Here is a 142,349-nt window from a genome sequence, read left to right on the forward strand (position 1 = left end):
TACTCACCTCAAAAAGTCACCTTAGTTCTTTGTCAAAAAGAGCTGCTATATAAAAATTTTTGTACATATGGCTTATTTTCTTACTTCTTTGCTCTTTTGGAATATGGGTAAGGGCTGTGGGGATAAAGAGGTATCCAGTGAAGGGGATGCGGTATGAGAGAAGGTATAGTTAATGTCATTTAGAAGAAGCCAGATCTCAACGAATTTAAGTAAATGGAAGGAGTATGAGAGGAAAAGGTTCAGAATGAAGGGAAATGTGTTCATGATGGAATGGGAATTACAGGTAGTGCAGTGGTAAGGAGCAGGCAGAGATGGAGTGGGGCATAGGAAGAATATGGTTAAGGAGGATGGGAATGAGAGCATTGGAGATGGAGGATGGGACTCATATACTATTAGGGAGTCAATAACTAAGAGAGAAATTTGTAAAGTAATGGGTGGCTGGACTTTGTAGGCCTTGGGGGTAGCAGTTGGTGGCAGATGAATTGGAATACTTGAAATAGGTTCTGGATTAGATTTCTGCAACTCCACATACTTAGTGGAAACCCAGGTTAAAGATATTTTCAACTCGGTGCAGCTAGGTGGCACAGTGGATAGAGCGCTGGCCCTGGATTCAGGAGGACCTGAGTTCAAATCCAGCCTCAGACACTTAAAAATTACTAGCTGTGTGACCCTAGGCAAGTCACTTAACCCCAATTGCCTCACCAAAAAAAAAAAAATAAGATATATTCATCTCTCTTGGGGCTCCACTGTACCAGTGCTGGGCACTGGGGGATTCTGAGCATTTCTGCTTACTCCAGGCTAAGGTAGAACAGTGTTTCACATCAAGACTGGATGTAGCAGGGCATGTTTTGCTAATTTTGAAGATCATGTGAAGCTTAGTTTAGTGGCTGGCACATAGTAGGCACTTAATAAATGTTTGTTGACATGCTGTTGACTTATTTTGTGCACTTCACTCTGCATTGGCTCATTATAAATCTTCCTAAGCCTCACTGAAACTCTCTTTCATTATTTCTTATAACACAATAGTATCCTTTTACATTCATATGCCATAATTTGTTGTCATTTCCAATTTTACAGGTGCCTCTTTTGTTTTCTATTCTTTGCCACTACAAAAAGAGCTTCTATAAATATTTTTGTACATATAGAACCATTGGTTTAGTACTGATATTGCTTGGTCAAAGAGCATGCACAGTTTAGTAACTTTTTGGGCATAGTTCCAAACTGGTTTCCAGAATGTTTTCCTCAATCAATTCACAGCTCCACCAAGAGTACATTAATGTGTCTATTTTCCCATAGTCAAAAGGATCAGATTCTAAAAAGCTCTTTAAAGACTATACTAATCTAGAGATTAATATAAAGTTATAAATACAAGGAGCTTGAAAAAAATCAGCATCAGGAATAGGCAATGAGGGAGACAAAGCTATTTAATAATTTGTGTGTAAAAGATATGGGGCATTAGTGGGCAGCAAGCTAACTATGGTTCATTAGCGGATAAGAGAAGAGTTCTTAACCAAAATGGTGATAAAGAGGATTGCACAAGATAAAATGGACAACTTTGATGACATAAAATTGAAAAACTTTTTCACAACCAAAATCAATGAAGTCTAAATAAGAAGGGAAATATTTAACTAGGGTCTGGAACAGCTATCTCTAATAAAGGTGTAACATACAAAATATATAACGAACTTATTCAAATACATAAGAATAATAACCTTTCCTCAATAGATATTGGTCAAGGGATATGAACTAGCAGCAGTCTTTGAAGGATGAAATGCAAGTTATCAATTGCCCTATAAAGTACAAAAAAATGCTCTGCATTATTACTAATTAGAGAAATGCATAAAAAGTATCTCCAAAGTTCTATTTCACAGCCATCAGATTGTCATGTATGAAAAAAATGTAAATTACTTTTGTTGGGGGATCTATGGTGAGAAAAGCACAGTAATGAACTGTTGGAATAGTACTGAGGGAGGGAGAGAGAGATTACTTTGGGGGGATAGGGAAGGGAATAAGTGATACTAATACCCCTGAGGCGCAGGGGGGGACAAAAAAAAAGAAAAATGAAGAGCTTTTTTTTTTTTCGGGGCAACGATGGTTAAGTGACTTGCCCAGGTTTACATAGCTAATAAGTGTCTGAGGTCAGACTGGAATTCAGATCCTCCTGAATCCAAGGCCAGTGCTTTATCCACTGTGCCACCTAGCTCTTCCCTTGGAGCATTTTTTTTTAAAGCACAGGACAAAAGATAGTTCAGAAAGAGACATAGACCTGCAGGACAGCTTTGAGAGTTAATGTGCTGAATTATTTTCCATATCAGAAACATGAATTAGAGTTAATTAACTTAATTGTTGCAATTTTGTGTATCCGCATTCCACTGAGGGTCAGGGTTGCAGTGTGATATAGAGATCAAGATTTTAAAAATGTCTAAGATTTTATTTTCTCATGTAACTCAGTTTAGTTAAAGGAGTTCATAACCTTTTTCAAGTACCCCAAAGTCATGCAGAATCTCTTATACTCTGCCTATAATTTTCTCTGTCATCCAATCTTTTGTGACTTCTTACCCAGGGAAGTCCCACTTTAGGTATCTCCAGACATCTTATAATAATCAGAATCCATTATCCAGTTATCTATTCTTTCCATGGTTATTTCTTCACTTAATGACAAACAGTGTTAGGAACAGTCTCAATAGAATAGATAGACTTGAGATATGGTAGTTTGCCATCTCTCAGTGTAAGTCTTCAAGCAGTGATTAGATAAACTGTTATCTGTGATTTCCTAAAGGGATTGTTAGGTATGAATTAGGCTAGTCTTCGAGACCCCTTCTAACTATAAGAGTCCGTGACTTCGTGAGAGCTTTGTGTCTACAGGCAAACTATTTTGTCTCTCTAAAACTTAATTTTCCAATTTGTAAGATGGGAATAATAATAATACAGTTATCCCTTCCATATCATGACTTTCCCTATGGAAGTTTTGACATACTGCAGGTCAACATAAGAAATTAAGTTAAAATGAAATTTTGGGGGAATTTTGTAGAAGTCACAAGAGGGACACGTGAAGGCCAGCAGATGACACAGAAAAAGTTTAGAAATTCAGAAATGCAAAAAATATAAGTATAGTAATATATAATATCAACCGAAATTTTACAATAAGGTACTGCAAACATCCCATAAAAGAAAGAGAAACAAATTCAGATGTCTCTGGTACAAAGAGAGGGCCAAAAAACTTTACCCAGATTTTCCAGATTGCAGAAGCACCATCCCCATTATCCCTGTGATATGGAAGGGATAACTGTACTTGTACAGTCTAGCTCAAAGAGATGGGTTTTTGTTTGTTTGTTTTTGGTTGGTCAGTGAGGGTTAAGTGACTTGCCCAAGGCCACAAGCTAGTAAATGTCAAGTGTCTAAAGTCAGATTTGAACTCAGGTCCTACTGACTCCAGGGCTGGTGCTCTATCCATTTTACCACCTAGCTGCCCTCTCAAAGAAATGTTTTGAAAAATAAAGTGCTTTGTAAACCTTAACAAACTCTATAAATTTGAACTGCTCCCATTATAGCACTCTATCCTTATCTTGACCTTCTTTTCCTCTCCTAGAACTCTCTGGATTTGTGGACAAAAGACCTAGGGTTCTCATTATTGGGTGTTAGACTTAATCAAATCACTTAACATCTCTGAGCCTCAATTACTTTATCTGTAAAAGGAGGGCACTGGACAAAATGCTTTCTGTCTCTTCCAACACTGAATTCTATAATACTGTTCCATTTTACAGATGAAAAAATCAAGGCTGTCTGACATAAAGTGATAACCAGACCTCTTGCCTATAAGTCTAGTACTGAGACTGAAGATTTTGTCTTTTGCATAGCTCCTCATACCATACCATAAACATACAAACACTCAATTATTTAAAGATTCTGAGAAAAATTGGACTATTACTATATAAATGTCCTCTTGAGGCCTCTAGGTGGTGAAGTGTATAAAGTGACAGGCCAGTAGTCAGTAGACCTGAGTTCAAATCCATTTGGCTATGTGACCATGGGGAAGTCACTTCACCCTGTTTGCCTCAGTTTCCTCATCTATAAAATGAGCTAGAGAAGGAAATGGCAAACCACTCAGGTATCTCTGCCAAGGAAACCCCAAATGGAGTTATGAAGAGTCAGATATGGAAAAACATCTGAACAACAACAAGTGAATTCTCCTTTTATATATATAACCAACTTCTTTGAGTTTCAGCCCATTCTTAACCAGTGTTTTCAGTGATTAAGAGCATTTGTGCCGGTTATTTTTAGTGATCGATCAACTTCTTTTGTCCTGAAGGCCATGGAATATCTTACATATTTCCATATACTCCATGTTTCTGTGTTGTTTATAAAGTATATGAAACAAATAATACTCTGAGGACATTTTACTAACCATCTGACTAATTTTCAATACGAAAACCGAACCCAAACAAACAAACAACTTCTCACATTCCACTACACTGCTTACAGTTGGATGCTTCAACCATGGCAGTTTAAAATTCACTTGCATTTTAAGTAAGCTGCTAAAGACTTTTTGCTGTATCAGATCACTTTGGTCTCTCTGAAGTGGACACATTATGAGCCCCCAAGGAAGCATATTCTGAAATTCAGGTTGAGCTCATAGGTTAGGTGTTAAATCCTGGCCATAAAAACCTCCTACAAGACATATATTTACCTCAGTTTGCCACAAAGGAGAGCAAATTTGAGTAATTTGAAGACTCCCAGGGGTGTTGTATAGAAAAATTTTAAATCATTTTGCAGCAATGAGTTCACTGCTCTAAGTATCAGCTTCGAAGGAAAGACCATTCATTAACAAGCTCTATCAGTTGGACACAGAGGTTTAACTACCACCCAAGAAGCCCCCCATGTTTTTAGACAAGAGAAGGTAAGGCTCACTCCTACCGGGACACTTCTTTGGGGAGTGAGCTGATGTGTAAATACCCAAAATACCCAGTTCCTTAATATTACACAGCTGCTTGGTATTACAAAGGATCGTGACTAGGTTTCCTAACCCTAAACCTGTTTCCTTTTCTGTACACTGAGGAGGCTGGGCTTGACAGCCTCTAACATTTTTTCAAGCTCTAAATCTGTGGTCCTCTGAGCCTGTAACTAGATGCTTCTGCTCAGCTCTAAACCCAGTGGACTTCTAATACTTGTATGTCTCTTCTGGGAGTTTTCCCTTTTGCTCCTTTCCTGTCCCATTCTCATCTTTAATCTATCCTTATTGACTGGCTATTTCTCCACTACCTACAAACATATGAAGATCTCCTCGGTTGTCAAAGAGTCTTCAAGTGATCTTGCCATCTCCTAAAGTAGTGGAAAAAGTACTTGGATACTTCTACTTCCTTAGTCCCTTTCAATTCTCAACTTCTTGCAATCTGGCTTCTGATTCCACTATTCTGCTGAAACTACTCTACCCAAATCTATTATCTGTTTCTTTAGAGAAAAGAGCAGAACAGAGTCTCAGAAAACAGCTATGCTTGGAGTGTAAAAGATGGATGGAAATACAGCAAAGGAGAATAAGAAAGAGCAGTCAACTAGGAAAAAAAATCAGGTAGAACAGTATCACAGAAGTCAATGGTGGAGAGAATATTCAGGAGGAAAGGTCTAGGGAAAAGGGGAAAGGATCAAGACCTGAAACCCTTTTCTCTCTATATATTCTGTTTCTTTCTTCAACTTTTTTTATTTTATTTAACCTTATTTTTAATTTATGGAATAAAACAAGCATTTTCATCACATAGTACAATATGAACAGATGAGTGTATGGGAAACTACAACTCTACTATGCACAACTTGCTATTCCTTTCAAATATTCAACAAAATTATCATGTAGATTTTTTTCTTTTTTTCCCACCCTAGAGTTGGCTACCATTAGACACAAAGAAACAAATAATTAATATGTGTGTGTCTGTGTGTAAAATTATTCTGTACATATTTCCATTTTTCAGTTCTTTCTCTGGATGCAGACGGTATCTTTCTGCACATATACCTTATAGTTATTTTGGATATTTATGCTTATAGCAGCTCTCTTTGTGGTGGCAAAGGACTGGAAATTGCAAGCATGCCCATCAATTGAGGAATAGTTGAACAAGCTATGATATATGATTATGATGGAATATTACTGTGCTATAAGAAATGATGAGCTCAGTGATTTTAGAATCACATGGAAAGACTTGCACAGAATAAGGAAAAACAAAATGAGCAGAAGCAAGAGACCATTTTATCTACTGTTTCTTGACCTCATCCCTACCTGTGGATTCAATCATTAGCTCTGCAGGTGACTCATACATGCATTTATCTATCCAGACCTGATCTCTCTCCTGAGCTCTAATCCTACATTGCCAATTACCTGCTGGACATCTTCAACTGAATATCTCATCAGCATCTCAAACTCAACATGTTCCAAATTGACCACACTATCTTTCCCCTAAAACTCAGTTCTTCTCTTAACTTCCCAATTTCTTCCGGAGTCACCACCATTCTATTAGTCACTGAGGTTCTCCAGCACAAGGTCATCCTTGATTCTTCCTTCTCCCTCACCTCCCCCATTTCTCATCAGTTGCTAATCTTACTGATTTTACTTCCATTCATCTCATCCATCCTCTTTTCTCCACTCATGCTCACCTAATATAATAAATAAAAATCATGCTTCATTGTTTGTCAGCAGGATTTATGCATCGGCTTTCAAATTGTTCTTTCTGCTCCCAATCTCTCCACTTCCCAAATCATCTTCCAGATAGTTTCAAAAAAATCTTTCTAAGGTGCACATATGACCATACCATTCCCTTTCTGAAAAACACTTTGGTGGCTTCTCTTTACCTACAGTATCATCCCCAGCCTGATACTCAAAAATTTCCCCAATCTGGCTTAAGTAAACCTCTCTAGCCTTATTTCACAGTGCTCTTTGTCACTTACTGTATGTTCCAGCCAACCTTGTTTCCATCTCTTCCTCTTAAGCATAGGATGTCCCATATGTTCTGAATGTCTTTCCTCTTCACTTCTAATTACTATAATCCTTTTATCCCTTCAAGCATCCGCTCAAGCATCTCTTCTTATGGAAAGTCTTTTCCAATATCCATGGTCATAAGTGGTCACTTCCTCCTCAAATGACCTTATATTTCCATTTTGTACCTTCTCAATAGAAATAAGCACCTTCAGAGGAGAAACATTTTTGGTCCTTGCATTTTTATTGTCTAGTACAACTAGGTGTTTATTACATGCTTATTGAGTTATAATGGCATGGCAACCATGGTGACAAGTCACTCAAATGACAAAACAAACAGACTAAAATTCTGCCATCTACATTTATTTCTGGCTCACTCAATAATGAATCTGGTCTTATCTCAGTTTCTATTCTATTCTAATAACCATGTTTCCCACCTATTGACTACCCAGACAAGAACCTGGTAGACTATTCCTGATCACTCATTCTGGGCTCTCCCTAAAGGACAGGTAGGTTAGGAGGAGCCCTTTGCAAAAAGGTTTGCTCAGGAATCTTATGAATCACTCATTCCACTGGTCACAAGAATTATAACACCTCAGTGGGGAAAAATCTCTTTCTTGATTTGTTTTGTTGTTTTGTTTCCTCACCATTTGACTAAAGCATAGGAAAAGTAGTACAGGGTCAGATACCTCTGAAAAGCAATGTGGCCAGCAGGTTTGCTTTTAGAACACCTGTCCAAATTAGATGAATGAGTTGCAAATAGACCAAGGTATGATAACCAAGTGTAAATGCTTGTGGAAAAACCAACCGTTCTTAAGTAGTCTATTTTGTTATTCCCGGCCTCAGCTGGGTGGTGTAGTGGATAGAGTGAAGCCCCTGGAGTCAGGAGGCCCTGAGTTCAAATCTGGACTCAGATATTTACTTAGCTGTATGACCCTAGGCGAGTCACTTAATCCTGTTTGCCTCAGTTGCCTCATCTGTAAAATGACCTAGAGAAGGAAATGACAAACCAATCCAGTATCTTTGCCAAGAAAACCACAAATGGGATCTGAACAACAAAAGCCTAAGCTAGGCCTTATTTTTCCCAAGGTCTAAACAAAAGGAAACATTTGGTATGCATTTCCTGTAATAAAGCAGTATGTGATGATTATCTCTAGGATGTTAGTTATTTTTAAGATGATGGTTTATTACTGTAGTTATTTGTTTTTTTAGCTGAACATCCAGTATCCAGATAATATCCAGCACGTGTCATCCCAAAAAGGTTGGGTGATAGCAATGGCAGCTAATTTGCTAAATCCCCTGAGAAAGCTGAGATGGCAAGAAATATAATTTTCCTTCACTTTATACACACTGAAAGTATGACACAGCCATGTCTCACACCTTGCATAAGTTTAGTATTCCACGCAGAAGATCTTTACTGGCAATGTCCCTGTGATGTAAAATCACCTAATTCTAAAAAAAAAAAAAATGCCTACTATGGATTTCAGTGTTCTAATTACATTACTACAGTCATCAGCCATCACTATTTTCTTTCCAGCTGGAGCTGCAACAGTAACACATCTGTAACTAATTGTCTTAGCCATCTTTGGATACTGAAAATGGCTGCCCATAGTGATACAGCTAGTTTGTATTGAGCTCTTCCTGACTCCAAGATGGACAGACCTTCTATGCATGACAATATGGTGCCTCTCCTCATGTTCTTCACCATTCCTGTGTATCTGGTCTCCTTTTTACCAAACTATGTTTTTTACTTAACCCTCAGTGCCCCGCACAAAACAAAACAAAACAAAAACAAACACAAAAAAACCACAAACACAAAAAAACCCAACCAAAAAAATGAGAATAGATTTTGACTAAACAGAAGACTTGTTTTCTTACCTGAAAAAAGGAAGGAATATGGTACGATTAGAAGTAATCACTGAGGGGGGCAGCTAGGTGGCAAAGTGGATAAAGCACCAGCCCTGAATTCAGGAGTACCTGAGTTTAAATCCGGCCTCAGACACTTAGCATGTTCTAGATATGTGACCCTGGGCAAGTCACTTAATCCCCATTGCCCCCCCCCCAAAAAAAGAAGTAATCACTGAACACGAGATTGATTTGGATGAATAGGGCACATGTATAAATTGGAAAATCATTTATCTGAGAAAAGAAGGCTCTTTTACAAGGCTCAAGGTTTTCCAAGGATTTTTGGTATCAACCTGAAAGGTGTCTAAAGCAAAGAAAAAAATTCACCAAATCCTAAATGCCAGAAATGATTTTAGTCGGCAGAAGAGAAAAGGCTGAGAAATGAGCTTTTGACTGCCGGTATGTGAAAAGAGAACCATTCATTTAGAGAAAGGGGGGAAATCCAACTACACAGATTAAATTCTTGTTTAGAAGAGATTAAGTTTGATGTGTGCAAACCAAATCTTTCTGAAATATAAACAATTCTGGATATGAGATACTCATGACCTTGAAAAAAAGAGAGGTTGGAAAGGTTTGTATATGCCTGGTAATCACGGCCACCACAGAAACACTCCTCACTTCATTGGCTCCTACCCAAGCAGTCTCTCTAGGCCTTGGAGTGGGAAGGCTGTCAAAGGTGTCTCTGGGGGTGGTGAACTTGTGCAAAGTTGTTATTGAGGCCCTGTGATTCAATCCAATGCCACTGTTTCCTATGGTTGGAGAGACTGAGGGATTGTTCACAGAGACATGGATCTGTTTCTGGTTTTCCCAAGTCTAAATTTTAGTAACAAAATCAGAGCTGCCCACTAATTCATGGTCCTTGAGGTAGAAAGAAATAATAGTGTTTTTCAAAGGTGATCTGTCTTGTAAATAACTAATTCAATAGCACATTAAGTACATTCAATGTGCTTAAAATGTTCCTTTCCTCCTGAAGTCACATAGAACAGAAAACAATCTCTTTTTGTTCCAAAATAAGAAGGTTCAAAGAAGGCTGTGAGCAGGGAGTGCTTAGAGTAAGAAGCATGAAGAAATAATGCCTTGTCTCAGATAAGTTGGAAAGGTAAAAGAGGGGATTTTTCCCAATTTTTTTTTGATTCTGATGTTAACAGATACCAACTAAATGAACCTTTCCATATATAGAGTAGAACAGAAAAAGATGAGTGTACATGAAACTGAGAATCTCTATTATGCACAGCTTGGCTTCCTTTTTGAATACATAATAAATTCAACATGGAGCTTGAATGGGGAAACATTGAGGAATTTCTTATCCTCATCTCCACCTCTTGACTTCCTTCAAATTCTAGCTAAAAGAATACCTTTAAAAAAAAAAGAGTACCTTTTTATAAACATTCTTTCCTGATCCTTCTTAATGCCAGTTCTTTTCCTCTGTTGATTATCTCTAATTTATCCTGTATATATCTTATTTTACACAATTTGCATCTTGTCTTCCCATTAAACTGTGAGTTTCTTGAGAGCAGGGACTGCCTTTTGTCCTTTGTATTCCTAGTGCTTAGCATAGTGTCTGGCACATGGTAGGTCTTTAATAAATGCTTGTTGATGGATTGACTGATCCCAGCAAACCCATGTCTCCAGAATTCTCTGATCCCTTATTTCCCAGGTAGCTCAGATTTTTTCACTTAGTGGAAGTTTTCTCAGAGCTATTATGAGTCTCTAAACTTGTGTCATCATTTAGAACCTTTTTTTTAATGAGTGAGTGAGTAAATAAACGGGGGAGTGAGCTAAACAATTGTTGTTGAATAATTTCAGTTGTGTCTGACTCATTGTGACCCCATTTGGGGTTTTCTTGTCAAAGATACTAGAGTCATTTGAAAGTGTCAGGGGCTTAGGGAATCAATAACTTACTTTTTCCAGGTCTTCAGTGGTTATGGCTTCTGAGGAGGTGGGAGATCCAGCAAAAGAAGTGGACAGGTTGGGGCAGCTATGTGGCACAGTGGATAGAGCACTGGCCCTGGATTCAGGAGGACCTGAGTTCAAATCCAGATTCAAACATTTAATAATTACTAGCTGTGTGACCCTGGGCAAGTCACTTAACCCCAATTGCCTCACCAAAAAAAAAAAAGTGGCCAGGTCATGTCTCCACCTGTATTGCTTTCCTTGATTATGACTGCAGGGGCAGGGTTGGAGGCAGAGTTAGCAGGGGGTAGGGTGGGGAAATAGGACACTATTTCTGAGGTCCTTGGGCTCAGGGGTCCTAGACTGTCTCCAATGAGATCCGAGGAGAGGTGGTGGTTGAGGTACTATCGTTGCTTTGACCTGCCTGACATATGATATCTCCTGTCTCTCCCTTGGTGGGTTTTGCTGATTTTATTAGACTGGCTTGCCTAGCTCAAAAAAGATAGAAATTACATATGTCAACTAAAAAATTTGGTTAGATTTTCCCTTATATTTTCTCACTTTTTCTTGGGTATTGTAGTACAACAGAAAAATTAATTATATCATTATTTCCACCATCCGGCAACACTAGGGATCTTTATTCGCCCCTTCCATTCCACTTCCATGTCCTACCTGGATGTTGTGGGAAGCAGACAACTGGAGGCATAAACCCATCCAGTTGATTTCAGTGGGACTTGTGAGGTTCAGGAATCAACTACAGAAGAAATCAAAGGAATCTAATAAATGTCCAGATCTGAGGAAGGTTCTGACAGGAGCAGAAGGAACATTGCTAAGGTGCCAGGCAAAAAAGGATATTAGCAAATGGCTTTGCTTTCTCAATGAGGACAATAAGGATCTGCAACTCAAAATTTGAAAAAGAAGAATGTTAAATTGTTTTTACATTTAATTGGGGAAAAATTAAAAATAATTTAAAAAGAAAGGAGGACATTAGGATAAAAGTTAAGATAAATGTATTCATATCTAACTCATTTTCAGGATGAATGTCTTCTTGGAAGATGAGAGGGTTGCATTTATGAGTTTATCTGGGTCAGATCCCACATTTGGACAGTGATTTTAGTTCAGAAAATGAACAGGAGCAAGACAGCAGACCAGATTATTTGAGGAAATTTATTTAGGATATAGCTCAGTGTAAATTTCGGAAGTAGCCGTTTAAAGAGAAAGAGGAATGGTGATAGGAGGGAATCTTTTCCCATGCCTAGGCCTGCCCTTGACTTCAATCCCCTGCTACTAGTGGTAAAGTCACATCACGGATTAATTGGAGTCCTATCCAGACCAAACACAGAGCGAGCCATGTCAAGAAGATGTATGTGTGTGTGTGTGTGTGTGTGTGTGTGTGTGTGTGGTGACGGGGGGAGGAGGGGGCCGGCAAACACTGAGTAGGAAAAAAACTGCATTGGGGCGCTGGCTTGAGTGCTTTGCTTTCCTAACAGATTAAATGTTTCACCTTAAAAACAATAAGTGGAAAAACTTATTGGAGACACTTAGGTTATAAGTGGAAAAACAGATAGGGGAGTCTTGTAGCTCTTGGTGGCAGAGGCTAAATCCAAGCACCTGGAATGTGTCTGGGTTAGGGGAATAACTATGGTCTGATTAAGGGCTGCCTGAGTTTGGAAGGGGATGGTGTCACTAATATTTACGGTTTATTCCTTTTGCATCTGTGATCATATTTTTTAAAAACTGGCAACTAGGCAGTACCAAAGTGCACAGAGTACTGGGCCTGGATTCAGAAGAACCTGAGTTTGAATCTGGCCCCAGATACTTACTAGCTGTGTGACCTTGGACAAGTCACTTTACTTATATCTGCCTTAGTTTCCTCAATTATAAAATGAGGATAATAATAATGCCTACCTCCCAGAATTGCTGTGTCTGGCACATAGTAGGTACTTTAACAAATGCCTGTTTCCTTGCTAACAAACAACTGCAGACAATCATATGCATTTATGGCCAATTCCATTGTGCCATGCCCATATAATTGGGGTTCATTGACATCAGAAGGGAGAAGACAAAAGATGAGAAGAAAGATTGATTAGATAAATCCACACAGGCTGTACTACTAGACTAATGAGGCAGATCAGTGCTGTCTCAAAGAAGCTGAGCAAGAGAATGAAGCTAAGTGCTCTTTAAGAGCCCAATGGCTTGGTATGTTCCTCCAGTGCCTTCTGGGGTTGGGCAGAGTACACAACTACCCAGGGGTCTGCTAGCACCTGGGCCCTCATCTCTGGAAGGTCATGCAAATGTACAGCAGTGCCATCTGGTAGGTTAAACTCACATATATTACTATGCCTGTGGTGAAAAGTTTCTTCCTAGTCTAAGATTCCATGTGATTGATTGTTTCTTTTAATGTAAAATATGTTACAACCACCACCTCCAGTCACAACTTTCAACCATCTTTAAGACAACCAATCCAGCTGATGGTTCATTTCTAAAATATTTTATGATTACATGAGGAATTCCCCGAGGGCAAAACATCTGCTTCAGGCAAAGAATTCTGCAGGAGAGCCAATACACAGTTCTGCCTTGGTGTTCCTTAAAAGTCCGCTGCCTGGGGGGCAGCTAGATGGTGCAGTGGTAAAGCACCGGCCTTGGATTCAGGAGTACCTGAGTTCAAATCCGGCCTCAGACACTTAACACTTACTAGCTGTGTGACCCTGGGCAAGTCACTTAACCCCAATTGCCTCACTAAAAAAAAAAAAAAAAGTCCGCTGCCTACTTTTTCCCTTCCTGCTGCAATTCCCCTGGTGCTCACTCTTTGCATTTTTCTGTAGCTGCCTTGCTATGAATTCTTCCCCCAGAACTACGTCTTGCAAGCTGGGCATAGACCCCAAGTTGAGTTGGGATACACTCCAACCCACCTTCTTCTGGAGTCCAAATTCCCTTTTATCTCCTAAATGTAATTGGACATTTCCTCTATTAACAAACTCCTCGAAGATTCTTTTCTTCTCATTTGCACCTCTCCCTACACCAGACCAGCACTATTTATACTAGCATATAAATCGTGATCAATCCCTGAAATGCTGCCATATTGTCTTACTAAGAAAGGATTTGCTAGTGAACAGTCAGAAGGAATACAATCCTCACAAATTCTCCTGTTCTACCAGGAGAAGTCTATGTTATCAGCCTCAATATCCTTGAGGGTGGGCCAAAACTTTCCCAGATTTATGGTTATCATGTCAGCCCTCTAGACAGTTCAACCTCTTGGCTGCCATCAGAAAATAGATGTGGATGCTTTGAATATTTTCAATTATTTTGTATTAGCTATATTATCTATTTTTATTATATATCTATATTTCAGGTTTTTAATATTATCTATTTTGTATCATCTCTTTCTTTTTATTAGACAATTGAGGGTTAATTGTATGAAATATCAAAAGGGAGGGGAAACAAATGACAGTACCTTTTCTACTCATTACCACTGGAAAAAGCATGTTCTTAGTAAGGTAGTGCCTTCCCCAAATATTCTAGTGATCTTTTACGAGGAAAATTATCTACAGATGAATCTGCTGGGTCATCTAAATGGTTAGGCTATCTTACACTTGTTGCTGTAAAAAAATAGGGAGAAGATGAGGAAGGAAAGTGAAAGATATTCTAAAATGAGGGCAGATATTTCCAATTCAGTTCAATGAACATTTATTAAATACCAATTGTGTATAGATAAAAAATAGTTATTGCCTTCATAGAGTTTATAGATTTGCAAGGGGAAAAGACTCTATCTCTGTTCTTCAAATTATCATCTCTATGCATTTTTCCCCTTTTTTTAAATTTAATTTTATTTATTTTTAGCTCTGAATTTTCTGCTTTTCACCTTTTTCTTCCCCATTTATTGTAACTTTCCTGCATCACTTTCATTTCTCTTTCCATTTTTTCCTCTACCTCTCTTACTTTATCTTCAAAGTCCTTTCTGAGCACCTCTATGGCCTGAGACCAATTCATATTTTTCATGGAAGCTTTGTATATAGGAACCCTGATGTTGCTATCCTTTTCTGAGGGTGCACCTCTCTCTTCCTTGTCACTAAAGAAACTTTTTATGGTCCACATCTTTCTCTGTCTGCTCATCTTGCCTGCCTATTTCTTGACTTTTAATTCCTTCTTAAAGTGGGGCACTGCTTCCAGGCTGCACTGTCCCAAGCTTCAGGGGGTCCAAGGTGGTACAATTTAAGGAGTGGCAGATTCTTCACTCACCTGGCCTGTGCTCTGGTCTGTAAATAACTCCAGGCCTACTTGCTCTTCAACCAGCAAACAAATTTTTTGTTTTGCTGGGTTGATAGCTCCAGCAAGCCTGTGCCCCTCTCCCACCTGGGCCACCACCACTCAAGGTTGCTTCCTGGTTCCCAGCAGGGGTAAAACAACCAAGCCCCACATCAGTGCCAGCAGAGAACCCTGTAATCTCCCCCCGGCCAACCAACCACTCAGCCCTCTCACCAGACTGTAAGCTTAGTTCCAGAAGAAGCCAGCAGTGCAACTGATTCAAAGGTTCCAGAGGTCTCTTTCTCTGGCACAGCCTGCCTGGGGCTGGATCCGTGTCAGCGTGACTTTGGGGTTGGGTTCCACTCCCTCACCAGCACAGCAGACCCCTCCTGCTGACTTTCTAAGGTGTTCGTAGCTGGAAAATAATCTTCCCCTATCTTTTTGTGGATTCTGCTACTCTAGGTATTGTCTTATGGCATTATTTGAGGGGACTTGGAGGGATTTGGGGGAGAGCTCTGAGGAGTCACTGCCTGTCCTCCTCCATCTTAGCCCCCACTTATTGAGAAAGCAAGAAAAACAAACAGTTACACACATATAATCCATCAAAACAAATTCCCTCCTTAGCTATGTCCAAAAAGAAATCTCAATCTTCATGCTGAGTCCATCATTTCTGCAGCTAGGGGGCACAGTGGATAGAGGACTAGATGAGGACTCACAGATACCTTCATTCAAATCTATCCTCAGACACTTAATAGCTGTATGATCTTGGATACATCACTTAACCCCCATTTGCCTCAGTTTCTCCTTCTGTAAAAAATGGAGATGATAACAATAGCATCTACTTCTCAGGGTTTTTTCAGGCATCAAATGAAAAAAATTGTAACACACTTTGCAAAGTGCCTCATAGATAGTTAGCACTATATAAATGAGTTATCTTTCATATTATCTGGAGGTGGGTAACATATTTCATTATGAATCCTCTGGAATTATGGTTAGCCTTTGCATTGATCAGAGCTCCTAAGTCTTTAAAAATTATTTGTCTTTATGATATTGTTGTTATTGTACAAATCGTTCTCCTGGTTCTGTTCACTACACTTTGCAAAAGTTCATACGAGTCTTTCCAGATTTCTCTGAAACAATCCAAGCACAATAGTATCCCATCACATTCATATCACCTCTATTCCTATCTGTTTACATGTTGTAAGACCACAATAGAATATAAGCTTTTTGAAGGTAGAGATTTTTCATTTCATCTTTGCCTATCCAGTGATTTTCATATCCTAGGTGCTTAATAAGTATTTATTGAATTGTCTTTAACATATATACAGTCAATACATAGTAATTGCATTAGAGAAATGCAAAGCAAAATGTTAAGGGGGATGAGGGGCAAGTTTGTCATTGACAAATGGGATCAAGGATAACTTCATGGAGGTGGTGGCATTTTAATTAGGGTTTAATTAATTTCAAATAGTCTTAACCACTTGTTTTAGGCCTCCCAGAAAGACAGAGTGCGATACAGGTAAAACCTGGAGATACTGTAGTTTTGGGTCCAGACCACCACAATAAAGCAAATATGGAAAGTCACACAATTTTTTTTGGTTTCCCAGAACATATAAAACTTTTGTGTTCACTATACTGTATGTAGTCTGTTAAGTGTGAAATGTATTATGTCTTTTAAAAATATAACTAATTTTAAAAGATTTTATTGCTAAAAATACTAACCATCATCTGGGCCTTCAGTTTAATCTTTTTGGTGGTGGAGAGTCTTGCCTCAGTGTTGATGGCTGCTGACTGATCAGGGTGGTGGCTGCTGAAGTTTGGGATAGCTGTGACAATTTCTTGAAATAAGACAATGATGAAGTTTTCCACATTGATTCTTTTTACTTGAACACTTAGAGGCAATTATAGGGTTATTAATTGGCCTGATTTCAATATTGTTGTGTTTCAGGGAATAGAAAGGCATGAGGAGAGGGAGAGAGATGGCTAAAGCACCTGCTGGTGGAAAAAGTCAGAACACACGCAACAGTTATGATTGTTTTGGCTTATATGGGGATGGTTCATGACACCTCAAAATAATTACAATAGTAACATTAAAGATGGCTGATCACAGATTATCATAACAGATATGATATTAATGAAAAGTTTTGAAATATTGTGAAAATTATCAAAATGTGACATGGAGATTGAAGCAGAAGAAAAGAAAGAGAGAGAAAGAACGAAAGAGAGAAAGAAAGAGAGAAAAGAAGAGAGAAAGAAAGAAAGAAAGAAAGAAAGAAAGAAAGAAAGAAAGAAAGAAAGAAAGAAAGAAAGATGTACAATATCTGAGGAGCACAATAAAACAAGGTATGCCTGTATTCCAATGAGTGTTAGAGAGATGCTTTCAAGATTCCCTCCATAGACTAGCCTAAGAGACTGCCGTGTGGAAAGATGAGGGTGGTAGTAAAGAAACAGATGGCTAAAAGATGTTTGCTCTGTCACTGTAAAACACCACCTTTTAAAATACAGATCTTCACTTCTATGCCATGATTATTCTGCCTGGTGCTAAATCTTCATCAATTCACCATTTGAAAAGTCTTAGAAATGGATGTATGTGGGGTAGTATTTGTTTGCAATGAAAAAACAATTTTGTGGTATAATGTCACCATTAAATCCCCATTATAAGACAGTTTTATGCTTGTTAGAAAGAAGGCTTAACTACTTTATATGTAAGCACATGTCCTCCTGCTGTCCTATACCTTCTGAAATATAAACAAAGGCATTTATGTGTATAAATGAAATCTTAAAATATCTGAGTAAGCAGCAAAGCTTATTACAAAAGCAGATACTTAAAAAAAAATCTTTACCTGCATTGCAATTTAACAAAGCAGAGTAAGCAGGACAAATTGTCTCTTTTCTATGCTAAAGCTAGTAGCTAGCTAGCGTAGTACTATGCACATAATAAGCTTAGGGTAAAGCCTGGCAAATGAAAAATGGATGAATTGGTGTATTAAAAAGGTCTCTTCTAGCACTCAGACAGATCTGTTTTAAGCCCCTTGATATCACCCCTCATTCTATATTCTTTTATTCCAGTCACCCTGCTGAAGAGCTAGTCCTCTTCCTCAAGCCCAACTGCTCTACTTGTAGCTTTGATCCCCCCATACTCTCCCATCTCCCCCTGCAACTTGCCTCTCACCCTCAATCACCATGTCCTCTAATCTTCCATATCTCTTTATCTGGTGCCTCCTTTCCTGCATCTATAAATGTGCTAGGTCTCTCCAAACTAAAAATACAAAAACAAAACAACCTTCACTTGACCCTACTATTCCCTCTAGATTTCATCTCATACCCGCACTCTCCTTTATAATCAAACTCCTTAGAAAAAAGCCATCTATGCTCTTTGCCTCTATTTCCTATCCTGTTATCTGCTTACAGTCTGGTTCTTGAGCTGATCACTCAGCTGAAACTCTCCAGAGTTACCAATGATCTATCAGTTGCCAAGTCCACTGGCCTTTTGTCAGTCCTTATCCTTCTTGACCTCTTGGCATCTTTGGGCTTTATTGACCATTTGCTCTTTCTGGATACTCTCTCCTCTCTTGGTTTTTGAGACATTTTTTTTCTCTCAGATCTACTATCCTTCTGACTTCTCATTCTAAATCTCTGTTGATGAATATTTTTTAGCTTCTTTTTTTAAAGAATTTAGCAATGATCCAGTGATCAACAGAGACAAAAATTACATATATTTCTATATAAAGAGACATATACGTGTATACAACAAACACACACACAAATATATATATGAGTTACTATCAACCTATGAATGTGTTTTGTGTATTAAATTTAAGAAAGCAATAAAAAATCCTTTCATTCCTGTCACTTTCTGAGTTTTTCTTTGTTTTTTAAATGTTCTATTGAGGCTATTTTTTCTCTTTCTTTTGCATCTCTATCACTACCCACCTAATGCATTTCTTTTAATAAAAGCCCTCACTCCCAAGAAACAAATGTAGTCAAGGAAACAAATTGGTTCATTGGGGTTGTCAGAAAATGTATATTTCATTCTATACCTCTAATCTATCATGTCTGCCAAGAGGCAAAAAGCAAGCTTCAGTATGTCTTCCAAAGTGATGATGATGGTTGTGCATTGAATCACTGCACAGGGTTCTGAAATATTTCAGGGTTGTGTTTCATTGCATCACTGTGGTCATCATGTAACTAGGTCTCCTGGGCCTGCTGATTTTACTCTATATTAATTCCCAAGTATCTCTAAACCTTTCACAATTTTTTACTGCTTACAGCCCAATAATATGATTTGTATTTCACAATTTCTTTAGTTATCCCCCAATTGATGGGCAATGACTACTTCCACTTTTTTTGCTACAACAAAAAGGTACTACTACAAATATCTTTTAAATTTTTTATTCATTTTAAACTTTAATGAAAAACAAGAAAAAAGAGAAGAGTTCCATGAACACCACAGAACATAGAAGATTCAATATAAAATAATATATTTCCATTTCAAACTTTCCTTTTTTTGAAAACCTACACAATAAATACTAAACATTGTTTTCAAAACTAACCAGCTTTTCAGTGCTTTCTTCTAAGCTTTCTTTTTTCTCTGCAGTTCATTTTTTATTTTTTTTCTCCCTCCCTCCCCACTCTGCCCTAGAGAAGGCTAAAATTAAACATGGATATATACATATACACATATAGCTATAGACATAAATACATATACATACACACATACATACATATACACATACATACATGCGTGTATATGTGTGTATACATATACACACACACCACACAAATACATCCATACTCTACATATTTCTATTTGTCAGTTCTCTCTCTGGAGGTAGAAAGCATCTTCCTTCTTAGGTACAAGTCTTTTCATGTTTTTCCAAAATCAATTATCTCATCATTTTTTATATCACAGTACTATTCCATCACAATCAAATACCACAACTTGTTTAGCTATTCCCCAATTGAAGGGCATCTATCATTTTAGCCCTCTGATAGGTATAAGATGATATCTCAAAGTTGTTTTAATTTTCATTTTTTCAATTACTAATGATTTAGAACATTTTATATGACTATATATAGTTTTGATTTCTTCATTGAAAACTGCCTCTTCATATTATTTGACCATTTATCAATTGGGGAATGACATATTCTTATAAATTTGATAGAGTTCTTTATAGACATGTGAAATGAGACCTTTATCTGAGAGATGTGAAAGTTTCCCCCCCCCCAATTTTCTGCTTTGGTTCTAATCTTGTCTACATTAGTTTTATTTGTACAAGAACTTTTAAAATTAATATAATTGAATTTATCCATTTATACCTCACAATGCTCTCTATCTCTTGTTTTACCACATATTATTCTCCTGGCCATGAGTCTGATAGGTTTCATTCCATGTTTTTTAATATATATTTTATTTTTATATAATAAAATAAGCATTTCCTTCTAATTTTCTTGTGATATTTTCCTTTATATCTAGGTCAAAGTTTAAGATATTTATCTATGCCCAATTTCTGCAAGACTGCTTTCCAGTTTTCCCAACAATTTTTACCAAATAATGAATTCTTATCCCCCAAACATAAATCTTCACATTTGTCAAACACAAGGTTACTGTAGTCCTTTACCACTGATTATTGTATGTCTGCTCTGTTCCACTGATCTACCTTTCTATTTTTAATCCAGTACCATATAGTTTTGATATTTACTGCCTTACAATATAGTTTAAAATATGTTTAAACATGTGGGTCAATTTTTTCTCTGTCTTTGACCTCTTTGTAATATATGCCTAGTTGTGGTATTGCCTAGAAAAACAAACAAACATATGTACAGTTTATTGCTTCTAGGGTATAGTTCCAAATTATTTCCTACAATGTTTGGACCAATTTGCTTCTCAATAAAGAATGAATTATTATTCAAATCCAGTCTCAGATACTTGACACTTACTACCTGTGTGACCCTGGTCAAGTCACTTAACCCTCATTGCCTGGGGAAAAAAAAAAGGAATGCATTATTAATCCTGTGGTCTATAGACTTACCAACAATTGCTATTTCCATCTTTTGCTATCTTTCCAATCTGATGGTGTAAAGTGGAACTTCACAGTTGATTGGGTTTTTTGTTTGTTTGTTTTTGTTTTGTTTCTTTAAGGTGCTTAGTTTGGGGGCACACTTTAATGTGCGTTGTGATATCTTATGTTTCTTCTTTAGAAAACTACCTGTTCATTTCATTTGACCATTATCTTTTGTGGACTGGATCTCATTCTTATATATTTGTATCAATTCCCTACATAGCTGGAGTATCAAACCTTTCAAAGAGAAATGTATTGTTAAAAAGTGTTTCTACATGACAATGGTATTTATTTCCTTTATTTATAAATGATGTTTTTTAGTTGTAGCTGCAGAAATTCTGAGTCTTGGTAGCTTGTTACCCAGATATTTTTCATATTTATGAACTATTTTGGATGGAATTTAGGTTTTTAATCCTCTTGAAGGGTTTTGTTAGAAATATGTAGAACATTTTATGAATTTTGTAGGTTTATTTTATATTCTGCTATTTTGCTGAAGTAATACTTATTTCAACTTTCAGTTAAATCTCTTAGATTTACTAAAAGAGCTATAGTGTTTTTGGCTATGCTTATTCCCTCCATCTTATCATATCAATTTTTGTCATTGGGTTTTGTTTTGCTTTAGCTAGGATTTCTAGAGCTTATACCAAACAATTGTGACAATGGCTTTTCTTGCTTTGTCATATTAGAAAGGATTATAAAGTTTTTCAATAACAGATAATTCTAGCTCATGTTTTTAGGTAAATGGTACCATATTAATAAAAAGATTGTTCATTCTTATGTGTGTGGTTGTTTTGGTTTTTTATGGTGTTTTAAAAATAAATAAATGTTGAATTTTGTAAAAAACCCAGCCTATATATCTATTAGTATAATCATGTTTTTTATTAATATGGCCTATTTTTAAAAGTTGAATGAACCCTCCTTTGCTAGTATTAAGACATCTTGGTCATAGTTAATTATGTTGTTGTATGTTCTTTATTTTTATTTTATATATTGTATCAATAAGCTCCCTGAGAACAGGAACTTTTATATTTTTGCTTATTCATCTCTAGAGTATGGCACACAGTAGATGTTCAATAATGTTTTTGATTGATTGGTTGCTCAATCATTTTTGTTCTCTGCTTCATCTCTCCCTAGTTTTAGTATTAGAACCATATTTGCCTCATAGAAGGATGTCTTCTTTCTGTATTTTAAAACAATTTATATGTAACCACTAGGTGTCGCTATGGAGCAAAGTTAGCTGAGATCTTACTCTTTACTCCTTCCTGTTTGTGGCCTATTGGTGTGACGTTCCTTTGTTCACTGTCTCTACTTCTTGCCTTCCTCTTCACTTTGGAAGCTGGATTTTTTCCTTGGATCCTTTCCTTTGCTAAAAACTAATAACAATAATAAACATTTATATAACTCCTACTATGTGTCAGGTATTGTGGTAAACACTTTATAATTATCTCATTTTATCCTCACAATAACCCTAGGAGGTAGATTCTATTATTATCTTCATTTTGTAGTTAAGGCAAATGGAGATTGAGTGACTTGCCCAGGGTCACACAGCTAATAAGTGTCCAACTCTGGGAGGTAGGTTCTATTATTATCTTCATTTTATCGTTAAGGAAACTGAGGCAAATAGAGATTGAATGATTTGCCCAGGGTCACACAGCTAATAATGGTCTGTCTACTGCACCACCTAGGTGCTTAAAATATATAAAATATAGGTGCTTGAACTCCTTGATTGGACTCAATGCCAGGTTACTAGTACAGAGCTTATATTTCAAGTAGTTATTGGCTTGCTCCATTTTCTTCCTTCCCAAGGCATGCAATAATAGACACGCAATACAATTATACATGATGGATTCTTGATTTTTATAGGAAATAAAAATATTACAATAAAGATGTTAATAAAAAGCAGACATTGGGAGCAAGTAAAAATCCTTTGGAGCTCCCTAAAGTTCTTAAAGCATCAATGACAATAGACTGCCTCAGTCCAAGTTCCTTGTTCCATTTGGCTGTGGTTATGCCACTGTCTTCCCATCCTCTCACATCCTGTGCCACTGCCCTCTCATGTTCTCTAATAATCCAAATGTTTATTGCCTTCTTGTGGTCAGTACCGCTTTCCTCCCATGAATACAGTCAGCCTGTCTGTACCATGTCATCTTAGTCTTTGTCTGCCTGTCACAAACTGCATGTTCTTTTCAAAACCCCCAGGAGTGCATGAACTCTGGCTCCCAAGTCAAAGGTGGTGAGAGCCCAGATTGTTTATGGGAAACCCCTCTTAAATTCATAACTTCAGAGTTAATTGTTTTATAATGCTTAATAGAGTTCAATTATAAGTGCCTCTGGGCTCAAGATTTTTTTTAACTTTGAGAGTTAATTAATGACTCATTCAATTTTTCTCTAGATTCCATATTTAAGTTTCTATTTCTTGTTCTGTTAATTTGAGCATTTTATATTTTTGTAATTATTCTCCCATTTTAATTTGTCATTAGTTTGGGTTTTTTATATGTAATGAGCCAAAGGGAATCCTTACTATTTCTTTTATTTCCTTGTCATCTTTTTGTAAGTAAAAATGACAAATTTTAAAGAGATAAGCTGTGAAACTACATTATGCTCAGAAGGCACCATAGATTTAAAAAAAAACACAATACCAATAGTGGGGGCAGCTAGGTGGCATAGTGGATAGAACACTGGCCCTAGTGTCAGAAGGACCTGAGTTCAAATCTGGCTTCAGACACTTGACACTTACTACCTGTGTGACCCTGGGCAAGTCATTTAGGCCTCATTGCCCTGTAAAACAAAACAAAACAAAACAAAAAACAATACCAATAGTAAATAGATATGAATAAATGACATAACTGAAAATTGGGGAAAATTTTTGTATAAAGAGGCCAAGGTTTCTTAAATCCACTTAAATCTGACTTTAATTCAATTCACTTACAAGTCAAGACATCACTCTTCTAATGTCATTGGTCCTCTTCAAGAATGAAGGACAAACAGCAGTCTGGGGATAATAGTAGCTGTCCTCCTGGGGACCTAGCTGGTGAGTTCCAGTTGGGCAATGCTGACATTTCCTCCCTCCTCCTCTTTTTCCTCCTCCTCCTCCTCTTCTCCCTTTGTCCATATGATCAGTCATACCCTTATATGTGGGTGCTCTGTCTAAAAGAATATACATTTTGATTGCTTATACTTCACAAGACATCTTGAGGCTTGGAGGGGGGGGCACTTGTATTATATTACAAAGTAATAATCATCAAAACAATTTGTAACTGGTGGGAAAAAAATAGAAGAAATCAATCAAGAAAATGTATTAACTAGACAATATACAGAAGCAAATAAACCTAATGGCCTGGTCTCTCTTCTACCTAATGTTATACTTCAAATAGCTTGATATCATCTCCAATTTTCTCCCCCTCTGTTACAGTTTCATATCAATAACTAATCCCTTCCTTTGCTAATACTGTTCCCTCTATTGATCCTAGATGAAGTGGTATTGGTCTCATCCATCTTCTCTCTAGAAGCTGCCAGAAGTGACTGCAGAGAACAAAGAGTCTGAAGAGAGTTTAAGAAAATGAATAGACTGAAGAGACTGGAGCTCTTCTCTCTCATCCTTGCTGTCTCATCTCTCAAGTTAGTGCAGTACATTGATCTCCACCATTGAGGAGAGGCTCATGCCAATGGGCTTTGAGACAGAAGTTACACATAAATCTGTCATTTTCATTCTATTTACCTTTCTACTGTCTCAATCAATCCAGATTTCTCTTGTCTAATACCAGAATACCTTACAATAGCCTCTTAATTGAGTCTCTTCCCCTCTTGTATGTTACAGAAGCTTTTAACTTTTATCATGCCTTTGCTCTCTTTATTCTTCAATTTTCCCATTCTCTGCTATCTACAAGCATATTCATATCTCCTCCATTCTTTTTTTGGGGGGAGGGGCAGTGCAATGAGGGTTAAATTACTTGCTCAGGGTCACACAGCTAGTAAGTGTCAAGTGTCTGAGGGCAAATTTGAACTCAGGTTCTCCTGAATCCAGGGCCAGTGCTTTATCCACTGCGCCACCTAGCTGCCCTCTCCTCCATTCTTAAAAAAAAAAGAAAGAAAGAAAGAAAAAGAAAAAACCAAAAATCTTCCATTTAAGCCTACCCACAAAATATCCTATATCTCTCATTACAACTTCCAGATTTGTTGTTCAGTTGTTTCAGTCTGGTTCAATATTTAGTGTGACCTCATTTGGGGTTTTCTTGGCAAAAGTATTCAAGTGCCTTGCCATTTCTTTCTTCCAGCTTATTTTACAGATGAGGAAGTTGAGGCAAACAGGAATAAGTGACTTGCCTGGGTTCACACAGCTAGTAAGCATCTGAGTCTGGATTTGAACTCAGAAAGATAAATCTTCCTGACTCCTGGCCTGGCTCTGTAACCACTGAGCTACCTAGCTGCTACATAACCATTACTATACATAACAAGGGCTATTGGATTATTTTGGAAATATCAATTAGTTAGAAATGTCTTCACCCCCTCAAGTCAAATTTTGGGTTTTTTAAAAAAAAATTTTGTTTGCTTTTCTAAAAAATGAAGCAAAACTGAAATATTATATAGTCAGATTTTGTCTTGGGTATAGGAGTAGGGAAGGTGTAATCTAGTACCCAACAGCAACAGGTTTTAGATTTAGAGCAGAAAGGGACCTTAGAGATCATCTAGTCCAAACCTTTCATTCTATATATAGGCATCATTTGTTCTTGCTAGCCAGGGCTACTTTCCTAGTGCCTACTGAAATTAGTTGACTGGGTCCTCAGAGTTTGTATGACTATTACTCTCTTTAGGAATCTAAGTGTAACCCATAGGGGCTGTTGTTTTTGGTTTTATTTTATTTGAATATTTTTGTTCAGGGCCAGCTAGGTGGCGCAGTAGATAAAGCACTGGCCCTGTATTCAGGAGTACCTGAGTTCAAATCCAGCTTCAGACACTTGACACTTACTAGCTGTGTGGCCCTGGGCAAGTCACTTAACCCTCATTGCCCTGTGCAAAAAAAAAAAAAAATTGTTCACAAGCTCCCACAAATATGCTTGGCATTGATTACTACCTAGTAGCCTCTATTACCTTTTAGCAAAGGTATTTACTAAAATGGTATAATAAGAACACTTGGCACAAAACATTCCTCCTGGACAAAGAACATATTCTCTCCTTGAATATACAAGGTCTCTGGTTAAACTAAATTTCAAGTTAAATTTAAATACAAAGTCGGTGAAGTACAACTGTACATAATGCTGAGGGGTAATTTACAACTTCTGGCTACAGGGAGTCTTTTTCTTCTTTCATGAAGGCCTCATGAAGTTTCCCCTAAGTATAGGAAGTCAACAGCTCTACTAGGTTCTAATATTTGGTGACTATGTAGATGCCATAGCTGCCACTTCTTTTCTGGTATAAGGGGATATGGTCTTAGAAGCTACTTCCTCCCTCCCATAGCTATATTTTCTTTCTTTCTTTTTTTTCTTTCCTTTCTTTGTTTCTTTCTTTGTTTCTTTCTTCTTTCTTTTTTTTGCAAGACAATGAGAGTTAAGTGACTTGCCCAGGGTCACACAGCTAGTAAGTGTCAAGTGTCTGAGGTCAGATTTGAACTCAGGTCCTCCTGAATCCAGGGCTGGTGCTTTATCCACTGTGCCACCTAGCTGCCCACCCCACCTCCCCATGGCTATATTAATGTGTCTAAGTCAGTATTTGTCCTCAGTGTGGCTTTTCCTGTTCCTGGCTGGCTATGTTGTCTGATACTGGTCCAATCTCTACAAAGACATGATAAAGGGGATTGAGAGGGGCCTCCTAATTCTCTCACAATCTTCTCTGTGTTGCCTTTTGGTATAGACACAAAAGGATGGTTCCTCAATATGTTCCTGAGCCTGGAGTACTCCATGGCTTGACTAACCCACTGTTGAACTGGGCTAGTGCTGAAATTTCTCTCACTCCTTAAAGCTCCCAGGTGTGTGCTTTGGTCATTTAGTCAGCTGATCACTCAGTTCCCTTCTTAACCAAATTATAGAGAAGTTCACACCTCATAAAAGGTATAGACAATCTTGTTTATACATTTTTTAAAAACCTAATCACGTCATTGATTGATGGAGGTGGGAGGGTCAAACTCTCTCCTTTCCTAATGTATGTGGGCCAGAGAAGTTTTTACTTTTCTGATGTCACAGAGATATTAAATGACATATCTGGAATTCAGATCCTAGGCCTCTGCCTTCAGATCAAGGGCATATGAAGAAAGATACTATCTGCATGCAAAGGAAGAATTGATAATTAAAAGTATGTATTCTTCATGTATATATAAGTATACTTGTACTGTTTTTACTATTATGTAAAATATTAATTATTGTGTATAAGAAAACTTGAATATAAGAAAAAAATGAAAGAAAGTAAAAAATAGCATGCTTCAGTCTGTGTTCAATCCATATCAGTTCTTTCTTTGTAGGTGGAAAGTATGTTTCATCAGTAGTCTTTTGGGATTGTCCTGGATCATTTTATTGTTGAGAATAGTTAAGTCTTTCACAGTTCTTCATCAAACAGTATTGCTTTCATTGTGCATAACATTCTCTTCATTCTACTCACTTTACTACACATCAGTTCTCCAGGCCTTTCTGAAATCATCCTGCTTGTCATTTCTTATAGTGCAATAATATTCCATCACCATCATATACCACAGTTTATTCATTCCCTAATTGATGGGCATTCCTTTGATTTCCCATTCTTAGCTACCACAAAAAGAATTGCTATAAATATTTTTGTACAAATAAGTCTTTTTATATTTTGGGGGTTGTCTTTGGGATATAAACATAGAAAGTATACTTATACTTTTAAAAAGTATACCTATTATTATTATGTAATTATAAAATAATTATACATATATACATATACATACATACATACACATACACACACATATGTATATACACACACACCTATTTGTGTCTGGTGGTAGCCATCTCTAGGGCAGGGGACAGGGGAGGGAAGAAAAAAAAGGTAAAAAGGAAATTTACATGATAATTTTGTTGTATATTCAGAGGGAATAGCAAATTGTAAATGGTAGATTTACAGTTTCACATTCAATCATTTCTATTGTACTGTGTTATGGAAGTGCTTGCTTTGTTCTGTGATTTGAAAATAAAGTAAATTTTTAAAAAAACAAAATCAAGGGTTCTTTTTATTTATTTATTTATTTTTGGTGAGGCAATTGGAGTGACTTGCCCAGGGTCACACAGCTAGTAAGTATCAAGTGTCTGAGGCCGGATTTGAACTCAGGTCCTCCTGACTCTAGGGCCGGTGCTCTATCTGCTGTGCCATGTAGCAGCCCCCAAATTGAGGGTTCTTAACAACATTCCACTTTGCCTCAATTTTTCATTATAAAAGATTATATGTAATATCAATTTCAGGAGATAGGTTGGGAGTATGAGAGAGAGCAGAGGGAAATGAGTCAAGGTTGTAGTCGTGTTGAAAATGGGCACCAATGAGATGACAACAGGAGGAGAAGAAATCTAGATACCAAATGGTACTGGACACTGGACATAAAATATCCCTCATGGCATCTTAGTGGGTAATAATTCTACTTATAAGAAAATTTCAAATTATCTCCATGCTAGCAATAATATTAGGCATAATTTTTACAAGTGAACAAAAGAGGCAGTTCTATTTAGTTCAACCTCAGTTGTAACCTCTGTGTATAATTTCTGAATATTGTCAGAGTCTCTCTGAAAGTAAACCACTTCCATATTTATTAGGCCTTTAAATGAGTTCTAAAAGTCACATGTGTACATTAAAAATGCACAAAGGATCAACAGAGACTCAAATTACAGTATTAAACCTTAGATTGCAAGTCAGAATCACAATATTCTTGGAGCAACTTTTCCTGACTTTATTATGATTATTTTTTTAAAATTTCCTTTATATCTAATAAAAATGCCTTTCATATCATAGTCAAAACCAGACATTAGTATGGGCCTATATGGAAAATTAAATGTATTTTGGGAATCTTACAAGTACACATGCATACATATACACATATATACACATATGCACAAACACATACACACACATACACACACACACAGCTAGATGGTAAGAATCACAAAATGGTGAAACTAAATGGAGCTTTAGAGATCCAGTACCATCTCTTCATTTTAAAGACCAACAAATCAATGAACCAATAAGCATTTCTTAAGTGCCTACTCTGTTCCAGGCACTAGTCTAGATTCTGGGAATACAAAGACAAAAATAAAACCGTTCCTACCCTCAAAGAGCTTACATTCTATTAAGGAGACAACATGTACTCATATATAAGTACATACAAGTGGTTTCAATGAGGGGAAGGGGGAATTCTTAGTGAAAGGATCAGGAAAGACTTTCTATATGTGGTGACACAGAATTTTGAAGGAAATTAGGGATTTTATAAGCAAAGTTGAGGAAGGAGTGCATTCCAAAAGTAGGGTACAAAGGCACAGAGGTGATAGATGGGGTATGTGGGATGAAAACTGAGAAGGCCAGTTTAACTGGATTGTATATTTTGTGAAGGGAAGTAATGTATAAGGCTAGAAACTGATGCTGCAGCCAGATTCAATTTATCTCAAATGCCAGACAGAGGATATTGGATTTGATTCTGGGGGGAATGGATAGTCACTGGAGTTTATTGGGCAGGTGGGTGACATTTTGGCCTGTGCTTTAGGACAGTTCACTTTGGCAGTTAAGGGTAGGGATTGGATTGGAGATAGGAGTGACTTGAGGCTGTTATACTAGTCAAGAGGATATGGCAATGGGCTAAGCAAGAGATGATAATGACAGAGTGACATCTGTGTGAATGAAAGGAAGGGAATGGATATGAGAGACATTGTGGAAGTAGAAGTCAAGTGATTAGATATGTGGGGTGGAAGGACAGTGAGTTAACACTTGAAGATTATTCTGAGTTTCTGAGTCTGGGTGAATAGAGGGATGTTGGTATCCTCCCTGGAAATGGGGAAATTTAGAAGAGGGAATTCTTTAGAGGTGAAACTGAGGCCCATAAATGCCCTTATCACAAAGCTATACTGACTAGCTGTATATAGTATAACAAATATAGTGTATATAGCACATGCTCTAGCATAACTAGTATAACCAGGACCAGAATCCAGATTCCTCTTTCACAGCATAATGTTCTTTCCATAACATCACTCTCCTGTGTGATCAGCTGTCTCACCTTTCTTCCTTTCCACATGTCAGATTAGTCCAGGGAGTGGATTGCCTGATCCCAGAGGTACCATTTCCCCAGATTTGGGCACTGAGGTCTTGGTACTCTTGATACAATTGAGATAAGAAGGTGAAAAGGAGATCCCAAGGAATTGTAGGAATAATTATTTCAAACTTTTGTTTTTTGGGGTTTTTTTACACTAGCAAGGATTATTATACCACTGACATGCCCCTCTAAGGATTGTGGCTCCAGTTCCATCTTACTGAACCAATCTTAGCTAGGTTAATACTGACTTATTATTGAGCTAGTTACTTTAGAGAGGTGATAGCAGACCACTCTACTCATGGTCTGATCAAATCTGCAGTATTTATGTTCAATTCTGGGCCCCGCGTATTAGGAAAGCCATTGCTGAAGAGTGTCCAGATGAAGAAAATGGGAAAGAGGGTTGATTCAATATTAAATTAGTAACAATTGAAGCAAGTGGGTCTGTTAAGCCTGGAGAAGACATAAGGGAGACAGGGCAGCTGTGTTCAAGGACTTGAAAGGAGTCACTGGAAGAGGAATTAGATTTGTTTTGCTTGGCTCCAGAGAGCAGAGCTAAGGATAATAGGTAGAAGCTGCTAAGATAGGAGTAAAATGCAGGTTTGACAAGGAAAAGCTTCAAAACAATTAGATTTATTCCAAATTTATATTGGTGTGTTTGGGGAGATAGTGGGTTATTCTTCCTTGGAGGCCTTCAAAGTCTAGATGACCCTTGTTAGGTGTAGCATCAGGGGATTATACATTCAGCATGGGTTGGTCTAAACGACTGCTAAAGTCCCTCCTAATTCTGAAATTCAGAAGGTAATAACATCGCTAGTTGACCCTAAAGTTTAGGTATTTGCATCATTCTACCATGTAAAGTTACTGAGGGATCCTCTAAAAGCCTGTTCTTTCTTATAGCATAAATTGCCAAATGAGTTTGATGGAAAAGTTTTAATGAAAAGTGATTGACTGAATAAAATTTGGAACTGGAAGAGATCTGGGAGATCATTTAATTGAACCTCCTCATCTTACAGATGAGGAAACTGAGGCCCAGAAAAATGAAGTGACTTGCTCAGCATCATGCAACTTATGTGAACATGGGATGTGATGAAATCTTTCATGGATGGAGAAATAGCTGGGGTGATGGGTCAAGTATCAAGTATTTGATGAATACATAACAAAGAGGATTTTGCCTCAGATATACTGTTTGAAGAGAAAAGAGATGCACACAAATGCTAATTTTGAAATTGTGTTAGAATTCTTCCTGTGTGATACCAACCTTAAATAGAACTAACCAAGTTTCATTCCATACTATCACTTAAGCTTCTACTAGATGATGGCTCAGAAATGAAAAGTTAATTTAAAAAATATTTTCAAGTAAATGTCAAGTTTATACAAGGGATGCTGACAATTTCTGAATACTGTGAAATTTTAGAACTTGAGAAAATAAGAAATGACAGGAAGATCTATTTATTCTGTAGCAGCAAGAATATTTTAAAATCTAAGTTCAATTCTAACTGAAAACTGTTGGGTTTTCATTTTAAGAAAAATGTTTTCTCTTCCTAACTTGCCAGGATTTTCACATGATTCATAATATTTGAGCCAATGACTTAGAACCCTTTCTTTCACTGACTAATTGATCATCATTTCTGCTATCTACTTCTAAAAGGAACCACAGTCTGAGGCTGCATAACCACAGGGTAAATTTAGTTTAAAAGCCAAATATATTTTCCAACAATAGTAACTAATATATGGTCACTCTGACTTGGAATGAAACTACAAAGGAACAAGAAAATAGTAACAGAGAAAAGAAAGCAGGAATTAAACTAGTGTTTTTTATTTAAATTTTATTGGTGACTTTTTTTTTTGAGTGCAGAGCCACCTTTATTTCACCTGACAGAAAATATAGAAGGGCTCAAATGAGCCAATAAACAAATGGAGAAGACACATAAAAGATTCACAATAGCCCATAAGCAAATAACACAATTCTCCTCCCTCTCTGGTGAATCTACCTTTTCCCATTAGGAATTTCATGTACTTCCAACTCAACAGAATCTTATGACTCTATCTCTCTTTGGAAGTGGGTTGGACTTTAGTACTCAGTGGGGCATGTCCTGAGTAACTCCCTTTCTCCCAGAGGGTTCTATATAGTTTTTCTTCCTCCTAAAAGACCAAGACTAAGAGTGTCACTAAATACAATAAAATGTATAATCTACATTTTTTAAATGCCTTGGATTCCTCCTTGGAAAGTAAACAATTTTTAAATTTTAATTAATTAATTAATTTAGAATTTTTTTCCCCCATCTTACATGTAAAAACAAATTGTAACATCGATATTTAAAACTTTGCATTCCAAGTTCTCTTCCTCCCTCCCTACCCCCTTTAAGAACTCAAGCCATTCAATATAAGTTATACATGTGCGGTCATGCAAAACAGCATACAAAAATACTTTAGAAAAAGGAACTAACAACAACAGAATTATATTTCCATCTGTATTCATATACCAGCAGTTCTTTCTCTGCAGTGAATTGCATTTTTCATAAGTCCTTCAGAGTTGTTTTAGATCATTGCATTGCTGAAAATCAAATTAAGGGGTGAGAGGACTGCACTGGGAGAAAGGGAAAGGAAGAGGTGGAATGGGGTAAAATATCTCACATAAAAGCAGCAAGAAAAAGCTCATGGTGTGGAGGGGAAGATAGGGGAGGAGCAGGGGGGAGTGAATGAGCCTTACTATCATCAGAATTGGCTCAAAGAGGGAATAACGTATATACTCAAGTAGGTATAGTAATATATCTTGCCCTGTGGGAAAGTGAGAGGGGAAGGGGATAAGGGGGGAGGGATTAAAGAAGGGAGGGCAGATGGGGGGAGGGTCAGTCAGAAGCATAACACTTTTGAGGAGGTACAGGGTAAAAGAAGATAGAAAATAGGGTAAATATCATGGGGAGTGAATAAGATGGAGGGAAACAGTTAACAATAGTAATTGGGAAAAATTTTTGAAGCAGAGTCAAGAGCAATGTAAGATGAGAAGGAGGAGAAGCAGGAGGGTGGTACTTACTTCACTGGGATATTATAAAGAAAATTCTTTGTCAGGTATAAGGTACTATATAAATGTTATCTATTGTTGTTGCAGTAATCAACCTTATGGGTGTGTGTAATTTAAGATTCTAAATGTGGATTCTAATGTGTTCCCCCAGTTTGGGGGAAACTGACTAAAAATCACTGATAAAACGAGTTTAGGTTTTTAAGGGTTTATTGGAAAATAGAAAGAAAAAGATTGAGAACAGAATTCTAACAGCCTGGCATTCCGATCTTTCCTCAAATTTCCTGTGAAGTCCTCTGCCGCCACCACCAAGTCCGGAAACCAAAAAGCCAGCGCTCTCTGCGCAGGCTCCCTTTCCTCCTTCCTCTCTCCTCCCAGACCATAGGAGGCTCCTCCAGTTGATTAGCTGGTAGACTTGATAGACAGCACCCATGAGCAAATGTCATTTCCTGACACCAAGGAAAAGCCACAATGCCTCTGAGGCATTTTCCTCATGGTGGAGCTCTCCACAGCAAGTCTCCAGTAGGTGGCGTCATTCCAATCATTACAGGTGTATTGTAAGGAAATCTCTCTTTAAAGTACTATATAGGGGCGGCTAGGTGGCACAGTGGATAGAGCACCAGCCCTGGAGTTGGGAGGACCTGAGTTCAAATCCAGCCTCAGACACTTAACACTTACTAGCTGTGTGACCCTGGGCAAGTCCCTTAACCCCAATTGCCTCACCAAAAAAAAAAAAAGTACTATATAAATGTAGTTTGCTATTTTAAAAAAACAAGATAAGCAGGATGCTATCAGAAAAACCTGGAAAGACTTACATTAGCTGATGCAAAGTGAAAGGTACTGCATGCAAAATAACAGTAATATTGTTAGATCTGCTGTGAATAGCTTAATTTAAGTAATGCAATGATCCAAAACAACTCTGAAGGACTTATTGGTGACTTTTTAAAAAGATAATATTTTATTCCAAACTTAATAAACATTAAACAAAGTGAATATTTTTACATACATAGTTCAACAGTAAAGGAGGATACATAAAGCTATAGATTCCCACTATGTATAGCTTGCTTTTCTTTTTAAGTACATGAGAAGTTCAACATAAAGTTTTCAAAACTGTTTTGCTTATCTGTGTTTCTTTCTAGTCTTCCTTCTATTCTTGTCTCTGATTTCTTTTAAAGATGCTCCAATGATGCCTTCTTTCCTTCCTTCCTTTCTTCCTTCCTTTTCCCCCCTTCCTCACCCTCCCTTTCTGTCTCTTTCTCAGTGTCTCTTTCTGTGTCTCTGTCTCTGTCTCTTCTCTCTCTGTCTCTGTCTTTGTCTCTGTCTCTCTTTCTCTGTCTCTGTCTCTCTCCGCCCCTACCCTATCCTTGTCCCCTCCTCTTCCACCTTCCCTTTTCACACCCCAGACATGTCCTGATCAGCACTGCCTTTCTAAAACCCTCCCATAGAACAACAGAAAACCAGTTCAATAGAACTCATTGGTATAGTATATGCATCCTTTTGCCTATCTCTTCCAAAAAGAGAGAAGTTGAGTTAGTATTTTAACAAATATTAATAATAAACATCTTGTGGAGTCACCCTTAAAATGGTTTATGTGTATAGAATCAAATAAAAGAAAACCAGTACTTGAGGTATGCTGGAGCCAGCTCCAGCTGGCTCCCAGAGCCTATTTTAAAATTTTCAATGTGAATGTTTATACCTGAGAAATTGGCAAACTCTACAAACATGGGTTTGATTTATTGTTTTGTTGATTGTCTAGACTTAAGAAAACCATGGAAAAGAAGGTTAACAATGCAGATTAAACTTAAAAGTGTACCATGAGAGCATTTGTTCCCTTCCAGAGCACTAGTTATTCAACAATTACCAGCACGTCACTAATTCAGCACCCCTAGTTGGTTGATGGTTTCCTGTGTTGTAGAAGTTGAGAGGTGGTTGGTTATCTTGATTACTCACTGTCTCAAATGTTGATCGAAATACCTAAGGCTTTAACAAAGTTTAGTATGTGCTTCTACAGTAAAACTTTACTCATTTAGATGTCACTAATTGGGAATTTGTAACACTACTGATATGAAGTAAAAAAAAAAAATTATAAAGCTATAGATTCCCACTATGTACAGCTTACTTTTCTTTTTAAGTACATGACAAGCTCAGCATAAAGTTTTCAAAACTGTTTTGCTTGTCTGTGCTTGTCTGTGAAGAAAGGGTTTTGTCGACAAATACTGCTATGAAAAATATGGTCAGAAAATATTTTTACAACATGAGAGAACAAACTGACTTCAAGGCTCCTCAAAACACTATAGAACCATTGACATGAATATAGGCATTATGCTAAGTGCAAAATTTTCTTATTCTACAGAGCAGGTCCCTTACTGCTGTGGTCTCCACACTACTATATGTGTATTTATTGATTGCTATATACAAGTTTTATTGCACTATCATGCACGTAATAAATCATGCAAAAATAAAAATTTAAAAGGATAAGATAAAGATGAAATAAATATTTTAAACATAAATTTCCTTTTACTTATCAACAGTACAAAAACATTTTTTCTTTTTAAATTATTTTTAATAGTAGTGAGAGCATTATGATTGAAGATGTTTTAATATTCCTTTAAAATCTTGGTTTAACACTGTTATATGTGATATGGTTATTTGAGAGTCTGTTTTTAAGTTTACTTCATTTTGAGATATGGTGATTTTTGTTTTTATTTTTTCGTGTGGGGCAATAAGGGTTAAGTGACTTGCCCAGTGTCACACAGCTAGTAAGTGTCAAGTGTCTGAGCCTGGTTTTGAACTCAGGTCCTCCTGAATCCAGAGCTGGTGCTCTATCCACTGCGCCACCTAGCTGCCCCCTGAGATATGGTTTTAATGGCCATCAGAGCTGAAAAAGATACCCCAGAAAGATATATACATATATTCAAATGGGGAAAAATGCATCTCCTTACTAAATCATGATGCTCATTTTTAAATCCCATTTACTGATTTTCCTAAGGTTTTGTTGACATTCAGCTAGCTAATTCCCATCTTCCCTGATGTTAATCAGTTGCTTTTATGAACTAACCAGACAATGTTACATCTTTCTATTTTTAGCAAATGGGCCCAAAACACACTGAATTTATTTTGAAAGATTTTGAAATATGAGTTAGAATATTTTGCTTTGTCTACAGTTTTAAGTGTGTAGATATGAGAGTTTTTATAGACTATATTCCATTTGCCATAACAAAAGTTTAGTATTTAAATATCTTATTCATGGTGATAGATAGAGTCATCATCAGCTAACTTGTTGTTGGTTCTTCATTCTCAAAGAGGACCATGACATTGGGGTGATTTCATGACTCGAAGTGAATTGGATTCGAGTGAGGGAGGACTGTTCAATGTTACCAGCCTCATTCCCTCCTCCAGAGCCATCTGGATCCAGTGATAAGATTTATATCAGGACAAGTGGATATGGGCCCAGATGTTTAAGGCAGTTGGGGTTAAGTGACTTGCTTGGAGGCACACAGCTAGTAAGTAACTTAGGTGACATTTGAACTCAGGTCCTCCCAACTTCAGGGGCAGTGCTCTATCCACTGTGCCACCTAGCTGCCCTTTCATTAACTAATATCTTAAGGCACAATATATGTTTGGAGCATTAAAGATATTAGATACAAATGTATATTTCAAATAATCCTCTTCAATAATTTCACATCTTTGGACAAATTATTTTCAGATCTAACTGAAGGTTATTGTAAATGTGGAATGAGGTAATATATGTAAAATGTTTTGCAAACCTTAAAGTGCTATAAAATGCTAGCCATTTTTCTTATTGGATTGTCTTTATATTTTTTCTTCCTAACATGGCTGATGAAGAGTTCATTTTGTTGTTTAGTTGTGCTCACATTATTAGTATTGTCTTTAATCTATGATTTCTTTAAAGGAATTTTTTAGGCCATTTGTCTATTTTGACAGGGTTAGTCTAGTTAAAATTAAATGATATGATCCATAAATCCACTTGCCCAAGCACATGCAAACTGCAATATGCTGAAAACATGAATGAGTGAGCTGGCAACAGCAACCCTTCTGCATTGTAGAAGTCTCATTCTTGCCTCAGGATAGCTTACTGTAGGAGGCAAGGAATCGGTGGAAGACTTTATAGAGAAAGACAAGGTAAGCAAAGAATCTTTCTTAGTTCTAACTCTAGCAGTGACAATTGTCTTACCCAGCACAAGATTAAAATTCTTTGCCACACCTTCTTAGCTAGGTAGCAGTGTGAACCTGACCAAATGAATTTCCTTATCATGGTTGTGCTGGAGACACCTGGAACTGGCTTTTGAGAGCCTATTGTTAAATTTTCAGGGTAAGTATTTATACCTTGGAAATCAGTAAAGGAAAATTGGGGCTTGGTTTATTGATTTGTTGATTGTCTGCACTTAAGAAAGTGATAGAGAAAATGTTAACAATGAAGATTAAACTTTAAAAATGTGTCATATAATTTTTTAGAGAGCTAAGTGCTAAACATTTACCAACAGATCCTTGTATGAAACTGTCTAAAGACCTACTTATATAACTCACTAGGTTACATACTTAGGGGTATTCTGAATAAGAGGAACTACCCTAATTAGGTTCCTTGAAGCCTCTATCTGGATTAAACCATTGATGCTGGGAAGCTGCATTTTAGGCCACTGTTTTAGAGGGTGTTAAACTGGGTTATCCTCTGCTGCTGGAAATGTGAACTTATTCCTGTTCCATGAAAGGTTGTGTGTGTATATATGTATGTGTGTGTGTGTGTGTGTGTATGTGTGTTTGCTATCAAATTGTGATTCTGTCTGTTCCAGTGAGCCTCAGATTCAAACCCCAGTCCTTGGGAATAAACTTGGCATAGTCACAGTGGGATATCCAGGCTGAAGTCATGCCATTGTTCAGAGCAAAAAAGAGGAGAGGGGGAAAAGGTGAGTCCCACAAAACTGAAAAAAAGGAGGTAATAACAAACAGCAATTTCGCTAAAGTGGCTATCTGCTTGTAGAGACCTTTTGCTGCCCTGGTGACTTATGTGAAACCCTCTAATTGAGACCATACTTGCACTAGAAGAAACTGTTAACCCCCAGTTATAGTGAGAATAAGTTTTGGTACCTAAACAAGATAACTGGATTAAGTTTGTCAACTTAGCATAACTGACTCCATTTTGCTTTAAGCTTCCATTTTGTGATTGAGATGTTTTGAGCAAGTTGTTTTTCTATAAGTTGTTATTCATTGTTGTTGCTTGTCCTTCATTCTCAAATAGGGCCAATGACACCTAAGGAGGTGATGTCATGATTTACAAGTGAACTGGTTTTAAGTGAGAGAAGGCTGTGCAAAGTCACCAGCATCACTTTCTCCTCCAGAGCCATCTGAGTCCAGTGCAAGATATAGATCAGAATGACTGGAGATGGCCCCAATTCAGTGGGAGACCTTGGCCTTTTTAAGCTATGGTCTGTCCCAGGTCTCAGTTTGTCTGAGGCAATGCCCATTCAGTGATTAAGGCTAATTAAGAAAGTAGGAAAAGAAAAGCCTCTTTTACCTATTAAAAAAAAAGATCATTCTGGGAGGGTAAGACCCTCAGGGTTTCTGGCAGAAACAATTCCTATCTGCACTCACTCTAAGCCTTCAGAGCCCAAACAATGACCTAATGAGGCTTGCTTGGGCTGGCACCTACTATAAACTCCAAGATATCTTGTGAGGTCTCAGCAATCAAAATTTATATTCCTTTGGTCAGAGCACTCACAAGTAAGGGTATGATTCCCTATGTGGACAGAGGGAGAGGAGGGAGGATGAAGAGGAAGGAAGGAAGGAAGGAAGGAAGGAAGGAAGGAAGGAAGGAAGGAAGGAAGGAAGGAAGGAAGGAAGGAAGGAAGGAAGGAAGGAAGGAAGGAAGGAAGGAAGGAAGGAAGGAAGGAAGAAAGGAAGGAAGGAAGAAGGAAGGAAGGAAGGAGGGAGGAAGGAAGGAGGTTATTAATCAAATAAGCAACTGTATGGTATATAATAAGCAGCATGTATGTACTCTTAAACAGCATAAAAAGACATGTGAACCCTCTGATAAGACAAATGCCATTGTAAAAAAAAATTATGATCCACTTTATTGGTAATTTTGAAGTAAACTACCAATCATATTATGTGATAAACAATTTTAGTTAAAAGTATAAAAAAGTCACTTGAAACCCCAATGTTCAGCCCATTTCTAGGTAGCGACTAGGACTGGCTCCTATATTCCCCACTCTTCAAACCCAACCATCCTGTGTTAACTTGAGGGCAATGATGATTGATGGAGAAATGCCAAATGACCAGCTTGGAGGGAAATAAACAGCATCCAGAAGGGCAGAGAGGGAACCTTGTTGAGACTGGTATGGAATAAATAATTACTGGATGTCTAAGACTCAGGTTAGTGTTTTGTTCTTAGAAGGTACTATTTGCATACCTTGATTAATAAAGTTTGATTGAATGCACTGAGAAGTGTAAATCTAATTAGTGTTTCATTACACTGGATTGCATATTTAAATTGGCTATATGCACATGCCATATGTTTTACCAGGAAATAGTGGGGGTAGTTCTGGACCCAAAGCCAGAAATAGAGGTTGGGCTGAGCTCAAGGCAGAAAGGGATCTCGAATGGGTCCTGCTTATCATATTTTCCCACATGATCAAGTACTTGCCTTCATGAAGAGGCTGCAGGCTAACAGCTGAAGGGAGATACTGAGACTTTGGAAGATCAACAAATTGTGCTGAGAAAGGCTACAGAGAATGGCTCTTAGAGAGCCAACTCATGGGAAGATGAACAGAAGAGCTGCTAAAGGATAGGGGTCTCTTACAGGTCATTTCAGAGTATCAGGACCCACCAGAAATTATACCCAGACTGAAACTGGGCTGTGATAGATGTGAAGTAGGGAAGACGATTTGGTGTCTCTATGTCCAAGATGGTAGAGAGGTGGAAAGATCTTTGTAGCAGCTATCTTTGAGCAGGACTTCTTAAACTTTTTCTCTTTGTGACCCCTTTTTGTCAGAGAAAGTTTTACACAACCGTGACATAAAATAGGGAGACATAAGTTAATATACCTAAAATAGGTATATAAAATAAGTATACATAACTTTTTACTGGTGCCAAATTTTTGACGACCCCCACATTCAGTTAAGTGACCCAGTATGGGGTCACTACCCACAGTTTAAGGCCGTTGAGTCACTGCATAGTTTTCCTCTAAGGATCCTTAATAAGTCTGTACCTAGGGTGGGAGTGGGAATGCTTCTATTTATTTCCTCATGTATTTTTCCATTACCAGATGATCCTTTTAAATCAAGGGAAGATGCTGAGGTGGCTGGCCGTGCTTGGAGAAACAATTTGCAGAAGCACAGGATTGGAAGCCATTCTGCAAAATCAAAGCCTAGGACTGAAACTCCAATTTGTCAAAAAGTAACTCCTGTTATTTGTACTGCTTTACATTTGTGAATATCTACACCCCAAATTCCTCCTGAGGACCTAGAAACCTATCAAGTCACTTTTTGTTCAAGGAGTGGACTGTAACACTGTTGTTCATATTTCATACTGAAAGAGCGCCAATGAACTTTAACAAGGGATTTACAGAGGACTTTATAGAAAAAAAAAGTTTTTGAGAAGACTTTTAAGAAAAAACACCAAGGTGAACAAACTGTTTCTCTCAATTCCAGCTACAGTAGTGATCACTACAAGACTCTCTCCTCCCTCTTCCCCCAAACCCCATTCCTAACCCCAGACAGCAGAAGTATATGCCATATCTACTCAGCCAAGGAGTAGAATTAAAAAACTGGCCAGGTGAACTTCCTTATGTTTAACTACCTAGAGACTTTAATTATGTTGGTCTCTAAATTACATACCTGAGAGGTAGTCTGAATAAAAGTGCCCTAATTAGGCTCATTGAAGCCTGTAGATGAATCATGCTAGTGATTCTGGGAAACTGCTCCATAGAATAGTTGTGTGGGGTCTTTGCTGGGGTTTCCTCCTAGTCCTAGAAACAGGAGTTTACCCATTCAATAAATTATTTTGCTAGCAAGCTGTGGGTTCTTGCCATCCTGGATCTTTCATGATTAAAACCCAGATCCTCTTCAACCTACACTCCTATGCTGTGAATGTAAAATGTGATTATAAAACATAAAGATAAATTGGGGGCAGCAATATCAATCAGTATTATAAATAAATAAATTTTAGATAAAAAATAGAACTAGAAGTTCTAATGTTTCCTTCTTCATCCCAAATCTCACATACCCTTTGCAATGTATGTACTCCACTTTGGAGACACACTGGTTTACTGTGCCCCCTTCTATCACAACTGCTTTGAGAGGGACTTGGAGATTTCTAAAGTTAAGATAGACCAGTCAGTAGATGTTGCAAGCAATATGTTCTTATTTTGCTCATTTTAATTCACTTAAGGGAAAGGGAAAGCAATTGAGACACCCATAAAGAGATGGGGAAGGAAAGAGGAGAGAAGGATATGTCCAGAGAAAAGAGTATTAGGGAATCTCTGAAGGATACATCTACATGTTGGAAGGAGTTCTAGTTGAGAATCCAGTTGAGAGTTCTAGTGAGATGATCTTCAGGACATGGTAAGAAGAAGAAAGAGACCCAGTGAGAGATTCCCTCCAGAACAAGTACCCAGGTTATTTCAGGCTCTTGTCACTTATCCTAATTTTGTGTTGACATACATACTTCATACAACAGAGCTGCTTCTTGGTGTGGTCAAGGGTCAAATGGTTTTTGGAGGTATGGGGTCTCCTGTAGGCATGTCTTATTGGCTTCCTACCTCTGATGTCATCAACAGATACCACTTAAAGAATCAATTAGATATGTCCCCGTTGAAAGGTTTCCAGTAAATAAGATTGCAATAAAGTGGATAATGGGCAGGAGGAGGGGGTGGGGATGTTTCTGAAGTACTTTTTCTGAAAGAAAGCCTACATTCAACAAAAGGGAATGGTTTTTTGCACTACTGTAAACCGTTAGCTAAATCTGACTAAAAATATGAGGGGGAGTAATGAAATAGTTGATGGAGCATTCAGCTTGAAGTTAGGAAGCCCTGAGTTCAAATCCCACCTCAAACACTTCCAGTGTGACCCTGAAACTATCTAATTCTTTGAACTTCAATTTCCTTATCTGTAAAATCAAATTAATAATAGCACTTATATCACAGGGTTATGAGGGTGCAATGAGATAATGTCTTAATTTGCAAACCTTAAATCTCCATAAAATTTGAGCTATTCTTATTATATGCAATTGAAAGTAATAAAACTAAAATTTTAAAGGTATTACAATTTTTTTTGGGGGGGGGAGCATATTTAAGCACAGATTCTTCCTGAAGTACATTTTCATGAATTTTACTTCTCCTTATCCTAACATAGAATCCCTGGTGATTTCAGGAAATGATACCATATGGTTTTGATACCCAGGCCATTGTAGAAGTCCAAACACTATGCAATCTAGCAAAGGTACTGCCTATTCAATAATATTAAAAGAAAAATAAGAAGTATTTTGCAGGATGCACATTCAGGCAGTTTCTTTTATAGATCAAAAAGGACCAGGAGGGAAAACAATAATGAAAATAATAATAAAAATAATAATAAAAAGGGACCTTTTTAGTTTCTGGAACATTTCTTCTCTAGGCTTCCTCTGGATTCTTATATTTTTATACTTATAATTTTATATTTAAAGCATGTTTCCTCATCTTTATGGAGTAACTCATAGAATAAGGAATTTATTTCAAAAAATAAAAAGTCAAGATAAAAATCTTTCATTTTCTTCTTACAGCAACAACTTTGTTCTTAAAGTGGTTCCCCTCCCCTTCCGTAAGTTCAAAAGGTACTTCAATTTATAGCTGAGTCTTTTTTTTTCCCTGTACTTTTCAAAGATTGTTCCTGATTTATGCCTTTGGTGAGATGTACAGTATGTTGTAAGAAAAGACATCCTCTTGTTTCTTTGAAGAAACTCATAAAATGTCAAACAGGCTGCCAAAGTGTTACTCACTAAAGTAAAGTATATATCTAGTAAGTCATTAACTTGAGTGGAGGGAATGGGCTCATCCCTACAGCTGATTGACTAAAGCCTTTGAAATAATCTGAAAATCCTCTTGTCCTTTCTGAGGTTTTCACCAGCATTAGCCCCTTCAATGACTTCAAAATAATAACTACTTGTTTTAAATCACTATACTTTGTTTTTATAGCTTTTTGCTTATTGTAAATTGGTTTTATTTTTTGTTTAACCTTTCGTCTTAAAATTTAAGTTTAATTCTTCTTTTAATATGACCAGTTTAAAATGGCTCTATTACCTTCAGGTCATCTAACATGTACAATCCTTGTCTATTTATTACTGCATTTAACTGACTTTATTAACTGGATTTTCTACCTACCTAGAATCCTCTTCCCATGTCCAATTTGATCATAGTAGAAATTGCTGATCTTAAGGTAGCTTGCAAACTCTTAAAGCATCATGAGATGGGAACTCTTCCCAAAGAAGGTTTTTGTCATTCTGGTTTTGTACCTCCTGTATTAACAAGGGCAAAACTGGAGGTGAGGGGAGAAGGTGGATTCTAAGAGATGAGTGAAGTTTCCCATTGCTATTCATAATATCCATGCTTTGTTTGCTTTTTCAAGCCCAATTTTCCTTTTTCCCTTTAGAATAAGGTTTCTTTAGTCCTAGTTCACTTGACTGGTTTTTGACATTCCACCTATGGTTAGACTTCCCAAAGCATATTTTTTGTTCTTGCTCTGTCTCCTCAATTATTTATGTGACTGTTACATCCAGATTCTATTCTAAAGAAATACTAACATTTAAAAATTTTTATTTCTTTCATGAACTTAACAGCAACAAACATGAACATTTCAATATGCAAAGAAAAGATAAAAGGGGATTACAAATTAAACTACTTTCTGTTATATATATTTTCTATCATTTATAATTGGATTTTTCTATATAATTAAAATTAAACATAGTAGTTTTAACATTGCTCTGTGTATATGTATCAACTTCTGAACTTCTTTCTGCTATTGTCTATTTATTTTTGAAAATTTATTTACTCTCTTTTCATTCTTTGCTTACTTTTTTAGTATCATCACTATCCCATCCTTCTGACTCTTTCCCCCCTCAAATGAAAGTTCTACTTTGTAATAAATAAATATAGTTACACAAAACAAATCAACACATTGTGTCTTAAAATGTGTTTCATTCTGTACCTCTAGTTCATTACCTTTCCACCAAAAGGTGGGAAATATGCTTCATCTGTCTTCTGGAATCATGGTGCTAATCATAGTTCTTAAGCCTTTCACAATTGCTCTTCTTTACATTGTCATAGTCATTGTATAAACTGTTCTCATGGGTCTAGATCAGTTCATACAAGTCCTCCCAGGTTTTACTGACCCTGTTTCTTTCGTAATTTCTTATGGCATCATAATATTCCTTTACCTTGATATGCACTAGTGGCGAGGTGGTGATCAGGGTGTTTCAATAATTGCTATATCCTGTCCTTACTGTATTGCTCAGGTGGGTTATTTTTTTAATATACATTTAATATAAACTACTCCTCCTCTACTATTAAAAGTATTAACAATGGAACTATAATTCTCTTTAATCATTTCTTAGCTCCAAATCCCCACCAGGGTTGCTGCTTCTGGCAAAATACTTCTCTATCTCTTCCCTGGGAATGTTTCACCTTCAGTTGCCTCCTCCCAACTGTATTTATTATTATTTATTACACACTGACTTACAAATGCCATTGGCTAATCCTATTTATATAGACAAAATAAAATTTTATTTAGAAAGGCAAAGAGACCTTCCTCATACCCCAAGAAAAGGCTTCAGACTTTTATGAAGATCAAAGAGCAAAAGGAGAGATACTACTTTCTTGGGGTCTATAGTATGGGAATACGGAAAATTCAGCAGCAGAACTTTTATACTGTCAACCCTCATGCCTGAATGACCTCACTCCTAGAGTACTGTCCCTTTTTTTTCTTGGTTGTGAACTCTGCCTTTGTTCACATAAGTATATATGGCTTCTTCTAGCTTCTCTTTAGCAACATGTGTGGTGCAGTGGATAGAATGCCAGGCCTGAAGTCAGGAAGACTCATCTCTCTGAGTTCAAATCTAGCTTCAGACACTTAGTAGCTGTGTGACCCTGGGAAAGTCACTTAACCCTGTTTGCCTCAGTTCCTTATCTGTAAAATGAGCTAGAGAAGGAAATGGCAAACCACTCCAATATCTCTGCCAAGAAAATCCCAAATGAGGTTACAAGGAGAAAGGCATGACTAAAATGAATGAACAACAAAAATAAAATAAAGAAAGGCTGATTATTTCTCTGGATTTATTTTATGCCCTACTACTTTTTAAAATTAATAATTGTTTCAATAAATATTAATTGACTTCTTTTCTTTTTTTGACTAATTTTCTTGAACTAAAGCATCATTTTTTCTACAAAAAAAATTTATTTCTCATTTGATTATACTTATTCCCTAAATTTCTTATTCTTGTCTAATCAATATTATAGAACACTGCTAGAACTCTATCAAATAATAGTGATGACAGTGTACCCACTGTCCTTGCTTATACTCAGATCTTACTGGAAAAACCTCTAATGTTTCTGCTTTATAAATATTGCTAGTTCTATTATGTAGATAAAGTTTATCATAACAGTATGAAATATTATGTAATAATATGATTGTTATGTGTTATATTATATTTATTATAATACCCACTTGAGTGTTATACCCTCTTGGGTGGTTGGTTCCTGATAGGACTGCCCTGTGTTAACCTCTGAGTATGTAGAAAGAGTTGTGACTCTCAAGTGGCTGAGAGAATATTGAATATGACACTATTTACCTGATTGAGAGACTTATTTCAGTTGGTTATATTCATTTCTCTCAAGAGAGAACTTCCTGAGTGAAGGTTGAGAGAAATTTCTGAATAGCAGACTAAAACCATTGGAACCACAGATATGTATGAGAACATGGCCTTGACTTTCAGAGCTTAAAACTTTAGAGACTTTTAAGAGTAGCCTCTCCTTGGGTGAAGTCATTCTTTCTTTCCTCATTTAGGTTGAGATCTTGACTCTAGGTGAAGAGCTCATTTACTCATATATTCTTTGGTTTATTCTAATTGGTAGAACATCTGTAATTTCTGATTTTGTTTGGATAAAACTCAATATTTGAGTTTTGTGATCTTTTCATGAAACAACTGTTTGGTGGGGAGGAGGTAAGCAAGTGAATGTAAGCTATCCACATATACACACTTTTGAGCAATCAGAGGTTTTTGTTTTGAGCAATCAGGTTTCCTTCTGAACCCCCTGAAATCATATTCAAAAATAGAAATGTTTGGGAGGTGGCAGATAGACATAATTCTAGTCCAATAGCCTTTTTGGAGGTAGATAAAATGCACTAGCCTCATTAGTCTTGAGCCTACCTGCCCCCTTCCCCTATGAGGTTGTTGGGAACAGTCTTCTTCCTACTTTCTGAAGAGGTAGATAAGGTCTTAGAATGTATCTGTCTATCCATATGGACCTTCAGCGATACCTCCATAATATTTAGGCAGGTATCTACATATTACATCTCTTTTGAATATGTCTATTTTTACTGTGTGAGATCATCCTTATTTAAAAATTCCCTTGACATATAATAAATTCAGTTTGGCCTCTCATTTTAATTCTGTATGAATGTTTATGTTTCAAATTTGTTTCTTGTAAACATATCATTGGATTCTGCCCTAAAATTCATCCTCCCTATTTTTATGGGTTAGTTCATCCCATCCACATTCACAATTATGATTGTTAAGTGTGTACCCCCCCCATCCTAACTCTTTAACTTTCCCCTCTTCCCCCACTCCTGCCAATCCTTTACAAAGTAAAAAACAAACAAACAAAAAAACAATAGGTAAAGGGAAAGAATCTGATGAACATTAGAAATCTGTAATTGAGGTAGTCTGCTTCTATTTCTCTGCCACTCCTTTCTTCTTCATCAAGCCCCAACCACAATCTTTGTTTCTTACACTTCATTACTTTCTTATTAATCACCCTTACAAATCACTTATGTGAAACTGACATTTGTTTTGCTTGTGATTATTTCATTCCTGACTCTATTCTCTTTTTATGTTCTCTCCTCATTTTTAGTCCCTATGAGTTTAATTTATTTCTACTACAAACTCTGTATGTGTGTATGTGTGTCCTTTGTCCAGTTCAAGTAAGAGTGAGGCCATGGAATTTCTATTCATCTCCCTCCTTCCTCCATGTTTCTATAGGTTTTTTCATTTATACCTATTATATAAGTCCCTTCCTCTGCTTTCTCATTTTTCCTCGGCATATTCCTTTCTTTTTTTATCCCTTTCTTTCCTCTCTTAAAACCAACAAAGCAGAACAAGACCAAATCCTGTCCTTGCTTTTTTTTTTCTTATTTAACTCCTCCCTATATGATCCTTGAAAACATTAGGATTCTGAAGAATTAATTCTCCATTCTCACTCATTAGGTTGTAATCTCTTCATCATCTTTTAACTTTTTGTAGTTGCTGAAAGGTATTTACCTCAGTAGTTTTGTTGTGATTCCTATGCTTACATTTCAAGTTTACAGCCAGCTCTGGTCTTTTCATTAGAAATGTTTCAAAATCAGAGTTTTATTCTATTAAAAATCTATTTTTTCCTCTGGAGGATTATACTTATTTTTGCACGGGAAATTATGCATGTTTAAATTTTTTAAATTTTTTCCTTTTGGAAAAATATATTCCAAGATTTTTCTCTCCTTTATAGATGTTGTAGAATAACCTTTTGCAATCCTAACTGGATCCTTTGTGCTTGGATTATTTCTGGTTTACTACCTGTAATTTTTTTTGCTTTGGCTTGGAAGCTCTGGATTTTGGCTATGAACTTTCTGCATGTTTTCAGGTTGGAGTTGCTTTCAGGTAGAGGAATAAATTGATTTATTTTTTGCCTTCTGGTTCTAATACAGTGTGTTTCAAAAGTCTTAATTCAGCTTTAAGCTATTAAAACTTAAAACTTTACTAAGGCTTTAGGTATATCCTAAAGATTTGGGCATTTTTCTTTTGTGATTTCTTGAAATACATTATCCAATTTTTTTTGGGGGGGGTTAGGTCTTAATTTTCAAGGAAATTAATGACATTTCCTAGGTCAGTTGTATTTGATAATAGTTACTTTATATTTTCAATCATTTTACTTCTAATTTTTTTTTTTTGGTTTTGTTTTGCTTTGTTTTCTTTTGGAATCATTAAGGTCTGTTTGTTCCATTATGATTTTCAAGGAGTCTACTACTTGGGTAAGATTTTCTACCTTTTGTTCTAAATAATTTAGTCTCCTTTCAATTTTTTTTCTCCCAGACTCTTACTTCATTTATCATTTCCTTTTGTATTATTTTGTTACCAAACCATTTTTTTTCTTCTGAAGACCTGCTTTTAATTGTTATCGGCTATTCTTCTAAGGGTATACCTCATTTAGGCTTAATCAAAGTTAACCTCGGAATGGAGCAAAAACAGAAGAAATGAAACAAAAGGTAAAGCTGTTTCAGGTGTAAATGAAACTTTCTACACCAGGGTAGGGTTTAGGATGTTTTGAATGACTCCGTTGCATATGAAAAGGGTAGAAGATAAATAAATCAATACATCCCCAGGTACTGACTTCCTCAGTACTTTAGTCCCCAAGCACTAGTTTTGAATAAGACTTAACAGGAATTTTAGAAATAAAACTGATAATCATCATAGGTTAGGGTAGAGGTACCTTATCACTGAGGGAACCCAGCTCTGAATCATAAATAATTATAGAACGGAGTAGCTTCTATCATATTCTGATTGTAGAATAGAATACCTATTCCACTCCCTACTTGGAAGGTAATAAACCTCAAGGCTAAGGTAACCAGGGAGCTGTATTGGAGAAATCCTGGGTCAAGAGTATTTGCCCTTTCTGAAAGAAGGATGGTAGTACATAAGTGAAAAGGGCATTGTAACACCACCCCTACCCCCCAGTTGAAATAGCAAAGTAACAGTCAGTTAAGTCTGAGGGTGGAGGTGATAGAAACTATATTTGTCCATCTAGGAATAAGTATGCAGAATCCCGTAGATCAGCCTATCCATGGTAGACCCCATTCCCTTAGAGGTGCCAGCCTAGCAACTGAGCAACCTACCAGGCTCCTCCCCATATCAAATAAATCTACCCAGCTGAAATCCTGTGCTCTGCTGTGAATAGCCCAGACCAACAACAGATGAACTCATTTGTCACCAACACCTCATCCTTCAGTGAACTTTGTGTAGACTCTGAAGAATGAAAGGATATTGAGAGTCTTTGTTCTGTGAATGGCCTTGTACCCATGTTCACTGCACATTTGCCATTGTAATTTAAATTTGTATGAGCTGCCTCTGACTTAGGTTCTATTTTCCTTTGTGGGAGTGTGCTCCTCAGTTTTAGGTTTTGTGTGTGTGTGTGTGTGTGTGTGTGTGTTTGGGGTAGGGGTTCTTAATAACTACTTTTCCTTGCTATGCCATTGGAGTAAATGTCTTTTCTAAGTGTTATTTGAGTCTACCGGCTATTTGATAATAGGAAGCATACCAGAGGGGGCTCATGCACTACAGTATTAAAAGTGGTTATTCCAAGAAACTGAGGAAATAATTTATCACTCTGATGACACAATCTGCCAGTATGAATGTGACTTGGGGGTGGGGAAACAGAGGGGATGTCATACTCTCTTCTGGGCTTTACTTCTCTGGGCTTCTCTTAACCTATTGTATTTCTTCATTGCCTCTGGCATTTTTTTTCCCCTGTTTACTCATATTTTCAGCCTCAGTTCTTGGTTTAGGGTTTTGTGCTCAGGCCAGTCCCCTTTAGCACCCTTGGATGGATTGGGCAGTCCTTGTTTGGTCCTGTCCCCAATAAAATCTAGATACTACTATTAACATCTGTCCAGGTGTGAAAAGTATTATTCCAACCTACCCTTTTTCTCAATCTCTGTCTTTTGTCTCAGTCTAATTACTGGTAGTCACAGTGGGTTCTGGCCTCAACCAGACTCTGTTGTCTCCTTTCAAAATCCCAAAATGGAAATTAGTTCTACTCTCTGCTATGGCTCTAACAAGTCCCAGTGGGATGCTGAAGATCATGCTCATTAGGGCAGGATATAGTGGTCATGGGGTCTTCATAAACCCACCAAGATGGAAGGACTCTGACTGCCTATGCCTGAGACTTTTCATGCCTTAATGTGACCAGGAAGCTATGTTAGAGGAGAAAGATCAGTCAGAATCTGAAGATAGCTTTGTTGCATTTTAGAGAAAGTGAATCCCTGTTAAAGGGGGTGGGGAGAGGGAGGGAAGGGAGTAAAGTCCTGGGCCTACCCTATGTTGTGGGTAGGGGAAAAGAAACTGTTTTAGGTAAATACTAGTACATATTAGTGCTCACAACTCCTTATTCTCTCTCACCCCAAATATCCAATTTGTTGCCAAATTTTATCATTTCTATCTCTATAACATCTTTCACATTCATCCCCTCCTCTACTCACACATCCACCAACTTAATCCAGGTCCTCATTATGTCTTGCCTAGACCACTGCAATAGTATCTTTTTTAAAAATTTAATTTTATTATTTTCCAGTTACATATTACATATAAGGATAGTTTTCAACATTTGTTTACACTGGATTTTTAGTTCCAAATTTTTCTTTTCTCTCCTCCTCCCTTCCCTCCCTCCTCCCCAAGATGGAAAGCAGTCTGATATAGGTTGTATATGTACAGTCACTTCAAACATATTTCTACATTAGTCATCTTATGAAAGAAGAATCAGAGCACAAAGGAAAAACCTCAAATAAGAAGGAAAAAAAAAACAATCCAAAAGTAGAAATAGAGAAACAGTATGATTCAATCTGCATTTATAATCCACTGTTCTTTTTTCTGGATATTGAGAATATTTTCTATCATGAGTTCTTTGAAGCTGTTTTGGGTTGTTGCACTGCTGAGAAGAGCCAAGTCTATCCCCATTGTTCATCACACAATGTCACTGCAATAATATCTTGATTAACTTTGCTCTAAGTCCCTCTTTTCCAGCCATTTCATGGGATGAGAGTTCTAGGGCTGGAAGGGACCTCAGGGGCCACCTAATACAACCACTTCAATTTGTGGCCAAGGAAATTGAGACTTAAAGAGGTTAAGTGTCACAAACAGGTGGTGCAGGGTATAGATCACTGGGCTTGGAATCAAAAAGACCCATCTTCCTGAGTTCAAATCTGGCCTCAGACACTTACAAGTTGTGTGACCCTGGGTAAGTCGTTTAACCCTGTTTGCCTCAGTTTCCTCATCTGTAAAATGAGCTGGAGAAGAAAATGGCAAACCCCTCCACTATGTCCAGCAAGAAAACCACAAATAGGGTCATGAAGAGTTGGATATGACTGAAACAATTCAACAACAACAACAATAGTAAGTCTCAGAGGTGAGAGTTGAATTCAGGCTCTCTGACTTCAGAGCCTATGTTCTTTCACTTCTACTATGCTCCTGCCAAAAAGATTTTCCTAAAGTATTGATATGAGTATATCATTTCCCTATTCTCCTGCTTCTAGAATAACATATAAACTCTTCTGTTTGCCCCTCACATCCCAACCCCACACTATCTTTTGAACCTTCATTACACATTACCTCCCTTTCTGAATTCTCTGCTTCAGCATAAATTGACCTTTTTGCTGCAGACAACAATCTGTCGCCTGTTCCAATGCCTTTGATAAGGCTGCTTCCCATGCCTGGAATCCTCTCCACTTCCTTCTCCCTCTTAGATTCCTAATTTTCTTCAAAATTCTGCTCAAGCATCACCTTCTCCATGAAGCCTTTCAAGATTTTCCCCTAGGTGCTAATTTCCCACCCCAAATTAACCTTTTGTTCATTTGGTATAGTGGAATACTAAGCTCCCCATGTGCCTTCCTTTACAGAGGGCAAAAACTAGACTTTTGCTCATGCCACTCTGCATCTGCTGCTTTCTACCTGGCTTCAACTCCATAAAACAAGAGTCTTCCTGGTTTCCCCCTTCCCTCCTTTCCTGATTCCTTTCGTGTGTTGTTTCCCCACCCTACATCCATTAAATTGTGAGCTCCTTGAGGGCAGAAATTTTATATATGTGTGTGTGTGTGTGTATAAAAATTATTATCATTATTATTACTATTCTTCTTATTATTAATTGTATCTCCAGAATTTAGCACAGTGCCTGGCCAGGTAGTAGGTACTTAATAAATGTTTATTGCATTGGAGTGGTATTTTTTTTGCATATTTACTCAGCACCCTTCTTGTTACACCCCAAAACTACTATTCTTACCTGTGAGTTGGTTCCCCACTGATACATCAGATTCAAGGGATAACCCTGTTCGTCTGCATTTAGCATAGATATCTTACTCCACTGGTGTGCTTCCCATCACCCTCCTGATATCTCTCTGAGAACAAAGGTTGAACAACAAACAACAATAATCTGTTTCTGTTCTGGCCAGAAACTCTGAGGGTCTTCCCCTCCCAGCCTGATTTATTATGAAGGCAAGCTACACCATCTTTTGCCTCAAAATTCTTACCTAACCTTTAATTACTGAATGGGTGTTGCCTCAGACAAACTGAGACCTGGGAAAGACCTTAGCTTAAAAAGGCCAAGGTTTCCCACTGTATCTTGGGCCATAGCCAGTCATCCTGACTTGTGTTTTGTCACTGGACCCAGATGACTCTGGAGGAGTAAGGCTGATGACTTTACACAGTACTGCCTCACTTAAATCCAATTCACTTGCAAGTCAAGACATAAACCTCCTGATGTCATTGGTCCTCTTTGGGAACAAAGAACAAGCAACAAACAACAATTGTCACAGTAGGATTAAAGGAAAGGATTGGGAATCTCAGCTGGGTTTCCCATACATTTATTAACATATTAATAACAGGTCACTATAGAAAGAGCTTTAGGGTTACAAAGCATTTTCCTTGTGAACCACTTTCCCTGTAAAGTAGGTAATATTAGAATTTTCATCTCCATGTTGCAAATGAGGAAACCAACTCAGAAAGATTAAGTGATTTGCCTAAGATCTCATATGCAGTGTCAGACCAGAAACCAGGTCTTATAACAACCATGCTAGAACTCATTCCCCTCCAACATGCTGACTCAAAACCTTATATTGCTACTTGTCTTTATGAGGTACTATATAATGGTGTGCTGGTAAATGTTTAACAAGTGGCTCTCTGTGGGAGCTGGGGGAGAGCACATATGCATGAATCACTTTTAAATTGAATCTGCATCATAACATTTTCTCATACAGCCATTTAAGCACTTCAAGTATATATCATCAACAAAACACTAAATCAAGCCCTGATTTGTAGCATTTGCCAATTTCTGAGATGTAAATATACGTAAGCTAAAAATTTAACACCCAGCTATTGAAAGCTAGTTTGAGCTGGGTCCAGCCCACCCCTACATAAAGACTAATAATCCCTTGAACTTTTAGTTAAAGTTTAACTAAAAGATATCGCTATTTATTCATATGTATTATGGAAATATAAATTGGTTATGCTAATATTAATGACAAGTATGGATCTAGGTAGTTAACTTCACATGAGATGGGAGGAGTTTAGTAGAGTCTCCTATTTGGAATTTTCTACAGCCAAAGCAAGAAGCATATATTCAGGAAAAAGTAAATTGATCTGGAATCTGGCTCTTACTAGGAGAAGAGAGTGGATGAGAGTGCATTTGAATAAAATGACAGACCAGGATGTCCTTTCCCCAGAATTGGGAAAAGGGTCTTGGAAGAGATCATATTTATGTAGCCAAGGAGATGTAAGATTTAAGTTGAGACTGAGAATAGTAAGTTCTTAAATGGCATTTGTCCTAACTTGAAGAATGATTTGCTCAGGTAATGTATAAAACTTATCTTTCATAATTTGTTCATCTTAAAGCAAGAAATTCTAGGTGGAGAATTTTCATTTTTTCTCCATGAAAATGGAAAGTAAAAGATAGTTCCTTTCTATGGACAGTGATATTAAGGAGTATAGTAATAACACTTCAGCACAGTTATACACATACACACATATATATTTATATATGTATACACAGATATGCATGTGTGTACAATTATCCCTTCCACAGCACAGTTTTGATATATTACGGGTTGGCATAAGAAATTAAATGGGAATTTAGGTGAAGTTTTGCATAAACTGCAGATGACACATGAAGACCAATGGAAATGCAGAAAAAGTTTAGAAAATCAGAAATGCATAAAAAGTATGCATGGTATTATATGATACGAACATATTTTATCTTTTAACACCATAATAATTCATATTTCTTCTCTGGTATGAAGGGATGGCCAAAAAATTTTGCGTGGATTTTCTAGATGGTGGGGGAAGGACACCCTCCTAACCTCCATGATGTGCAAGGGATAACTGTACATGTATGTGTATGTGTATGAATATACATGTATATGTATGTATATATTTATATACATACATACATACATATTTTGCATATGCATTTTAAAGTATGATTAATGTTTTGGAAAAATTCTTCTAGTTAGATTGCAACAGACTTAGAAATGGACAGGCTGTGGTCCACTGGGGAGAAGGGAAAGTGTCAGCAGATCATAGTCTTCCCCATACTAGCTGAACAATAGAAGGAAGTGCTGGAATTACATTCAGGAGTGAGCCTGTTCTCCCAGGCCAAATGGTTGCACCCTGCCAAACGCACAAGTGTTTGTCATTTCTACACATTCCTTAATGCGCTTTTCCCCGAAGAACCCATTCCTGTGGGACAAGAGAAGCCAGACCATTGCTCATGAGAATTGAGTGCCCTTCCTCTCCTCTCTTTCCGCCAATGGAGAATATCGGCTGACTGAGAATCAAAGGAAGAAAGATGGAGTTTTAGCCAGATGTAGAGTAGGGAATTGACTATTTTTAAAACTGAGGTAAATGGAAATCATATCATTGCAACCTACTACAAGCTAGGTGGGCAGCTAGGTGGTTTAGTGGATAAAGTGCCAGCCCTCGAGTCAGGAAGACCTGAATTCAAATCCAGCCTCAGATACTTACTAGCTGTATTATGACCCTCAGCAAATTACTTACCCTGTTTGCCTCATCTTTGTGTGTGTGTGTGTGTGTGTATGTGTATGTGTCTGTGTCTGTGTCTGTGTGTGTGTGTGTGTTTGCCTCATCTTTAAAATGAGTTCAAGACAGAAATGGCAAACTGCTACAGTATCTTTGCTAAGAAAATCCCAAATGGGGTCATGAAGAGTCAGACACGACTGAAATGACTAAAAAACAGTAATGGATGAGAAAAATGGAAAGATAAGTTGGGTCCAGGCTGTTAAGAGCTTTAAAAGCCAAGCAGAGAAGTTTATATTTTATCTAAAAGGCAGTGGGGATCTATTGGAACTTATTGAAGGTGGGACAGGTTACTTGGTCAGACCTGAAATGAAGGAAAATCGCTTTGACAGTTGTGTGGAGCACTGGAGTGAGAAGAGGCTTAAGGTATCAAAACCAATTAGGAAACCATTGCAATAGTTCAGGTAAGAGGTGAACAGGTCTTGAACAAAGGTGGTGACTATGTGAGTGGAAAGAAGACAGATGGGAGACATGTTGTGGAGGAGGAACAAACAGCAAGATCTGGCAACTAATTGAATATGTGAAATGATGGAATCTGAATTGAGGTTTAAACCTGGGTTACTAATCTTGAAGCCTGGAAAAATGTCCTTGACAGAAAGAGAGAAGCTTCAAGGAGGGTTGAGTTAAGGGATGGAGTGATATTGAGTTCTACTTTGGACATGTTGACTTTGAGATGTCTTTGGGATTTACAATTTGAAATCTCTAATAAGCAGTCAGTGATATAGGACTCCAGCACAGGAGACAGACTAGGGCGGAGATAGAAATCTGTAAATCTTATCTGTAAAGGGAGAATAATTAAACCTTGATAGTTGATAAGGTCCCTAAGACAGATAATATAGAAAAAGAAAAGAAGAAAGCCTAGGGCAGAGCCCAACACTCTGCCCCTAGTTAGTGGGGCATGATAAAGATAAAAAACCAGAAAAGGAGGCTGAGAAGGAACATTTAGACAGCTAGAGAGTGAGGAATGAGCAGCATCACAAAAATACAGAGAAGAGAAAATATTTAGAGTGAACAACAATGCCAAATGCTGCAGAGAGGTCAAGGATAGATCATTTTGTACACAGATCTTAGAGAAGTGCTTAAGGCTAAGAGATATTAAGTAACTTGCTCTTGGTGATGTAGCTAATATGTGTCAAGGATTGGATTTAAACCCTGACACTAAAGTCATGGCTCTATCCACTGCACCACACTGCCTTTTACTGGAAATTGTCTGGATACTTGACAGTGGCAATGTCCAATCAGTTTATCCTCCTACTTAATAAGATCTTAAAAGTCAAGCCAGAGAGTGCATTCATTGTTTCCATGGTGCTTACTCAATGACAAGTCATTTCCTTAATTCTGAATACTCTGTTTTAAGGCCCAGTTTCCATCTGATTTTTGATCTGCTTCATTAGACATTTAGCCAATATCATCATTTATCAAATGCCAAGTTTCCTTTCAACACTGTGAACCTAGGATTCTATCCATCTAGTTAGTAGATGCAGTTCGTGACTAGTGCAATCCGACCAGGCCATATGGTTCAGGGGATGCTCCTCTAGAGTAACATGATAAAATTTAAAGCCTTTTTAAAAAAAAAAATTAAAAAGTCTTTTATAAAATGTCTAAATTTTCTTGGGGGGATGCATGACTCTGTGAAAAAGGTATCATGTGACCATTATCCTTGTTGGACACTAGTTACTTACATAACATAACAGGTATTTGAATAAATGGAGGCTAAATGGTACTTTCTAGAGGCAGCTTCATGCCGTGGACAAAGAGCCTGGCTTTGTAGTCAGAAAAACCTGGGTTCAAATACTGCATCTGGTGCACGCAAGCTGTGTGACTTTAATCTCTCAGTATCCCAGGCAACTCTCTAAGTCTGTAAATTGCAAAGTTGTTGCTAATTTACAATAGTGGAGGGAAATTTTATGGGAAGCTCCCTATAACATTGAAATCAACCAGGTCCCCAATATACACACTTAAAAAAAATATCAAGAAAGAATTTTTCTATCAGGTTCTTGACATAATACTTCACTATCCCCTAAAAGATGTAATCTTCAGACTAAGAATTCCATCTTTCATAAGTCAACTTTGCTCTCAGATTCTTTCCATGTGATATAAAAAGAATCAATTCAGTAAAAATAAATGAGCATTGTAAGTGTTTGTGTGACCACTGGTTGGCCTATCAATATTTAATTCTATGTTTAAATTATATTTTTGGATATTATGTAGATAAATATGCACATATTTGTATGTATCTGTGTGTATATATAGATATACTTATTTATAAAACCTTTCAAGCGTGTGGATTGAAAGAAAAATGCTTATTCTACAATACAAACAATTAATTTGGAAAATAACAAGAGGTAGAGAAGTGTCATCTTATTTACTAGAAAGGAGTTAGAATTCTAAGAACTAATGGATTGTAGTCACACCATAAATTCCATTTGAATATGTAATTTTCAAATTTCTATGCTTTTTTGCATGTATTTGAGTAGGTGTGCAGTGTGCCATTTTCCCAACTAGATTGGAAACATCTTTATGAGCTGGGGATGTGCATTCTATTTCTTTGTACCTAACAAGACACTTAAGAAAAAAATTTTTTTAAATTAATTTTTCTATTGATTAGTTGGGGTGTTAGTTTTGGGCATTGCCTATATGTCCATAGCTATACAGTATCTAAATTGGGGACATGTGGATCTATTTAAAGGAGGCTATGAATTTGGATAGAAAAAAACCCATCTTTTTGTTTTTTCACTAACTTCTAACTGAAGTTTAGCATTTCCTTAGATTATAAATGTAGGCAACAAACCAAAGTACTCTACAGCATTTACCACACCACCAAAGGAATCCATGGCACAAAAAAAAAGGTTAAACACCCCAGAGCAGGCATGATAGATGATGATATTGGTTAAAAGTCTAATGAAGCAGAACCCCAGGGCAGGAGTTCTTAAACTTTTTTGCGCCATGGAACTCTTTGGCATTTTGGTGAAGTTTAGGTACCCCTTGTCTGAATAATGTTTTTAAATGCATAAAATAAAATGCAAAGGATTATAAGGGAAGCCAGTTATATAGACATGTGGTAACCTTTTTTCTTTTAATTTCACAGACCCCAGATTAAGTAGAACCCTTGCAGATGGACCACAAACCTTTAAAAAAAATTAATTCCAAGAAATCACTAAATATTAATTATATGCAATATACACAAAGATTCTGGTTATTCTGGCTACACATCCCCACCCATGTATTTTTTTTCTCAACTCATTCAGGCAATGATTATTTAAAAGTAATAATATAAGAGCTTTCAGAGTGGAGATATAATCATTGCTAAATAAAAATATTTTACCACCTACATAGATTTCAAAAATATGGGTCAGAGTTCTGCAGCTACTTCAATATGCATTAACTGTCTGAAAAGTGCCTCTGCTTCCAATTTCTTCTTGTCTTCTTAGAATTCCGATTCCATCCCATTCAGAAGCTGAAATAGCACTCGCTCCTCTACCTCTTCTTAATTTGTCTTAAAACTGTTGAGTGAGCATCGTTCAGTGCACATGCTTAAAAAGAAGTTTCCTTTTCACATATATGTGCATATATATTTCTCTATTTTTAAAAAAGAATCATATTTCTTTTCTTTATTGTTGTTGTTCTGCAGTAAGATGTTCCTGCAGAAAGAATCCTAGAATAGTGTATAGTGATTTCTCTTGATAACGAGAGCTTTCCCGTTTCTGTAGACTTTCCATTTGCCAGTGAGCTGCTGCTGCCGTGAGCCTGATTGATATATGACTGCAATGGCACTTTTGCATTTGACATTCTCCCCTCCCTTGCTCTCTCTCTCTCTCTCTCTCTCTCTCTCTCTCTCTCTCTCTCTCTCTCTCTCTCTCTTTCTCCTACACCCCCCCCCCTCCCCGCCTGGCTTAAACAACAGCCCTAACTTTTGTGTGTTGCAAATATAAAAGGAAAGCCATGTGACAGAGGGACAGAAGAACAAAAGCATTTGGAAGTAACAGGACCTCTTTCTAGCTCTCAGAAAAGTCTGAGAAGAAACGAGCTCTGCATTTTCCCCCAAGGTAAGCAAGGAAAACAAGAGCTTACTACTTTCATAGCAAGTTACTTATTTCCAAACTGAGTATTTTTCATCTTCCTCTTAAATAAACACGTGGTCTTTAAATACCATTTAAATTTGCATTCCTTTAATTCGTATTCATTTGAAGCACTTCGGTATTCGCTTTTTCTTAAATTGCAGTGCCTTTGAAGTGGTGACAGATCAAGGGAAGACACACCAAGCGTTCCTTAACTCTAAGGAGCAAGCACAGCTTTTATTCTGGGGGTTTAAAGATTTTTCACTTGAAAACTGTCTATGTTTTAATATGTAATTTTGTAATGGTTCTTACCATGTGATCAGCTGAAAGGGGTATAGAAGGCATCACTCCTCCAGTATTAATTCAGTCATCTTCTGCACTGCCTTTGTCCCATTACAATGGGGGCACTATTAATGCAGGACCCAAGTCCTGCTAGTTTAAGAGAGCTGTTTACTTTTATTGCTACTTATGTATGCTGCTGATCTCTTGCCAGTCATCTGCTAGAGTGCTTAGAATAATTTCAAACAATAGACAATATTTATTTCTAGCTTTGTGTGTCATACTTTGTAGGAACACTAGAAATCTGCACATTTACTGATTCTGACTTGGGGTACTTTGCTGGGAGGGCACAGCACTCCTTAGAGCTGGGCAGACATGAATGTATAGTTCCAGTCGCATAAAAACACCAAGGAAATTCCCAGTGACTGTCTTGGCTGTATCACTGAGTGCTGGCTATATTTAGTAGTCAGCTTACCCCGAGGGGTGACAATTAACACAATGTGGAGGTCCAAGGAATAGCTATGCAAGGATGCTCAGACCCAGCAACAGGGTCAGAAATGCCAGGGGGAACTTCCTAAACACTTTCTTGGGACTATGAGGTGTTTTTTTTTTTTTTTCAATTTCCTGAAAGTATTATTTTCTAGTAGAAAAGTTCTCTCTTTAAATGGGATTCTCACTGTAGGAAGCACGAGTGTAACTCTTCTTGTTTGGGTAGAAAGAAGTGTTTGACTGTGAACAGAATGTTAATGTGTCAGACTACAGTGGAACTGGAGCTCATTGTGGTGGGTGAACCGCAATAAAACTTAATTTAAAAAGATAGGCCCCTATGTTACTAAAACTCAGGTAAGTAAGAGACTGTCACTCAGTAAGACTGGAATTTAAGAGAGTCCATCCTTCATAATTAGAATAAGTTAAATTGTTTATTTATTTTCATTTATAATGATACACTGTTTGAGTGACAAAAAGGTGAATGACAACGGTGGTGAATTGCTCCAATGGATGGGTACAGAATACCAGGTGTATTTATAAATCTGTGATGACCTAAAATATATGCAATAAATGGGTGGCACTAAAGTGCAGTACATGCTGATATAAAGCTTCTGCAGAGACCATTGAAACCAACTTTTAGATACCAGATGATTGAGTTAACCCTTTCTTACATGTTAAAATAATCTTCTGCATCAAAAGCACATAAAGAAGGCTGAATGTGTCTTTTAGAGGGATGCTCACTTCTTGCCCTTTAAAAAAAAGGCTTATTGGGAAATGTCCTATTTCTCTAATAACTCAGTAAGCAAATATGTTGAAATGCACTTCTGGCTTTTGATGTAGGTACTTTGGGACATTGCGGATGTAAAGGAAAGATAGTCAATATTATAGAATCACCATAAAAGAAGTCATCAATTCCATGCCTTAAGATTGCATGGTGATTCTTAACCAAAAACAAACCAAAAAAAAATTAACTATGACATTTAGCTAACTCAGACTAGTTTCGTGAAACCACCATCCAACTCAGTTTTGCATGATTTGCTCACAAATACTTTCCGTACAGGTAAAGAGCACTGGCAGAGGCTTAAATCCACTGTACGGGGTGTGTAATATATTCAGAGATGGAAACATGCCTGGGTAATTCTCATTTGTAATTCAAGTTTAAAAGTCACTGCCAAGAGCCCATAAGGCAATTTTCAATAATACTTAACAGTTTCCAACTCATTCAGTCACTTGATCTCCTGAAAAATGTGACTTTTACTGAATGCATTCACAGTATTTGGCTGAATGTTTTCACCAAGGGTATTTCCAGGGGTTTAGATGCCTATAACTGCCTTCAAACATTACAGCTCTATTTTCCCTTATGTAATGGCACTAGTTAGATTTTCGTTCTATGATAAGGAGATGACCCTTGGAAATTAATGGTTGAGCAATATTTTATCTGTTATGGTAAACCATGTTCCTATGCATAAGGAGATCCTTAATCACTCTAACCTAACGGTTATCTTTCTTCTTACCTGAAGTGCTGGGATTTCTTCCCTTTTCACACCTATCATTTGATCCTGGGGTACTACTCATCATTTTCATGACTAATCAAGCCCAGAAGGTTTCAGAAGGGTTGAAAGAAATCTGTGAGAATACCAACTTGTCCTTTTTCTCCGCCCTCAACCACCCCCCTGCCAAGATCTTGAAAACAACCACACTCTTTCTCTATCTGGGATGGATATGAGTCACCTTCTCTGAAGCTGACATCAGTGGCACAAGATGAATCATTCAACTAGAATCATTCATGGAGGGAGATGCAGTTACTATCTCCCACCACCAGTCCCACCCCTAAGGTCAAAACATATGACCTCTAGGCCTGGCCTGAATTCAAAAGGTCCCTGGGAATGAGAAGCTGGAGGTTGTTCCCAAAACCCAGGTCTCCCTCAGAGCCACACACAGCGCTGCTTTTAAATCAACTCATCTCATCTCATGTTCTCTGTAGTTGATTAGGTTATTTGTAAGCATCCCAAAACACAGAATCACCAGGGTCCATGGAATTGGTGCTTATCAGGAGATAATCAATTTCAGTGGGTTTAAAATGCTTATAACTTCCCAAGGGGGCCTAACTCATAACAATTCCTAGACCAGACCTGGCTGTGCTGTTAGCCAACTGCCCCACCACCCCACCGCCAATTTCTCCCCATGGCAATGGGCTTGCATCATTTCCCTAAAACTAACTGCCTACATTGGGAGGGAGACTGGGGGGGGGTCAGTACATATAAGGGAAAGGGGAAATAGGGATATGTGTGGAGGGAGGTGCTTTCTGTTAACAGTCCTAGACATGATCAGCTGTTATTTCCTTTTTATGTATGACAGTGTGGAACATATTAAAATTTCTCTAGGATGGTATGCTTGGAATCCCTCTGATGCCCCACCTCACCAAGTTACCCGAACAATAAAAGCAAGGTTGTAAGCCTTTGAACAGATGGCAGGCTATATATTTACCCCTCTTTCTTTTACATAATCTAATTGTAAAAAGAATCTGGGCACCCTTGGCACTGCCATGTCTCTGAACTTCCCACATATGTCCTTCCTCTGCAACCTCCTCCTTCCCTCCATGTAATCCTGGCATCTCATTCTCTTTTACTGTCTGTCTGTCTCTGTCTGTCTTTGTCTGTCTCCCTCTCTGTCTGTCTCTGTCTGTTTCCCTCTCTGTCTCTGTCTCTCTCCCTATCTTTGTTTCTGTCTGTCTGCCTCTGTCTGTTTGTCTCTGTCTGTCTGTTTGTGTGTATGTAAAGATAATGCTTTTCTTTACTTCTTCACCTCCCTATTCTATTATTCCTTCAACTGAGTCCTTTCTATTGCGAGTCTTCTCTTTACTACCCTTGGTTTTCTTTTTTAAATTATGAACTTGACATATATCAAAAAACATGAGCATTTTCTTGTACAAAGAACAGGGGGAAAGGGATTGTGTGTGATGCAAAACTCTATAACAGCTTATTTTTTTTAAAAAAGAATATATTAAATTTAACATAGTAACTCCAAGACTACCTTGTAAGCATCCCCTTCCTTCTGACTTTTCCCAGTTTTTTTAATGCTTAATTAATATTCATTTCTTTCTTTTCTTTTTCTTTGGGAGGGGCAGGGGACATTACTATCACTACTTCAATCTTCCTATCACTCCTACCCCAACAGTGTCCAAAAGCCCTAACTTGTAACAAATAAGCATATTCTGGGAAAAAAAAAGAAACAAAAAAAAAACAAAGACATACCTTGGACTTTCACTTGTTTTCAAGACTGATTAGGTGCAGAGCATTCTGGGAAAAGCCACTAAAATATTTTTTTCTATCTCTTTATTATTCCATATATGTCATTCTGGCATTAGTCACTATTTGGATAATACAATTTGGAGGCTTTTAAAAATATAAACTTGAACCCTCTTCTAAGCATGCAGAAGTATTGTGGCTCTGCTGCCCATTAGGACAGGCAAATTGGAGTTAATATGAAGGCCCCGGATTGGTCAAGATTAGCCATAACAATGCAAATGCTGAACACATCTCTGTCCAAGTGCTGAGGTAGGAGTTGGGTGGGAAGGAAGGGGTGCTTTTCTTTAAAAACATTTTTACTTATATCTTTTGTTTTTTCAAATCACCAGAATTTCTCTGAGTATCTCTGACTCTCTCCACTCTCAGTGAGTCATATAACATAAATAATGTTTTTGGAGAAAAAAGAGCAAGAGAAAAAAGTCAGCAATGTTGATCAATGAATGCATTGGAAACATCTGAAAACATGTGCAATGTACCATACCCATGGATCTCCCACCTCTGCAAAAGAATAAAATGGGGCTTTTTTCTCATTTATCTTCTTTGGGGCCATGTCTACTCTTTATAATTTTGTAACATTCACTTTTATTGGAATGGATGATAGTAGGGATAACATTGTAGAAATAGTAGTTTTCTTATTTTTAGGGGAAGTCTGAAGGAACAGAAAATAAAGTTCCCTGAGTCAAATAAGATCTAGGATCAGAGATTCAGAGCTGTGAGAATCTTCTATTCCAAACCCTTCATTTTACAAACGAGGAAACTAAGACCCAGGAAATCAATTGACTTGCTTAAAATCACTTCAGTAGTAAGAAGCTGAGCCAGTATTCAAATCCAGGTCCTCTGACCACAAATCTAGTGTTCATTCCACTAAATCAAAAAGGGCTATGCCTCTTTCCTCATCTTTACCCTTACCATTCACCCTATAAAGAGGGGTCTGGATGGCTCTCATTCTATTCAACAAACTGTATTGCTATCTCTTAAGTCAATTTGGTGAAGAGCAAGTTGGGAATGGACCTTTGCATGAACCAAGCTGAAAGTCCATGGGGTCTTGAGAATGGAGACTTTTTGCTTATTTTATAACAAGGCAACTCTTTGGTTTATAAGATGCAAATGGAAAGAATTGGACATCTCAATTAGATTTTCCCATTTAAGAGTCTCCCACAGCCCACTGTGTGGCATTCATAGATGATACAGCTAATATCCTCTGAATGGAAATGTAATCTCTGGTGCTGTCACCCATTCCTTTTCTTTTCCTGGGGACTTCGATACTCTTTACTGAATTAGCTTAAGTCCATTAAAAAGCCCAAAAGGAGAAAATTTAACACAGCTGAATTAAAATGAGCTCTTTCCTTCCAGCTCTACCAGGAAAAAAACAACACCCTCCTCCTTTGCCACTTCTTGGGTTTTAATATGAATTATTCCATACAAGTCCCTAGAGGTTCTATTTAAAGACTCCTGGCAGCATGAAGGGAGAGGGTAAAAATACAGCCACTCTTTTGTCCACCAATGGTTTTCTTTGGGAGTGCATTAAGAACATTCCTATTTTCCTGTCTACCCCTGCCAGTGGCAACATTCCAGCTAGTAGTACCCACTGCTTACCAGTCAGGTCAGCAGCCATGAGCTTCTATATTTGATTTCCATAGAAGACAAAGACAGCAGATCCTTTTGAAACCTATGAGGGGCCTCAGGGGAGGGAAACATCAGTTGGCCATGCATACTGCATGCTGCATGTGCTCCCCTCTCAACACACACATACACACACACACACACATACAAACACACACACATGAGTCTCCACATCAGTATTTGGGGGAAGATTTGACTGAGGGTATCTTTTAAGGTGCCAATGTTACTGACCGTGCACGGGGTTGCCTTTTCTGGGAGGGACTTGTCTTTCACCATTCACACACCCCCACCCTGTCTCAGTGCCTCTGGCTCAGTGGGGCTCAGAGCCAAGGGCTGACAGGTGTCAGGGTTTATTTTATTGTCACAGATAGTACACCCACGTCAGGTAACCCAGGCTTCAAGTACCAGATGGGATTTACATTCTGTAACAAGCATTTGCTTATCCAAAAGAGTGCCGAGTTGGAGAGATTCCATGAATGGGAAAACCCTTCTCAATGTTGTTTTTCCCCCATTGCCTTTTTTTTTGGGGGGGGGGAGGGAGGAGGGAAGACAGGGAGGGACATTTGGACCATCACAGGTGTGTGTAAAATCCTTCCTCTCCACTGATACAGACAACACAGCTATAATTTATAGCTTTAAAATGCTAGAGTTATCACTTCTGGTTTCTAATTCTGCAAATAATCTTATTGGGCTAACTCTGGGATTTAAACACTAGAAGCAATAACTCAAATTCTAAAAAGAAATTATTTTCTGAAAAGGAAAAAATATCACAGAAATTAAACTTGTCTTTAAAAAAAAATGTGTGGAACATCTCTCAATTGTTACAGATGAACAACTCCTCTAAAATATATAGCTTTAAAAAGTTGTCTGGTCACTGAGAGGTTAAAAACTTGCTAATGGTCCCAGAGCTAGTTTGTGTCCTAGGAAGGATGTCAGTCTGGGTTTTCCTAATTCCAGGATCAGTCTTCACGTTGGGGCACATATCTATTCAGCCACACTGCCTCTTTCCTTTTGGAGTCCATTTCTAATCAAGTTCTGACAAGCTTTCAAGAAAAGGTTTTAGCACCCTTATCTGATTGCAGTGGGTAAAACCTTCTCTTCACATTTGATGGTTAAAAACTTCCTTCCAAGCCTTGGCCTAACCTCAACCCCTAAAAACAAAACAAAACAAAACAAACAAACAAATTAAAAAAACCACACACAAAAAAAACTTTACTCTGACCCATGGCACTATTATTTTAAAGTGAAAGTGTGTCATGTAAACTTTAAATTAAAAAAAATGAAGATGTTGGTTAAAATATAAACCTTTTCTGTCAAGCAGACTAAAGAGCAGAGCAAAATGTTAAGTGAAAAAACCTACACTTACCAACTATGTGGACATAGAGGTACACTTTGTAAAGAAAGTACAAAAAGACAAAGTAATTTAAACTTTAATTGAGGTTTGAGAATTTTTTTTAAACAAGGGAAAGATTTCAGAAATGGATAGTTTTTAGATTTTTACTGTGTTTCAGAAAATAATTCTCTTTTAGAATGAATTTGAGTTATTGTTTCTGGTTATTTAAAGCCCAGAAATATCCCAACAAGATTATTTGCAGAAGAATTAGAAATCAGAAGTGAGAGTTCCAGTATGCATTGTTCCAAAAGTACTGTAACTTAGGGGTTTTGGCAACTTGGGGAAATGTTTCTGATACTATTTATTCTGACAGCCTCTGACACAAGTCTTGCTCAGATGTAACTGTATTGAAATTAAGAATGTTGAATTTTGTTACTCATATCCACTGATTGGCCCCTCCAAAAGTCTATTTTAATAGTGAATGGAAAGACAAAGTATTTTCCATTGTTTATGCTTACCCATTTCAAGGGCTATATACAGCTGTTAGGTGAAGTCACCAACTAGCCTGTAAAAAAGTTGCTGCTGATGCAAACCCAGCTTCAGAAATACTCTATTAGGAAGTAGAAGAAAAAGGAAAAAATAAAAAACTGTCCATAGAAATGCAACCCCAGTAGATTTCACACTGGAAGTCATACCATTAATATGTATGGTATCTCACTTCCTAGGGACATTCCTATGTCCAAAGCAGTGAAAGCTTAGAGTGTCTAGGGGTCTTAGGATGAAGGCACTTATGATAACTGGTTTCCTTGCAATTTTTTTGCATGAAGATGTGTGTTGCACTATCCTACATCTATGTTGCCATCTGGAGTTCTTGGAATCCTTGGGATGGGGATTCTAGAAACCAGCTGCCTGCTCCTCCAAGGATCTTACCATATGGAAACTGGGAAGATGGGGTTGGGTCCCAAAATGGCATTCCCTTCCTCACCCCTGGAGCCCTCTGAGGTAAACAAGCATTGCTTCAAGCATGCTCAGTCATGCTTACCCATCTTTCTTCCCTGAAATGACTGTCAGTGAGTGTTGGGCTGGCAGAGATGTGAAATATGGCAGTCATTTTGTGATGAGCTATAAAGATGCAGCACTCTTACCTTCTTCAACCCTATATAACATGTTAATACCATCATTCTTCATAATAATGACCATGGTAGCAATAATTATAATAGTCCTGATAAGCTCATTAACTCATAAACTAATAGACAATATATCTCTGTACCACAGAGGCCTCCAATTATCCTAGAGAATTCAGTAAATAAGCTGTACATCAGATGGAGCAATATCACAGATGGAACCCTTGCCTACAATCACTAGCATGAATACTGAGTGCATATCACACTGCTGTCTACTATGCTAATTATTCTGCAGATGACTCCATATAGACTTCAAAAGATGAGCTTAAATCCCAATGTTTTTTTTCTATTACAAAATTACAAAAATTACCAGTTATCAAAAGCAGTTATTCTATCCATCTGTGCAATAGGCTATGGAATATTAAATATAATATAATGAGATATGATTGTTGTTTAGTATTTTTTTTAGTCACCTGACTCTTCATGAACTCTTTCGGGGTTTTCTTGACAGAGATACTGGAGTGGTTTGCCATTTCCTTCTCCAGCTCATTTCGCAGATGAGGAACTGAGGCAAACAGGGTTAAGTGACTTGCCCAGGGTCACACAGCTAGTAAGTATCTGAGGCCAGATTTGAACTCAGGAAGAGGAGTCTTCCTGGCTCTAGGCCCGGCACTCTATACACTGTATCACCTAGTTGCCCCTCTATTTTTGTTTTAAGTTTATTTATTTTATTATGAACATAAGAAATAAAACAAGCTTTCTTATAACAAAGTAGAATAGGGGGGAAAGGATGATTGCACATATAACTGAAATTTATTATGTACAACTTGCTATTTCTTTTAAATAAATAATAAAGTTATGTAACTTTTTACCTCTTTTTCTTCCCTTCCTCCTACCTCTATACAGAGATGGCTACTATTAGACACAAATATTTGTTTATGTATGTATGTATGTGTATATATATTTATTATATATATATATAATTATTCTATACATATTTCCCTTTATCATTTCTTTCTCTGGATGCATGCATCCTCTTCCTTCATAGGTCCCTTGTAGTTAATTTGGGTATTTGTAATAGTGAAAATTACTGATTTGCTCAAAGATGATATTAAAACAATATTGCTTTTAATGTATATGACATTCTTTTGGTTTTGCTCATTTCATTCTTCATTATTTCATGGAAGTCTTTCCATGTTTTTTTCAAAGATCATCAAAATCAACATTTATAGGACAATAGTATCCCATCATGATCATATGTCACAACTTGTTCAGCCTTTCCCCAGTTGATGGGCATCCCCACAATTTCCTATAGTTCTTTATTTTACCTTTTTATCCCTCTCTGGCAATTAATGGGGTTAGGTAAAAGGGAAGGCACTGGTTCTAAATGTTTCTATGGGTTCTTAATGCTATTGGATAATGCTTTTTGAGGAATTTCTAGAGTTATCCGTGTCATATACCTTGACAAGTTACCTTAACTAGGAATTCCAGGATGGCATGAGCAATACTACTAATAAAGATTCTAGTACTGTACTCGTGAAGACTTGGATTTGTATTCTACCCCAATTTATGAATAGTTTGTATTCCAAAAATGCATATATAAAGTGATTTAAAAAAATATTCAATTCATATTCCCAAAGGGTTAAAAAACTGTGCAAACCCTTTGATCCAGCAATACTGCTGCTAGGTTTATATCCCAAAGACATCACAAAAAAAGAGAAAAAGACCTATTTGTACAAAAATATTTATAGCAGCTCTTTTTTGTGGTGGCTAAGAATTGGAAATCAAACGAATTCCCATCAATTGGGGAATGGCTAAACAAACTGTGGTATATGATGGTGGTGGAATATTATTGTGCTATTATAAGAAATGGCAAACAGGATGACTTCAGAAAGGCCTGGAAAGACTTGTATGAACTGATGTGTAGTGAAGTGAGCAGAATGAAGATAATTTTGTGTTTAGTGACATTATTTGATGAAGAACTGTGAATGACTTGACTATTCTCAGCAATACAATGATCTAAGACAATCCCAAAGTACTAATAATGAAGCACACTATCCACCTTCAAAGAAAGAACTGATATTGATTGAACATAGACTGAAAGCATGTTGTTTTCCACTTTCTTTCATTTTTTCTTTTATTCCAGTTTTCTTATACAAAATGACTAATATGGTAACGTTTTCCATAATTGCATGTGTATAACCTATATCTGATTGCTTACCACCTCAGGGAGGTGGAAAGGGAAGGGAGAGAAGGGATAGAATTTGGACCTCAAAACTTTAAATAAAACCATTTACTATTGTTTTTAAAAATAAACAAAATATTCAATTCAATAAATATTTACTAAGATTTTCTATGAGCAGTTAAATGGTTCAGTGAATAGAATGCTGGTCCTGCTGTCAGGAATAACTTCTTTCAAATCCAGCCACAGACACTTACTAGGTGTGTGACCTTGAGCAAGTTACTTAACCTTGTTTGCCTCAGTTTCCTCATCTATAAAATGAACTGGAGAAGGAAATGGCAAATCACTCCAGTATCTTTGCCAAGACAACCCCAAATGGGGTCATGAAGAGTTAGGCATGACTAAGCAACAATAAAAAAAATGTCTTCTATATGTAAAATACTCATCTGGGTTCCAGGCAGGGATGTGGTAAAATTTTTTAAAAATTGTTATATTTTTAGTATGCATGTTCATATCTCAAAAATCAGCAAATGTTACAAAGCTGCATGTAACTTATTATTTTGTTGACTATTCTAGATTTAAGGAAGTGATAGAGAAAATGTTAATAGTGTGAATTAAATTTAAGTGTGTCGTGTATATACATTTCCCCCAAAAAATCATTTGTTAATTACCAGCACACTACTGGTTCCAGGGATGCAAAAAGAAAAGTAAAATAATCCTTAACCTTTATGATGGAGAAATATATATATATATATAAGCATAATCCAAGGTCATTTGAAGAGGAAAAGAAGACTAGCAACCACAGTGCAAGGGTAAGGGATCAGAGGAAGTATCACAGAGTGGGTGGCCTCTGAAAGGATCATAGGAAGTATCATCAATCACAGAGAGGCTAACTTTAAAGGATCAGCGTTAGCTTGAGCATCATCCAAGAAGGAACTTCAAGCTTGGCATACTCATGGCACTTTGTATGTGACCTTGCTCTAGGGGTTAATGTGTGAGTTAAGCAAATTGATAAATTGGATTGGTGGGTGGGGCAAAATGGTGAAACAGAGAGTAGACAAAAGGGGAGGTGACTGCAGCTGTGGCAGCGAAGTTATTGTTGAGACCAAAGAGAATTTGAGAGTTTTAGTTATTAAGAAGTTATAATTGACTTTAAAAAGGTTTTAGCTATGTGATTAGAATTGAGGTATAAATATCCACAAGTAATTTGAAGGTACAAGGTTGTAAATTCTCCACCAATATGTTAAATAGGGGAAATTGTGTGTGACCTGCACATTAGGTGTTATGTTTGTATTTCTGCCACAGTTGAGTGACTGTTATCTGTGTTTCAAGTATGGGCTGATTTCTCTCCTAAAGGAGCTAAAGGGATTTGAAGAATGCCTCTCTGCACCCCAGGTCATTAGGGAGAATGAAAGGATCATAAAGGAAGCAGATGAAAGGCTTCAATGAGGGGAAGAAACCATCTGAGTTGGAGGAGGAGGGAAGATGACCTTTGTAAAGATAATGTAGCATGGAAGACTGTCACACAGAGGGGAAAGGGGTAAGAAGACAGCTGTACACTTAAAGCTTAAAAACAAAGACAAGGCTTTTCTTGAAAAAGAGAGATCTAAAGGCTCTGAGGGGTAAGAAGTTGCTTGTTCTCCTAAAGAATGTTATAAAAAAACCTCAGATCCACACCCTCTTAGGGGAAGAGGAAGAGGAGGAGAAGAGTAGTAGTCCTAGGTGATTCTCTACTCAGAAGTACTTAGGCAATTATTTTCCAAGCTGATAACAACAGTAGTAATGTCTGCTGTATTCCTGAGGGTAGATATTCAAGAAATAAAAGAAAATATCCCAGATTCAATGCATGAAAATTGCCCCCTCTTGGAGACTCATTTAGGTACTATGACACTACCAGGAGAAAGCTAAAAAGTTTTACCAATGGTTATGAAGTCTTGAACACAAAACTGAAGACCATCATGGCACAAGTTGTATTTTATTCATTGTTACCCATCCTTATGCCCAAGGGATGGATGTATAAGAGAAACATCAAGAAGTGAACACCTCATTCAATCAAGAAACATTTATTAAGAACCTATTGTGTGCCAGGATCTCTGCCAAGCAAAAGAGATACAAAGAAAGGCAAAAGAGAGTCATTGCCCTCTAAGAGTTTACAGTCTAAGGGGGGACAACCAAAAACAAGCAAATCTACGCAAAGCAACCTAAGTATAGGATAAATAGGAAATAGGTAATAGAGGTCAAGAATTAGAATTAAGAGGATTTGGGGAAAACTTCCTGTAAAAGATGAGGTAGTAGTTGGTACTTAAAGGAAGTCGGGGAAGTCAGTAGGTGAAGTTGAAAATGGAGAGCATTCCAGGCATGGAGGACAGCCACAATGCCCAGAGCCTAGAAATGTAGTGTCTTATTCAAGGAATAACAATGAGGCCAATATTCCTGGATTGAAGAGTATGTAGAGGGGAGTAAGGTATAAGGAGACTGGAAAAGTGGGAGGGGCTAGGTTATGAAGAGATTTGAATGTCAAACAGAGAACTTTGCTCTTGATCATGGAGGTAATAGGGAGTTACTGGAGTTTATCAAGTAGGGGAGTGACATGATCAGACCTGCACTTTAGGTGGCTTCATGGAGGATGAATTGGAGTGGAGAGAGACTTGAGGCAGGCAGATGCACATGCAGGTCATTGTAATAATCCAGGTGTGAGGTGATGAGGGCCAGCACCAGGGTGGTGACAGCAACAGAAGAGAGAAGAAGGAAAATATGAGTGATATTGCAGAGGTGAAATTGACAGGCCTTGGCAACAGCTTGTATATGACTTGAAAGTTGAGTATAACTTGTAGGTTGTGATCCTGAGGGACTAGGAGAAGGATGTTGCTTTCTATGGTCATAAGGGAAGATAGGAATGGGGAGAAGATTTAGGGGAAAAGATAATGAATTCTGTTTTGGACTTTAAAATGTTCACTGGACAAGTAAGTTTGAGGGTTCTGAAAGACATTTGGAAATGTTAGATTAGAGGTCAGCAAAGAGGTTAGGGCATGGTAGATAGATTTGAGAATCTTCAGCATATAAATGATAATCAAATCCATAAGAACTGCTGAGATCACCAAGTAAAATAGTATAGAGCAAAGCTTCTTAAAATGTGGGTTGAGATCTCATATGGGGTCACATAACTGAATGTGGGGATCACAAAAAAATTGGCAGCAGTAAAAGGTTATGTATACCTATTTTATATACCTATATACCCAGGGTCTTGTAAAAATTTCTCAAGCAAAAAAGGGGTTGTGGATGGAAAAAGTTTAAGAAACCCTGGTCTAAAGAGTGAAGAGAAGGGGCAGGTAGGTGGCGCAGTGGATAGAGTACTGGCCCTGGAGTCAGGGGTACCTGAGTTCAAATCCGGCCTCAGACACTTAACACTTACTAGCTGTGTGACCCTGGGCAAGTCATTTAACCCCAATTGCCTCACTAAAAAAAAAAAAAAAAAAAGAGTGAAGAGAAGAAGGTCCAATAGAGAAGAAGCGTGAAAGGCACATATAGTTAGAAAGTGTGATCTGCATGAGGATCCAGCAAAGGAGACTGAGAAGGAGCAGTCAGTTAGGTAGGAGGAGAACCAGGAGAGACTGGTGTCCTAAAAACCTAGAGAGAAGAGGCTGTTAAGGAGGAGAAGGTGAGCAATAATGTCAAAGGGTGCAGAGAGGTCAAGGAGAATGAGGATTAAGAAATGGCTTTGAATTTGGAAACTAAGAAATCACAGGTAACTTTGAAGAGAGGTACTTTGGTGTTATGATAAGGTTAGAAGATGAATTGTAAAGGGTTAAAAAGATGAAATTGTAAAGGGTTAAAAGGAGAAAAGTGGAGACATCTATTGTAGATGGCCTTTTGAGTACTTTAGCTATAAAAGCCAAAGAGATATAGAACAATAGTTAGCAGAGATGAAAGGATAAAGTGAGGGTTTTTGTTTTTTGTTTTTTCAGAATGGGGAAGAGGGAATGTTTGTAGCCAGTAGGGAATGAGCCAGTAGAAAGAGAGAAAAACATTGCATAAACCAGCATGATCAGTATTGATTGTTGGTGCTGTTAAAGAATCACTTTTTAAGTAAAGTATGTCTGTTAATTCTTTTTTTTTTTTTTGGCGGGGCAATGGGGGTTAAGTGACTTGCCCAGGGTCACACAGCTAGTAAGTGTCAAGTGTCTGAGGCCAGATTTGAACTCAGGTACTCCTGAATCCAGGGCCAGTGCTCTATCCACTGTGCCACCTAGCTGCCCCTGTGAATTCTTAAAAAAGAAAGAAAGAAAAAAAGAAAGAAAAGTGGAAGGCCAGCTTATCGAGATGAAGGAAGGGTTAGGTCAAGCCAAAGAGGTGACAAAGAAGATGATGTTTGAGAATGGGATTTATGTTTTTAGATCACAATGTAGGGTAGAAAGATTTTAGCCAATGATGGAAGAAAACTAACAAAGGCTGATAAGAATGTATTTGCTGGGGCAGCTAGGTGGTGCAGTGGATAGAGCACAGGCCCTGGAGTCAGGAGTACCTGAGTTCAAATCCGGCCTCAGACACTTAACACACACTTACTAGCTGTGTGACCCTGGGCAAGTCACTTAACCCCAATTGCCTCACTAAAAAAAAAAAAAATGTATTTGCTAAGTGTTTTCAGAGGTTTTAAGATTAAAAAAAAAAGTATGTTGGGGGGTGGGAGTGGGGATATTGCTTGTGTATATTCCCAGATATACACAATGGTGTTACATACTACTGGGAGCACCCTCAAATAAGGAAGAAGAATGGCATCTAAAATACCCAGAAATTCACAGGAGATAAAATCCAAGAAAGGATCCAGTAGTAAAAACTCATGATCTCAAATGTCTATACTCAAAATTTAGACAACTACCTAGAGGAATTAGGGGTTCTATTAGAAAGAAGAAATTTTTACAGCATAGTTATTGTTGAATGCTTGGTGAAATGAAACACATGACTGAACCAATGTGTTGGATGGATATATCTTATTTTAGAATATAAGGTTAGACAAATGGATGAGGTTTCATTGTATATTAAGAAGGTATCTTCATGTGAGGACCAACCAGAGAAGTGAAGAATGATAAAAAGTATTTGGATAAAGGTCAAAGGAGAAAGAAACAGAAGTGATTTTATCACTGGAGTAGACTACAGACCAACTAGACCAGAAGAGGAAACAGATAAGTTTTGGAAATAAAAGGCATAGTGCAGAGGCATGATATTGTGATGGCGGAGATTTCCATCATCTAGAAATTTGTGGAAGCGTTCTCCCTGCCAAAGACAGAATAGTTAATTACTCCTCAACTTGTCAATGATAATTTCATTCTTCAAAAAGTAAAAGAACCAATAAGGGGAAATTGTATTCTGGATCTGATTCTCAATAAGAGGGAGGAACTGGTTGCTGAGATAGAAATGATAGAAACTTTGAAGAGAACTGACAAGTCTATCCTAGGGTTTGTGAGGAATGAAAGAAAACTGGGTATGGGATGATAAGGACCCTAGATTTTGGGAAAACAGATTTCAAAAGGCTCAGGGAAAAAACAGGTGGGATCCCATGGAATAAAATATTTTGGGGAAATCAGCCCAGGAGGGATGGAAGATAATCAAGTATGAAATTCAAAAGATGCAAAGGGAACTGAAGAGGAGGAAAAAATGGGATTGATACGAAGAGATAGATGTAGATAAAAAAAGGACTCACCAGCCAACTTAATCTTTAAAAAGAAATGTACGAAAGATGGAAGCAAGACCAGGTAACAGAAGATGATTATAAGGACGTAGCACAATCCTCTAAAATGGTATTAAGCATGCTAAAACTTGGAATGAGCTGAGAGAAGTAAAAGAAACTAAAGATAACCAAAAGAGCTTGTTTGGTTATATTGATAGATGGAGGGTCAAAGAAAGAAGATGATCCCACTGTACCCTTGTTAGACATAATCTTGTATATAATCTTCAGTTCTAGGCATTTTCATTTAAGAAAAATATTGATAGAGTGTGTCCAGAGAAGTCCAACTAGAATGGAAAAGGGTTTGAGCCTATCCCACATGAAGTCTGGCTAAAGAAACTGGGCATGTTTAGCTTAGAGAAAAGGAAAATGGGAGAGAGAGGAGAAGTTTAATAGTTGCGTTCAAGTACTTTGCTTAAGGTGATTGGGACAATGATAACTGACAATAGAAACAAGGCAGAGTTGCTTATTTTTAAATTTTACTTCTGTTTTCCCTTCAAAGTAGAAGGAAAAGTTTACAGTCAAAATGAGAATACAAAAATAACTAATAGAGAATTGATGGCCAAGATGTCACATAGTCCAGATGAACTATCTCCTAGTACCCCTAAGAACTGGCAAAAGTAATTACAGAGCCATTCTGTAATATTTAAGAGATAATAGTTAATTATAATACTTAATGATAATTAAGTGACATGTAAGAGGTCATGGAAAATGGGAGGGATACCACAGGGTTGAAGAAGGGGAAATATCCCAATTTTCAAAAAAAGAGAACAAATTCTGCAAACTACATTTCAGCATGCTTGATTTTGAATCCTGTGGAAATTACTGAAAGTATCATTAAAGAAATAGTTGGCAAAATCTAGAAAGTGAAACTGTTATTTCAAATAGTCAGCATGGGTTTAACATAATCAAGTCATGACAGACTAATTTAATTTCCTCTTTTTTTTTTTAAGCTAGATGACCAAATTAGTAGTTGAGGGGAATGCTAGAGATATAGTTTGTTCAAATTTTAGTAAAGCTTTGGATAAAATGGAGAGATATGAATTAGATGAGAAGTCCCCTAACTTTCTCCATTCTTGGTGCCCTTAGTGTCTCAGTAATTTTTTCAAGTCACTGCTAGACCAAAAAAAAAACACTTAGTGGTTTCATTTAAGTAGTTAAGCCCAAACAACTTAATAAATATTTATGTACTAACAAGTTAGTAGCCTTTTTGTTTTTCAGGGCAAGGAGGATTAAGTGACTTGTCCAAGGTCACACAGCTAGTATCAAATGTTTGAGGTCAGATTTGAACTTAGGTCCTCCTGAATCCAGGACTAGTGCTTTATCCACTGTACCTAGCTTGCCCCCAGTAACCATTTTTTAAAAATACACACAAATTGAATTTGTTTTTATTTGTAAATAATCAGTTACTTACTAATGGTATGCATGCTTTTGTTGGGCACTGCACAGCTTCTCAAGCCTTGGAATAAGATTAGCTATGACTACCCTCATATCTGTTCCAAATCAATTTTCATATGAGACTTGCTTTGATCACAGCAATCACCAAAAAACCAGCTTCACAAAAATATGCCTTCATGAATGAAAAGTTGCTAGTGTAGCTGAAAATACATAAAACAAGGAGAAATATCAAACATTTGAGAATGTCATCAAGAGGAATGTAGGACAACATAATATTGGAACCTTGTGATCTGTGCAGTGTCTGATAGATGGAGAGATGCATTGTGTTTCCCTCAGAAGGTTGAGAAACATGGGATTAGATGACAACAATTGGATAGATTGAGAAATGGGCAAAGAGTAGTTGTTAATGGCAGGAGGTCATCGGTGGAGTGCCCTGAGTGATCACTTTTGCCCTGTGCTATTTAACATTTTGATCAATGACTTGAATAAAAGCTTACATAGTAAACTCATCAAATTTGCAAGTGACACAAAGCTGAGAGGGATAGCCAACACAGTGGATGACTGAGGCAGGATCCAAAAGGATCTTGATAATTAAAGCCATGAGCTATGTCTAATAGAATGAAATTCAATGGGCATAATGTGAAGTCCTGCTCTTGGGTACAAAAATCCAACTCCACAAATGGATAGGGGAGAAAAGGATAAAGAAGCAGCCCTTCTGAAAAGGATCTCGGGCTTTTCTTTGGTACTATGATGCAGCAGTCAATACATCTCATGCAACCTTGGGCTGCATTAGGAGAAGCATAACTTCTAGGAACATGGAGGTGATAATTCACTGTACTCTACCCTTGTTAGACATCATCTTGAATATCATTTTCAGCTCTACCCACTTTTATTTAAGAAAAAATGTTAATAAGCTAGATTGTGTCCAGAGAAGTCCAACTAGGACTGAGAAAGGTTTTGATTCTATTCCACATGAAGACTGGTTAAAGGAACTGGATATATTTAGCTTAGAGAAAAGGAGAATGGGGAAGGGAGGAGTAGTTTAATAGTTGTATTGAAGTATTTGGAAGGCTCTCATATAGAGGATGTTTTAAACTTCTGTTTCGCCTCAGAGGGCAGAAACAGAAGCAAAGCCTGTAGCTGAACACAACAGGAGCAAAGAAGCCAATTTTGTCATGATAATATTTAGGAAAAACAAAACAAAACAAACAACTAGAGCAGTTAGGCAGCTAGGTGGTGCAGTGGATAGAGTGCCAGGCCTGGAGTTTGGGGGACTCACCTTGATGAATTCAAATCCAAGGCTCAGACACTTATTACCTGTGTGACACTCGGCAAGTCACTTAACTCTGTTTGCCTCAGTTTCCTCAAATATAAAATGAGCGGGAGAAGGAAATTAAAAACCACCCCAGTATCTTTGCCAAGAAAACCCCAAATAGAGTCATAAAGAGTTGGACATGACTGAAATGACTCAACAACAGAGCTGTTCAGAGTGGGATAGCCTGATTCCAAAGGTTACTTCTCCTTGGAAGTTTTTAAGCAGAGGATTAGTGATCCTTTGTGTATAGATTGGGTCTGTATCAGTTAACCACTGAGATCCCCTTAAACTCTCATGTGCTAAGCACTTTGCAATATGTATGGGTCAAGAACATTTTAGAGGGATAACCTGAGAGGTTATCCAGTACAATCCTTCATTTTACTGATGTAGGAATAGAAGCCTAAATCAATCAAGTGACTTTCCCACAGTCACACAGCTAAATGTTGGCAGTGCCAGGACTAGAATCTGATTCTGAACTCAGTGATCTTTCCATTACAGAATTAAGGAAAATCTTAGGTCATCAAATCTGACTCATAACCATAGTAAGAATCCTTTTTGCAATGTCCAAGATACAACTGAGAGACTCACATATCTCCCAAAGTAACCTATTCTATTTGGGGACAGCTATAAATATCATGAAAATTTTCCTTATATTTAGCCTTATATTTTCCTCATATTTCTTTGAAATCTGCCTCCTTTCCACTTTCATCTATTGTTCCTAGTGTTAAGGAGAATAAGTCTAACTCCTTTTCTCCAAGGCAGTCTTTCAAATACTTGAAGACAGCTGTGATGTCTCCTTCTCCATTCCTCCTCCTTCCTACCCTACAAAGTCTTCCTTTCTTAAGGCTAAACACTTCCAGTTCCTTCAACTGATCCATATATGGCACCTTAGGGTACCTCACACACACACACAGACACACACAGACACACACACACACACACACACACGATATTAAGTTTCCATATATGTTTTTAGTCTAGCATCACATACATGGACATTTTTTTAGGATGTTTATCCATTTCTGACAAGTATAAATTGGAATTAACCATATGGGTTATTGAAAAGAACTAGAGAGGAAAAGGCATAAATCACCAGAAAATAATGGAAATAAGTGGTGTCCTCAAAGCTTCCTGGAAACTGAGATATTAGCACTCAACTAGAGACTTAGGTTTGACAATTTCTCCCTAACCTACCCCTCTCCCCCATATTTATGACTTTTAATTATGACCAAACAGGGAATGTGCAAGTGATAGATACTTGTTAAGTTAAATTGTTTTCAGTTGTGTCTGACTCTTTGTTACCCCATTTGGGGGTTTCTTGGCAAAGATACTAGAGTGGTTTGTCATTTCCTTCTCCAGCTCATTTTATGGATGAGGAAACTGAGGCAAATGGGGTTAAGTGACTTGCTCAGGGCCCCACAGCAAGTATCTGAAACCAGATTTAAACTTAGGAAGACTCATTTTCCTGACTGCATCCCTAGAACTCTATCACTGTGCCATCTAGCTGCCCTAATAGATCCTTGACAGTTTATATAAAGCACTAGAAACTTCTTCATATTCTCTTTTTTAGCATCCTTATTTGATAAGAAGTATTATTTAATATGATTTCCTCCAGTTATATTTCTCATTCATTTTTCCTCCCTCATCTTTGTCCTTTTTTCTTTTTCTTCTTTTTTTTTTACTTGAAGACAAAATGGCAGTAATCGAATCTACCATTTATGGTGAGGTGGCTTTGAGAAGACACACAGTCAATGCTATCATAAAAGTAGAATGGTATTTTAAGTCCCATAATTTTTCTGCATTTTCTATGCAAAGCACTTAAATAGTGAGTCTTTTTCTTCCTCCAAATGGAATAATAGAAATTTATTAGGAAGGACATTGCTAAGAGGGTGAGAATTCAGAGACAAGGCACCTGGTTACTGAAATGACTTTAGATCATGCCAAGTGAAGATGGTTGAAAAAACTGATGGTATTATCAGCAAAGACAAGGGTAGACAATAGGGGGAGGAGATAGGATGTTTTAAAGTATTTGAAGGGATGGCTCCCAGGAGAGAGATTTGAGTTATTCTGCTTGTTCCCAGAGGTCAGAATCAGTAGTATAGCTGAGTTCCAATTAGTGTGAATAATGAATCACCAGTATTATTTGAACGTATTCGGACTTTCAGACACTATTAGAAGTTATAATTATGTAAAATGTGGTAATTGGTTCCAGCCCAATGGAAATATGCAGTACAAATTCAAATAATGTGACCCCTTCCGGGGGAACTCTATTCTTTGCACTAATTGGGACCTAGTATAATCAGTGGGAGAGGAAAATGTAGGTGCAATGTCAGTAAATACTTCCTAACAGTTAGAACTATCCAAAAATAGACCAGGCTTTCTGTGGAAGTTGTAAGTGAGCTTTTTCTCATTTCAGGTATTCAAATAAAGCCTAGGTGTTAACTTGCCTGGTATATTGAAGAGGCAATCCCTGTTGAGGTATGAGTTTGACTAAAGAGTCACTTAAGTCCCTTCCAAATCTGGAATTCTGAGAAAGAATGGCTATTGGAGAGGGAGCAGCAGTGCCTTTCAAGGGAACCATGGGGGCCTAGCCTGAAATAATGACCACAGCTGCTGCTGCCTAATGCGCCTGCCATTGTTTGGAGGTCCAGCTCTTTGGCTTTGTCAAGCATTGTATTACCAGTCAGCCCTGTCTTGGCTGCTACTAACCATGTAGCCCAATAGGAATAATATTAAAAACATTCACTGAGTGTGCTAAATGCTTTACACAATCCAACATGCTGTTTGCAGTTTATAAATTAAGCACCATGGAAGAAGGCATTCCATTTATTTTTTGAGGCATTTGATTAGCCAAAGCCAAGTAGAAGACTCTAAGTACCTAGGAAGGAGATGACTAGCAATTTATACTCTCAAATTTCACTGATTTCTTTGATTTTCTATTTTTATTGCAAAAATTTATCCATAGATAACCGCCGTTTTGTACTTCCACTTACCATTTTTAAAAAATAGTTTATTTAGTTGAAGAAGCTACTGGAATATTATTGAATTTAGAATTGGAAGGACCTTAATGACTACTTAACCCAATATATATTTGAAAAAATCTTGACTACAACATACCAGACAAGGATCATGTAATCTTTGCATGAAGATTTCCAGTAAGGAAAATACCACCCCTCCCAAAACAACCTGTTCCACTTATGGAAAGTTCTTTCTATATTTATTTAAAATTTTTATTTTCAGTTCCAAATTCTCTCTGTCCCTCCAGCCCCTCCCCCACTCGTTGAGAAGGCAAGCAATACAATTCTTATTATACATGTGAAGTCATGCAAAACATTTCCATATTAGCCATGTTGGGGGGATGGGGGAAGGCGAGAAAAAATTAAAGTGGAAAAAATATGCTTCAATCTTTACTCAGAATTTATCAGTTCTCTTTCTGGAGGTGGACAGCATTTTTCATCATGAGTCCTTTATGAAGAGTTCTAATTGTTAGAAAGTTTTTCTTGACCTCAGACTTAAATTTATTTCTCAGTAATATTCATTCAATGTGTCTGGTCTGGAGCCAAACAGAACAGGTCTATTTCCTCTCCTCTATAGGGCAAGACAACTATTTTGTCCCCTCCCCACCCCTCACTCCCTGTGAATTTTCTCTCCTTTAGGCTAAACATTACCAGTTCCTTAAGTCTACCTTAATATGATATACATTCAAGTAGCAGATAAGACTGAACTGAAACTTAAGAAGATTAGGACATTTAGTAGTTGAATAACCCTGGAAGAGGCTTGTCCTCCACATGCCTAAGGCAATTAACTGCCTAAGACTAGTCTCTCTTTTTTTTTTTTTTAGTGAGGCAATTGGGGTTAAGTGACTTGCCCAGGGTCACACAGCTAGTTAAGTATTAAGTGTCTGAGGCCGGATTTGAACTCAGGTACTCCTTACTCCAGGGCGGGTGCTCTATCCACTGTGCCATCTAGCTGCCCCCTAGGACTAGTCTCTTAATCACAGAAATAGTAATGTGCCTTGATAAAGGAAGCTACCATACTGGGAACTACCTACACTGAAGACTACAGGATAGTATTTGAAGAGTCAGTAGGGGTTAAGTGTAATCAGTCATCTTCCTCTATGTTAAAAAAAAAAAAATGAATAAAACTATATACCAGTGATAAAATAGACAGTCTTTTCTGGGGCTCTGGTTTTGTCATCTTGTTTGCTCAATAGAGAAATTGGTTCAAGGAAGTTAAATCTGAATTGATCATTTAGAGCTTATTTATATATAATTATTATATTATATATTTATATAAATATAAATAATATATTATTTCAAGGCATGGAAAGAGCTTAGCACAAAGAATAAGAATGGGAATAATCATCCTGCCCTCTCCCCACACCCCATGTAGATGTTTATCTTATACTTGCAATAGGAAATCTGGAGACTGCGCTATCTCTCTAGAACTTACTCTTTAGAAGTAACAGAAGAAAGCTTTATTTTACAAAATAAATCCTTCTCCATTGGATTTGAAAGACTCTAATTCAGAAAATATATAAGAAACCCCTTCAATATATTTTTATTATATATTGATGCACACATATGTAAAAGGTACTTATATATGCATGTATAGAGACAGAAACAGAGAGACAGAGAGAAGTCTAATTCCTTGTATTATACTTTAAAATGTATATGTATTATATACCCTATTGTAAGTCCTCTAAAGCAGTGTAACGATTGGAATGACGCCACCTGCCGGAGACTTACTGTAGAAGAGTTCCACCCATGAAGCGAAGGTCTTTGAGAGCAAGACTAGGAGTCTTTTCTTTGTTGTCAGGAAGTGACGCGGGCGAGTGGGAGGAGGAAGGAAGAGACTGGCGCTCACTCTCGCTCTCTTTCCTGGGGACTCTGGCAGAGAAGAGAGCTAAAAATGCGCTCTCCCTTTAATAGATAGGAATCTAGGCCTTTCTCTCTCTCTTTATCAAATTCTTATTCTCCTTAATAAATGCTTAAAAGTCTAACTCTTGCTGAAGCTTATAATTGATTGGCGACCACTCCTTAGATATTTTAGACAGACTAGCTAGAATTTTAGCCCCTTACAGCAGGTAATAAATCTTAAAACAAAATTAAAAAATAAAAAAAACCTTTAAAGGTTCAGCATCTAGCATGTTGTCTTCTATGCATTAGATATTAATTGATTTAAGTGAATTGAATTAAACTGACTGTTCCCCAAAAAATCACACCCACTGTTGCCACCATCAAGGAGAACAAAAATGATGGGGAACAGGTTTTAAAGGCAATTCTGAATAAGCTTCCAAACTCAAAATTTCCAAAGGAGGAACCTACATTTATTAGTGCTAAAAGCTGACTGTGGGGAAGATGTGAATCCCAAACCTCTTCTTTCCATTGCCAGGTGAGTCAGAACCAGGATGAGGCCAGCATTGGCACTCTTTGCCCTCTCCAGTTTGCTTAGCCTGTCACTGAAATAAATTATGAGAGTACATCATGGTATCATCTGCCAGTTTGGAAGGTCAACATACACGAAAGCCTGGCTGTGGGCATAAAACAAACCCTTACTCAGGAGACTAGGCCTCTTTGGGAACTGTGTTATGCTATACCATTCATGGATAACAGGTGGGGGATCTGGGCACCAGTTGTTTGGATATTTTTTCCATTAGTACCACTTGGAGAGGAGTTCTAAAAAATAGACACTACCTCTGACTACAATGGTTTCTTGTTAGAGATGCTAAAATGTCAGTTCAATGGATGGTTGCAACTCATTGTCTTATCTACTCTGTGGAATCCTATATCTAAAAATATCTAGAGAACTACTGCCATAAATGACAGCTTCCTGTGTCTGATTAGGATAGTAATACCCAACATTTCTTGGCTATGAAGCTTGCTATCACTTGCTTTCACAATATATGGCATTAATTTTTTTTTAAACTACAACTGATTGACTTTCTTCAACCATTCAAATATCTGGGATTTAATCAAGATGGGTTTCCTTTCAAGCAGTGTAGATTACAATCTCCCTAAGGACCTAGTGTATGATCTTTTAAAATCTCTAAGGTCAAAAAAATCATTATCCTGTGACCAACCTGGTGATGAGTTTCACTGAATTGATTTCAGTTGGTCCATATATCATGGATATCACTAGTAACTGAGGAGGACTTCCCAGACTGGCAAGACCTACTGTCTTTAAACTCTGCTGGAATCAGCATTAGGTATGCAGGATCACTTCCACGTCACAATGAAGCATTGGAGGAAGACTGGAATTTTCCTTGAAAATTAATTTAATTTGTAAAATTTCCAATTAGCCTTCCAAGTAGTCAGATATACCTCAAAGTATCATATGATCAGGATTTGAAATCACTGGTTCAGAGAATCTCAAGATGAATGGAACCTGGGGTCATCTAGTTTAATGCATAATGGAATGGAACAATATCTCTGTCAAACAACCTTTCAGACTCTACTTAAAGACTTCCATTCGTGGAAAATATACTGCCTTCCAAGGCAACCATTCTCCTTTGGAAGGCTTTAGAGTACTTTTGCTTACATTTTTTTTTTTTTTAGTGAGGCAATGAGGGTTAAGTGACTTGCCCAGGGTCACACAGCTAGTAAGTGTTAAGTGTCTGAGGCCGGATTTGAACTCAGGTACTCCTGATTTCAGGGCCGGTGCTCTATCCACTACGCCACCTAGCTGCCCTGCTTTTTGCTTACATTTGCTTAAAATTCTCTTTGATCTGTCCTGGCATCCAGTTTCTTGCTCACTTTGGCTAATTTTGCTCTTGCCTACTTACTGGTCCTTCTAACCTGTATAAATGGATAAAAACAAGAGTGAAAAAAAATAAAGATTCAGAAATTGTTACAGCTGGAATTGACCTTAGATAGTATATTACTTATTTCATATTATGCCATTTCTGTGAACTGTTCTCCTTCCATTCTTTGTCCCCTTTTAGCATTCCCTCCATTGAATCTCTTCATTTCTTCCTGGAAATCAAGAGTACTGCCACATTACATTTGAGTGCTTACAGCAACAAACATCAATCTTAAATTGAGCCATTAGTAACTGTTACCCTTTGGGGACAGTCATTTGAACAGTTCTGAATCCACCTAACTTCACTATTCAATCTATCTTCCCATCTTTTCCCCAAGAATACCATGAGAGATTTTATCAAATGTTTTAATAAAATCTACGCAGACTCCATCTACACCATTCCCCAAATCCACCAGTCTAATAAACTTATCCAAAAACAAAATGAGGTAAGTCTGGCCATTATCTGTCCTTATTTAAGCCATGGTGGTTCTTTGTTACCAGTGTTCATTTTTTTTAATATTCACTAACTCTCCCTTTACTAATAGCAATCAGGACTGGAATTTCACTGATATGGGGAACTGGGAAGTAAGGAAACTCCCTCTGGGAATCCAGTTGCATCTTCTCTGGGATTTAAATCTTAGTGAGTTGCCTTGAGCACTGGGAAGGTTGCGTGCCTTAGTAAGGGTCCTCCAGGCAGTATGAATGAGAGAAAGGACTTAAATCTGAGTGTTCAAGGGTTCAAGGTCAGCTCTCTATATACTATGCCACATTACCTCCCATTAATAATATGTCCTAGAAACAATACCAAAATTGAACTTAAATTCAATGACCTATGGCTTATCAACTTTATTTTCTTCTACCTTTTGGAAAGTAAGATATCTTCCCTCCTCTAATACTGAAGTACTTATTTCAGTTCCACAATATTTCAAAGATCACTTACTATGGCTCAGCAATCATGTCTGTTCAGGATATGTCAGCTAGGCCAGGTGACCTGAATTCATTGAGAGCAATTAGACACTATTACTATTGATTTACTTATCTTGGATTTGCACTCCCCATTTGTGACTTTTGTTCTATTCTTTCAACTTGAAAGATATTTCTTCTTGGAAGAAAAAAAATAGAATTAAATGGGAATTGAGTCTTGATTTGTTGTTTGTTAGCATTGTCCCAATTCAGTTTCCTCTTTTACTCTACTTTTTTCCCATCTACATATGGCTTTCATACAAGTTGTTCCCAAAGTCTTAGTGTAGTTGTAAGCTTTAACAGTTAAATATTCCTCATATACATATTAACACAACATAACAAAACATAAATCTCTCTCTATATTATTTCATGTTCTTTTTTTTTTTTTTAAGTGAGGCAATTGGGGTTAAGTGACTTGCCCAGGGTCACACAGCTAGTAAGTGTTAAGTGTCTGAGGCCGGATTTGAACTCAGGTACTCCTGACTCCAGGGCCGGTGCTCTATCCACTGCGCCACCTAGCCGCCCCTTCTCTATATATTATTTATGTCCTTTTGGTTGTCCTTAGCTTTCTTCACCAGCCTCACCTCAGTCTGTACTTGACCACTCATGACACTGTAATTTGAACAGAGTGAAAGCATTAAAAACTGGGAAGCATCAGGAAATACTTCTGTTGGATCTGAGTTAAGCCTTTAAGGAAGTAGCAGTTCTAAAAGGTGGAGGTAGAAATGGAGCATGTTCCAGGCATAAGCAACAGCTTGTGCAGAGGCATAGAGCTACAGTGCCATGTTAGGTTCACCAAATAGCTAATAGGCTAGTTTGGTTGGAATTTAAATGAAGGAGAGTGATAAAAAAATAAAGGTAGAAAAGAAGATGGTGATCAGATAGTAGAGGGCCTTGAATATCAGATTGAAATTTTATTTTATCCTAGAGGTAATAGGTAGCCACTGAAGACCTTTTAGCAAGGGAGTGACATGTTAAGACCTGTGCCCTAGGAAAATAGCTGGTAGTTGTGGAGAGGAAGGATTCTGGAAGCAAAGAGACCAATTAGCTTGCCATTACAGTAGTCCAGGCCTGAAGAGAACAGGTGAGGAAGTTCTGAACTAGGGAAATAGCTATGTGGTGGGGAATAGAGATATATGGATAGATGTGAAAAAATCTTGGAATCAATAAGACCTAGCAACTGATGGGATAAAGAAGATAAAGAGGAATATGATTCTATAGTTACAAGCTTGCCTGATAAGAAGGATGTTGGTACCCTGAATAGGAAAAAGGGATTTTTCAGGAGAATTTAGTGGGGAAGGTAATATGCTCTTTTTTTTTTTTTTGGACAGTTTGAGTTTGAGCTACCTATCTAGCATCCAGATGGAGATGTTGAATAGGTAGTTGTTACTAAGACGGAGCTGAAGTTAAAAGAGATTAATGATTAATTTGGGGAGTCTCCTATGTAGAGATAATAAGTTAGTCCATGAGATGAGATAATCAAGAGAGAAGAGAAGAGGACCTAAGACAAAACCTTGCAGAACACATGCACCTAGATGTTACAGATAGGAGACAATTCAGTAAGAGACAGAAAAAGATCAGTTGTACTGGTAAGAGGAGAACAGAGAGAATGCTGTCATAAAAACTTATGGAAGACAGGGTCATCAGGTAGTTAACAATTTCAAAGACGGGATAGACCAAGGAGAATAAGACTGAAAAGAGATTACTGAAATTCACAGTGATCGAATCATTGGTAATCTTGGGGAGAAGAAATGTTGGTTCATTGGTAGCCTTAGAAACCAAAATACAAGGTGTTGAGAAGTGAATGGGAGGTGAGGAAAGAGAGGAAAAGCATACATGTGACTCTGGAAGTTTAGCGTGGAAAGCAGAGAATAGAAAAAGGATGATAACTCAGGATAAAATAGCAGGTTGTTGCTGCTTTAAGAATGGACAGAGGGGGCAGCTAGGTGGCACAGTGTCAAAATTTCTGTAATTTCTCTCAGAAATTGGGTGGGTTTTTTTTTTGGGGGGGGTTGCTACTGAGATTATGTCTCTATGACATAATATGTATATTGTCTCTATGATTCTTTCCCTTGATTGGAAAGCTATCTTTTGCAGAACAAGAACTGTTGTTATTGCTTACAGTTTACTGTTACAAGGAATGACCTGAAAGATAAACTGCTTTAGGTTAAGGTGCTTATTACTTTACTATGAAACAGTACATTTAAGTTTTCTTTTGGTTTTATTGAAGTCTTTGGTTTTTAAATCACATTCTTACCCATACATACACCACCACCAAACAAACATACATCTAGACCCACACTCAAACCCCATCTCCACACAAACCTTCCCTTACAACAAAGAAAATGAGTTAAGAAGAATGATCTGAAACAGTGACCATGTCTGACAGCACATGCAATATCACTTGTCCATAGTCTCCATCTCTATAACTAGGTAAAGTAGGATGATACATTTCCTCATCTCTTTTCTGAGTCCAAGGTCATTCATAATAACTAAACAGCAGAACAGTACATTTTTAAAAACAAGCTCTGAAGTTTATTCATCAATTAGCATTTTTTATTTTCAATTTTATTTATATATTTTGATTTTCAGAGGTTTTATGTTTAGGGTTTTTGATTTATTCCTTTTATAGTTTTTTTTTCCAGTTTCATGCCCCATTTATTTGTATGTTCTTTCTCTCTTATGTTGATCAAAGCGTTTAGAGACATAAATTTTCCCCTAATGGTTGCTTTGGCTGCACTCCAAAAGTTTTGGCATAACATCTCACTGTCATAATTTTCTTTGATGAAATCATCTATTGTTTCTATGTTCTCTGACCCAATTTATAATTATATTATGTAGACGTCATTTAAATTTGAAGGCTGTTTTTCAGATGCCCTTTTAAAATGTATATATATATATATATATATATACACATACATATATATGTGTGTGTGTGTGTATATCTATATGTATCTATGTGTGTGTGTATATATACATATACGTACATATATATATATATATATATATATATATATATATATATATATATATATATATATATATATATATATATATTGCTTTGTAAGGATTTAACCTTTTTACTTTTATGTATTTCCTTGTCAAATTTTTATGCCTGATCACAGGGTCAATTTTTGTAAAGGTACAACACACAACTAATATGTAAGTATACTCCTTTCATATTCTATTTAATAATCACCAGAGACCAATCATATCTAACTTTTCTAAAATTTCTATTCCAATTCTTCATTTCTTATTTATCTTTTATGTTAGACTGGTCTATGTCTGAAAGAAGCACATTGAGATCCCCAACTATCATAATTTTTTGTCTGAATTTCAATGCACACACATTACATATATGTATATATGCATATACATATATGTATATATGCATATATATATACATATACACAAACAGGTGGTCCCAAATATATATTATATATGTGTATACATATATACCTCCACACACAAGTGATCCCAAAAGTCTTAGGGCAGTTTTTACCTATTGAAGTTCATAACTTTAAGGTATTGAAGCTCAAAATGGCACTAAAACCTTTGGTACTCTCTCTCTTTCTCTCTCTCTCATACACACACACACACATACATACATACTTATACGCACATTTATATTAATATAGACATTAATGTTTGATTCCTTTAAGAATACACTAATTTCATTGTTTTAAATATATCATTTTACTGTTGCTTTAAATGAGATCATGATTATGATGACCATCCCTTGCTATTTTGTATTTACCTGAGGTATAATAAATTCATCTTCAACTACTTTTTTTTTTACCTGTGTAAATCCTTATGATTCATGGGTATTTATTGTAAATTACATATTGTTGAATTCTGCATACTAATTCTTTCTGATACTTCCCTCTGTTTTATGGGTGAGTTCATCTCATTCACATGATTGTTAATTGTATTTTCATTTCAAAATTTTCCCTAATAATTTTCCTTTGTTCCCCCCCACTCCTGTCTCTTAAAAAATGAAAGTGATGTTGAATGAAAAAGACTATGATCAACATTACTAAACCATAATTAAAGTGGTCTAATCTGACTTCATTCTCCTTCTCTTCACCTAGTCCAGATCCTGATCATAGTTTCTTACTTTTTCTTTCTCAGTCTTGTGACTATTCTCCTGACAACTCTGCCTCATTTCCTTTTATATCTTTATAAGTTTTTTTTAATAGAAGAGCTGAAATCTTCTAGATTCTTTCATGTCATCTTAACTTAAAGAGTACATTTTTTAAATACAAATTTTGAACAGGAATTTAAATTGAAATCACAACCAATTTCATTCCATTGTGCTTTACCAATTATCTCTTAAAGCCCCCAGACAAGGAGCTGAAATGAATATCCTTGGGCCCTACTCTGACCCTGATAATTTTTTAAATAAAACTGTTGGTGTGATGAATTCTTATTTAAGAAAAGACAGTGGTATTGATCAAGAACAAGTAAGGGACCTTACTTCTGCATCTTCTCTCCACTCCTATTGCCAATCATGGATGAAGGACTTATCTTCTTTCTCTTAGAACAATCAAAATTCAGTACAGGTAGATAATCATTAGGAAAATGTCAATAGGACTTAAATCTTTGTGAAGGTCATTGATACCCCATCCCTTTAATATAGAAACAACCAAACCCTTCATTATTTCAGTAAGAAAGTCCTTGAACCCTCCGTAGAATGTAAGCTCTTTAAGGGCAGGGACTATTTGATTTTTTGCCTTTGTATCCCTAATGCCTAGCATAAGGTCTTACACATAAGAGATGCTTAATGATGCTCGTTGAATTAAATTTAATTCAATATAATGCATAAGGGAAAACTCTAAGTGGAAAATGAGAGAGAAAATAAATTATGGCTTCTTCAGGGTCCTCCAACTTGCAACCTGTAACTATGGCTTAATTTTAACTGAATGAATTAATCAAAAAAGAAATGGATTAATCTGAATAAAGATATATTCTTAATCTGAATAAATATATAATCTCCAAAATGTAATGCTGAATTGTGCATTCCTCTGTACATAATACTGAAGACCAAGAAAATAAAGTTTTCAATGCCAAAGTCCTTGGCACCATCACATGTTTTAATATCAGAAACCAGTATCTACTATTAGTGTAAATAATACTTTAAAAAGATGCATTACAATCTGCCTGGCCATACTTTAAGGACCACTTGGCCTTCTATCTATTTTGCAGCTGAAACCTCCTTTATGTGTTGTCTTTTTCTATGAGAATTATAATTGAGAAGAGGGACTATCTTTTCCATTCTTATCTCCAGAACCTAGTACAGGGCTTTGCAAATACAAAGCACTTAATGCTCTTTTTTTGCATTCACTTTCTCCATGCATGAATTCCCCAATAGTAGGAGGATATTCAAGTATTCAAATCAGTCTGTGATCTCATCACATCACATATCCAATCCTGCAGATTATAATCTATCCATGTCTGTACATCCTATTTGGATCTTGTTCATATCCCAAAAGTTTACCACTGAGGGGCCACTTCATAAACTAGAGTCCTTCTATGATTTCTTGTGATATAGTGAGAGTAACAGTGACACACCTTGGCTGCCCACTGGTAATCTCTTGCTCTTGGACATGATTAGCAGCACATCTTCTCTTCCTGACATACAATTCCTTTATTATGTCTTTTATTCCTGTTCCTCTTCAGGGCTCCTTATTCATTATGTGTTGAAGCCTGCTCAAACCTACCATGTGCTTCTCCAATGACCTCTATGTAATACTGAATTTTAATTCTTCAGACGTAATGGTGTCCCCATCTCACAATCACATAGCAACAACAGCAGTAAAATGTTAGTGGAATTCAGGTATGGCTCTACAAGATTATGAGTAGCCATACCTAAAATTTTTCTTTCTACTCCCTCTGAGATGACTAGTCCACCCAACTTGTATTCATACTGGCAGCCAAAATACCATAACTAACTCTATCAGGGTACTAGGAATAATCATTGTGTAGTTGATACAAGTGTACCTATCACTCACAACTGTAGCTCCTGAGTCTTTGTCAATATATTTGCTATTTAGACAAATCAGTTGACATGCTATCATTAATTCTTAATCATGAAATGTTTACTAAATAGACAGCAAAGCAAGAATACTGATCCTATAGCCATTCATCCATAAAACTTGAGTTCTATTCTCTCACTAATTCACAAAGTGGATGTGGGAAATATGGCACAAATTTATGGAAATCTATCAAGGAGACACATGGGTAGGGAAATTTAGGTGCCTTGGTCAACTCATGACTCTGAACTGAAGACTTTGAGGTCCTTGGTCTCCTTAGGGAATAGACTGCACCACAAGTCCTGGCTGGGTAGGGCCTTTCTCCACTTAACTCAAATCACTCCTTGGATGGACTCTAGAGTAGTGTTTTATTCTTTTAGCAAAAGAAGTAACTTTAAGGGTGATGTCTGCAGAGCTATTTGTTCTATCCTCTTGGCTGGGATCTGAAAGTTTTTTTTTTTCTTTCTCAAGCTATTGGCAACAGCAAAGGGCAAAGAAGACAAGCCTCAGAGGGATTTTCCTTCTCTCAGTCCATAAGAGTTAGTACAGAAAAATCCCTTCCATTTCCCAGCCATCTCTGTTAAGTCACAGAAATTCTCGTTCCTCCAATCAGCTACCAATACCAATACTTTTCTTCCAATTGGCTCTTTCAGTCAATAGAGCTGTCCTTCCAATCAGGTCAGATTCTTCCCTTCTTCTATCCTCCCAACAGATGTAAAGCCTGTCTTATTCTAGACATCTCAACATAGCCCTTTTCAACTTTCATTTTGATTGTTTTCTCTGAGCCACCCACTCTACTGGGCTCAAATTCCTTTCAAGTAGCAGAGGGAAGTCTCAGTTCTGAGTTTTCCACTTATCCAGGCTCAGCTGGACTTAACTCTCCTCCACTTTGCTTGTTTCAAGCAGTAGGATGCAGTCTCTTCTTTGTTTTTGTCTTACTCCTCTACTTCTTTCTCTTTACTCATCTATTCTTCTCCTGGCTCAAAGCAGGTTCTCCCCTTGAGAAATGACTCACCTCTATCTTAGGGGGAGAACTCCAACTGTACATTTCTTTTGGATAAACCACAGATAGGCAATAGAAAAGTATCCCATATTTACCAAAAGTTCTAATTATTAGTTTTCTAGCTACCAACTTAAAATCCTCGTAATAGTTATATCTTAGCTGCTGAGAAGCAAGATACTTCAGACATTTTTATCTTCAGTAAAGATTTGTTATTTGAGGACAGCTTTTTTGCTCAGGTCTTCTCAAAATTGCCTGCGTTTCTAAATACTTATTTCTAAGGGGTTCCTATCAGAAATTCTTGCAGAATTGTTGTTGTTTTTCCACTTCTACAAATAGCACTGTCCAAATCCCAAAAGGTTTCATCTGAAGCTTAGGTATCAGGAAAAGAGATGTGCAATTTCCCAAAAGCAAAGTTGCCCACTCCCTTTCACGTTTTGAACTCAAAGCTCAATGCATTGTCCATCTGTACTGTTTGTTCTTGAGAAGCAAACTATTGGACAAGATATATAGGATATCCATCCAAATTAATGTTGAAATCTGGATAATGGACTATCTTCAACCATTCAATCAACAAACCTTTATTAAATACCTACTATGTTCCAGGCACTGTGATAAGTGATTTTTCTACTTGATCTTTCCTATGTTTATAGACAGACCAAACTTCTTTTCATAATTTTTGATCTTTTCCAGAAGGCTCTACTATGTCCTAGAGCTTGATGCAATCAACACATTGTTATCATCAACAGGAGAATCTGGAGGATGCATAGAACTATATTATCAGAGTTGGATGCAGAGCCATGACTAAGATAGGGCAACCAGGATCTTGGCCAAGAGTACTAACACCCAGAAGATGCACTGGTTTCCCATGATTTTTCCTTACCTGTACAGCCAACATCAGCCTTTGCATCTTTATCTCAGACAATCTACTTCTTTGCTCAACCCTAGGCTGCTAACTTCAAGGGACCCATCATGGTAACAACCTTCTCTTAAGTCCCACCTTTCTCCATTATCTCTTCTACCAATTGCCACCTCTTCCAACTTTCTCCTCCCAGGATCTGAGAGAAAGATATGACTATACAGGACTGGGATAGATTGTCCATGACTGAACTCCTCCCTTTCCTGCAAATGAATTTGTTCTAGATTGCCAGAATTTCAAGTTGATTGGAAAGGCTCTCAAGAAGACAACCTTTACCCAAGTTGTAGATCCTGTCTATAATACACCTAATAAAGGGTTTTCCCCCAATATTGAAAATTCAATTTAAAATATTCAATGTTTTACCCATGGTCATCCATGGTCTCTCACTCCCTTACATTGTCATTAATGTTCCATATATAGTCCCTAACCAAGATAGTCTTTTGCAAAGCAAAGTTAACTAGCTTATCAAGGGATAGAACCTGTGATTTTGGTCTTGTTGACACATATGCCTTAATAACTCTTGTTATACATGAAGTAGGAACTATTTTCTATGCTCAATAATGAAGAAATTTAGAATAATCTGTCTCAAGTGTTTCATAAAGACTTAATTTGGGGGGGGTGAGGTAAAAAGGGTTAAGTGACTTGCCCAAGGTCACACAGCTGGTAAGTATCAAGTGTCTGAAGACAGATTTGAACTCAGATCCTCCTGAATCCAGGGCCAGTGATTTATCCACTATGCCACCTAACTGCTCCAAGATTGAACTTCTAATTACCATGCTTCTTTACTTAGGATATAATATCATGACTCCTAAATTTCCCAAACTTTTGAAAACATTTTTAATATTTGTTATACAATCTGGCTTCTTTTTATTTTGTGGCACCTGTGGTAAAAAGTTTTAACAGTCGGTTAGATAATGGAGAGACGCCAGTTTTGGGGTTTTTTTAGGACCACCCTTTTGGGGAGGAGACCAACAGCATTGCCTGCTGAGCACTCAACTTCTGACTTCCAGGGTGTGAGCTTAAAAGGCAAGGAGAGAACGGAAGTGGGAGCTTTTTCCTGCTCCGCTGGTCTCCTGGCTGCGCTGCACAGACAGACGCGGACTGGAGTTTGACTCGGCCCGGCTCTCGGTTAACAGCATGCGCTTGACTCGGTCTCTCTCCCCAAAAATGGCCTTGGGTTTTGGTGAGTTTTATACAGAATATAGACTAAGCCTAGACTTAAGACGATTTGTATTGTATTTCTACTTTCCTATCCTTCTAATCAACATCACCTTGTGACTACCATACAATAAAGGCTCCATCTAGAAAACCAGAAGCTTCTTCCATTTACTAGTCTGGGAGATAAATTAAGGGAAAGGTTAAGTAGGGGAGATTTATGATCTAATATCCAATTTTAATCTCACACACCCATACTTCCCATGCAACATGAGGGTGTTAGAATAAAATAATTTAGAGAGACTTCTGTCCTCTTCTCCCTCTGACACATGAATTAGTAATGATATCTATGAGGAGCCTCTACTCCAGTGACCATTTGGCCTTCCAAATTCCTACATGCATTCAGAATAAAGAGAATCCGCAAAAATGTATAATTTTGCTCACAAACACCATACGCATTTATCTTTAGGAATTTTAAGGTGCACTAGGGGGGCAACATGAAGCAAAATGTACATTTCAGATATAGTACCTCATCCAAGTGGATGGCACACAACTTAGAGACAATAATAGATGGCTGGGTACATAGAGATGGGAAAAAATGAAGCCTTAGACTGATAGAAAATGAGCGCTGTGATTCCACCCCTGAGGGATTACTCATGATCCTTGACCCTGAATCATCCTTGTTTTCTCAGGATTCTTAGAGCCAGGTCTCTGGTGAGTTGAGGCTGTCACTGACGGCTTAGTGAGAAACTGGACAGACATCCAAAAGGGAAAGAATGAGACCACCCAACTCACTCACATTTATGGCTATGAAAGAAATTTCGTCTTTCACATGGGGAACAAATTATGCTCATTCTTAAGAATGTGCTTTTAACCAATTAAAGCAACCACATGCTCCCATTAAATCAGAGTGTGCCACTGGATTGGGATGAATATACTCAGTGAATTACTAACTGGTAGTTGGGGATGAGGATGGGGAGGGGGGGAAGGTGTAGCCTAAAGGCAATTTACTCCTATCACTAAAGTAACTTGAACTAAATGTGCCTTGAAATTAACTTCTTAGGATCTACTGTGGCAATGACTTTTGGTCCCATTAAATGTTTAAATTGCCAGCATCCTATCACTGTTATCATCATTGTTGTTATTGTTATTCAAGATAATAATGATAAATAATAAAGATAATATGAACTTCAATGAAAAAGATAAGAATAAGGGAATAATAATAATAAGACAAAGTAATGATAATATACTGGATTCAGAGTTTGAGGTTCAAATTCTATTTGTGTCACTTCCTAACTGTGTGTCTATGGGTAAGTCACTTAACTTCTCTGGTCCTCAGTTTTCTCATCTATAAAATGAAGGGATAGAACTCTAATGTCCCTTCAAATTCTAAATCTACAGTCCTCTAAACCTATTGGTTTCTTGGAAAGTGTATGTCTGAAAGATGATTTGTATTTTCATTCCAGCTATGCAGGGATTGTCTTGAAGGATTACAAGCAGCAAATCTTTTTGCCTCCTCCCAGTGCCAAGGAACACGACATCCAAAGGACAATGACAACCGAGAGGCCTCAGCCAGACTTTGCATTTTCCCTGAAAAGAACTAGGTCCTAAGATTTGAAGGTGTTTTTTTTTTCTTTTAATACTCTACCTCCCTCTGCTGTTATTACTGGGAATTTATTTTTTGGGTTTTTGTGTGGTTTTTTTTTTTTACAACAATGAGAAATCATGTACTAGCAGCATCGATTTCAATGCTCTCCCTGCTGGCGATCATGGGAGATACAGACAGCAAAATGGACAGTGGCTTCATGATGGACTCTGACCCTGGGCGATGCATGAGGCATCATTATGTGGATTCTATCAGTCACCCTTTATACAAATGCAGCTCAAAGGTAAGTGAGTCCCTGCAAAAATGTCCATACCAGGAGCTTTCTCACCAGGAACATGAGGAAAAGATTCACTGTGAGTTTTTTGTTTTGTTTTGTTTTGTTTTTCCTCTTATCTCATAGGGAATCACAGTCTTTGAGTTTAGAGGCTAGGAAACGAAGTTCAGGAGAAAATTACCTTTTCAGGGCTTCCTGGCATGAGTTATACATTCCACGACAAAGTCAGTGTTATTGATCATTCAGTGCTCTCCAGGGTGGTATCATAGAGGGCTAGCTTTGGAAGGAAAGGAACTGGGTTCAAATTCCGGCTCTGGCAGCAGCACCTGTGAGACTTGGTGCTCATCACCCCATTTCTCTGGGCCTCAGTTTTCTCATCTGTAAATTGAGCAGACTGAGCCACATGATTGGTAAGTTCCCTTATAGCTCTGAGATCTTATGCATCTGGGTTATTTTGGTTTTTGGTTTTTTGTTTGTTTGGGTTTTGTTTGTTTGTTTGTTTGTTTGTTTTGAAGCTATGACCATTACCCAGAGATTTTTTTGAAGAATGTGTGCTTGCCTTGAGGTTGTTATTTTATAGGTAATGGATTTTTCAAAACTAAAAAAAAGGCAATTAATACATATTTCCATCTTCTAGTAGTGAAGAGAGTGAGAGAACAAATAACAATAAAAGAAAATAAGAGAAAAAAGAATAGATGGAGGCAGCTAGGTTTTTGTTGTTTAGTCATTTCAGTCTTGTCTGAATCTTGGTGAAACCATTTGGCGTTTTCTTGGCAAAGATACTGAAGTAATTTGCCATTTCCTTCTCCAACTCATTTTACATATGAGGAAACTGAGGCAAACAGGGTTAAGTGACTTGTCCAGGGTCATACAGCTAGTATGTATATGAGGGTGGGTTTGAATTCAGGAAGATGAATCTTCCTGGCTCCAGGCCTGTCACTCTAGTCAGTATGCCACCTAACTGTCCCAATTATGGTCAGGAATCCACACTCAAACACTTACTAGCTGTGTGACCTTGAGCAAGTCATTTAACCTCAGTCTGCTTAGTTTCCTCCTCTGTAAAATGGTTATAACAGGATCTGCCTCCCAGAGTTGTAGTAAGGATCTAGGAGATAGCATTTGTAAAGCACTATCTGTGATTATCATTTTAATAGCCTTGAGCTCTAAAGTTTAAGCCCCTAGGCCCCCAAAGAATAACAATGAAATTGTGTCACTTCCTAACTGTGTGTCTATGGGTAAGTCACTCCATTTCTCTGGCTCTCAGTTTGTTCATCTGTAAAACGAAGGGGCTGGACTCTAATGTCCCTTCAAGTTCAAAATCTAAAGCCTTCTAATCTTACTGGTTTCTTGGAAAGTTATGTCTGAAAGAGGATTTTAATTTTCATTCCAGCTATTCAGGGGCTGGTGGAGTTAACCCATCTAGATATAGTTATTGCTTTTGAGTTGCTATGTTAAGTCCGAGGTGTATAAAGACAGATAAACTCCCCAGCAGGGCCTGAACCAGCCTAAAACGTAATGGAAAGATGTTTAAGAAAATAGATAAAAATACAATACAACACAGATAATGTTGATGGGTGAGTTTCAAGTCAATGTGCAGCCAACAGAAGTCCATTTCTGTTTTGAGTTTGACCGGGTTTAATCAACTGACACTTTTGCTAACATGGCAAATATCGTGGCAAAAAGGCAGATATTTTCAAAGAATGGATTGTGTGTTGCGGGGCAATGGGGATAAAATGTCTTGCCCAGGGTCACGCAGCTAGTAAGTGTTAAGTGTCTAAGGCGGGATTTGAACTCAGGTACTCCAGAATCCAGGGCCAGTGCTTTATACACTGTGCCACCTAGCTGCCCCTTGCATGTATCATTTTTGATGCTTTATCTATTTATTCATTCACTCAGTAGCCATTTATCAAGAACTTACTGTATGCAAAATACTATATACTAGGCACTGAACTTTTCTGGGGACTAGAAAGGCAACATGATATATTGGAAAGCATATTAACTGAAATAATATGTGACATTTATATAGGGATCTAAGATTTTCAAATGACTTTCTATACATTATATCATTAGAGTCTCAAAAAAAAACAACACACATATTATGTAGAAGCCAAAAACCTCGCTTCAAATCTTAACTCTGACTATAACCATGGGCTCAATCTCATTTCAGCCCTAATTTCAGAAAAGAAGTAATACTCCTTGAATTATCTCCCTCACAGTTTGGAGCAGGGGAAGTGCTTTGTCACTTTAAGCTTCTCTATTAATGTGATTATGGATGATGTCATCTTCTTATAAAGACAGTCTATTATATGTCCTCCTTGACTCAATCTCATGGAAAAGTTTGTAAGGGAAAGGGCCTTTGTTAAAGGGCCCTGACACCTGGGAAGTTGTATATTTTGTGCAGAAGAGGGAAGGGTGAAGAGGAAGAGGGCATAGCAGTTAAAACTTGGCTTTCGGAAAATGTGACAAGGGTCTCTGCCACTAAACTTACACAGCTGTACCTTCATTTTTCTAATTATGGAAATAAGAGAGATTCTGATTGGCCTTGGAGATGTTACTTTTTAGCCATAGTCAACCATATAAATATTCTTCAATAAACATGGAAAATAGTTTAAAAACTACCACTTTAATGATACTATATGGGTGATAGCAACCATTAAAAGTAAGGCCAAACTGGTTTCTGTTAAACATTTGTATTTTTAATTGCTTATCACTTTTTCAACTCTCCGAATGATTGTAGTCCAGTAAGACAACATTTATTTTTATTTTTGGTGAGCCCAGATTCTGAGCTAAGTCACTTTGGCCATTATGTTATTGGGTTATGTGGCTATGGGAAAGGATACACATTTTCCACTCTAAGAAAAGCTCTCTGACTTTTATTTGTATTTGAGAGACTCAAAAACAGTGCCTGGGGTAACAAAATTAAAATTTTGCATGGCTGCAATCCTTCTTAGGAAGATCTAACTAAAAGAAATTGACAGTAAGACAGAAAGGCATTTTTACAACTGTAATGGTTCAAAAATGACTGGCCTGTGAGTATGTCACTGGAGTATTTTATTTGCTAGTTTTTCCCATCACCCTTGCTGAGGCAGACAGCCAAACTATTTGATCTTTCTCTTTTGCCTAAATTGTGTTGATAAGATCATTGTGGGTAGAGTATGCTTTATTTATCTTTACAAATAGCAGGTGTCCGATAGATATTCAAGAAGAATAGAATCACACCTGGGAAACTGTCTCCCATGAAGGTCCCCAGAAGAGCTATCCCAGGTTTGAAATACTCAATGTGTCAGCATCTGCCATAGCTAAAAAGTTTCCTTCAATGTGTTTGCTTTTAGCAGTCAACCAGAAGACACATTTACTTCAAAAGCAAAGACATTTGTTCAAACAGCATAGCAAATAAAGTGATGATTTTTTAAAAATCCCTCCATGAATGTAAGGGAAGATACATGAAGAAAACACACATACACATATGACCAAGGATGGCACACATGCAGAATGAATATGTGTGCATACATGTGTATGCACACAACATACATGTATTATATGTGTATATGTATGTTTATCTATATCAACTTATACCTATTATATATCTGTGTGTGTCACTTCAAGCTTCTCTATTGATGTGATTACGGATTATGTCATCTTCTTATAAAGACTTAGTCTGTTACATGTTCTCCTTGATTCAACCTCATGGAAAAGTTTGTAAGGGGGAAGATCTTGATCAAGAGGCCTTTGGGAGAAAGGGTGAGAAGAAATAGATGGATGGATGGGTGGATGGAGAGATTGGTTGATTTAGATTGAAAGATTATAGGTAGATAGATATAGGTAGGTAAATTTAGGTAAACATAGATCTTGTGTGACAGAATACATGCCTGTAATCTATGTAACTCGGGGCACACATTGTAAAAGTCATGTAAATAGTGGGATATGGTGACTAGGTGAACTCATATGCAAAATATTTCGGGGATGTTGATGTTATCCAGTGGTATCATCATCATTTTCCTCTCTGCTTATTCCTATCAACTAAGCTGAGCATGTCATCTCTGTTCTTAGTATAATATTCACATTCTTTTATGGGCATTTTTACATTGTCTATGGTGGGCACATCCACTGCTGTGGTGGTTGTGTAGCTTCTCTTTGCTATAATCTTATAGGCTTCAATCCCTCAGGATCATCTGCTAGGTCCTTAGCTCCTCTTTGCTAAAGTACAGTAACTAGAAAGTCTCTCCCTAAGCAAATGCAGGCTAACACTTCTTTAGGCAAAAGTAGAACACCATACCTCGCCAAGGGCAATAGCATCCCAGGCAAAGATTATGTCTGTTTTCTTTTGACTTCCTGTTTCTGGTGCTGATTCAAAGTCCATAGTCACAGAAAACTGTCTTACTTAGGGTAAGAAATTCTTGTAATTACATTTAACCTCTTGTAGGAAACTTGTGCTCCTAAATTACAGATTGAGAATGATAAGAAATTTGCTGTTTTTGTTCAGTTGTGTCCAATGCTCTGTGACTCCATTTGGGGTTTTCTTGGCGAAGATACTGGACTGGTTTGCTATTTGCTTCTCCAGCTCATTTACAGATGAGCAAACTAAGACAAAGAGGGTTAAGTGACTTACCCAGGATCACCCAGCTAGTAAGTGTCTAAGGACAGATTTGAATTTAGGAAGATGAGTCTCCCAAACTCCAGGTCCAGTACTCTATCCAACTGTGCCACCTAGCTGTCCTAACATATAAACCAAAACAAATCTGGAACTGGGTGGAAGTTAGGGCTACAAAGAACACTTTGCTCCTAAGATTCTTCCCAATAGGCATAAAAATGGAACTGAACAACTAAGCAAAGATCAGGTCATTGACCCCCCACTCCTCTGGTCCACATTCTTGACTTGTTTTGGTAAATTTGAAATCAACAAAACCCTTGATTCTCTGCTATATTCTGGTCAGCACAAAACTTTGGTGCCCTGTACCCCCATTTATCTCCTGTTTTTCCTCTCTCTCTCTCTCTCTCTCTCTCTCTCTTTCCTTCCTTTCTTCTTTCTTTCATTCTTTCTATGAAAAAGCATCAATCCAATGCTAAAATAGCAAAGAGAAATGTCAGACTGAGGTAAATTAAAGGAAATGTAGAGGCAAGAGAAAAATTTAGATGAATAGCATATATTTATAAAAGAGAAATACAATAAAACCTCATTAATTCATATTTCATTACTTTGTAGTTTATAATCATTTGTATAGTGGCTAGGCTAAAGTTTAGCAAGTTATTCTCTGAGTAGATATGCAAATTAAAGTATGCAAATTAATATATGATCTTATCAAAGTGGTTATTCAATCCAACAATACAGACTGCAACCTATCCATGCCTGTCCGTCCTGTGTGATTCTTCTTCATGGCATGTTATGATTTCACCACAAGTGCTCCACCCAGTGTTCAGGGGAGCTTTTTCATTTCTCTTGACATTTCAAAGACACAATGGAGCAGAGGCTGTACCTCAGTTCATTCTTGTTCTTGTCACATGACCGGCCCATCTAATTTATTCAGACATTTCTTTGATAAGATTATTTCCTCTGCTTCTCCATAATCTCTCATTTGTAATATTTGGAAGTCTGTTTGTACCCACCATGCATTTATCTGTTTTCCTCTGGGTGCCAGTCATTGTCCATTCCTCAGAAACTATAGGGTTCCCAATATTTTCAGCTATTCAATAACACCAGAAAATACAGATATGCATTATCTGCCATTTGTTCCATGTATCTTTCTTTTTGCTTACTTTGGCTTGTCAGCGACTTCATTTCCTTTTTGAGTATTCTCCTTATCTCTTCACTCCTTAGTTCTCCCTTATCCTTCCTGAACCTTTTCCTCCTTTCACACCTCTCATAGAGAAATGTGCAGAATCTAGACCTGAAGATTATTCTACTTCAAATTTTCCTCAATTTCTCCCAAACATATCCTCCTCAGATTCATTCTCTGGCCTTCTTCACCACTCCAAATCCTTCCAGAACATATGCATAATTTTCTTTTCTTTCTTACTCAGCTCAGACCCTTCCCTCTTTTCTTGTTACTTCTCCCACGACTTTCTTTTTTCCCCACAGAAGCCGGCAATAGAATATCACACAATTAATTTACAGTAATATAACATCACTGGAAGAATGTTAGCTTTAAAAAAGTTGAACATTTGCTTCAGAGAAAAGCTTGGATTCATTCAAATAAGCTTATAATTTCAAATCTTCACCCAACTCACAGACTATTTTTAGTACCTGTTCAAAGTAGATAGATAGATAGATAGACAGATGATGGATAGATAGAAAGATAGATAGATAGATAGATAGATAGATAGATAGATAGATAGATAGATAGATAATTTGATGGTTAGAGAAATCATACATAGGTAGGTAGGCAGGCAAGTAGACAGACAGACAGATAAGATAATACATCGGTAGGAAGATAGATTGATAATATGTAGGTAGATAATTTGATGGTTAAAGAGATAATATGTAGGTAGGTAGATGGATGGATAGATAATATAGAGGTAGGTGGATAGATTGATGATACATAAATAGGTAAATAGAGGGTAGGAGAGATAATACAAAGGTGGATTGGCAGCAGGCAGGTAGGCAGACAAACAGACACATAGATACATAGACGGAGATACCCAGTGAACCTTCTCTAACATACCACAGCTCTTCATCTTGAAGCCTCATTCATTCCTGTAATTAACACATTGAAAGTACCCTCTGCCCCTAAAGCTTCTCCTTATGATTGAATGGCTCCTCTCAGAACTTCCATTTAAGGAGGGCACCACAGTCAACAATGTCTCTTTCCTCTTCAGACTGTACTCTGAAATTTCTCCATCATGTCCCTTTGTTGTTACTCCTCTCCTTTCAGTTTTCCTTTATTTGTTGTCTTCCCCCATTGAATTGTCTTTAGCCAGAATGCAAGCTCCTTAAAGCAAGGGATGTCCTCCTATCTCCTTGTATTTTTATTCCTAGCACTCAGCTCACTCCTGGTACATATTAAGTACTTAATAAATACTTGCTTACTTTTAAGTCACACACACACAGACACACACACCAGTGGCCAAACCCAATAGCTTATTCATTCATCTGTATATCAAGAATTTTTGGAACAGTGGAAAAAGGACCAGACTTAAAGACAGGAAGGCCTGAGTTCAAATCTTGCCTTAGACATTTAGCTCTCTAGCCGCAGCCAAGTAATTTAATTTCTCAGTTCAGTTTCCTTATCTCTAAAATCATGATAATAATATTGACTACATTTCAGGGGTTTTGTAGGGAACAAGTGAAAAAATGTATGTGGATAGAGTGCCAGCCCTGAAGTCAAGAAGACTCATCTTCCTGAGTTCAAATCTGGCCTCAGACATTGATTAGTTGTGTGACCCTGGACAAGTCACTTAATCCTGTTTGCCTCAAGTTCTTTATATGTAGAATGAGCTGCAGAAGGAAATGTAAAACTACTCCAGTATCTTTGCCAAGAAAATTCCAGATGGGTTCTTGAAGAGTTAGACAGGACTGAACAACAACACTGAGTACCTAACTCCTCACTGTATGAAAGCTAGATAGGTTACATTCCACCTCTCCCCTAGAGTTCTCAGGTACCCCTTAGGGAGTTTGATGAGTCTACCCTCTCTGACTATGGAACCAGCCCCCACTAATGGTGTCTCCCTGATGGTGTCTCACTAATGTGCAGGGGTTGATACCCTATACTCTAGTCCCATTTAACCACAGACTAGCTTCCACAAAGGAATATTTAATTCAAAAGGTATAACAAATACACAAATTTAATCCCCAACACCTACGGTTTAATGTCCCATCTATACTATTCTAGCTTGTAGGGAGGGGAAGGACATAGTTTCATGGCTTAGCTCAGTGTCTGTAGGACACAATCCCAAATTCTAAGCCCCAAACCCCCTTCAGGCTCAAGCCCCAGCCACCCTGACTTCTCAAAGTGTTCCTTCTAGGCTGGCAGGACATAGCATCCTGCCTTGAATCCGGGCTTCATGTTCACCAGCTTTGGAATTCCCAGGTCTAGTGGGGATTGCCACCTACAAATGAAACTGAGAAGGACAAATTAAACAGAACAGAGACCTCAGGCCCATTTCTCAGAGCCGGGGTAAAAGGCCAAAGGAAAGGTATCTCCTCCTCCCTGGGGCTGAGTTCATGGTCCTCATGTTATGGGTGAACTGTGTATGATCTCTCTCTGGATGTGACAGGAAAGAGACTGTCCCAGTCTGACAGTTTTCAGTGACAAGGCCTGTTCCACCAATTGAAGACAATTTAATCGCCTTCATCCATCCACCTGGGAGAACACAGAAGGGGGTGCCTCGACATGGGGTGATGTGGGCATGTTCTGAGGCCCTCAGAACATATAAAAAGTGCTTTGCAAACCCTCCAACACATTATAAATGCTATCTGCTGCTATTACTGATTCTCTCTCTACAACATTTCTCACATTCTTGCCCTTGCCTTCATTGGTCATGTCTACCATCCTGCACTAATCCCTTGTCACCTCTCACCTGGACAGCCTCCTATTTATCTTCTTGCCTCAAGTCTCTCCTTCTTTAATATATCCTCCATACCACTGCCAAAGTGCCATTTCTTTTTTGGTTTGTTTTTGTTTTTGTTTTTGTTTTTTTTGTGGGACAATGAAGGTTAAGTGAGTTGCCCAGGGTCATACAGCTAGTAAGTGTCAAGTGTCTGAGACCAGATTTGAACTCAGGTCCTCCTGAATCCAAGACCAGTGCTTTATCCACTTGACCACCTAGCTGCCTCCAAAAGTGCCATTTCTAAGGTATGTCTTTTGATACTGTTGCCCAGCTCAGACAGTTCAGATGACTCCCTATTCACTCTAGGATCAAATGCAAATTCCTCTATTTGGCATTTAAAGTTTTTCACAATTTGATGCAAACTTACTTTTTTGTTGTTGTTGTTGTTGTTGTTGTTGTTGTTTTTGTTTTGCGGGACAATGGGGGTTAAGTGACTTGCCCAGGGTCACACAGCTAGTAAGTGTCAAGTGTCCGAGGCCGGATTTGAACTCAGATACTCCTGAAAGCCGGTGCTTTATCCACTGCGCCACCTAGCTGCCCCCGCAAACTTACTTTTACAGATTCTTTAGCCATTCCTCCCCTTTACCCACTCCCTCATATATGACATCCCATCCCCCATCTCTGTGTTCTTCCCATGCCTGGAATTTGTCCTTTTAGAGCTACCAGCTTCCTTCAAAACTCACTTTAGGGCCAACCTCCTGCAAGAGACCTTTTCTATTCTTCTATCTGCTAGTGCAGGGCTTCTCAAACTTTTCCACTTGAGACCCATTTTCTCCTGAGAAATTTTTATGTGACCCCAGGTATATAGGTATAAAAAATAAGTATACAAATCAAACATTTACTGCCAAAATTTTTTAACCCCCACATTCAGTTATACGGCAAGCCACAATTTAAGAAGCTAGGCTCCAGTGCCCCTGGTCACCCTGAAACGTAATTGTATTTATTTTGCATATATTTTGCATTTAGTTATACCTTGGGAGTCACTCAGTTAATAAGCACTTATCAAGCACCTACTATGTACCAGGCATGGTGCCAAGCACTGGGGATACAAAGAAAAGCTAAAAGCAGTCCCTGCCCTCAAGGACCTCACAATCTAAAGGGGGAGCCAATGTGCAAACAGCCACGTACAAACAAGTTATACATAGGATAAATAGGAGATAATAATAACCAATAAATAGGAAATCATCAATAATTATCAATAGAGGGAAAGCTCCAAATAAAGTGGGTTAGGAAAGGCTTCCTGTAGATAGTAGAATTTTAGCTGGTGCTTGAAGCCAGCAAGTGGAGGTAAGGAGGGAGACCATTTCAGGCTTGGAGACAGTCATGGAAAACACCCAGAGTTAAGAGATGGAGTATCTTCTTTAAGGAAGAGCAAGGAGGCTCATGTGACTGGGTCTAAGAGTAAAAAGAGATTAAGAGATAGACTGGAAAGATGAGTGGGGAAGTAGGGGAGGGGAAGCAGGTTATGAAGGGATTTGAATGTCAAAAAGGATTTTTATAGATGATCCTGTGGATTATAGTTGATTATAGAGAGCCACTGGAATTGTGTGTGTGTGTGTGTGTGTGTGTGTGTGTGTAGGGGGGTGTACCATGGTAAGACCTGAACCATATATACATGTTATTTATGTTAAAAATATAAACTTTTTGAAGGCAGGGATTACTTTTTTTTCTTTTTATCCCCAGTGCCTAGAACAGTGCCTAGCACATAGTAGATATTTAATAAAAAATACCTTTTTATTTGATCGAGTTCCTATAGTTTTATTCCTACTGATTGGTTGCTGGCTAAATATTTTACATTTAGGGTATCAATGAATACATTTATGTTTATATGAGGTATAGAAAAGTATTATTTCCATTATTATCCATCCTACTTTTCTGCAACTCTGCCACCATCACTGAAGAAATTGAAAAGGGCAACATAGGATGGAGGGGCATTTTGCATTTTAACTTTTCTCATAGGTTGCCATTATTGAATAATTCATCACCAAATAGCCAATTTATTATTGATAAACCTTTCTATGCTTGGTTAAGTTGGTCCTAAGAAAGCAGCCTTAGTCTATTCTGTATGGTAGAGTCTGCCTGAGTTAATGTTCTGCTTATATAGTGCTCAAATACCCACTGTCCATTCCATACATCAATGGGTAGGACCTTCTCCGCTCTGTATAAATAGCAAAAAAAAAAGATAATTTAAAAATGAGACAGTGAGGAAATGTTTTAAATTCTCAAAAAGAGCAAATCATTCTCAAACCTTGCTTCCTAGGCACATTGGTAGAAGTAATACTTTTATGTAAATTATACTGTTACTTGTAGGTGATTCCTATCTAGTCATTCAAGCAGGAGTATCAGAATGTCTACTTTTAACACTGCTGTGCATTTCTGTATTGCTACTCTTCGAAGTTACAGAATCATTTTTATTTTTAAGATATTTGGTAATTCAGGATTTTCATTAATTCTGGCCAGCCTTCTTTCAATTAGTCTGAACTGATGAAGTTTTATTATTTTATACAGTTAGGATTGCATACATGCTGTACCTGGAAAAAATGCAAACATGTTTAGTCCAGGAACTGACTGACAAATGTATTAGAGAGGTGGGCAGAAGCATCTTAAAACTTCAGTTGGTTTCCCCAAAATAAAATATTTTTCCAAATCATCATGTTCAAGGGAAATTCAGTAGATGCATTCAAGCTGGTTGGCAGATAGTTTGTCAGGTACACTGTCTTACCTTGGCCCCCAACTCCATTTACATAAAGACAAAGAATTTGAAAGAAAAGGAAAGATTGTGACCAGCCTCAAGGAACGGAGAGTATAGCTGTTTGGATGAAGACATTAGTGCATGACCTTTGTGACCTACTAAAAATTTATCGAGTTATGTTCATTTCTTTTTCTAACAAGGAGAAGTAAAATGCTCATGACCACAGAAGCCACAAGCTAACTTAATGATAGGTCTTTGGAAAGGACAGGTGGAAAACAGCAGAATGGATTTATTCTCCTGTCAATGAAATTTAATGATGATGGTGATGGTGGTGGTGTGATGAATAGCTAGCATTTCTATAGCACCAACTAGGTGCCAGGTACTGTGCTAAGTACAGGTAGGTGATACAGTTGGTAGAGTGCCAGGCCTGGAGTCAGGAAGATCTGAGTTCAAATTCAGCTTCAGGTGCTTATTAGCTGTGTTTCCCTGGGCAGGACATTTAAATAAGGATAATAATAGCACCTACCTCCCAGGGTTATTGTGAAGAACAAATGAGATAATAATTATAAAGTGCTTAGCACAGTGTCTGGCATCTGGTAGGCACTATATAAATGTTACCTATTATTATTATTACAAATATTATCTCATTTGATCCTCATAACAACATTACATTTTTCAACCATACATTTTTTTACAAGGCAAATAGGAGGTTCAGTGGATAGAACATGGCTCTCGGAGTTCAGATACATAAGTTCAGGTACATTTGAACATAAGTTCAAATCCTGCCTCAGCTACTAACAGTGTGATGCTGGGTAAGTCATTTAACCTCTCTGTGCCTCAGTTTCCTCATCTGTCAAATGAGGATAATAATAGCACTGACCTCACAGGGTTGTTGTGAGGATCATATGAGTTAATATATATATGAAGTACATTGAAAATCTCAAAGCAATGTATAAATGTTCATTATCATCGTCAGCATTTTTAACAACAGGCCAAAGTACAAACTCTTTATCCTAGCAATCAAGACCCTCCACGATCTGTCCACAACTGGTTTCCCATGACTTCCCTATATGTACTTTATGTTACATTCTAAACAGACTGTTACCGTTCACTCTTCTCCTGCCCTCTTCAAATTAAATACACTTTCTCAAACTACCCTTCATGTGCAGAACTAGGATTTACTGGACCACAACCTGCTATTACAGTACTCTTCCCTTTAGGAATTTATTCATTTCTCTTAGTCATAAATTTTCAATATCATCAAATCTTCAAACAGGGTCTCTAGTACCTAGAACATGGTGGAATTATTGTTGTTGTTCAGTTGTTTTCAGTCATGTCTGACTTTTTGTGACCCTTTTCGGGGTTTTCTTGGCAAAGATCCTAGAATGGGTTGCCATTTCCTTTTCCAACTCATTTTACAGATGCGGAAACTGAGATAAACAGGGTTAAGTGACTCACCCAAGGTCACACAGCTATAAGCATCTGAAGCTTGATTTGATCTCAGGTCTTCCTGACTCGAGGCCCTGCACTCTATCCATGTGCTACCTAACTGCCCTAGAACATAATAGGCACTTAATAAATGTTTTTTGTATTTTAATGGACCCAAAGTTGAACCACATTCTTCAACCAAATTGAGGTATCACCTGTGATATTCATGTTTACTCTGGTCATGGAGAAAGTGGCTCCTATATGGTCTATTAAAGGGATTGAGATCTTCATCCTTAGAGGGATTGTCCATACCTATGAAATCGTGGGATCCTCAAAGTAACTCTAATGAGGGTTCTGATATTTAGGTTCAGGGCTCTAGCAAAGTGCCTGACACATAGTAGGCACTTGATAAATATTGATTGATTGATTGACACCCATTTTTCACATTGTTCTAGTCTGTATCTTCTTTGACTTACTCACTTTCCCAATACAGGGATGCAGATGCAGGATCTCCTGGTCATGCTTCCCTTTTCTAAAATACCTTAAAATCACATCATCTCTTTTAACAATAACTAAAAATATTCCTCCAGGTAAGTTCCTGCCTTTTGCTTTAGGAACCTAAGCAAAACCAGGGTTGACTTTTCTTCTGTTTACCCTAGTTTTTCCCTTGTCATGGTTCATGTTGAATTTCATCTTAAGTTAAAAGGACCATTATATTCCCCCTCCCCCACACCTAACTCATTGAAAACTATCCCTTGATATTGTTGATGGGGATGATAATTTTCCCAATAATTCTTGTAAGCAATGTGGAATTATACTAAGTGACTAAAGTGTAATAGCCTTTGAGCCAGAAATCCTGCTGCTAGACATATATCCCCAAGGAAGTCAAAGATTGAAAGAAAGGTTCCATATATACTAAAGTTGTAGTACATGAATATAATGAATAAATAAATTGATACATGAATACAATGGAATATGACTGTACTATAAGAAATAAGTACCATAAGTAATTCAGAGATGTGTAAGAAGACTACTATGAAGTGATACAGACTGCAGTAAGCAGATCCAGGAAAAATATATACATATATATATATACACACATATGCATATATACATATACACATACATATATGTGTCTATATACACACAGAGAATGATGACAACAGTGTGAAATCATGCTTTTCTACTCAGAGATTATGGTATTATGACCAAGAATGGAGCTTCTATCCTCCCTGAGAGAAGGGAAGACAAGAAGATAGTTTGTGTGAGATGATGACTACTTCAGGAAAAAAAAAAGAAAAGACAAAGACAAAAAAAACAGGGAAGGAGGAAGGGGAAAGCAGGGAGAAAGAGAGAGGGAGAGAGAGAGAGAGAGAGAGAGAGAGAGAGAGAGAGAGAGAGAGAGAGAGAGAGAGAGAGAGAGAGAGAGAGAGAGAGATGCTTGCTACAGGTTGATCAAGAAGCCAGAGTAAAAAAAAAAAAAAAAAAGAAGAAGAAGCCAGAATCTATGGCTATTGGACTAGGTAGAGGTAAGGGCTCCTGCCACAATCTCCTTAGTCAACAACTTCAAATTTAGGAGTGACTGTAGTCTAAAGAATGAGGAGGGAAGCTCACTGCTGTACTGTTGCAACTGCTGCTACCCCCACTAACCTGACAGAAGTCACTATAGCTAAGCAATGGAGGAATACCAGCAGCTCATACAGAATGCCTGAGTAGCTGTCCTGGTTTGCCAAGAACTCAGTGGTGTGTCATCCCTACTTTAGTCACTCTAATCTTCCAGTCTATTCACTTTTTGAATCTTTATTTCCATGTTTTTGTTCCGAAAATAATCTGGGATTTTAAAGGAAAAGTAAACTTAGTTATGATCATCTGTACACAGAAAAGGAAACCCTTCTCTGAAAAATTTCTGGAGTGTCAACTGAAGGCTCCAAATAGATTGAATTGAATGTTATTAAATCCTCCCACCTCCATCTCCTACCAAAAAAATAGGGAAAAACAATGACTCTAAACCAATGGCTTTAGGCAAAGCCTGACCCCAAGGAAGCAATTTTGAAAAGAGGATTGGTCACTAGGAGGTGAAGACCTCTTGCACTGTTTTCCCATTTTTACTTCTCTCTTACATTCCCTTTCCCCAAGCTGGTCTTGGGCAATCCCCTCCCTCTCTGTGGGTCCTCTCTGTGGCTGTTTAAAAGTCCTCACCACGTGAGGAGAACAGAGTTGTGACTAAGGGAAAAGACACGACAAGGGATACTGAAGGGAAGAGTCAGAAGAGAGTGATATTGCCTACACAAGAGTGGGTACCAGGAGCCAAACACTTCCCAATCCCCATCCATTACTACAAATAAAAATCATTATTACAAAAATATCTCTCTGCTCTTCCTGGGTTTGATGGTTAGGGCTTCTACATCCATGATAACTCCACGTATCCACTCAGCTTAACAATGCTCAGAAAACTTGGTATTTTGTAGGCACAGGTGAGGCCTTGCTCAGGTCTAATTGATTTTCTGCCTCACAGGCAGGTAGGTACCCATCATCAAGGCTGTCTGGGGGATGGAAGTTTCTAGCCCAGACAATTCCAGAAAAGGAAGTGGGTACTGCTCAGGAAAAAGAGATGTAACCAAGGAAGAGGCAGCCTGCCTGAGGAACACTGAGCTTGAAAAACCAACATGGTATTTACCTAGCTTATAAAGATAGAACCAAGTGATAAGCCTGATTAAAATAAAGATAATTTACATATCTTATTATTACTGTTATTATGACATACTCCCATATAGGAGAAATAAATTAAATTGCTCTGTCATTATTTGTTCTTCACAAAGTTATTGGGGTTGAATACTAGTATCATCTATTTTTTTATGTGGTTGCTAAGTGATTACTTGATTCATTGTGTTGTCATCAGATAATGGTGTTAATGTTCTGCAATTACTATGGTTGTATTGTTAACCAGAGGAAATATAAAAAGGGGAGGACAGTTGAAAGGGGTCATTAAGGGCTGTGACTAAGTGAAGCACATGATACCAATTGAAATTTCTGTGATTTAGGACATGGAAGAGGGGGTGGTACATAGCTGAGAAACTCACAGAGGTCAAAACTGTAAGATGAATAAGGCAAGCTCTAGAACCAGATATATGAGGTCCATCAAGGAAATGAAAGAGCTAGAAGTCATTCCCTGGCTTCCTTTAAGTCCCAACTAAAATTCCATCTTCTTCAGGAAGTCTTTCCCAAACCCTTTCAATTCTATTCCTTCCCTTTCTCATTTATTTACTATTTATCATCCAGATATATGCATATATACATATATATGCTACATATGTATGCTATCTATGTGTGCTAAATATATGCTATACACACACACACACACACACATATATATATATATATATACATAATGTTTGTGCATATTTGTTTTCTTGTCTCCCCCATTTGATTATGATCTCCTTGAGGGCAGAGACTTTCTTTTGCCTCTTTTTGTATCTTCAGCCTTAGCCCAGTGCCTGCCTGGCACATAGTAAGTGCTTAATAAATGTTTATTGATTGACAGGTGGAAAATGATACCAAACTATCAGGCAAACAATAAGGGTTTGAATGAGATGATTCAATTCCATTAGACAAACATTTATTAAGTGCCTACTATGTACCAGTCACTGTGCTTGGTGGTAGGCATACAGAGGCAAAAATAAAAAGGGCCCTTGCTCTGAAAGAATTAGTTCACAGAAAGTTATATTTCAAATTTATACAAAGTATTTGGGGGGGGTAGGAAAGGAAGAAAAGTGAGGATCAGGGTTATTCTTTGAATAGTTAGGGATTCCAGGAAGCAGAGGTGAGAGAGAATTCTCCAGGAATGAGAGATGTGTCTGAAAACAAGTTATACCAATTTACCACATTTATTTCATCTGTGGATTCAAGTGGGTAGCCAGCCCACTCTCTCATTTCTTCTAAATTTCTTACAGCTGGAGAGCTCCTGCCAAGGACACCATGCTTGTTATACTCCCTGACAGAGTACACATGGCATGCAACAATGGTCATCTACCCTTCCATTTTTAAGACAAGCATGTTTTTCGTCCTTTTCCAATCTTTCCAGGACTAATCTTGTTCTTTTGGACTGTCTATCTTCTTCAACCCAGAGTTGCCAGTACTAGGCATGTACCCCAAGAAGAAAAACAAAACAAAACAAACAAAAACAAATGGAAGAACTTATTCCATATACACCAAAATATCCATGCCATCACTTATTGTGGTAACAAGGCATTGAAAACAAAGTAGGTACCCCAATGAAAGGGGACTGGCTATACAAAATGTGGACCAAGAGAGATTTTGTTACACTATGAGAAAGTGAATATAGAGAATTCTATGAGAAGACTTGGATGGACTGACACAATGTAAAGTAAGCAGAAGCAGGAAAACCACATGCAGAATGACAACAATGTAAACTGAGGGAACAAAAATATAAAACTGAACACTGTACAAATATAATAACTAAGACTGACCTGGAAAAGGGTTGAGTAAAAATGCCATCCTCCATTCACTTTAGAAATGGGAGACCATAAATATGAAATGTTGCCTATGCTGTCAAGACAGTCAATGTGTTTATTAGGTTTTGTTGAATGGCTTCCCCTCCACACCCCAGCTTTAAATTTTTGTCACAAGGGATGGTTGGTTCTCCAGGTAGAGAACTGAGAGGAGATCCATAATGCCTTAATAAAAGGCATTAGTAAAAAAAAATTAAAATAAAATATAATAGCTACTGACTTTCTAATGGGCTCTATCAATTCTTTAATTACCATCAGGTGTGGTTCCTTAATGTCGTGCTGAGTTAAATGCTTCTACTTTTGTCTAGGTACTCTACTTTTCTTTCTGGTTAGAAACACTGATGTGAAACAGAGAGTGCATAATCTCTTTGGGGAAATAAACTGTTATGGTAAAATTGTTTTCAGTCATGTCTGACTCTTCCTGAAACTATTTGGGGTTTTCTTGGCAAAGATACTGGAGTGGATTGCCATTTCTTTCTCTAGCTTGTTATACAGATTGAGGAAACTGAGGCAGACAGAGATGTGAGCCCATGGTTACACAACCAGCAAGTGTTCTGCAGCTCTTTGTTTTATCTTGGTAATCACACAGAAAGAGATGGATATTTTGGAAAACTAGGTTGACTATTTCCTTTTCTCTCTTTCAGATGGTGCTGTTGGCAAGGTGCGAAGGGCACTGCAGTCAGCCCTCTCGCTCAGAGCCTCTTGTCTCCTTCAGCACGGTCCTAAAGCAGCCCTTCCGCTCTACCTGTCACTGCTGCCGGCCCCAGACCTCCAAACTGAAGGCTCTGAGGCTTCGGTGTTCTGGGGGAATGAGACTCACAGCCACCTACCGGTACATCCTCTCCTGCCACTGCGAAGAATGCAGCTCCTAAGACTTTCCCACTGCTGGCACACTATAGTGCTGGCTGGCAGCGCAGCTGCAGCTGTGTGGCTCTTGAGCCCCAAAGGACAGATGGCTGCAAGACCCAGCAGGACAACTTCTCCCAATTGACACATTGGGAATAGAAAGGGAATAGAGAGAGGCAAGGAAGAACATTTACTTTCTGACCTGGATGATTCATGTTCTACTAACAGACTCTGCAAGTTTGTCCATAAAGAGGAAAATACTGGGGTTTTGTTTTGGTATCTTCCTAGTTTCCTCCTCCCTCCCCCACTCTACCTCCCCTTGGACCAAGTTCTTTCAGTAGTTTATAAGATTCATCTTCTCTCCATTTTGCTTTGAACACTCTCCACTCCTGAGCACTAGTGGGGAAAAGAAGGCAGGCGATAAGCTGTCACTCATCAGAAGATGCCACAGAGGAAATGGCATTGGGCAGAAGGAGGCCCAAGCCTTGTCTATGGAGTCTTCTTATATTGTTGAGCTTTCATCTCCTTGTTACATTGATCTTGATTATGATTGCTGCTGCTGCTGCTAAAAGTTGTCACTTGTCTATTCCAAACACCAAGTATGTGGACATGCTTGACCAAGTTTAGCTGGCATTAAAAATAACTAACAGGAAACCTCAGGCTCTCTTTTGGGATGCTGGAATGTTAAGACCCTGACAACTACCCAGCTCATTTAGGAACAGCTTAGGGCAAACACAACAATATATATGAGGGCATTTACCTATAGAACATCTTAAATAAATTATGACTGTTGTCAGTCAAATGAGTGTAAGGGCAGAATTTCAAAGACCTATACCGATGCATGTGGAATAGTTATATTCATGTATACAAATCCTGTGACTTCAGATATCAACTAATATGTATATGCACTATGGCTTAAGCAGCTATATTTGTATGTTCTTCTAATCTCCCCTTTGTCTATATGAGACTTAGTGTGTCTCTACCAGGTGCAAAATTGGCAGCCTAACAGCTATTATTTCGCCTTTTGAACACTTGACCCACAGATGCCTTTGGTCCTTGAAGCAATTATTACAGCCAATTGGAGCTGCTATCAGGTCTGATGAATCAGAAATCCTTGATTCTAAGGAAAAAATAAACTTTCTTAGGATTGATAACTGGAAAAAACCCTTTTGATATTTAATCTTGTCTAAACTCCTCATTTTACAGATCAAGAAGCTGAGCTCCCAAGATGCTAAATCAGGATTTGAACCCAGGTCAGCTGACTAGCCATGTAGTGTTCTATCTAGCACTATCTCCCACAATGGTTTCCTTCCCCAAACTATAGATTTAGCCTATCATTCAAGTTTGAGGTTTAAAATGCAATAAGTCCTTGGTGGACCATAAAATCTACTTTAAAATACTTTACTAATTTAATAATTAAAATGACACCATTGAAAAGGTTAAAATAAAACACTATTTGCTTCCCCTGCAAAATCAACACAACAAATAGACCAGAAGGCATTCCTTGAGGGCTATAAGCCCTAAAATGAAGCCATCACCATTCCTTCTGACCCCTCCCCCCGCAAAAGTCTTTCATTTCAAGATATAGGAAAACCCTGACTTTCTTAAGGAGCCATTCTAGTTCATCTGCCAATTTCAGGAGTTCTTAACCTTTTTTTGCATCATGGGATGTTTTTAAGTGCATAAAATAAATACAGAGGATTACAAAGCACTGAAGTAAAGGTGAAAATAAAGATTTTTTTCCCCCATTCAAGTTCACAGAGTTTCTGACATCTCTCTGTGGATGCCTTGGCTGGTCCGTGGATCCCAAGTTAAGAACCCTTTCTAGAAAAACTGACTGGCTGGGGCAGCCAAGAAGAATGAGGAAGGGAAGCAGAGAAAAAAGAAGCCCCCCCCCCCCCCGCCCTTTCCAAAATAGCCCTACAGGCTTCACACAGCAGCACAAATCCACCCTCAGAAGTCTCTACATAAAACAAACTAATCTCCCCTTCCCAATAATAATCCTCTAGCCCAGTGCCACCCTTCACTCCAGATGTCCATATAAAAACCAATAAAGACCCTACCATTCAAATATTCCTCAACTTTCCTACCATAAAAGTGTTTCCTCTCCCACTCAATGTCCTGTCATTATATGCACCATAACATTGAATGCACTTACTTAATTAGTGTAGATACTGGGCAATCATCCCAGGAAGCATTTTTGAGTCCATGAAGAAAGGGAAAATGAGTGTGCTAGGACACATAACAGAGTTATTTCTGAGATTAATTTTTTTTGGTGATTTTTTATGAGGGATGGGGGTTGAATAGGCTTTCAAAGTTTTGTTTCAGGGACTAGGAATGAAAGCAACTGAGGATAGTTTTCAAAATGGAAGGGTCCTGGGATATTCAGGAATAGAACTGAAGTTCTTTCAGTTCACTATAGCTCATACTCTTGAGAGCCTTTAGACTTTACAAAGCGCTTTCTTCAAGATAGTCTTTTGAGTCAGGTAGTGCAGAAGCTCTCCCCCATTTACAGACCTGGTGTCAGACCAAAGATTAGAATATTGGTTTCCTGGCATTGATACCAATAGTCTCACCATTATAAGTAATAACAGTAACAATAATAACTGAATATCTTCACAAAGCACTTTACATACATTTCCTTTGATCTTCACAACAACTCTTTGAGACAGGTACTATTATTATCCTTCTTTGACAGAGGAACAAACTAAATGTGAGAGAAGTGAAGGGTCTCAGTCACACAATTAATGGTATCTTGGGCAGAATTTGGAACCAGGTCTTCCTAACTCCAACTGCAGGATACTATTAGCAATGTTTCTCAACAGTATACTATGCTGCCTTTTAATTACTATCCATTCAAGGATATGTATATCTCAAGAAATAACCGAAGAGCCACTAGGAAAGTTATAACACAAAAAAGCTAGTGGTCCTCAGAAGAGGATCCAGTGATATTGCTCAGTACTACCAGAAGTAACCATACACAAAATGACTAGTACGAACCCCAACTCCTCTTGAGCCTTTCAAATGAATTGTCAATGAAATTCCAAAGTGTGTTATATCCTATATGCAGACATGTCTTTCACATACAGGTGTCACATGCTGATATCACATATACAAAAGGGAATGATTGTATTTTGAACTTTAACATTTTCTAGTTGTAAATCAACAAAGAGAATATACTTTTCCCCTTGGGCAGGTCCCAGAGTATGATCTGGTGGGAGCTGTGACTATGGTGTTTTAGTAGTATTGACTAGAACATCCTATGAGCAGGAGAGATGGACAGGAAAGACGTTTCAAATGAGAAACTGAGGAATAAACTATAGATAGAAGAAGAGATTGAAAAAGGATTTGGTACCATTTTAATGACATACAAAAGTACCCTTGAGAAAGAAACTCCCATGCCATCTGAAAGGATGACTTCAGTTCTATAAGGAATCCTAACACCAGATTGGTTAATTTGAGCTGAATCAATCATAAGGTACTTTGAAAATAGTTGTAGGAAGCATTAATAAGCATGGAACCATTGCCTTTTCTAATCTATTAATCAGGATACTTCTGAAGGAGCCATACACCAGGTAAGACATAAATAGCCAATAAGCATTTGTTAAACTCCTACTGTGAATCAGGCACCGTGCTAAGTAAGTTCTGGAGACACAATGAAAGTCAAAAGACAATTCCTGCCCTCCTGGAGCTCACGATTTAACAGGAGGAAGACAACACATAAAAAGAAGCTGAAAGGAGAACTAGGAGGAGAAGAAGGGTACATGGTGCCAATCATGATGTTCTACAGACAGATGGGAAATTAGGAGAAGGCTTCCCTTTGCCCCTTTATTAAATAGAGGATCTGTGAGGAGCTCTCCAGGGTCCACCCTCTACCCTCTCCCATCACAGAGAGAGAGAGAGAGAGAGAGGAAGCCCAAGGGAAGGGGGTACTGAGGAGATGCCAGTTTTCGGAACTGATGCAATCTTGAAGGGAGATGAGTTACTGGAGTCCAGGAGAGCATCCAGGTGGGAAATCCAGGTCACTGTGCTGGATGGGCCCAAGCTATGCTTATGAGTTAAATGCTCACCATGATTGTTTTTGATTGAGGCAATTGGGGTTAAGTGACTTGCCCAGGGTCACACAGCTAAGTGTTAAGTGTCTGAGGCTGGATTTGAACTCAGGTACTCCTGACTCAAGGGCCAGTGCTCTATCCACTGTGCCACCTAGCTGTCCCACTCACCATGATTTTTATACAAAAGTCATCAATGTCTTTACCATTGTACATTTTAGGGAAAGCAGTGGAAAGCACACTAAATTTATACCAAGAATTCCTGGATTCAAATCTCTGTTTTACTACTTATTCCTTGTTTGATCTTAGGTAAACCATTGGACTGCTATGAGCCTTAATTTCTCTATCTATAAAATGAGGATAATAATACTTTTACTATCTCTCTCAAAGAGTTATGGAGAGTAGAGTTTTGTATATATATGTATTTTTATATAAAGTATAGTATATACTTTAAAGTATACAAAATATATATCATAAAGTACTATGTAAGTGTGAGCCATTATTATTTATGATAAAGTTAGCTAGGCAAATTCCTTCCTTACAATGGTTTATAAATGGAACTCTACTTGTTCATTAAGACATAACACTAAATTGTTTACATAATATTCTGTTCAATCCACTAGGAAGAGTACATCTTTTCCTATTGGTAAGACAGGATACCCAGGTTCTTCTGCTAGCTCTACCATGGATTACCTATGCGAAGTTAGGAAAGTCCGCTAAACTCTCAGAATGTGTTTTTTTTTAACCTCTCTAAAATGAGGAAGTAGAAGGAAATGAAGTCTATTCCACAACAAAGAGTCTCCAATTATAAATCTATGATATTTCTGGGCAATCTTTTTATTTATTTATTTATTTGTTTGTTTGTTTGTTTGTTTATTTATTTATTTATTACAAATTACATATTAGACTTTCTTGGTAACTATTGGAAGAAGGACCTGGAAAACATGTCACATGACAATAAAATGATACCTTTCAGATCTAATCCAACCTTAGAGATTATCTAATTCAGATGAAGAAAACTTTTATGTGGCAACTTCCTTTGGAGAAGAAAGTAAAGAAATACCTTTACTGTTGTTGAAGAGATTAACTTCTTCCGATTTCTGAGTTTCCCACCTGACACCCAAACCTATGCTTTTGATTTTTATTTCAACATACAACATCTTGGCTTTTGATTCTACATCATTACCTAGCCATCTTAAATAGATGAAAATATATGAGCATAATATATTGGAAGATATTATATTATCATAATACTATAGATCAATAGGTTATAAAATATTATAATATATAAGCATGATTCTTTCACATACATAGCTACATTTTAAGCAGATTTTCGTATTATTGAGATATCCTGCTATATTCCTCTGATAAAATAATTCAGTTCTCTTCATGATAATATTACCATGCTATTCAATAAATCAAAGTGAGTAAGTAGTACATAGCATAATATTTGTCTTGTTCCTTCCACATTAATTTACCTTTGTAGGAGGGACCTATTAGGTCCTTTGTTTAACCCCCTACACCCTTGCTTCATACTCAATATCAAGCTTAATTTGAAATTATTAAAGCAATAGGACCTTTAGGTTTCAGCTTTGTCTGAGAAATTAATTCACTATTTTACTGATCCAGAGTATTCTTCTCTGAGTGTTATCCAATTACTCCAAGTCACACCTTCCATAAACCTCCTCCAAACCTCTGAAATGTGCACACTCCTGGCCATATGGGGACAAGCTATGTAAGCAAGTCCCTTATGCTGATGACTCATGATTAATTTTAAATTCAAAACCTGTCAGACAGGAATTGAGGCCACTTGGTTCCCAACAACAATAACAGCAATAAAATAAAATATATTTCATATTTTTATTAGTATATATTTAGTATAGAATATATTTGAACAATAGCATGTTGCCCAAGCATGAACACTTCCCCTGTGACACCAATGGAATAATAAAGTAGGAAGTCTAAAATAAGGAAAGATTAGTGTTCGAGTGACCTCCCAGAGAACAGGTGTCATTTAACTGATTGCATTAGTAGGATGTGTCAAAGCATGTAAAAACTAATTAGAGTAATTCAGAAACTAAATAGGATTTTTCAAAAATTCATGGAGAAACAAAAATCTCCCAAGAATGAGCAAAAATATCCATATTTTTAGAAATGGCTGGGGGGGGGGGGTCTCTGCAAATGAGAGGTCAGCTAGAGCATACAATTGATTCCTAGGAAGATACTAGATAAATTTCCAATCAATTGACTTCCAACTTAAAGAGCTTAACGTACTAGTGACCAACATGATATTATGAGGAATAGATAGTTTCAGTTCAAAGTATGGTGGAGAGAACACTATATCCTAGACATAGGTAGGAGTCTAGGGTCTTTACATCTGACTCTGCCATTAATATAATATGTGATCTTGAGTGAGTCTCTTAATTTCCCTGGGCGTGGATTAATTTATCTACAAAATTAAGGGGTTGGGCTAGATTCTCTTTAGTTCTAACAATCTATGAAACTCGCTCCATACATATAATCATGTACATTTGTCTAAATGCGTGAGTGTATATAAAAATACTATTGAGTGCTTTAAGGTATACAAAGCCTTTTTCTCCCAAACATTGCATAAGGTACATACTGCAAAAAATTTTACAGATGAGATGACTGACTCACCAAGCTTGATGTAAAATGATGGCAGGACAGCTAGGTGGCTCAGTGACTACAGTACTGGACCTGGAGTCAGGAAGCCTCAGCTTCCTAGGTTCAAATCTAACCTTGGACCCTTACTAACTGTGGGATACTGGGCAAGTCACTTCACCCTGTTTGCCTGTTTCCTCGTCTGTAGAATGAACCGAAGAAGGAAATGGTGAACCACTCCTGTATCTTTGTCAAAAAAACCCCAAAAGGGATTACGGAGTCAAACATTCCTGAAGAAAAGTAACAGCAAATAAAGTGGCAGAGCTAGGCTTTTGAATCTAAGGCCACACTCTTCTTGCTTACATCATGTCTCTGAGCATATATAGGATCATATATTTAGAGCTGGAAGAAACCTTAGAAGTAATTAAGTCCACTCCTCTCCTTTTACAGATAAGTAAACGGAATCTCAGAGAAGTAAAATTACACCCAAAGTCACAAAATTAGTCAGTAATAGAACCAGCATTTGAATCCAGTTCCTCTTACTCTAAATCCAGGCCTCTTTCCACTGTACCCCATTGCTTCTCACGTGTGTATTCTATTTCTGGTGCTTAAGATGAGTCATAAATTTATCTGAAAGGTTTAATTTTATTTCTTCAATTGATTCAACCAATCTATAGAACCCTTTCTCCCTTTTCCTCCTGATAGCTTCTCTCTTTTTTCTTTTTTTTCTTTTATTCATTTGTTCATTTATTCATTAATCCATTTATTCATTTATCCATTCATTTGTTCATTTATTTATTTTTCTTCATTCGCTTGTTTATTTATTCATTCCTTCATTAATTTATTTGTTTATGTATTTATTCATTCATCTATCTATTATTTATTTATTTATCCACTTATTCATTAATTCATTTGTTTGTTTATTCCTTCTTTCATCCATTCACTTATTTATTTATTTATCCACTCATCTATTTATTTATTTGTTTGCTCACTTATTTGTTTGTTTATTTATTTATTTGGTGGGGCAATGAGGGTTAAGTGACTTTCCCAGGGTCACACAGCTAGTAAGTGTCAAGTGTCTGAGGCCTGATTTGAACTCAGGTCCTCCTGAATCCAGGGCTGGTGCTTTATCCACTGTGCCACCTAGATGCCACACTTCTCTCTTTTTTCAAGAGCTTTTTCATATTTGGGAAAGAGAATAAGCAACTATGTAGCACCTATATAATTGGCACTCTGCTAAACCCTTTACAAATATTATCCAATTTGATACTCACAACAGCCCTGCAAGGTAGGTACTGTTATTATCTCCATTTCACAGTTAACTGAGACAGATGTTAAGTAACATGCCCAGTGTCAGACAGCTAGTGAGACCAGATTTGAACTCAGGTCTTCCAAACTTCAGTCCCAGTGCTCTATCCACTGTCCCACCCAGCTTCCTCTAATATTAATGATTTGAAATAGGAGCACCATCAAAGGGAAATGGATTGTTTTTTTTCTGGATCATAAAATAAGTGAGATGTGACAGTGCTTTATCAAACTGAGCTCCACATAAGGCAAGCATTTGTTTGAGGAAACTATTTTTTAAAGTTGGTGTATTCCACCTTAAATTTGCAAACATGCCTCCTTTTCATCTGGTGCCATCTTCCTCTTTCATTCTCTTCCCTATTAGCAAAATCCTCAAATAACAGATGGACAGGCATCTTTGTTGTTGCTGGTGAGTGGATAAAAGCCCTTCCTTTTGTTATCTACCCTGAGACTGTCTCCAGCTCAGAGGTTTGTGAAACACATGCTGAATAAACATTTCTAGGCAGATTATTCATCTCAAATTAAATAGTTTTGTTTTTGTTCCAGTAAAGAGAGAAATCACATATCCCAACTGTAAAAGAAACGCAGAGATTCTTCTGCTGAAGTTATATTCAGGCTTCTTATCTTGATAAAAAATGCAGCCAGTGGTTGCTCTAGCAGCATCCAAGCATAGATGAAAAAGCAAGATATTTTGAGAAGAAAAGGCAGCAGTCAAGGCTGGTCATTAGAGGAATCTAGAAGGAAAACTCCTTGTGCATGCATACCCATCAACCCTGTTACCTTACTCTTCAGTTCTAGAACTATAATCAAATCAATAATGACATTTTTTATGCAAAGGGGGTGTCACTTTACTTACCTATGGCTCCCTACAACTTTCCATACCAAAATACCTCACTAGTGCCACCACTGTTCCTATACCTGTTTTCCTCTTGAGATTGGAGACTTTTTTTCTGTACCTCAAGGTTTAGCACAATGTTTGGCACATAATAAGCACTCAATGAATGCTTTTTTATTAATTTCTCCTGATTCTATCTTCAGGAGCCACACAAAGATTGGAAAGTACATTATGGGTTAATGTGTATTTTATTAATGATCCATCAGCAGGGCTTATCTCTTAGGTAAGAAAGGAGAGGCAAAGAGGCAAGCCAGAAACCTAAAGATGATTATACCACCCAAAGCAATTAGAATCTCTGCTCTCCCCTGCATTTCTTTATAATTATTAAACCCTTTCTAACATGCCCAATTCAATTTCATTTCATTTCAATATAGTTGAACTGAATCCTGCAAAGAATATCAAATCCTTTATAAGTTGCACATTGGTCTCTATCCTAGAACTGACACAATTCCAAAGGAAACTGCCATCCCATAGATATTGACTATAGACCAAGATGTTGCTGCATTACATGACTCAAATATCTATATTGAGTAATAATGAGCCAAAGCTTCCCAACCCACAGTTTTAGAAGCTAGGCTCTAGAGGAAGAAACTCTCTATTATGATTACATAGCTGCTCTGCAATGTATAGTCTTAAAGAATCACCTGGGACACAGGGAGGTATCCCAATGACTTGCCCAAAATGATACTATGTGGCTGAAGCCAGGTCTTCCAGGGTACCCTATCCAAGGCTGACTCTCTATACAATGCCATCTCAATAGGTGCCATCTATGGTGAGAAAAGAGAGGAAGTCAAAGAGTTCATCCCTTCCTAGAAGCCTGTAAGTGATGGACTTGGAGTCAGAAAGATGAGTTCAAATCTGGCCTAGATACTTACTTGATAAATGCTTGTTGCTTGCCAAGCCCTGTGCTAAACTCTAGAGAAACAAAGACGAAAACAGTGCTTGCTCTCTAAAAGCCCCTGTTCTTATGGACTAGCAGAAGCTGAGATCCAATGAGGGGCAACTTCTTGGTCAAGGTCAGTCAGTGAATAAACACTGTGGCTCCAAGAAGCTGTAGCATGTGCACATCCCAGTGGTCATACCCCATTAAAACCATCTCAGCAGGTTGAGAATAACAAACAAGCCTCAAACTTGTTGGTGAGCTAGGGGGATGTTTACCCCAAACATGTGAAGATTTCTCCTAGTAGAATTGTCAAAAAGAACAATTTGTTCCGAATTCCATGATGGTGGCTGAAGCAGGCACTGTGGTATGCTTAGAGCTTGGTCAGACATCAGAGACTTCAAGGTTATCCACTGTATCCTGGCCCATTTCCAGTCTTCTTGATTTTTGTCCTGTCACTGGACTCCAATGACTCTGGAAGAGAGAATGAAGCTGATGATTTTGTGCCACTCTGCCTCACAAATCTAATTTTCTCACAAGTCAAGACATCATTTAGTGATGTCACTGGTCCTCTTTGAAAATGAAGAAAGAAAAACAGATACTTATTAGCTATGTCACCTCTGGAAAGTCACTTAACCTCTGTCTGACTCAATGTCCTCATCTGAAAAATAGGGATGATGACAATGGCATCTACCTCCCAAGGCCATCTGACTTACAATCATATACAGTAAAGTGAAGAGGCCTCAGAGATTAAGTCCAACCCTTAATTTATAGACAAGGAAGCAGATTACCATGGGAAATAAATGACTTACACAAGATCATAGTGAATTAATGGCAGAGTCAGGAGTAGAACCCAGATTTTCTGGCTGTGTATCCTTTATTATTTTTTTTTAAATATATTTTAACTGAGCATTTCTCACTTTGGGTTTTTTTCTCTGTAAAAGGGGTGGGGGATCACATTCTTTTAAATATACCTGTCTTTCTCCTATATTTCTCTTGCCATTGACCTTGTTTTTTAAGGGCCATGATGGTTAAATGACTTGCCCAGGGTCACACACCTAGTTAAGTGTCAAGTATCTGAGGCTGTATTTGAAGTCAGGTCCTCCTGAATCCAAAGCCAGTGCTTTATCCACTGCGCCACCTAGCTGGCCCTTGCCATTGACTTTTTTTTTTTTTTTTTTTTTTTTTTAGTGAGGCAATTGGGGTTAAGTGACTTGCCCAGGGTCACACAGCTAGTAAGTGTTAAGTGTCTGAGGCCGGATTTGAACTCAGGAACTCCTGACTCCAGGGCCAGTGCTCTATCCACTGTGCCACTTAGCTGCCCCATTAACATTTTTTTTTTTGGTCGAGGCAATGGGGGTTAAGTGACTTGCCCAGGATCACACAGCTAGTAAGTATTAAGTGTCTGAGGCCAGATTTGAACTCAGGTACTCCTGAATCCAGGGCTGGTGCTCTATCCACTGTGCCATCTAGCTGCCCCACCATTAACTTTTAAGCAAGAGTGTTATGTGTTGCTCCTCCTATCTCTGTCCCACTGATAAGACAAACTTCAATCCTTGTGTGCCGAAGTAATATATTACGCGAAACTGAGAAAGATGTTCAGACAAAGAAGCATACTGTGACAGCTTCTACAAGACAAAGACCTGTGGACAGCTATTTTACAATGGATTCCTGAGAGAAGAAAGACACTATACAAAAAAAGAAGTGCCTACTTCTTCAGGGGAAACATTACAAAATTACCCAGTAGGGTCTACTTCTAAATTTCAATAACATGGGCGTTCACAGCTAGCTAGCCAGACATCAATTGCCAGTTGATTCTTATCACTCCAGCAGGACAGAATTTCATCAGCCTAAACTCTTCCAGTTTACAGATGGAGCATTAGTATAAAGCCTTTAGGTGGTGCTAATGCATCACTGAATTTTAACAGCACTACTGAAATAAATACAGGGCATGCATGAACACCTTGTTTTTCAGGATGAAAAAGTTAGAAGGATCCTCAAGTCCCTTATCTGGTCAATCTGAATGACAGAATCTGAGAGATAGAATTAAAGCATCTCATATCTTACAAGCTCCTTGTGTACCCTAACCCTTCATACACACATACACACACACACACACACACACACACACACAAACACACCATCATTAGAAAAAGACTAAGGCTCTGCAGTAGCCACCAACCATCTCTTTTGGTAATGGTGAAATAATGAAGAACCCCAGAGGGCAGGTTTTTGTTCTTTTTTTCTATCAATACCATTCCTATGAATGTCAATTATCAGAATTCTAAATAAGCACCTCCTGTCATACACAAGCTGAAACCTGACTTGAATCTGTTTTGTAATTAGCTTGCGTGATGATGATGCACTGTTCATATGAAAAGACAGGATGATACAGCCAGGTTTCTTCACTTATATATATATACCTGAAGAGCCATAAATGGAGGTAGGATTTATTTATTTAAGAAAGACATGTTTAGGGGCAGCTAGGTGGCACAGTAGATAGAGCACCAGCCCTGGATTCAGGAGGACCTGAGTTCAAATCCGGCCTCAGATCCTTGACATTTACTAGCTGTATGACCCTGGGCAAGTCACTTAACCCCAATTGCCTCACCAAAAAAAAAAAAAAAAGAAAGAAAGAAAAAAAAAAGAAAAGAAAGACATGTTTAATCGCGGCATCCTCTTCTGAACTCTCCTCTTAACTCTTGACTTTTGAATAGTTCTGGTTGGGGCTGTTAAGGCTAAAATTCTAGCTATACTATCTAAAATATCTAATGAGTGGTCACCAATAAATTATAAGCTTTAGCAAGAGTTAGGCTTTTAAGCATTTATTAAGGAGAATAAGAATTTGGTAAAGAGAGAGAGAAAGACCTAGATTAATCTATCAATGGGAGAGAGCATTCCTAGCTCTGCTCTCCACCAGAGTCCACAGGAAAGAGAGAGAGTCAGAGCACCAGGCCCCCCCTTCTTCCTCCCACAAGCAAATGTCACTTCCTGACACCAAAGAAAAGACACACGGTCTTGCCCTCAGAGACCTTCACCTCATGGTGGAGCTTTTCTACAGTAAGTCTCCAGCAGGTGGAGTTATTCCAGTCGTTACAGGGCTACAAAAGGGAAGACTGAGCATGTCCCTCCTCCCCTGACAAAAAAAATGCCTGTCATCAAGAACTAATAGCCTGGTCCTTTGACATTGTGGTTTAGCAATGGTGATCTATAGATAGGGATTATCTCAATGGCATTTCTCTTGGAATGTATTGGTCATCTGTTTCATTTGGAACTGTTATCCATTGTTTCCAAAATGGTTTTCTTCGGAGCAGGGCATTTCTGGCTATCATTACCAGTATCAACTTCTTTCCAACCACACGCAGCATTCTGTCAGTGCATGATTTGGCACAGGCCTCCTAGAATAAATGAGACTGCATAAAAAATAAAAAGAAGGAAGGAGACCACATGCCAGTCCTCATGGCTTTCCTGATGTTTATTCTGAATATACCAAAATACCAGTCTAGGGATAGAAAATATTTACCTATTTCTTAGTAACTGTATATTAGGTAAATACAGACCTGGCTGTTATGGATGTTTCATCTGACAGAAAAATCTAGACTCCCTGTTTCTAGAGCTAAGGCCAAGCAAGCAAGCTGCACCTTGAGCTTAGCAGGACAACAATCCTTTGAGATCACCCTTGTGATGAAATAATGGGATTTAGCAGATACTCAAAGACCCACCTGGAGATTAATCTAGACTGATTAAATCAAGTGAGAGTGATTGACTGCTGATTAGCCTACTTCAAGTTAATTGGATTGTAATCACACCTGGATATCCCTTAAGAAGGTATTGTTCTCAGAATGAAAACACCTTCAAAACCAATGGATTTGGATGATGCCAACCAATTGGCTTGAAGCAGTGTGTAAGGACCGCCTCTGTTCCAGAACTATAAAAAGCTTCCACAATCAGCTTGCTGGTGAGTTCCTGATTAAAGCAGGCTCTTGGAGGAGGACTTGAAGAAGAACCCAACCAGGCTGGAACACTATGGGAGATAGGCCTTTTCTTAACTTTCTGAACTCCATGTTAATACCTGTATGCTTTAATAAATATTTAATGATGGGGTAGCTAGGTGGAGCAGTGGATAGAGCACCTGCCCTGGATTCAAGAGAACCTGAGTTCAAATCCAACCTCAGACACTTAACACTTACTAGCTGTGTGACCCTTGGCAAGTCACTTAACCCCAATTGCCTCACAAAAAAATAAATAAATAAATAAATATTTAATGCCCAAAGACTGGTGCTGAAGCTTCTAATTTAAGGTGATCACACAATATAGATTTTAAACATCACACCCTCCAGATGATCTCACCCTCTGGACTAGTCACACAATTCACCAGGTGTTATCTGGTCAAAAACAAACACTGGACAAAGTCCGAACATCCTGCAGTGAATCAAACTTGTCACATGCTTGCTGTCCCCTCAATGTTAGGGCTACAATTCACTGAGCAGTCACTAGTATAAGTATTGAGATCTTTGGGGTCCCCCCACTAGGGGTGGAGTCTCATCACATGTGTCTATAGCTCCAATCCCTGGAGCAGTAAAACCCATGAAAGGACAGAGTGAAATCATTTTCCAGCCAAAGACAACTTAGAAGGTCTGTTGTACTGGGGGGAGAGTGGAGCACAGCCCTGTGCAGGCTGCACCAGCAGAGACCCAACCACAGCCTAGGCCATGCCAGTGAACCAGGCCTCAGGAACTTCTGAATTGGCTGTAGCAGTAGCTGCTTCTAGAACTCAACCCATGGATGGTGAGGAGGTCGAGTGATTGTCCAGGGGGAGATTACAGGGGTCTCTTTGTTGGCACTGAGGCTGGACTTGGTTGTTTTGCCCATGCTTGGGTCCAGGTTGCAGCCTTGGGTGGTGGCCCAGGTTGAGGAGGGGTGCAGGCACACCAGAGCTAGCAGCCACAGTGCAGCAGGATTCTGTTCCAGGCTGGAGGGCAGAGAAGTGGGCCTTTGATTGCTTTCAGACCAGATCACAGAACTGAGGAGTGGTGAACGTGCCTCTCCTTGAATCGTACCACATTGTACAAACTAGGGACTTGATAATTTCTAGAAATATCTAAGAGAATAGCTGCTCAAACCCCCTGAAACTTGGAACAGTGTACCCTCCACTCTGGAAGCAGGACCACACTTTAAGAAGGAGTTAAAAGTCAAGAAATAGGCTGCGAAAATGAGCAAACAGAAAAGAATGCTAATCCTAAAAAGTTTCTATGGTGAAAAGGAAGATCAAAATACACCCTCAGAAAAAGATAACAAAGTCAAAACTTCTACATCCAAAGCTTCCAAGAAAAATATGAATTGGTCTCAGGCAATAGAAGCACACAAAAAGGATTTTGAACATAAAGTAAGAGAGGTAAAGGAAAAATGGAAAGAGAAATGAGAGTGATGCAAGAAAGGCATGGAAAAAAAAAGTCAACAACTTGAAAAGCAGAATTGGCCAAATGGAAAAGGAGGTACAAAATCTCTCTGAAGAAAATAATTGCTTAAAAATTAAGATTGAGCAAATGGAAGTTAATGACTTTATGAGAAATCAAGACACAATAAAGCAAAACCAAAAGAATGAAAAAAATAGAAGGCAATGTGATATATCCCCAACTGACTTGGAAAATGGATCCAGGAGACATAATTTGAAAATTATTGGACTACCTGAATGCCATCATCAAAAAAAGAGCTTAGACATCACCTTCCAAGAAATTAACAGGGAAAATTGCCTTGATATTCTAGAAGCAGAAGGTAAAATAGAAATTGAAAGAATCCACTGATCACCTCCTTAAAGAGATCCCAAAATGAAAACCTCCAGGAATATTATAGCAAATTCCAGAACTCCCACGTCAAGGCGAAAATATTGTAAGCAGCCAGAAAGAAACAATTCAAGTATTGTGGAGCCACAGTCAGGATAACACAAGACTTATCAGCTTTGTAAGGGCCAAAATTTAGTATAGGGAGAGTTAATTGGATGGCTCGTGTAATGTTGGGGTAAGAAAGGAGATTAACAGCCTCTTTTCAATAAACAAAAAAAGCTTTTATCAATGGGAACAAATTTAAAACACAAGTGAGGTTTAAAAAGATAGGAATAATAAAAAAGGAAAAAGGGGAAGGAAAAAATACAACCCGCAAACTCACCACCACCCAGAAACAGCAGTTTCAAAGACAATCAGCTGCACAGTGTCCCGCTCCCTCTCTCACTCATGCCAAAATGAACTCTCCACCCTTCTCTATCCAAGAAGCCCCCTCTCCCACAGGAAACAGGGATTACCACAGACACACACACACACACACACACACACACACACACACACAGCCCCAAGCTAATTGGCTGGCAGCCCTGATTGACAGAAATAACACATGTCTCTACAGAGATGAGTTCTGGACGCCGCAGCCCACCTGACCTGTCCTCACCAGGCTTCCCGTCATGGTGGGGTTTCCCTCATTATAATTTGGCCAGGCACATGCAGGCACATGGGTATCAGGTGTGAGGCCACCCCACATGAGACTGCACCCAGGGTTTCCAATTCCAGCCAAAGATGGGGTCACAAAAACCCCAAATCACAACAAATCACAACCAATTCCTTACAGCTTCTACATTAAAGGATCAGAGGTCTTTGAATATGATATACAACCAAGAATCACTGACCCAGAAAAAGTGAGTATAATCTGTCAGGAGGAAAAATGGGAATTCAATGAAAGAGAGAACGTTCAGCCATTCTTGATGAAAAGACCTGAGTTGAATAGAAAAAAATGACTTTCAAATGCAAGACCCTAGAGAAGCATTAAAAGGTAAACAGTAAAAAGAAATCATAAGGGATATTACAGGATTAAACTGTTTACCTTCCTACATGGGAAGATGATACTTGTAACTCATAAGAACTTTCTCATTATTAGGTCAGGTAGATGGAGTATATTTAGGAAGAGGGAACAGGTGTGAGTTGAATATGAAGGGATGATATCTTTAAAAAAATAAAATTAAGGGGTTAGAGGAATGCACTGGGAAAAAGGGAAAGAGAGAGGTGGAATGAGGTAAAGTATCTCACGTAAAAGAAGGAAGAAAATGCTTATGGAGTGGAGGGGAAGATGGGGGAGGTACAGGGGAGTGAGTGAGCCTTACTCTCATAAGAATTGGGTCAAAGAAGGAATAAAATATCCACTCAATTGGGTAGAGAAATCTATCTTACCCTGCAGGAAAGTAGGAGGGAAAGGGGATAAGGTGGGGGATTGAAATAAGGGAGGGCAGATTCAGGGAGGGGTAGTCAGAAGCAAAACACTTTTGAGGAGGGATAGGTTAAAAGAAGATAGAACACAGAGTAAATGACTTGGGAAGGAAATAGGATGGAGGGAAATACAGTTTGAAATAGTAACTGAAAAAAAAAAGCATATTTGTTTGATGAACCCCAGTTCTCAAACACATAGAGAACTGAGTCAAATTTGTTAAAATAAGAGCCATTCCCCAAGTGATAGAAGATAAAAAGGCATGAAGTTTTCAGATGAAATAATCAAAGCTACCTACAGTCATATGAAAAAAAAATTCTCTAACTCACTGTTGACTGGAATGTTGCAGGTCAAAAAATGAGGAAAATGACAAATGTTGTAGGGGATATGGGGAAAATGAGACCTTAATTCACTCTTGTCAAAGTTGTAAACTGATCCAAACATTCTGTAGAGCAATTTGGAACTATGGCCAAAGGGCTATAAAACTATGCATACTCTTTGACCTAGTAATAACACTACTAGGTTGGTATCCAAAAGGAAATTTTTAAAAAGTTGAATTCAAAATTGGGGGGATGCCTATCAATTGTGGAATGGCTGAACAAATTGTGGGATGAGATTATGATGGAACACTATTGTGTTATAAGAAATCATGAGCAGGATGCTATCATAAAAACCTGGAAAGGGGCAGCTAGGTGGCGCAGTGGATAAAGCACCGGCCTTGGATTCAGAAGGACCTGAGTTCGAATCTAACCTCAGACACTTGACACTTACTAGCTGTGTGACCCTGGGCAAGTCACTTAACACTCATTGCCCCACAAAAAATACAAACAAAAACAAAAACAAAACAAAACAAAAAACCTCGAAAGACATGAGCTGATGCAAGGTGAAATATACTGGATACAAAATAACAGCAATATTGTAAGATGATCTGCTGTGAATTTTACTTATTTTCAGCAACACAATGATCCAAGATAAATCTGAAGGACTTAGGAAAATGCAATCCATCTACAAAGAAAGAATTGATGGTATCTAAACACAGATTGAAGCATAATTTTTTCTAAAGGTTTTTTTGTCTTTTTCTTTCACAACCTGACAAATGTGGAAATATTTTGCATGACTACACATTTATAACTTATATTGAATTGCTTAAGTTCTTAAGGGGTGGTTGGGAGGGAGGGAGGAAGAGAATTTGGAACACAAAGTTTTAAAAATCAATGTTAAAATTTGTTTTTACATGTAATTTGGGAAAAATTAGAATTCTAAAAAATTAAAGGAAAAAAAAAAGAAAAGAAAATTTCTCTCTAATTCCTGACACCTGTCTCTGTCCTATTCAGAGTAGCTCTGGTCATATATAGGTTAGAGACCAGTTCTGGAAAAAGTCCAGCTGACACATTAAATGGGAAAGTGGGGGCATAAGAAGTATCAGGGGGCATTAAACAAGGGTCCATAAAATTGTTTTTAAAATACTTTGATAACTGCATTTCAATATAATTGGTTTGTTTTATAATTGCATTATTTTATTTTCTGCATTTAAAAACATTGTTCTAAGAAGAGTCTGTAGGCTTTCTCAAATTGCCAAAGGAGTCCATCAGAAATAAATAAATAAACAAACAAACAAACAAATAATTAATTAGATAATTAATTAATTAAAAAAATTTTAAGTTAAGAATTCTAAGCAGAAGAAAGTTACATAACTTCAATGGACCATCAGACACAAGCTTACAGCATAAGCTGAACTTTTGTGCCCAAATTCAAAGGATCAGGAGTAACCTACTTCCTATGGAAACACCACCTAATGGCCCTGGGCTCCAAGTCTTTGTGGTAGAGGTTGTTCTACTCCACAAAAGGAAACACTAATGTCTTTTAGTGGCCCAGAGAGGAAAAGTGAGAAAAAATAATAAATTAAGTTATTAAAATGAATTTGAGGCCCTCCCCCAAAATAGTCCATTCTCTAATCCCTCCATAGTCATCAGTTATGTCAGGAGAGGAGTATAAAATTCTGATTTTATTTTCTCAAATATAAAGGGAAGAAAAGAAATATTAATTAAGCACTTACTAAATGCTAGACCTCGGATAATTTGCTAGCTTTGTGACCCTGGGCAAGTCACTTGACCTCTGTTTGCCTTAATCCATAGGAGAAGGAAATGACAAACCACTCTAGTATCCTTGCCATTTTATCCACAGCACTGGTGTGCTATGTTCCACAGGGTCCCAAAGAGTTAGGCATAACTGAACAACAACAAATGTGCCAGGCACTGTGCTAAGCATATTGACATTCATTATTCTATTTGATCCTCACAACAACCCTAGAAGGTAAGGACTATTGTTATCCCCATTTTATAGTTGAGGAAATTGAGACAAACAGAGATAAAATAACTTGCCCAGGGTCATACAGCTAGTAAGTGTTTGAGGCCACTTTTGAATATTTAGTTATTTATTTATTTTTATGAGGCAATGGGGGTTAAGTGACTACCCCAGGGTCACAAAGCTAGTCAATGTCAAGTGTCTGAGGTCAGATTTGAACTCAGGTATTCCTGAATCCAGGGCCAGTGCTTTATCCACTGAGCCACCTAGCTGCCCCCATTGAGGTCACTTTTGAACTCAAGTCTTCCTGCCACCAGTCCCATTCCTCTATCCACTGGGCTACTTCACTTCCTAGCCAGATTAAATGGGTGAAATTACTCCTTGCCTTCAAACAAAGTGAAAAGTCATGTCTTTAACTGTTTCTGGAGGCAAAAATAAGTGATCCTTAAGTGAAATATTGAGGAAAAACCCATATCTCTTCTAGCAAAATCAAATGCCTCCTTGCCCTGTAAATTCAAACCAAAGCTTTTTCCTTGAGTTTGCTCTCAAGATAATCATTAATACCCCTTCACAGTTATGGAAGACAATCAATTTAAGGTGGTTTTGACCAGGAATGGCAATTAAAAAGTGTGGCCACATGGATACCATTCCTACCCATGGTACCATTCCCATCCAACCCCATCAAGAATCATTTTTTTTTTCTCACCCAATATTGTCAGAAAGTCTTTAGACTGTGAAGGTATTAGTCATAAAGTTGTGGTATGAGATAGCTTTTCCCCAAGAATCTTCCTCACTGGAGGTCCAAGTACTTCCAAGAATCCTTGAACTTTAGGGAGCAGTTAGGTGGCACAGTGGATAAAGCATCAACCTTGGATTCAGGAGGACCTGAGTTCAAATCCAGCCTCAGACACTTGATACTTACTAGCTGTGTGACCCTGGGAAAGTCACTTAAACCTCATTGCCCCACAAAAAAATTCTTAAACTTTGGCTTCTTGATAAGCCACTGGACGTATATCTAATAAGTCCCTGTCATGTACTCAGTGCTCCACAAAAATCTCCCAGTTTTGACTTGTCATGGCAAAGAAGTTAATGTTTATTTGCCAAGGCTACATCAGTGAAGTATCAGCTCTGGTGGGTTCTTCCAAGTTGGAAAAAAAGGCTTTGGAGATGGGCCAGGGAACACTATATATATATATATATATATATATATATATATATATATATATATATATATATATATATATATATTCTGTTTAAGACTGTGAACCAGTCAGAACTCATTTGATTAGTACAACCTCAGCCCCCAGGATGAATGTATGCCAAGGCTCAACTGATCAAGAAACTAAACATAAATTACCCACTCCCCAGCCACTTGCTTGCTTCAGCACAGAGTTAAGTTTCCTGGGTCCCTGCTCATCATTCTCATTCCTTATTAGGGAACTCAGAAAATATCCTGTTTTCAGTGGTCTAGATGACTCACTGCTTCACCCTATGCATGAGAGGGCCATTTTGTAATAAAACCATGTCAGTTCTTTGTCTAAAATTCCATATAAGCTTGATCTCTGATTGGCTTGGGACCTGAAATCAAAGTGTGCAGAATGACGCATGATGGAACAACTAGTATGTCTGTGTAGCAGAGAACCAGGGGTATTCCCTCTGCTACTCCCCCTTGGAACATGTCCTTCTCCCATGGCTGCCATCGCAGTGTAGCACTGTTGATCTCTGGGAAGAGTTTGCTCCATGATTGCTCTACAAAGACCCCGTGTAGACAAATAAAGAAAAATTCATAAGTAGAAAGTAGGTTGCTAGGGGATGATTTTTTCTCTAGTCATCAAAACCCTGGAAATAGACAAAAATGCAATATGCCCTTCATTCCTGTACAAGTCCCTCTATTTCTATAGTTATGGTAGTAGAGTAGATGAAAACACGTCAGGTATGCTAAGAATTACACAGCTCTTTCTTAAATTATCTATGGAAAGCCATTTAATGGTTGATACTCTTTTTTTTTAGTGAGGCAATTGGGGTTAAGTGACTTGCCCAGGGTCACACAGCTAGTACGTGTTAAGTGTCTGAGGCCGGATTTGAACCCAGGTACTCCTCACTCCAGGGCCGGTGCTCTATCCACTGCGCCACCTAGCTGCCCCTATACTCTAAATAAATAATTGTCCTATGAGTAATAAAAAAACTGACACACTACAGGAGGAAATGAATTATATTCATGTTAATGTTTTTCTTACATATGTTAAGCCAGAAAGCACAAAAAGGTTAAATAGAAGTACTGTAGCTTGGTTCTCCAAGAAACATGTAAAACTGTGGGTAGAATTAAGTGTATCCTGGGCCAGGAGACAATAAAAAAAATCATTTCCTGAAGCATTACATTTTATTGCATCATATTCACATAATAATCACAGTCACCACTACCACCATCATCATCACCACCACCACCACCACCATCATCATCATCATAACACCAGTCAGTAAAGTTGCTGTTCTTAGTCAGTTGGTCAGTCATGTCCAGCTCTTCAATGAGTCCATTTGGGGTTTTCTTGGCAAAGGCATTTGGAGTGGTTTGCCATTTCCTTTTCCAGTTCATTTACAGACAAGGAAACTGAGACCAACAGGGTTAAGTGACTTGCCCTGAGTCACAAAGCCAGTAAATGTTTGAGGCCAGATTTGAACCCATGTCTTCCTGAACCTAGGGACAGTTCTCTATCCACTGCCCATCAGAGCTGTCAAAGTTGGAATGGACTACCTCAGGAGATAGTGACCTTCTCCTCCTTTGAAACTTTTAAGCAGAGGCTAGATCAGTACTAGAGCTCTGGGACTGAAATCAGAAAGATCTGAGCTCAAATCTACCCTCAGACACTTACTAGCTGTATGACAATGGGCAAGTCACTTAACCACACTTGCCTCAGTTCCTTATCTGTATAATGGGGACACACTGCAGCAAGAAGAGGCAAACCACTCCAATATCTTTGCCAAGAAAACCCCATGGTAATCAAAAGTTGGACATGACTGAACAACGAAACAAGAATAATCATTTATTAAGTACTTACCATATAACAGGCACCATACTAAGTGTTGGGAATACAAAGAAAGGCCAAAATGTCATCCCTATCCTCAAGAAGCTCACATGTGAATAAAAGAAACAACACATAAATAAAACTATGTACATATAAGATAAGCATGGAACAGATGGAAGGTAATTTCAAAAGGAAGGCAATAAAGAAGGTGGGGGACACCCCAAAGATAACCAAAATTTAGGCATCAATAAGGATTACAGAGAATGAAAAACTAAAAGCAAAAACAAAAACAGACTTCTCTATAGAACCTGCCAGTATCTTCCGAAATAAGTCAACATGTTCTTGTTTTATTTTTTCATGTTTTTAATAGCTGTCTTTTGTTGTTGTAGTTTTTTTTTAATCACCTTAATTTTTCCGAGTATCCTTTCCCCTCCCAGAAAGTGGGCCAATATAATATTTTAAAGACAAAAAATATTTTGAAAAAGAGGAAAAATCAGTATAATTCATCAATACTTCAAAAAAGTCAGAAAGTATGTGCAATATAGCACACATGTGGACCTCCTGCTTTTGTAGAGGGGAAAGAAGACGATGTCTTCTCATATCTCTTATTTTGAACCATGCTTGTTCTTTGTAATTTTTCAGCATTTACTTTGAATCCTCTTGTGGTTGTTCTTTCCTTTTAAATTGTTGTACCAATTGTGTATCTTGCTTTCTTGGCTCTGCTTACTTCCCTCTGCATTAGGTCATATATATCTTTCCTACTTCTCTATATTCATCACACACATCATTTCTTTTATTTGTTATTTTTTTCATATAAATATTTTGATATTTTCCAGTTACATTTAGAGATAGTTTTCAACATTTGTTTTTTGTAAGATTTCTAGTTTCAAATTTTTCTCCCTCCCTCCCTCCCCTACCCCTCCCCAAGACAGCAAGTAATCTGATATAGGTTATATGTACAATCACATTAAATATATTTCTGCATTAGTCATGTTATGAGAGAGGAATCAGAGCAAAAAGAAAAGCAACAACAACAAAAGCAATAGTTTGGTTCGATCTGCATCCATATTCAACAGTTCTTTTTTTCTGGATTTGGAGATCATTTTCCATCCTGAGTCCCATGGAACTATCTTGGACCATTGTATTGCTGAGAAGAATAAAGTCTATCACAGTTGTTCATTCCACAATGTTGTTGAGACTGTGTACAATGTTCTCCTTGTTCTGCTCATCTCAGTCATCATCACTTCATGCAAGTCCTGCCAGGTTTCTCTGAACTCCTCCTGCTCATCGTTTCTTACAGCACAATAGAATTCTATTACATTCATATACCACAACTTGTTCAGCCATTCCCCAATTAATGGGTAGCCCCTCAATTTCCAATTCCTTGCCACCACAAAAAGAGCAGCTATAAATATTTTTGTACATGTGAGTCCTTTTCCCTTTTTTATGATCTCTTTGGGAAAAAGGCCCAAAAGTGGTATTGCTGGGTCAAAGGGTATGCACAGCTTTATAGCCATTTGGGCATAGTTCCAAATTGCTCTCCATAATGGTTGGATCAGTTCACAGCTCCACCAACAGTGCATTAGTGTTCCAATTTTTCCACAGCTTCTCCAACATTTATTATTTTCCTTTTTTGTCATATTAGCCAATCTGATAGGTGTCAGGTGATACCTCAGAGTTGTTTGAATTTGTATCTCTCTAATCAATAGTGATTTAGAGTATTTTTTCATATGGCAATGGATAGCTTTGATTTCTTCATCAGAAAACTTCCTGTTCATATCCTTTGACCATTTCTCCATTGGGGAATGACTTAGATTCTTATAAATTTGATTTAGTTCTCGATATATTTTAGAAATGAAGCCTTTATCAGAAGTACTGTCTATAAATATTGTTTCCCAGTTTTCTGTCTCCCTTCTAATTTTGGATGCATTGCTTCAGTTTCTACAAAAACTTTTAAATTTAATGTAATAAAAATCCATTTTGCATTTCATAATCTTCTCTATCTCTTGTTTGGTCATAAACTGTTCTCCTTTCCAAAGATCTGAGAAGTAAAACTTCCTTTTTTCCTATTCAGAGGAATACTTCCTCTCCTAATTTACCTTTGGTATCATCTTTGATGTCTAGATCATGTACCCATTTTGACCTTATTTTAGTATAAGGTGTAAGATGTTGGTCTATGCCTAATTTCTGCCATGGTATCCACCAGTTTTCCCAGCAGTTTTTGTCAAATACTGAATTCCTATCCCAGAAGCTGGAGTCTTTGGATTTAGCAAACAGTACATTACTAAAGTCATTTACTAGTGTCTCCTGTTCTTAATCTATTCCATTGATCCTTCACTCTATTTCTTAGCCAGTACCAGATAGTTTTGATGACTGCCACTTTATAGTAAAGCTTCAGATTTGGTACAGCTAGCCCACATTCCTGTGCATTTTTTTCATTATTTCCCTTGATATTCTTGAACTTTGTTTTTCCAGATGAATTTTGTTATATTTTTTCTAGCTCTATAAAATAATTTTAGGTAGGCTGATTTGTATGGCACTGAATAGGTAAATTAATTTAGGTAGAATTTTCACTTTTATTATATTAGCTCGGCCTATCCATAAGCAATTGATATTTTTTCCATTTATTTAGATTTGATTTTATTTGTGTGAAAAGTGTTTTGTAATTGTGTTCATAGATTCCCTGGGTTTGTCTTGGCAAGTAGACTACCAAGTATTTTATATTATCTACTGTTACTTTAAATGGAATTTCTCTTTCTATCTCTTGCTGCTGGACTTTGCTAGTCATATATAGAAATGCTGATGATTTGAGTGGATTTATTTTATATTCTGCTGCTTTGCTAAAGTTTTTAATTGTTCAAAGTAATTTTTAGTTGATTCTCTAGGATTCTCTAAGTATACTATCATATCATCTGTAAATAGTGATAGTTTTGTTTCCTCCTTGCCTATTCTAATTCCTTTAATTCCTTTTTCTTCTCTGATTGCTAATGCTAACATTTCTAGTATAATATTAAATAATAGAGGTGATAATGGACATCCCTGTTTCACCCCTGATCTTATTGAGAAGTCCTCTAACTTATCTCCATTACATATAATGCTTGGTGATGGTTTTAGGTAGATACTGCTTATTATTTTAAGGAAAGCACCACCTATTCCTAAGCTCTCTAGTGTTTTTATTAGGAATGGGTGCTGTATTTTGTCAAAAGCTTTCTTTTGTATCTATTGAAATAATCATATGATTTTGGTTAGTTTACTTATTGATATGGTTGATTATGTTAATAGTTTTCCTAATGTTGAACCAGCCTTGCATTCCTGGTATAAATCCCACCTGGTCATAGTGTATTACCCTGGTGATCACTTGCTGTAATCTCCTTGCTAATATCTTATTTAAGATTTTTGCATCAATATTCATTAGGGAAATTGGTCTATAATTTTTTTTCCTCTGTTTTGGCTCTGCCTGGTTTTGGTATCAACATCATATTTGTGTCATAAAAGGAATTTGGTAGAACTCCTTCTTCACCTATTTTCCCAAATAATTTGTATAATATTGGAATTAATTGTTCTTTAAATGTTTGATTGAATTCACTTGTAAACCCATCTGGTCCTGGGGATTTTTTCTTCTGGAGTTCATTAATGGCTTGTTCAATTTCCTTTTCTGATATGGGCTTATTTAAGGATTTTATTTACCCTTTAGTTAATCTGGGTCATTTATATTTTTGTAAATATCTATTTCTTTTAGATTGTCAAATTTATTGGCATACAGTTAGGCAAAATCATTCCTAATTATTGCTTTAATTTCCACTTTATTGGTGGTGAAATCACCCCTTTCATTTTTGATACTGGTAATTTGGTTTTCTTCTTTCTTTTTTTAAATCAAATTAACCAATGGCTTGTCTATTTTATTGTGTTTTTTTCATAAAACCAACTCTTAGTTTTATTAAATCTATAGTTTTATTGCTTTCAATTTTATTAATTTCTCCTTTAATTTTCAAGATTTCTAATTTAGCATTTAATTGGGGATTTTTAATTTGTTCTTTTTCTAACTTTTTAAATCTCATGACCATTTTATTGATATTCTTTTTCTCTTTTTTATTGATATAAGCATTTAGAGATATAACATTTCCCCTAAGCACTGCTTTGGCTGCATCCCATAGATTTTGGTATGTTGTCTCATTATTGTCATTGTCTCGTATGAAGTTATTGATTGTTTCTAAGATTTGTTCTTTGACCCCCTCATTCTTTAGAATGAAATTATTTAGTTTCCAATTACTTTTCAGTCTATCTTTCCATGGCTCTTTATTACATGTAATTTTTATTGCATCATGATCTAAGAAGGATGCATTTACTATTTCTGCCTTTCTACATTTAACTATGAGGTTTTTGTGCCCTAATACATGGTCAGTTTTTGAATATGTGCTGAGAAAAATGTATATTCCTTTCTATCCCCATTCAGTTTTCTCCAGACAGCTATCATGTCTAACTTTTCTAGTATTCTATTCACCTCTTTCACTTCTTTCTTATTTGTTTTGTGGCTAGATTTATCTAATTCTGAGAGAGGAAGATTCGGATTCCCCACTAATAGTTTTGCTGACTATTTCCTCTTGTAACTCATTTAACTTCTCTAAGAATTTGGATGCTATACCACTTGGTACATACATGTTTAATATTGATATTACTTCATTATCTATAGTGCCTTTTAGCAATTTGTAGTTTCCTTCCTTATCTCTTTTAATTAGATCTATTTTTGCCTTTGCTTTGTCTGAGATAATGATTGCTACCCCTGCATTTTTTACTTAAACTGAAGCATAATATATTCTGCTCTAACCTTTTACCTTTACTCTGTGTGTATCTCTCTGCTTCAGATGTGCTTATTTTGGTTTTTAATCCACTCTGCTATTCACTTCCATTTTATGGCAGAGTTCATCCCATTCACATTCACAGTTATTATTACTGTCTATTTCCCTCCATTCTACTTACCCTCTTTGTACTTT

General features: G+C 37.6%; 1 protein-coding gene across 2 annotated transcripts; it reads left to right on the plus strand.

Moving 5' to 3' along the window:
* Positions 1-59,327: 59,327 nt before the first annotated feature.
* On the plus strand, positions 59,328-116,825 carry LOC122749945 (norrin cystine knot growth factor NDP). Of its 2 annotated transcripts, none has more exons than XM_043996555.1 (3): positions 59,328-59,455; positions 96,577-96,999; positions 114,828-116,825. In XM_043996555.1, the coding sequence occupies exons 2-3, from the start codon at positions 96,826-96,828 to the stop codon at positions 115,053-115,055; spliced, it is 402 nt and encodes a 133-aa protein (XP_043852490.1). In that variant the 5' UTR covers positions 59,328-59,455; positions 96,577-96,825; the 3' UTR covers positions 115,056-116,825. The 2 variants fall into 2 exon arrangements, with proteins under 2 accessions (XP_043852490.1, XP_043852491.1); XM_043996556.1 differs by lacking the exon at positions 59,328-59,455 and adding an exon at positions 86,409-86,440.
* The last annotated feature ends 25,524 nt before the right edge of the window (positions 116,826-142,349 follow it).

Source organism: Dromiciops gliroides, chromosome 3 (genome assembly GCF_019393635.1).
Source record: "Dromiciops gliroides isolate mDroGli1 chromosome 3, mDroGli1.pri, whole genome shotgun sequence".
Taxonomy (NCBI): Eukaryota; Metazoa; Chordata; class Mammalia; order Microbiotheria; family Microbiotheriidae; genus Dromiciops; species Dromiciops gliroides.

Bases quoted from the DNA above. Each gene is read 5' to 3' on its own strand.
- LOC122749945 (XM_043996555.1), top strand. From the start codon at position 96,826: ATGAGAAATCATGTACTAGCAGCATCGATTTCAATGCTCTCCCTGCTG. The intron at 97,000-114,827 runs GTAAGTGAGTCC...TCTCTCTTTCAG, and splicing joins TATACAAATGCAGCTCAAAG to ATGGTGCTGTTGGCAAGGTG.